Source organism: Haemaphysalis longicornis, unplaced genomic scaffold, assembly GCF_048455015.1.
Source record: "Haemaphysalis longicornis isolate Haplotype H1 unplaced genomic scaffold, Haemaphysalis longicornis Haplotype H1 scaffold_4, whole genome shotgun sequence".
In the NCBI taxonomy this organism is placed as follows: Eukaryota; Metazoa; Arthropoda; class Arachnida; order Ixodida; family Ixodidae; genus Haemaphysalis; species Haemaphysalis longicornis.
In genome coordinates, this window is record NW_027526361.1 from 204,897,771 (window position 1) to 205,041,949 (window position 144,179).

The 144,179-nt window shown below is 48.8% G+C and overlaps 1 protein-coding gene across 1 annotated transcript; it reads left to right on the top strand.

Annotated features, from left to right (window-relative positions):
• Positions 1 to 24,229: 24,229 nt before the first annotated feature.
• On the top strand, positions 24,230 to 112,068 carry LOC144179617 (uncharacterized). Its single transcript, XM_077708037.1, has 5 exons — positions 24,230 to 24,669; positions 38,432 to 38,647; positions 86,443 to 86,563; positions 94,712 to 95,023; positions 111,425 to 112,068. The coding sequence occupies exons 2-5, from the start codon at positions 38,622 to 38,624 to the stop codon at positions 111,557 to 111,559; spliced, it is 594 nt and encodes a 197-aa protein (XP_077564163.1). The 5' UTR covers positions 24,230 to 24,669; positions 38,432 to 38,621; the 3' UTR covers positions 111,560 to 112,068.
• Positions 112,069 to 144,179: the final 32,111 nt, after the last annotated feature.

Genomic DNA, 144,179 nt, shown 5'->3' on the forward strand with positions numbered 1-144,179 from the left:
CGGATGGCAGCTGCAGTATGTATTCTCTACGCCACCTACTCCAAAAGGCATCAAGTAACGCTTTCCGTCGTCGCCAGCGTCCCCGAAATTCTTCTTCTGATGACTTCTGGATCTCTAAGATTCCACCTTCTGGTACTGACAGCAGTTTTCTGCCGATCAAAAAATGTGCGGGAGTTAAGGGTTCCTCCTCTAGGGACGCTGAAAGGGTAGTCAGTGGCCGCGAGTTTACAATGGCTTCAACTTCTATAAGTAAAGTGTACAGTTCATCATAGCCAAAACAATTAGCTTTTAAAACTTTTCTCAGTGATTCCTTGATCGTTCTTTTAAGTCTTTCCCAAAATCCGCCCCACCAGGCGGCTCGTTCGGCTATGAATTTCCAGTGGATTTGGTTTTCCCTAAAGTACTTCAATGTTCCCTCATCTCGTATCGTCCTCCAAATAGTTTTCAAATCTTTCGAAGCTCTTTTGAAAGGTAGGCTGTTGTCTGAATGCACTGTCTCGCATTTCCTCTCCTGGCTGTAAAGCGACGGAATGCATCTGAAAAGTCTTGCGTGTTGAGACTTCGCACAAGCTCGAGGTGTACTGCTCGCACGACGGCACAAGTGAAGATGACAATGTAACATTTCTTGGCTCCGTCTCCATCTCGATGGTACAATGGTCCAGTAAAGTCAACTCCAATGATACTGAACGGTTCGCATTTGGTGACTCTATCCCTTGGGAGAGGGGCGAATGGCTCGCTCATTGCCTTCGCTGAATGTCTCTTGCATGTACTGCACTGACTGATCACTTTTTTAACCATTTGACGACCTCTGATGATCCAATATCGCTCACGTAACTGCACCAACGTATCTCGAACGCCGCCGTGAAAAAGCCGTCTGTGCTCGTTTTCAATTATTAATCTTGTAAATTCGTCGTCTGGAGGAAGTACGATTGGGTGTTGCTCGCTGGTCGTGAAGTCAGAATTCTGTAGCCGTCCTCCCATTCTAATCAAACGATCCTCATCACGGTAGGGCAAACATTTGCTGATCACTGGACGGGTCAAATATTGAGGACAAAACGCCCGTTCTTGAGCGTTGTAAATCCAAAATTTCTTGGCGTTTTCAGTTTCACAGGTGATTAGGGGTCCAGTTATTTTTCCGCGAGGGTTACGAGAATTGTGGACAAACCGCATTATCCAAGCCGTGATGTTCAAGACCTTTGTCATGTTGTTGATCCTTGCGAGGTCAAAAAGCTCGGAAATATTCCTTTCAGTTACGGGTAAAACTTGTGTCCGCTCTTCTGTGGTTTCCGCATACGGTTCTCCGCGAAATGTTCTATTTGGCCATTCGTCACTTCCTTTGAGCAGCCAGTCAGGTCCTTCCCACCAAGGCTTGCTTTCTTGCAATTTCTTAGCCGATATTCCCCGCGTTAATAAATCTGCAGGGTTCTGATCTGTCGGGCAGTAACGCCACTGTTCAATATCGGTTAGGGAATGGATCTCACTCACTCTGTTTGCCACGAACGTATTCCACTTTCCTGGGCCCGAGTTCAACCATCCAAGAACCGCAGACGAGTCTGTCCAGAACGAAACTTGGCAGCGGGTACCATACTCCTTCTGTACGGTTGACATCAACTGAACTGCTGTTAGAGCCCCAAGAAGTTCCAACCTTGGTAGGGTCTGTGTTTTCACGGGGGCGACTCTTGTCTTGGCGATGAGCAGTCTAGTCTTTATGCCACTGGTAGTTTCCACTCGCACGTAGACTGCAGATCCATAGGCTGAGGTGCTTGCATCAGAGAACACGTGGAAGGTTGTTTTACTGGGTTCATTTGACATCACAAAGCGTGGTACCTGTATCACATTAAGAAGACGAAGGTCTTCGCACCACTTGTCCCATTCAGTTTTCAAGTCATCCGGCAAATTTCCGTCCCAGTTCACCTTCCTCTTCGAAGCCCTCTGAAAGAGTACCTTGGCCTTCACTGGTACGGAGTAATAAAGCCGTATGGATCGTATATTTTGGCTGTGATTTTCAGCATATTCCTCTTCGTGCTTGGAATTGAGGCTACCAGTTGCATAATTTCAGACGTGTCGAACCCGTAGGTATCCTCGTCCGGGTGCCATAACACGCCTAGAACTTTCTTCTTTTGAGGGATCGTGAACTCAACATCAGAGTTAACGGTGTTGTCCCCTTCAGTAGCGGTCTTCAGTGGCGGTTCATTAGTCGTCCATTTTCTGAGGTGCATGCCTGCTTTGCTAATGACTTTGGCTGCATTGTCACATAACAACAAGGCATTCTCGGTAGAGTCGGCGCCTGTCACAAAATCGTCAACGTAAAATTGATTTTTCATAGCCTTTGTAAGTTCATCATGCGGACCTGTCGAAGTTTCAAAATGGTAGTGCAGCGTGGCGCTCAGTACAAAGGGACTTGAGGTAGCACCAAAGGGAACACGGCTCATTCTCCAGACAAGTTGCTTCGGCGACGTTTGTCCAAGAGTCGGCGGGTGTTCATACCAAAAGTACCGAAGTGCGTCACGGTCGTTCTCCGACAACAAAATTTGCAAGAATGCTTTCTCTATGTCGGCTGTTACGGCGACTCTGTTCATCCTGAACTTCAGAAGCAGGGAAAGTACTGATGGATTCAGGTTCGGACCCGAGTGTAACACGTCATTCAGTGACAGTTTTCCAGGTGAGCTAGATGACGCGTCAAAGACAATTCGAGTCTTGGTTGTTTCCCTGTCGTTACGAATGACTGACTGCTCGGTGCGGCAGGTAGTAGACTGGAGCGGCTGCTTCTTGTGTGGTTGCGGGTTCGGCGAAGTTGTTCTCAACATATTCGCGTATCGTCGCATCGTACCGAATGAGAAGCTCTTCGTTTTTCTGAAGACGTCGCGCGAGCTTGGCAAGCCAATCTTTCGCTTCCTTTAGATTGCAATCAAGCTCCGGAGCGTTATCCTTCCAGGGAAGACAAACTTCGTACTTTTCATCTTTTCTCCTTATTTTTCTTCTGAATTCAGTGAGAACTGGATCCTCGACAGATTCTTCATCGTTGTGGTTAAGGATACCCATGTGCTCAACACCGGGTTTCAAAAATGTGTGGAGGAAGGGACGACGAGCCGCCGAGACCCGTTCTGACGAGTGGTTTAATCAAACATGATCATGATGATGATGATGGGCACGAGGAGGCGAGGCGTCATCTTTTTCAACATCCTCCCCCGCGCGAAAATGGCTAGAAGTTTCACGGCGTGTTTACAATCCATGGCGGGAAATCAGTCCACTTGACAAGCAACGCCATTAATGTTCGTAGAGGCAAGCAGTGTCGGGAACATGGGCGCTTCTGCTTCCACCGATGATAAAGGTACTTCTTATGGCGCCGTAGCCTAGACCCGTTACCTGGCTGTGCAGTCACTGAACCGTTTGTGTAGACGGGAGTCCTGGAACCGACGAAATTGCTACTGTTTGTGGGTCCGAAGCGCTTTGTTCGCCGCCAGGTCTTTGTGTTCCTCCCAGAAGTTCGCTTTCTTCGTTTGATTTCGCGCCCCGTAGACTTTTTTGAAATCAAAGGCACTGTCACCCTCTTTCTTGTCATTCGCTTTAAGCTCTCGCCTGTCCTTGCACTGTTGACCACACGGTGCCGGTGCTTTCTATTCATCCTCACAACCCGAATCTGGTGCGGCTTGGGTCTTGAATGAGCCGTGTTGCACGATGATCCAGTTTCTATTTTACTTTTCGGGTAGGGCAGCTCCTTTCACGCTTTTCTCGCGATATTTGACAGGCTTAATGTGATGCACTGCACCAGGGAACCAAAATATGAATGGACGATACGATAACACGGTGGTTCTTTCCTCTTGCTCTTCAAATGGCCCGCTGCCTTCTACTTTATGCCAGTTTTCGTTGTCGGTAACAAATGTCGTTTCAACAGAACATGTCAACACAGTTGTTTCTGATGTCATTTCACGGGGGTCGGAGTCGTCAACCGTGGTTTCTGGTTGTGCAGGTCTCGCTGTACTCTGAATCAGTCCTACTTCTTTCGTGCAGTTTTTCTCCATCAGATTCCACAAGTTATTTGCGACACAGAAATGAAGACTCTTCTCCTTTAGAGATGGTACACCTTCCGATTTCAATTCTCGTTTGTACTGGCCTTCTTGTTTTTGGGTTACCACACTAATATTTGCGTTTGCGGTTTCCGTATTTTCCAGGGGCTGTTTCATCCCTGACCTAATTCGGGTTTTGGCGGACGTAATGAGTGCTTGCCGGTTAGTTCTGATCTCGGTAATTTCCATTTCCAATTTCACTCTTGCAGATATTACCATGCCCTCAAATTCAAATGCGTCAAAAATCTCGGATTGCAGGTTCTCCATGTCCACGGCATTTTCGACATCTCTGTTAATCTGGGTCAATAACTCGCTTTGCTCCGTCAGAGTGTTCAACAGGTGTGTCAACTCACGTATGGGTGGTTGCTCCACGCAAAAAAAGTCTTCAGTTCTGCCGATCACATGTGTCAGTTGCTTCCGCACGATCCGCCGCCTTTCGTATAGGGCCTCCATGGTCCAATCCAGCGTCGCAGACGTCGTTATGTATGGGATCGGACTCAAGGGGCAAAGGGCGGAGTGATCATACCAGCAGGTACGCAGCCACGAAGGCGCATTTCATGTGCCGGCAAAGCAGCATGAATGGCTCTGGTTGGTTTCTTCTTCTTCTAAAGCCGGCCCCCAGCTTTAGCGAAGGGTTCATTGAAAAGGCGGCTTCATTCTTCTTCCCCAGATGTGAGAAGGCGGTCCAAGATAAGGGAAATCCGCCCAGAATGGCTCACCCCTGGAGGTCCCTTGGTCCTGGGTTTCTTGCACCAAACATGTGTGGAGGAAGGGACGATGAGCAGCCGAGACCCGTTCTCATGACTGGTTTTATCAAACATGATCATGATGATGATGATGGGCACGAGGGAGGCGAGGCGTCATCTTTTTCAACATCCGCTGACCTGGATTTTCATGGTGGCATGAATGACTTGTGATACGCAACACTGCAGCTACCCCATAAAACAATCACCAATGATTCCTCGCGCGCCGAGTCATTTTCGCTTGTGACGTGATCATCGTGTTGTTGCCACTGACAATTCGAAAAATTTGCGACAGTATTCTCAACCATTTGGGCCGGGCCTGTTAATCGGCTGCACATGGTTCATGCGGTGAAGACTGTGGTATTGCACGGCATCTACACACAGGCGCTTGATACAGGTCGCTCACGCGCTCGTGCGCCAACTCGCGACGGCAGGGGACGGGGCTCGCGGTGAAGCCAGTCGCGTGCTATGCTAGAACAGAGAGATTCGGGAGCGCACCGGAGGGTGATACCTATTAAGTCTTCCGCTGGGAATTCGCCGACCATCATCATCGTCACGAACAAGCTCGCCGTGCCATTAAAGTATCATCGCCGTTACTGGCAGCCATGGCCCAGGTATGTCGCGCGTGGGTGTTCCGCTACAATACTGTTGAATAAAAACGCGTGCGAGATGATACTTCGGCAGCCGTAGGCAGGCTCCACAGTCCAATTCGGCCATCATGTGTTCCGAGGGATGCGTCAATGCGGCTGTATTTCAGTAAAATCATCTGTAGAGAACGATGACTAGCGAAGATGCGCATGATTCACTGACATTATCGCTGCACCGCAAGCACCACGTCTGCTCTGCTCGCCGTTGTCGCGTGAGCTATGCCTCACGCAGTAGCTGGCTGTGCGCGCGCGGTGCGGCGACAGGGGCTATTTCTTGCTCCTTCCGATGCGCCGTTCCAACTTACTGGTGTCGGTCGACTCAAGAGTGTAGCCACGTCATCTATAAACCCAGCCAATTTCTGTATCTTCACATTTAATCCCACTTCAGCTTGCTTTGTTTTGCCGCGCATGCTCGTGGACTTCCGCCGGAGGAGTTTCCTTCGAACACTAAAACTTCGCATTTTCATTTCGCCTAGCCATATATGAAGGTTCGCTTTCATGGTTCCTACTAAAAGTCACGTTGATTTGCTGTAAGATGAAAACCTTGTACTTATGTGTATTAGAATAGCATCCTACACTATCATTAGCGCACTATTTAAGGGTATTCTTCGGAGAATTCGCTAAAGCAGTATATTCTAGCGCGGGCAGTGCATGCTGGCATTCCTCCGTGGGGGGTTGGCGCCACCCACTTTTGCCGCTCCACGTAGACGAGTGAACGTGCCTGGAATCGAACGTGCGGGTGCGTGAGCTGGTCGCCCTTCAAAATAGGACTGTTTGAGGAGTACCGTGCGTTTATATTAGAACATGCAGAATAAAGGACTTTGTTGCGCACCTGCAGGCGAAGCAGCTGCATGATTCAGCAGAGATGACGTAGTTCAAGCAAGTAAAATTGCTCTTACTAGATGGACATAGCTACATATGAGTAACGCACCTTAACCGGTTTTTTTCTGCTCACAGCGGAACTCGTTCTGCGTCGACTATCTCGTAAAGCCAAAATTAAAACTAACTGTCGTTGAAACCGCAAAATTTTCATGTTTCCTAGTCACTGCAAGCTAAGTACTACACTCCCTATTCCGAAATACCGAGCGAACACCTTTTTATGAGGCAGAGTGCCCATAACAGCGCCTAAATCCACCTAGTTTCCGGAGATGGTTCGTATTTACAGTTCAATCAACAAGGCTCGTGTTTTGTGGTTGCTCGGAAATACTGCTGGCAAAAAAGTGTCCACTAGTGATTACGTGGCCTAAACATGATTTACAGAGAGTTAGTGCAGCAGTGGATTTATAAAGGGTTCATTTTGTACCTACAGGTGGCGGGCCTGGCTCTACTCACAGTACCGCACCAAGTTACATGGTAACACCACTACCTAGAACTGCTCCCGGCATCACTACAAGCACTACGAGTATGCACTTCTTTCATGTCATAATATTATAGATTTATGTTATAGTATTATCGTTATATTAGCACTCTAGCATTATAATACCATAGTATTGCAGTAGTGTAGTGCTGTTATAATATTACAGTAATATTAGTAATATAATTTTCAATGTAACTGCGAATGGTGTTGCCTGGATGCTATACCACCACGCAGGAAAAAGGGGAACTGTTCTTTACGCACTGGTTTCACTGGGAAAGAACCGGTATAAAAGCTGAAGCTTCTGTCAGCCATTATCAAACATTGCTTTGGTCTGAAGCTGTACTGCGAGTCATTTAGGTGTGGAGTACCTTAGGACCGCACAATGTCCGTTCGCGTCCGTGCGCGTAGCAATTACAACTAAAAAAAAACTCCCCCCACCTCCCCGAAGGGGATCGTGCGGAAATGCGAATGCATTGGGTGCACCGATGAGTGCGCGGCGGCAAGCAGTAACGGAGAGAGGCGTGCGCTCCACTGCATTTATATACATTTTCCGAGCGCAGCGAGCGGAGAGAGGGTACACGGAGAGGAGAGAGAGACCCGCGCAACAAGCCCGCCCCGCGCGCGAGCTCTCTCTCCCGCCGAGCTCCGCGATGCGAGCGCCCTCACACACCCGACCGCGCTCCTCCGCTCCACTCACTCTCCGCTACTCCGCCCGAGCTCCGCGATGCGAGCGCCCTCACACGCCCGAGCGCGCTCCTCCTCTCCCCTTGCCCTCCGCTACTCCCGCCCGAGCTACCACCCGCTAAGAAATGCATTCGCATTTAAAAAGTCTGTAGCGGCGCGGGTCCGCCGCGCCGAGACAACGACGACGACGACGAAGGCAGAACTACGAGGCGCGCGCTCACGTGCGCTCGCGCTGGAGGAATGCAGGCGCACGCCGACGGAGCACGACAACCCCCGACTAAGAAATGCATTCGCATTTAAAATCCCACAGGCACCGGCTGGATACGAGCCTGCGTCTGGTAGACCAGACAGAGTTAGCGTCAGTCGTCTTACCAATTGGCCTACAACCATGAGTTAGTATCCTATTTTCCCATTTGTTTGATTAACAGGATTAGCAATCAACCTCGTAAAAAGATGACAAATACCACTCGGTGACTTGTCGAAGAACGCCCATATTATCTGCATTGCAAAGGCCTGCAAACCTCATGTTCTATGACACTCACCATGACTATGACTATGACACTTGGCAAAGTCGTAGAGCTAATGGCCCTCCATCGCGTTCAGTTACATCTAGAGGATTCCCACACGTTCCCTTATTCTGATTGGATATCGTTCCCAGCTATCTACACAACGGGAGGAGATTGATTGATTGATCGATCGATCGATCGATTGATTGATTGATTGATTGATTGATTGATTGATTGATTGATTGATTGATTGATGGGTTGATTGAATGGGCGGATGGACGGACGCTATGATGAATGGGCCAATGAATGGGTAGTCGAATAGATTGAATTCACGGATGTGCAGAGGGATGGGTAGATAAAAACGTTTTGAATCTAAAACGAGTCTTTTAGAGTCTAATTCTTTTCACTGATGGGTTAGCATGCGAACTCTACTTCATGAATAGGGATTGCAATATACAGCAGAAAAACTTGGATGGATGGAAAGGACTTTATTGTGTAAATCCTGCAGTAGGTAAAGCCCGGTTGACGGGCCGACCTCAACGTGGCCGTGCGTTGCATCCTCTTGGGCAGCCCTACTCGACAGGAACCCCTTTGCGGAGTCCGTGCCTTTCGAGCGCCTTGAGAACCTGCTGGATGGCCCACTCTTGATCCGACTTGTTGGTTGAGGTGATGGCGATTTGGAGATCTGCGGGGTATTCTGTGAAGCTGACGCCGTCTTGTATGGCTGCACAGTCCCATAGGATGTGCCAGCGATTGGCCGTACCTTGTTTGCAGATGTCGCACTGTGCGCTCGGATAATCGTCGGGGTACATGTGATGGAGGAGCGCCGGTGTGAGGACCGACGCAGTTTGGAGGCGTCGTAGGTGTACGGCTTCTTCCCTGCTTAGAGATTTGTGGGGTGAGGGGTATAGCTGGCGAGCAGCCCTCATGTTCTTGAGGATTTCTCCGTATCCACTCGGTGAGTCTTCAGCCGCCGTCCACCATTCCCACTCCGGACGGGCACTTGCGGTGGGGGCGCGGTGGGTGAGAGCGCGCGCTTCCCTGTGGGCCGTCTCATTGTGGTTCGGTGCATACGGTGAACAATTTCCCGCATGGGCGGGGATCCATCTTAGTTCCTTGCGTAGGCCTGGCGAGATTGCTGTTCGCTCTACAATGCGGGCGGCTTGGGGGTTGATGCGTCCTCTTGCGAAGTTGCGGAGGGCTTGTTGTGAATCACTGAGGATAGTGTCGCAGTCCGGTTCGGTCATGGCGAGGGCGATAGCCAACTCTTCGGCCGCAGTGGCGTTGTTGCAGCATGCGCTGGCGGCTTGGGTAGCTTGGCCCGTGCAGGCGTTGATCGCAACCATCACGTAACGGCCGTTGCCGTACTCGGCCGCATCGACGTAGCGGCCGCGGAGGACTGCATTCAGCGGGGCAGCAAATTTGGTTTCCCGCTCCAGCCAGTTTACTTAATTTTCATGTCGGACGAGTTTCGGAGGGAATTTTCTATATGAAAGAACAGCGTGCGAGTAGGAGTTAAACACAACTCTTAGTCAGGGGATTGTGTTCCGCGTATTGCTTTTGCAAGGTGTCAGGTTCCTTGAGGGCGCTTGCAGAGTTCAAGGAAGCGGGTTCGATTCCCGGCCGTTGCGACCGCCTTGCTGATGGAGGCGAAAAGCAAAAAGGCCAGTGTGTTCGAGATTTCGGGGCACGTTAAAGATCCCGAGGTCGTAAAAATTAATTCCGAGCCCTCCACTACGGCTCGCCTCATTGCCTGTGTAGCGTCGCCACGTTTAACCTCAGAATCAATCAATCAATCAATCAATCAATCAATCAATCAATCAATCAATCAATCAATCAATCAATCAATCAATCAATCAATCAATCCTTGGGAGCTCTCGAAGCACGCGAGGCCTGTTCTCTACGAAAGCTCTTCGAGGACGCATTTAGGGTTTCTTATAAAAATACACGCAGGGGTTTCAGCCTAAGCTTTGTCATTTTCTCCCGGGTCCCTCCATGACCGTTGAAAAAACTCTGGTTAGCATGTAAACGCACACACGCACACACAACATGAAGCATCCGACGTGAAAAGGTTGCCAGATGGGTTGTTGAAACGTGGTAATTTCGGAGAGTGCTCTCTAGAAAGTGACTCGATGGCACAAGGTCTCGGATCGCTCTCGGGGGTTGGCGTTTGGGACGTTGGCGGAAGGGTTGGTTGGGGGTTATTGAGGTGAGTGCAGTCAGCTATGACGTGTGCCTGAGTGCCTTTCTCCCTCTTGCAGAAAGGGCACTTGATATCGCGCTCCTGCGTGTACATTCTGTGTAAGAGGACGGGATGCGCCAGCGACCCCGCCTGTGCTCTGTGTACGATCGTTTGTTGGTTCCTTTTGAGTTTCCGGTGGGGTCCGGGGAACCAACACCTGCCTTCCCTGTATAGCTCGGTAATGCCTCGGTAGCTCGTGACGGGGCGCGGTAGTCCCGGCTCGTCCTCGGCCCGGTTGGTCAGTTCGCGGGCGTAGTGTTCGACGAGTTCGTTGCCTTCCACCTGCGAATGAGCCGGCACCCACACGAGCTCTATGGTGCGTCCCGGTGGCCTGCGTCTGGGCAGAAGTGCTAGTGCCGTGGTAGAGACCGTCCCCTTGATGTAGCTTGCGTAGGCCATCTTGTAGTCTGTGACCACGGCCTTCGGTCCCGGTTCTGCGAGGGCGAGGGCTGGGAACGAGTCTGTCGATGGTGGTGACGACGGCAGTCGCTCTGGTTCGGTGATTGGAGAGCGAGGTGTCTGGGTAGAGAATCTTCAGGTCCTCTTCCAGCTGCCGGGATAGTGTTCTGGCCCTTGCGGAACGTCTCTCGTCGTTTCTCCGCGGCTTCAGGTTCCTGGGTAGCGGTTTGGTCTTTTTTGCGTCCCTCCATTCATGGGGTAGCGTTTGCGTTCGCGGTTGCGGTTCGATCTTCCATACCACCCTGCGCAGGACGGCCCGGCCCTGCTCGGTTCGGCTCAGCCATATTCTTTGGTTCGAAAGGTAGGCTTCCACAAGATCTTCCGCCGTGTTGAGCTTGCCCATGCCCAGCAAAGTTTGCGTGGATGAGTGGACGGGCAAGCCCATTGCAAGCTTGGCTGCTTTTCTGATCGTCGTGTTCAGCATTTCTCTGTCCGCCTTCGTTAGGTGGAGGTACGGGTAAAGTACGTGATGCTCGATACGAAGAACGTCTGGACCAGGCACAGGATGTCGTCTTCTTTGACGGCTCGGTTCTCGTTGGTGACCCTGCGTATCATGCTCAGGGTTTGCTCGGACGTTGTCTTGATCTTGTTGATAGCCGCGTACGCCTTGCCGTCGCCCCTCAGCAGGAGCCCTAGGATCCTGATACGCTACGTGGGCTTGATTTCCGTGCCTTTGATGGTGACTATCACGTTCGGCGGTGGCTCTTTGTTTGGTCGGCCGGGTTGCACCATGAATAGATCCGACCTCTGCGGGGCGCAGCTCAGGCCGCATCTTTTTGTATACTCATGGACGGTCGTTGTCGCTTCTGCAAGGTTGCCTCTGCGCAGGCATCGGACCCCGCGCGGTTCGTCTACACCGTTATGTCATCGGCGTGGAACGCGTGGTCCACGCCTTCGATATCGTTTAGTATCTCGGGCAGATTGCCAGATTGAAGAGCAGAGTCCACACGGCCAACCCCTGAGGGGTGTCCCTATCGGCGATCTCTGTCGGCTCCCACCGTTCCTCTCCTATCCGGATGGTCGCCGTTCTCTTTGCCAGGAAGTCTTTGACGAAACCGTATGTTCTGCTGCTGCAGCCCATCTTGCGCAGGTTCTCAAGCACGCTGCATTGGGACATGTTGTCGAAGGCCCCCTTGAGGTCCAGTGCCAGTATTCCGTGCGGTGCGTGTCTCGATGCTTTCTGGATCACCAGTTCGTGCAGCTCGACGAGGACGTCTTGCATGCTCACGTGCTGACGGAACCCGTATATGGTCGCCGGAATCTGTCCCGTCTCGTCCAGGACTCCTTTGAGTCTTCTGAGGACCATGCGCTCCATGACGTCGCCCACGGAGGACGTTAGCGAGATCGGCCGCGTGTTCTCGTTCGTCAGAGCCTTGCCCCATTTGGGTTTAAACCTCACCTCGGCTTCTTTCCACTCTGCGGGCAGCTCCGAGGCTTCCCAGGTTCGGTTGATGTGCCTTTGGAGCTCGTGAGCTGCTGCATCGCTTATGTTGTTCAGTAATTTGTATGTTCATGGCCCGTGTCGGGCGCACTGATTTTTTTGCTTTCGTCAATTGCCGCTAGCAGCTGCGTGATTATTAAGGGCTCGTCCATCTCCGGATTTTCCGGTTCCCCGTATTCCTCCGCTGTCGAGAACTGTCCATTTTCCGTCTTCAGATACTTCGCTTTGAGGTCCGCGATGAGTTTCTGGCCGTCTCCTCCGTAGACGTTCAACACCTTGGTGAGGTTGCGATTGGTTGCAGACTTACTGCTGAGCGGGTCGATCAGGTGTCTGAGCAGGCACCAGGTCTTGCGGGCTGACAGCTTGCCCTGCAGTCCGTCGCAGGTGCTCATCCAATTATCGGGCACAGCTTGGCGGCGTATTCGAACATTTGCTTGTTGAGCAGCGCTATCCGTTTGACCAGGTTCTCGTTGCGTCTCTGGCGTTTCCACCTCCGCGTGAGGGAGTGTCGCGCGGCCCACATGTGTGCGAGCTTCGCATGGACAAACTGTGTCAGCGCTGTTGTGGTAACTTCCTGCGTGAACTTATCGAGCGCAGCTTTTTTATCTTTCCCCCACTCCGTGTACGTCGTTTGGCTGGTGTCCTCCGTTTCTTCCTCGGGGGTCTCGTCCACTTGGTCCGTCGACTTGCGCATGGGGTCCCAGTCGGCGATTCTGGCCTTGCCGAGGGCCGCCCGGATTCTGGGTCTCTTGGTTTTTACGCTCAGGATGTTGTGATTTGATCCAAGTTCGACCTCCTCATTGTGCCAGGTAGCGCCTAGGGATCCCACCAGCCGTGACAGATCCGGTACGGTGTCGCGGCTCGCGCTGTCATACCGTCTAGTCGTAACGCCCGGCTCGTTGAGGAGTGCCATCTCCTGCTCTTCCACCGCCTTCGCGAGGGCCTTTCCGCGTTTGTATTGAAATTTGTAGCGCCATGTGGTGTGCGGGACGTTCAAGTCACCGAGGATCAGGAGCGGCCTGTTCCCCATCGACTGCTTCGCCTGCCTCAACATCTTCTCAAAGTCGTACTTCCTGCGTGACGGTCGGCAGTACGCGATCATCACGAACAGGTTTCCGCTTCTCCCGATGGTTCTTGTGTGGATCTCGAGCAAGGTGTGCACGCAGCTCTCTTGCGCCGTGAGATGTTGGGTTGCTGCCACGTTGTTGCGCAACAGGATCACCGTGCCCCCTTTCGTCGGGTTGGTGTAAGACACGTATCCCGGTAGTCTGGGTCTACCGTGCGTCTCCTGTAACGCAATCATGTCCGCCTCTGGTCGAGGCCGTCAATGTATAGTTGAAATTCGGCAGCCTTGTTGCGGTGTCCCTGCAGTCCCATTGGTAAATTAACGTTTTCTCCCCCCCCCCCTCGCAGGATCTCTTCTTACGGTTTGCGCCTGCTGGCAACCGTCTCCTTGATTTTACTGATGCTACCCTTGTGCAAGGCCTTTAACCGGCTCTTTGCGGCCACTGCCGCCATCTTGGCGGCTTGCGCTCTTGCGTGATCAACATGCCCTCACCTGGGTTTCTATAGTTTGCAGTTCGGCTCGCATGACGCCGTACTGTTGCGTGATTTCATTGATGGCCGCTAGGATCGCTGCCATATCGACCCCTTGCGGCGGTTGCAGTTTCTGACTAGACTGTGGCGCCGCCGTCTCCTCGCGCCCCGAGGTTTCGGCGTCCATCTCCTCTTGGTTCGGCTGTGCCGACGTGGACGGGCTCGCGTCTCCTCGCGCAATACGAGGCGAAGGTGGAAGCCTTCGTGGCACATAGCGCTTCGCGTTAGCGTCCCCGGACGCTTCATTTGGTTTGACTGCCCAAGCCGCGGCCCTACCGCTAGCTAGCGCATCCATTTTAGATGCAGAGCATCTGATTCACTCGCCTTGTCCCTCCGGCGTCGTCGTCGTTGTTGTTGGCGTTGTCCACCCCTCTGCCATTCTCCTCGCCGCGCGAGCTGCGCTCTCCGCCGCTCTCCGCCGCTCACCCCCTCTCCTCTCCGATAACGAACACTCTCTCGCGAGGGGCATTGGATTTGATTTGATTGGATTGGATTGGATTGGATTGGATTGGCTTGGCTTGGCTTGGATTCGGTTGGATTTGGATTGGATTGGATTAAAGTGGATTGTGTTGGATTGCGTTGCGTCATAGCCGCGGCACGTTGCGTCATAGCCGCGGCAGACGCGCTGGGGCCGGCGCATGTGCAGTACTCTCTCTTCCGCGGTTTCCTCTCCTTCGGGCGCGCTGCGCATATAACCGGTGTGCCGTTCTCCGGCGAAGCAACATCCACGCTTGGCTCAAACACCTAGAGTCCACGCCGCTTTACAAGTACGCCAACGTCGTCATCGACTGGGACCAGCTTACGAAGTCCCCTCAACGTTATGAGCGCTATAAAACGCGTTCCCTTCGCCGCTCCGCCTATGCGTCGCATCTACACAGGGGTTCCCGCGAGGGGAGGTGGGAGTTTTTGCATTTTCTCCATTAGTGCCCTGATTTGCTTGTTCTTCAGTTGGATCTGAGGGTTTGGCTTTTCTACGTGCTTTTTGAGTTCTGCGCATTCGCCGCACTCTGTGAGTCTCGGCGTTTTGATTGACGGTTGCGAGGGGAGGGGAGGGAGGGGGCTTGAGAGGAGAAAACTCATTCTCGTTAGCGAGAGCGACGGGAGACCTGTCCGTCCAGCCCACCTTTTTCTCGGTGTTCCTTTGTCGGCTTGACCCGGCCCGGGCTCTCGACCTGGACCTGGATCTCGAACGGGACTCCTGCCGTCGCCCAATCCTGCTCCGGCTACCACCTCTTGCCACTGTCTCCCAGCGGCGGCCCCGGGGCCCGCCGATGGCGTCCGGGTAGCCCTCTTTCGGCTGTCCCGGGACCGGGACCGTTAGCGGCTTTGGTGTTCGCCCTTGCGGGCTGGTGTTCTCGAGCGGCTCCTCGAAGAGCTGCTACGTTGGGGTCGCCCTATAGGACCTCTGTTTCTTAGATTCTCTTCGTCTTCCGCCCAGCGTGGGGGTCGTACGACGTATGGTGTCTTGAATCGTGCCTTGCCGGCTCGGTCGGCGGTGAGGTGCTTCCCGCCGCACAGGCTGCACTTGGGGATGCAGGTGTGCTCTGCGTCCGGGTTAGTGATGCCGCACCCCCGGCATATGAGGTTTTGGGGACTGGGGCACACGTCCATGCGATGACCGACGCGGCCGCACTGGTAGCAGACGTCTATTTGCTTGCGGTGTAACGAACACTCCATCAGCGAATTCCTGTACCGGACATAGTTCGGGACTTTGGGCCCCGTGAAGGCGATGATGACGGACTTGGTCTTGCCTATGCGGCTCGTCTGAAGGGCCGTCGGATTGTGCGCGTGGAGGACCAGCTCTTGTATTTCCTGGGCGGTTTCCGTTAGCGGGATGCGCCGTATGACTCCCTTGACAGTACCGTGGGGCGCCGATTCGTACGCGCTCAGCTCATGGACCGTCCCGTTGATGACGATGCGCTCCACCTGGGCGTACTCTTCGGCATTCTGCCTCTTCGGTTTTATTACGATAACGATGTTCTGCTGGCGATTTGGGCAAACGACATCGTTCTTGGCCTCTGCCCTGTCGACTTGCGCTGCCCAGACGATGGCTCGGCAGATCTCCACTCGGGACACTTGTACTACTTAGAGGGCGCCCGGGGTCTCATTACAATCTTGATGTCTTTCGGAAGGTCCGACATGCGGGCGGCCTGCAGCAGCTTCCCCTTGTTTACGCTCCGCGTCTTCCGCTAACGTGGGCTTTCGCCGGTGGCGCTCCCGAGGGCTCTGCCACGTCGGCTGTCGTTGTTGGTGGCTTCAGCGCCGTCTTCGGTTTTTGACGTCTTCTGACCATGAAGGATGTAGGGCTTCGTCAAGTTGCTGAGTGCAACTTTTTACCCCATTTTCCCCCATAACGGTGTACGTTTATGGAAATAAACTTCAACTTCAACTTCACCTTCTTGGCCTTCCTGCTTACTTAGCGTTAGGCTTAACTTTCCTTCGCCTTTTTGCCTGAGTTTCTCGCCGGCGAGTTTCCACCCCAGGACTTTGGATACTTGCTCTTGTGATATATCTTCGCTGTCGACTTCGATTCTCATAATGGTCGACCTTTTAGGTTACTTTCCGCTCTTCCGATTAGATACAAGGTCGTTTACAGCTATAATGTAGCCAGCGAGACTCCGTGGAGCGGTCTTAGACCTATCGCCTACCACGGCCGAGGCCGGGTCTTCGTTAGGCTTAGTGACGGGTGCTCCTCGTAGGCCATAAAATCGGCTCTAATTGTCGAAAAAATGATCCCCTACCTCGGAATTGGGTATCCCGATGGCCTACGTAACTTCATACACCCGGTTGATGTACTCTCATTAGAATCCAAGTTGATTATCCGGCGCAATTAGCATAAAATTAAAGCCGTTCCACTCAATGTGAAAGCTGTCGGAAGTGCAGAGCAGTGATTCGTCAGAATGGGCGGTACCGCCGTTATCCGGTCACTGCTATTACCCCATGCAACAAATTTCCCGCCTTCGCAGTGCTCGCGCGCCCCCTGCTTGAAACTGACCCAGCGGGAGTTCTGTTCTCCTTGTGCTTTTCTCCCCGCACGTGCCGGCGTTGCAGTGCCACATTTAGCGTGTACTATGGTAAAAACCAACCCAACTGACGTGGTTAATTAAAGGAACACGGGCGCTGCCGGTTAATTACGTATATTTTTCCTCAAATGTACTGTAAAGGGGAATAGCAGTCACGGCGGTAGTTGATCGTCGGGGTTTATTCAAGGCGTAGCGTAAGGCAACGGGCCGAGCGCAGGTCCAGCCGGTACGAGCTCGTGGGCATGAACGCCCGAGTCGTACCTTCGTCGTCTTCACAATAATTCTCGGGGAATGCCCGAATGGGCGAATGGCGCTTCGGCATCTACTATTGTTGTGCCGCGTTAAGTTTTCTTGTTACAGTACCTATAGTTTTCTTTGCACTCAACAACGGGAAGATGTATGACAAGCGCCAGCGTTTCACGAGTTTCGAACGCTTATGACTCTACACCGCTTGGCTTTGGAAGCCTCTGGGGCACGCCGCGAACGACAACGTTATCGAGGGACACCGCCTTGGTGCTTTATATACTTGGGTCGAGCGAGCGAGCTAGGACGACAAAGCGAGCGCCTAAAGTGCTCTGCACTTAAAAGGACAGAGAGCTTTCGGGAACCGTCCGCACTGCTCGGCTGCTCCTTATAGCGCCTGTGCGGCGAGAGAGGCTGTTTTTTGTTCCTTCCGATGCGCTGTTCCAAATTACTAGTGTCGGTAGATTCAAGAGTGTAGCCACGCCATCTATAAACCCAGCCAATCTCTATCCCTTCACATTTAACACCACTTCAGCTTGCTTTGTTTGGTCGCACATTCTCGTGGACTTGCGCCGGAAGAGTTTTCTTCGCACGCGAACCTCCGGATTTCCATTTCGCCTAGCCATATATGAAGGTTCACTTTCATTGTTAATACCAAAAGAAATGTTGCTTTGCTGTAAGATGAAAACCTGGTACTTGTGTATTAGAAAAGCATATTACACGCCGTGATTAGCGCACCATTTTAAGGTATTCTTCGGCCAATTCGACCAGGCGGCAGCATCTAGCGCGGGTAGTGCATGCTTGCAGTCCTCCATGGGAATGAGGAGGGGGGGGTTGACGTCTCCCATTTAACCGCTCCACGTAGACGAGTGAACGCGCCTGGAATCGAACGTGCGGGGGCGTGCGTTGGTCACGACTTGATGATGATGATGATGAAAAAAACTATTGTAGTCGTCTCTGTTAAGACAGAGTCACAGCTTGGGATTGGAAGTGTCCTCGTCCCTTCAGACGGCGGTCAGGAACCCATGGGCCCTGGCGGCGTCTTCCGCCAGCTGTAATACTGCTGTTTGGACGTCGGGTTGGGAGCTAAGCAGCGCGGCCTCCCATTGCTCGTGCCTCGTAATGCGTAAACCTGGTGTCTCCGGTTTGTTGGGACACGCCCAAACCATGTGTTGGAGCGTGGCGGCTGCGGCGCCGAAGCACTTGCACTTATCTGTGTATGTTTCTGGAAAGTTGCGGTGGCACAGGGCGGGGTGTGGGAAAGTGTTCGATTGTACCCTGCGCCATGCAACCGACTGCCTTTGGCTAAGTCTACGATGAGCGGCTGGAAGTGTGCGTCGCCCCAATCGACAACGCTAAGTAATTTCTTAATATGTAGCCAGCCGGTCCCTCCCCCCCGTCGATGACGGCACGTTGTCCTCGAAGTCGAATTGGTAGCTGAATCCTCGGGCCGGTTAGTGTGCCATCTTGTTTCTCGGGAGAGACGAGTGTGCTGGTGTCCATATCAAACGGATATGTCGTGAGGGCAGGGTTGGTTTACTTTGAATTATCTGGACTGTAGCCTTAGATATCCTTCCTCGTGCATAATTTCGGAGTGCAGTCTTGGAGTCGGACATAATGGTCGTGGCCGATGTGCCCGCAATGGCCAGAGCGATGGCTGCCTGTTCCCCAATTTCGGGAGTAGCCTCTGTGACGGAGAATGATGCGACCGTATTGTCCTGCTGGCTTACTACAACAGCCACTGCCGCTTGTCGTCTGGGGTAGTCCGCCGTGTCAACGTAGTATACCTCTGAGTTGGAGTGGTACTGCTTGTGAAGTGCCGTGGCTCGGGCCAGCCGTCTCTCTTGGTGATGCCCCGGATGCATATTTTTTGGAAAGGGGCCACACTGAGGTGCACGCGTAACTCGTCCCCAACCAAAATTTTTATTCCGTGTTGGTTTGCGTAGGAGATGCGGAGAAGATCTAAGATGGCTCTTCCGGTGGCGCTTCTGGCTAGTCTGTTGTACTGTGCTGTGCGCTAGGCTTCCACGAGTTCGTCTAGGGTGTTGTGTTTTCCCATCTCCATCAGTCGTTTGTTAGAGGCCGAGATTGGGATGCCCACTGCCAACTTGATGGCTTTGCGCATAATACGCTCAACTTTTTCTTCCTCTGTTCGAGTGAGCTTGAGGTACGTAGTGACGTAAGTAATTCTGCTTATAATGGAAGCATGCACGAGACGTCGGATGTTGCCCTCTTTGAACCCATGGTGTCTGCTGGCTATTCTTGCAATTAGCCTACTAATTTGAGGAGCCGTGTTGTGCCGGGCGTGTATTGTGACCGTATTGGTCCCTGCTTCCTGTATGCGCAGACCGAGAATGCGTACACACTCTGTTCAAGGCTTGCCTCTTCCCTGCTACTGAACCTGTATAGCCGGATCATTTGTCGGCCTCTGACCGGCTGTGGAGGGTCGGAAGAGATCTGTGACTTCTAAGGCGAACACGCGAGTCCGTGTGGGGAGACGTAGTTTTCAACCATCACGGCAGCCTCTTGTAGTCTTTCTTGAATGTATCCGTCCCTGTCTCCTGCGGTCCAGAGTGTTATTTCGTCAGCCTAGAGGCTGTGATGCACGTCAGGGATTTGTTGTAGTAGTGGAGGTAATTTAATCATGGCCACATTAAATAGAAATGCTGATAAGACCAACCCCTGTGGGGTGCAACGGCTGCTCAGACTTATAAGGTCAGATTTGAGGTTCTGTACCGTTATTCGGGCGGTCCTTTGGGACAGAAAGTCGGCGATGTAGTTGTACGCCTTGTTGCCTACATCTAAGTAACTGAGATTATGAAGGATGGCACTGTGAGCCACACAGCCAAAGGCTTTAGTCAAGTCAAGCCCCAATATGACTTGAGAATCAAGTGGGGACACGCCCGAATTGTCGATGATTTAATGTTGAAGTTGTAACATCACGTCTTGCGTTGACAGCGAAGACCGGAAACCCACCATGGTGAGCGGGAAAAGCTGATGTGTATCCATCTGGCGGTTGAGACGGGTCAACACCACGTGGTCCATCAGCTTCTCAAGGCAAGATGTCAGTGAAAGAGGCCTCAAGTTCTCTAACTTTAGAGCCTTTCAGGTTTGGAAATGAGCTTAATCAGTTTGCTATTCCTCGTGGGGGAAAGGTTTCTCGTGTCCTACACCTTGTTCATGTAGGCGGTAAGAGCCTGTATTGAGGAGTCATCAAGGTAGCTGATTACACGGTTGGTAATTCCGTCAGGGCCTTGTGCAGATCGCGTGTTGGGGTGAGATATGGCGCCATACACTTCTGATTTGGTGATGGGTCTGTTCAGCTCGAGGTTGGGTTTACTGGCATATGGCCTAGCTGGTTCTGAGGAAGCAGTCTGAATGTAGAGGTCCCGCAGCTTTTGCAGTAATGCGGTTTCACCTCCTTGATGCTCGTGTAGAATACTCAGTAGGTTGCTACGCTGAGTAACGCCTCTTCCGTCTGAGATTAATAAGCAGCGGATGGTGTACGATATTTTCATGGTATTCATCTGCACCTCCACCCAATCACACAGAGTGTTCCATTGTTGGTTGGTGAGGTATGCGGCTTGTTTTTCAATTTCCTTTTGCGGAGGCTTCGAGTTGGGGTGGCATTATCCCCAGCAGTGACCCACGCTTGGCCTGCCCGCTATCATTCACCGTTTGCGGACACCTGTCCCTTTTGTATGGTCCCTGCGTCCGAAGCCGACACGAGCCACCTTCTATGGACCTGCCCTGCCCTGCAAACCTCTCGCCTGCAACACCTCCGAGGCACAGGGCTCCATCCTGGGAGACCCCCTGATCTACTGCGGTGGATCTGGGGCCCGCAGTACCGGTCTCTGCTTACGTTTCTGCGTGACACAAATGTGATGTTGTACATATAACTGTTATGCCGTAAGGCAAACTCTCGCAAAAAAAAAGAGTCTAGCGAGCCTTCTGCGCAACGAGCGGTTATGCCGCTGAAGGTTATGAGCGGTTATGAGTATTTTTTCAAGGCTAGCCTGTTCCGGTACTACGCGCGTGGACAGGTCAACGTCATTTTGTAAATTTTGCACCCATGTGTCCAAGTCGTAGATGGTGGGGTCCTCTTCTTCTGTGTCCTGCACCCGCCTTAGCTTATGTAACGTGTCCCAGTTTACTATCTTGTGCTTCGGGCATGTGGATTTAGACGGTCCTGCTGTAAGCGTAGTCTCCAAGATGAAGTGGTCACTGCCCGAGTCTTTAAAGGTGTTTGTCCACGTAGAGCTTGGAGCATTATATACGAGTGTGAGATTAGAGGTGGTGTCTCGTTGGACACTGTTGCCTCGCCTCGTTGGGCGTGCCGGATCCGTCAGAAGTGTCAAATTGAGTTGTTGTAGCCTCCCACACTTTCTGCCTTTTTTAGTTGGACTTGTGTAGCCGCATGCGGGGTGTGGAGCATAGAAGTCGCCCAAAATGGCCAACGGGTGTCCACGGGACGTGAGGTTGCGCGACTGTTTGGGTGCGCTGTACACATTTAAAATGTACAATGTCTGGACGTGGCGAGCAGATGTAGGAAGAATATCTAAAAATACGTATTGAGGGCCAGGGCTGTTGACATACAGTTGTTCGGCGGGAATGTTTCTGTGCAGCAATGTTGTTACCCGCTCCTTCTGTAGGGCGTCTGCGTCAGCTGCGGTCGAGTGATACTCTTTATACCCTGAGAGTTCGGCCGGAACTTCTGTGTCTTGTATGGGCGATTACACCGGGCGTTGGCTGTGAATTGTGATACAGAAAATTTAGGTACCGGTGTAATACTCGGTTGTGTATCTGTACCCCTTACAGTTCCACTGACATATGCGGTAGCTGTTATTACGTCTTGTCGTTATCATGGCGAGCTGTGTTTTGTTCAGTCTCATTGCTCACAATCGTGGCGGCCTTCACTGCATGGGTACGAGCGTATGGAGGAGGCCGCGTGGGACCTGGGGTGCTGTGCGAAACACACGTACGGCTATATTCCAGGGATGTTACCTTCCCGCCAATCGTCTCTTTGAACTTCGCGAGAGCTCCGGCCAGAGTGGTTACCATGTTGGCCAGCTGGTCAAATCGCTCGTCCAATTTCTTTTCCAGCTTGCTTTCCAGTAATTGTAGGTCGTTGTGTACTATTGATTGTTGACGGGACCTGTTGTCCTTGGCTCGTCGTTTCGGTGGGGAAGGGGTCAGTTCTGAGGAATGTGTGACTGTAACTGCGGGTGTCTCTCAACGTAGCGTCGCTTACAAGAGCTACATTCATGCCTTCCCGCGGGCGGATGGCGACCTTGATATCGTCTCTGGGTTGTCAGGGGCAGCAGGGGCGCTTGCTCGTAGAGAGGCCTGGACGCCGTCGCCCTTGGGGGGTCTTCCACTTGTTGAACGTCGCTGTGTCGTTGACGATGGTGGAGAGGTGGTGCGGGCTCATTGCGTCACGCTGGAACTGCTGCAGGGCTTGGCCGAACTTTCGGCGATGGCATGGCAGCCATGCCACAGTGTCACCATGTTCTTGAGCTGTTATCGGTTCCCCTTCAACAACGGTTACCGTCCGCACTGCTGTTCCGATGACTTGACGCGACGTGTTCGGAGTTTGAACGATGGCTGTGCGCTCGGGCGATGCGTCGTTGCTCTGTGCCGCAGCTGCGCCTGCTGCGCCCCGTGGCTCCACCATGCCGAGAACAGTGAACCACCACCGCCTTGCTTAGGCTTAGCGAAGCGGCGGTTCGGGCCTGGCTTCAAGCGTCAATAGCGTGGTCGCGGGTGGCTCTGGAAGCGTTAGGCGTACCTCCGCGTGTGCCGAAACACCCCAGGAATGTCTTACACTTGTCAGGCAGGCGATCAATCTCGAGTATTCACCGTTAGGTCGTAAAAACCACGGAGCCAATATGTATATAGACTGTTCGCTCCTAGGCGCACGTGCGCGCCTCTCACGGCTTTAAAATAGCAACGTTTGAGGGGTACCGTGCGTGTGTATTAAAACATGCAGAATAAAGAACCTTGTTCCAAACCTGCAGGCGACGCAGCTGCATGATTCAGCAGAGATGACGTAGTTCAAGCAAGTGAAATTGCTCTTACTAGATGGGCATAGTTTCACGCACCTTGACCGGTTTTTTCTGCTCACAGCGAAGCTCGTTCTGCGTCGACTATCTCGCAAAGCCAAAATTAAGACGAACTGTCGTTGAAACCGCAAAATTTTCACGTTTCCAAGTCACTGCAAGCGAAGTACTACACTCCCTATTACGAAATACCGAGCGAACACCTTTTTATGAGACAGACTGCCCTTAACAGCGCCCAAATCCACCTAGTTTCCGAAGATGGTTTGCATATGCAGTTGAATCAACAAAGCTCGTGTTTTGTGGTTGCTCGGAAATACTGCTGGCAAAAAAGTGTCCACTAGTGATTATGTGGCCTAAACATGATTTACAGAGAGTTAGTGCAGCAGTGGATTTATAAAGAGTTCATTTTGTACCTACAGGTGGCGGGCCTGGCTCTACTCACAGTACCCCACCAAGTTACATGGTAACACCACTACCTAGAACTTCTCCCGGCATCACTACAAGCACTACGAGTATGCACTTCCTACATGTCATAATATTATAGATTTGTGTTATAGTATTATTGTAATATTAGCACTATAACATTATCATACCATAGTATCGCACTCAGCTTGTAATGTTGTAATATTACCGTAACTTTAGTAATATAATTTCCAATCTAAATGCGAATGGTGTTTCCCGGATGCTACCACACATCCAGAAAAAAAGTGGGGCTGGTGTTCATGCATTCGTTTCAGTGTGAAAGAACCGGTATAAAAGCTGAAGCTTCTTTCACACTTTATGAAACATCGCTTTTTCTGAAGCTGTACTCAGGAGTCTTTTCTTGCCGTAGTTCTCGAAAGCATATCTCATCGGCATGTGGACAAGACTTATATGCCCCAACGGATTGGTCACTCATCGCAGCTGTTTATTCCGAGGTTTAAAAGCAGCCGCAAATATATCCCCGTTATTAAAGTCGTTCCGCCTTTACTACAACTTCACCTGAAACACGGCGATATGTGGTAGCGTGTTTGCTTGGTCGCGATTCAAAACGATTTGACAAGTTTAAATGCGCAGTTCCACGCATGCGCATTGATTGGTGTCCTTTTCTCTTTCGCACATCTGGTACGCAAGCAGGAAACGGCGTGCCGGAATGTGGGGAAATCCACTGTGCAGGCTGAGTTTGCGTGTAAGCGCTTGGGGCGTCCGCTGGAATAAATGGCCGGCTTCAGCTCCAAACCCCACAACTTCGAAGTGAATTAAAAAGTTGAGAAGAAGAACGTAACGCTGCCATTGGCCTATCAAGCGGGTCACAGAACCAAAGCTGCTGATGTAGAAAAAACTGTTTTTATTTCAACAGCTCCTCCGGTGGTTTCTGCCACACCTGCCACACCTCCGGTGGTTTCTGCCAGACCTGCCACACCTCCTGTTTCTGCCTCACCGGTAAAGAAAAACAGAAAACTGGCATCGAAATTCCTCTTCTGTACAGTTGGGAAGGCGTTGAAGGACACGAGCGTTATTACAGCCGGCTGGTGTGACTACATCGTGTACTCAGAGTTGAAGGTCACTGGGGGTGCCATTAGGCCGGTTGCCGCTGACGACTCATGGGATGTCTACAGGGCGGTAAGCTATGAGCGTCTTGCATGCCCCTTTAATGTATCTGTCTTACCTTGTCTTCTTCGTCGACGTCTCGTTTCCGCCACGTTTTTTTTCTTTCTTTAAGTAGATGCCCGTGGTTGCCAGTGCTAGCGAAAAAATAGTGCTTAAAAGTTCTCCCATCCCGCAGTCCTCACATATGAACGCGCTACGCTGTGCTCACCTATCTGCAAAAGTGGCAATGACCCCGTACAAATTATCCTACGACATGTCTAGCTGCCCAGTCGGCGGTTCCTGCCGTATCTTGATGTTCTTGGTGTTGACACGCACTTAATATTGTGGCAAACCAAAAATTGATTGTTTGTAGGGTTTAACGCGCAGACGCAACGCAGACGATGAGGCGCGCCGTAGTGGAGGGCTCCGTATTAATTTTGACCACCTGGGGTTCTTTAACATGCGCCGAAATCTCGTACACATGGGCGTACAAACACGACGCAGTTGTCCTCAAAGAAAACAAGTTTATTATAGAGAACTTGGGCTCCCCTAACAACTAAAGAATAGACAGGTGGCGAAGCAGCACTCAACAAAGTGGCGTGCGTAGGCGAGCGTCGACGAATCTAATGCCGCGGCGTCTGCTCTGCGGCCATTTATATCTCGGCGCGAGGGCTTCTGGAACAGTCGAATTGTATCCAGAACACTGTAGATCATAGAATATTATACTAGGCTGTTGACGTTAGTCTTTCAAAGGAGATAACACGTGCGGCATAAAAATAGAACATGCGCTTCACTTGACTCATGGATAACAGATACAACACAGCAGGGGAAGCCAATGGGCAAAAAAACATAAAAAAATCCAAAACATGGTTCGTGGCATTACCCCCCTCTAAGAGGGCTTATAATGACTTGTTGGGCGAGTAGGTGCATTTTCTCAGAAGGGGTAAACAACGCTAAGGAAGACGCTACACACAGAGAGGTACACAAAGACAGGCGCAGACTTGCAACTAAAGTTTATTGCACGCAGAAACACACATAAATACACATACGGGCCTATCATTGCGCACGCGCGAAAACCAAAAACAAACGCAAAACATAACATATCAACAACTTGTGGTGAGCATTTTCACACACGCTCGTCGATAAACATCTCACTGTCGACAGCACAATCGACGTATTGCTGACGCAGTCATTTTCCGTTTTCCTGATATGGTAAGCCTCGCCAATCTCTCTTGCTGGGCTATTCTTGCACCTACATAATATCCTAACTTGCTTGAAGAGTGGCTTACAGAGTGGCTTACACCTGCACGCCGAGCAATGATTAGTGGGGATGTCCACTTGCGCGATTCTTAATTGAAAGTTCGTGTTCGCGCAACCTCACGTTCACACACTTGCCTTTCTGTCTGACGTAAACTTTGCCGCAGGCAAGGGGAATCTGATAGACTACTCCAACGCAGCAATAAACGTTGGGATTGTTGTGCTTCTTTCCGCACCCTTGCTGCCTATTGTTACACCTTTCAAGACCCGAACACATCCCCGCAAGCTTGACAGGTGCCGAAAACGCCACTTCTACGCCACATCTCTTCATGACCTTCTTAAGTTTGTGGGACGTCTTGTGAAGATAAGGCACAACTCCACGTTTTTTTGTTGCGTTCACTTCCATTGTCAATACTAGCGTTTTCCGTTCTTAACTTGTTTAATACTGCTTGCACTGCGGAAGACACGACTGATTGCGGGAAACCAGCTTGATTTAAACTTATAATCTGCGTTTCGACGCTTTCTTGAGCTTTGTGGGGGCAAGATTTCTTTAAAGCAGACATGACGCACTGGGAAGCTATAGCAGGCTTGATAGTTTTTGAATCGGCATCGACATAATCTTAAAATTAAAGACAGTCCGAACAAACAACAAAAAAGTATCATCTTGCATAGTATCGTTTCAGGCAAACCACATGGACGACTTCGGGCCGCGTGCGTCGTCGTGATCTTCCGAAATCACCATCGGCGATCACCTCGTATTTATTTTGGCCAACACGTTGTAGAATCTGATAGGGTGTGAAATACCGTCGCAGAAGCTTCTCACTAGGTCCACGTCGTCGGATGAGAGTTGAAACCCATACACAATCCCCTGGGTGGTACTCGGCGTCTCGGCGTCGGAGGTTGTAGCGTTCGGCATCCACCAGCTGCTGGTCCGTTGTGCGAACTCGAGCAATCTGGCGGGCCTCCTGCGCTCGCTGAAGGTATCCTTGGACATCAGCGTTGAGGTCGTCGTCTTCTACGTGCGTAAGCATGGCGTCAAGTATCGTAGTCGGCCGTCTTCCGTGGACAAGCTCGAACGGTGTCAACTGCGTAGTTTCCTGAATAGCCGTGTTGTACGCAAACGTGACATACCGAAGGACAACGTCACAAGTTTTATGTTTAACGTCGACGTACATAAACAGCATATCCGCGATCGTCTTGTTCAGACGTTCTGTTAGTCTGTTCGTTTGGGGGTGGTACGCCATCGTTCTTCTTTGATCCGTGTTGCTGTAGCGTAGGATTCCTTGCATGAGTTCCGCAGTGAAGGCCGCTCCGCGGTCCGTGATTAGGACTTCAGGGGCTCCATGTCGCAGCACAATGTGGTTTATGAACTTCGCGACTTCTTGTGTAGTCGCCTTCAAAAGAGCGGCGGTCTCTGCTTAGCGCATCATGGAGTCTGTTGCTAAGACAATCCACTTGTTCTCGTTTCGTGACGTAGGAAACGGGCTCTGAAGTTCCATTCCAATCTGTTGGAAGGGCCTCGATGGGACGGTGATCGGCTGCAGGAGTCCAGCGGGTCTCGTCGGCGGCGTTTTTCGTCGCTGGCAGTCACGGCAGCTCCGGACGTAGTGGGTGACGTCGGATGCAAGACGGGTCCAGTAGTACTTCTTCGTGAGTTTTCAAATACTGTGAGCTGTGCCGAGATGTCCGGAAGGCGGGTCGTCGTGGCACGCTTCCAAAATTTTGTCACGAAGGTGTGCGGGGATCACAAGAAGATAATTCGTTGCCGTTCCGGGGCTGAAATTCGTCTTCACTAGGACGGGGTTTTTCAGGATGCATGCTGGTAAGTTCCGTTTGAAGGTCCTAGGCACGGCGACGTTGCGTACTTCGAGGTAGTCGATCATTACGCGTAACTCTGGGTCGGCACGCTGCTGCGCGGATAGGTCACTTTCCGTCACGACTCCGAAGAATGCGCCGCCTTCGTCCGAATGTTGTGGTGGTGGGTCGACGGGGGCGCGGGACTTGCGCTCGGCGTGGGAGTGTATCCTGCCAGATTTGTAGACGATTGTAACGTCGAATTCTTGCAGGCGCAAGCTCCACCTACCCAGACGGCCAGAGGAGTCCTTCAAATTGGCGAGCCAACACAGCGCATGGTGGTCTGTTACAATCTTGAATGGTCTTTCATACACGTTTGGGCGAACTTTTAAAATGGCCCTTATGATAGCCAGGCAATCTTTCTTGGAGGCAGAGTAGTTTTTCTCCTTCTTCGACAGACCACGGCTGGCGTTGGCGATTACCTTTTCGCAACCGCTTTGCTTTTGGGCGAGGACGACACCCAAGCCTATATCACTGGCGTCCGTGCGCATTTTCGTTTCGGCGTTTTCGTCGAAATGAGCGAGCACAAGGGGGGACGGGAAGGGGGGGGGGCTTTGCAGGTGTTGTTGCAGCTCGCAGAATGCTTTGTCTTGGGCACTTTTCCATCTAAAAGGCGTGCTATCTTTCGTCAAGCGTGTGAGTGGCTCTGCAATGCGTGCGAAGTTTGCGACGAAGCTCCGCTAGTATGCGCACTGTGCGAGAAATCTTCGCACGCCCTTCTTGTCTTTCGGTGTGGGGAAGTTCGCTATGGCTGAAGTTTTCGCCGGGTCAGGCAGAACTCCCGCGGCGTTGACGACCTGGCCCAAAAACTGCAGCTCCTCGTACGCGGATCGGCACTTTTCAGGTTTCAGAGTGAACCCCGACGTACGAATGGCCTCGAGTACAGCCTCCAACCTTGCAAGGTGTTCGTCGAAAGTCCGGGCGAATACCGCAACGCCGTCGAGGTATACGAGGCAGGTGTGCCACTTCAGGCCAGCTAGCACAGTGTCCATGACCCTTTGAAACGTTGCTGGCGCCGTGCACAGCTCAAACAGCATCAAATTGAACTCGTATAGGCTGTCCGGCGTTATGAATGCAGTCTTCTCTCGGTCTATCTCGTCCACTCCAGTTTGCCAGTAGCCTGTCTTTAAATCCATCGAAGAGAAGTACTTTGCGAGACAGATATGGTAGAGGGTCAACGGCGTCGTCGATTCATGGCCGGGGGTACACGTCTTTTTTGGTGATCTTGTTCAGTCGCTGGTAGTCCACACAGAACCTCAATGTACCGTCTTTTTTCTTCGCGAGTACGGCCGGAGGAGCCCAGGGGCTTTTCGAAGGCTGTATAATGTCGTCGCTGAGCACGTCGTCGACTTGCGGCGGGGCAGGTCAGAGCTGCGGAATAGGTCATAGCGGAGTAGGTCATATCAGAGTAGGTGGCTCGCGGGGTGTTTTGGATAGCGTTGAAGTCCCCAGTGCCTGTTGGACCTCTTCTTGGATGACGTCGGTCAGGGAAGCGACTTGAGGTTGCGGCGTCTTTGGAAAAATTTTCCGAAGCTCCTCCCTGACGAATGCGGGGATTGTATCGCGTAGTGTATGGGAGCTAATAGCCCCGCCACCGATCGTCTCCGCAGCTAGTCCATTGATGGGGCGGTCGTACTCTCTAGTACGAATTTCTACCGTCTTTTTTATTGCGGCAGCCTCAGACGTAAATTTGGCCACCGTTTTGGGGGGTTGCGGACAAGACAGGCAAATAGTTCTTGCTTCACTCCATGCATTAGAACCCTGAGTTTCTTTTCTTCGGTCATCACAGGGTACGCGCGGCGAAATAGTTGCTCCATCTCCTCAACGAAGATCACGACCACTTCTTTGGGGTTCTTCGTGCGCGTTTCCAACAAAAGTGCGGCTCGTTCTTTCCGCACGACGGTGGCGAATGTTTTAAGGAACTCGCTTTCAAACAGAGTCCAGTCGGTTGGCGGGCTTTCATTGTTCTGGAACCACGTTCGGGTTGTATCTTCCAAATAGAAGAAAACATCGCGGAAAGTTTCTCCGTCCCACCTGTTAAAGATGGGGACGCGCTCCACTTTCTCCAACCAGACATCAGAGTATTCAGTGGGAGATCCTCGGAACGAGGATGGTTCCCGTGGCTGTTGCAGGACGATGGCGGATGTGGCTTCATGCACCATGTTGGTGATTGCAGCGGCCGTTCTCTTGGCTCCATCTGGCATGACACCAAACTCGGGCGGCAGACCTTGCAGTCGGCGGCTGGCTCTAGTTGTACTGGCTTGGCGGCTTCCAGAGGTCGTTGGGAGCATAGAGGATGCGTACCCAGCACCTCACCAGATGTCACGAAGCCAAAGACGATGCACTTGCCTTCAAGGAAAACAAGTTTATTGGGGCAAACTTGCGCTTCCCCAACAACTCAAAGAATAGACAGGTGGCGAAGCAGCACTCAACAAAGCGACATGCTTAGACGAGTGTCGATGAATCTAATGCCGCGGCGTCTGCTCTGCGGTCATTTATCTCTCCGCGCAAGGGCTTCTCGAACAGTCGGATTGCATACAGACCACTGTAGATCATAGAAGATTATTCTGGACTGGTGACATTAGTTCACGACACTCTCTCTATCACAGGAGATAACACGTGCGGCATAAAAAATAGAACATGCGCTTCACTTGACCCACGGATAACAGAGATAACACAGCCGGTGGGCGTAAAGATAACATAAACAGACTAACGCAAAATATGGTTAATGGCATTATATCGGTTCTCTCCGCGGTGACAGCGTAACGTAGGCGTTACTAAGAGCCCTTAAACGTGCGTGAAAAGTTGCATTTCTTTCATATTCCGAACAAAGCGATGGCTACAGAATATAAAAGCGTCGGTGTATAGGTAAAAGTACTACAGTGTGTTACTATTTCGGCGCTTCAGTTGTGATTGATTGATTGATTGTAGTGTTTAACGCGCCGACGCAACGCAGGCGATTAGGCGCGCTGTAGTGCAGGGCTCCAGATTAATTTTGACCACCTGGGGATCTTTAACGTGCGCCGAAATCTCGTACACACGGGCGTTTTTGCTTTTCGCCTCCATCAGAAAAGCGGCTGCGCGGCCGGGAATCGAACCCGCGACCTCATGCTCAGCAGCGCAACGCCTTAGCCACTGAGCCACTGCGGCGGGTGCTTCAGTTGTGGCTTAAAGCGAAACTTCCTAATGTGAAACGTCGTTACCCCGCCATTCTCGAAGGCAACTTATACTCATCTTTTGCTCTACTACTCCTTTCAACTCCGCAGTTCCAATCTTAAATCAAACTTATACTTACGTCCGGCTTTCTCGTTTCCTTATAGGCACGATGGGTGAGCTATCGTTAATAAAATTTTGACCCACACTTCTTGTTTTTCCGATCAACATTTTGGTTTACGACGATGGGTTAGCGGGATTGCCGTGCTTAGAGCGTTGGTCTTAAGAAATTGATAAGCCGTTTGCAAAGGAAGAGTATTCCGCACAGAAAAAGGATCCACGGACATGGTCGCGTACACACTCGCGCTTGTCCTGCCCGTGCACGACGCGGCCAGTAGCGGCATTGGTGCTACCGGCGATCACCAACCGAAGGAGACAGGTGCAGTTACAGTTTGCCGCCTCTCCCCAGAATGCAACTTACAGTGGCAAAGTTCTTTATGCAACCCGTTTCTGCCTGGTATCATCATCATAAATGCGGTTTATTTTATTCTTGTGTTTATTTTAAGCAATTTAGAATAAAGTACAGTGTCAAGCGCTTTCCAAAAACCGATGAATAAGGTCTCAAGTTGATTATCATGTACACGTTAGAGAAATATCGTGTACCAATTCGGCTAACCGTGCTGACGTATTAAACCATACCTGAGTCCATGTTCGAAATTAGACAAGAGATTGTTAAATTAGAGGAATGCAATGATATGTGCGTAAATAATAAGCTGTAATGGCTTGCAGGAATGAGGCGTAAGAAAAATGTGGCCGTAGTGCTGAAGCCTTTGCTTCATACCAGATTAATGTAAAGGTTGTAGGAATTCTAATCGATCAACTTTAGGGAAATACCGTGAAGCTGCATTTGAGGCGGATGTCAAACTTTTCTTTGTAAAACTTCTCCCTTGTGAAGTCTCGTGTGGCCCCGTGGAATCATTTACACCGCCCCGCGCTAAGGTGTCTCGATTCACGCGCGTCCACCGTGCAGGGTGGAGACACCTACACATTGTCGCCGCCACTTTGTGTCATTCGCTTACTGCCGCAGCAAGTCATAGCAAGACCGCGCTATAAAGCGACAACCACAAGGAGCGTGTTGCTCGCATATGAGGGCTTTCGGGTCTCCTGGCGGCGACGAGAAACGGGCGTTGGAAAGGACCGAAGTCAAGAAAAGAAAGAGGCAAATTGGCCAATTAGACAATTTTTAGCTAACAAACCAATCTGGCAGATGGTGGTGGGGTAAATTGTGCTCTCCAACGTTGTTGGCCGAGAGACATCGAGGGCTGCCAGACGCAAGAAAAACGCTAATTGTGGTTGCCGCTTTAGTCTCCCCGCAACGTGGTTTACTCGCGAAGTTTGAATTATCTATATCGCATTGCTGGGTGTTGTGGGAAACAAAAACATCTATGCACAGAGCAAGTTGACCAATTTGCGACGGCACGAGATCGTACAAAGGGTGTCTACACCATATACGGTGGCACTGGCATCGAGGCACCCTACACCACGCCCTACAATAGGCACCCTACAAAAGACTGCTTGTAGATGGTAGGTGGCAGTTAAGTTGGACGCTACAAGAGCGCAACGGTGGTTTCGCTCCGGGGTGCTCAGCGGAGCTATCGTCAGCGGGGCAGTCGTCAGCCCAGGGAGCCTCCAGCGAGTCAAGCCCTAGCCTTTACCAGCGTCGACGGATCACGGCAGCAAGCAAACGACCCTTCGTACCACCGTACTATTATATGACTGCTTGCTGCCGGTGTGCCGTGGGCCATTTGTTGTTGTCAAGTGCCCTATTTTGTGTTTTTCTCGCTGCCTAATTAAAGCCGTGTTTGCATTGCAACGTTCTTTGCGGCAGTGTTTTGGCAAGGGTGTTGCTCTAACCTCTTCGGTCGGCAGGTCTACCTTCAGTGGCGTCCAACGTGGATTTAGGCTTGCAAAGACCTTTGCCATCAACACTGTTAGCTGCACGGGAGCAAGTTGCGAGCAAAATTTTCAGGGAGTTTCTTTTTTGTGGCTAGTAGCAGCTTTTAATGAGACGAGCATTTGGCCATGGCGAACTTTACCTTGCTGCTCAAGACGGCCCTATCACGCGACATACTTGTCAAATGTGCATTCTTAAGGACCAGCCGGTGGCAACCTTGCCTCCTGAATCCATCTGTTCACAATAAAGTTTTTCTCTGTCTCTCTATGCATTAATCTTCAAACTTTGGAAGTTGGCTAAAGCTGAAGTTTTCGCGAGCTCAGGATCGACCCCCTAGGCGTTGACGCCGCGGCCCAGAAGCTTCTTATACTCGAAACGACACCTTTCGCGCTTCAGCGTTAACCTCGAGTACAGATCTGCAATCATTGAAGGTGTTGGTCAAAATAGCGGGCGAATACGGCAACGTATTCGAGGTAAACGAGGCATGTGTGCCACTTCAGGACAGCTAGCACAGTGTCCATGACTATTTTGAAGTGCTGGTACTGCGCACAGGCCAAACATCAGCCTGAACTCGTATTCTCCGCTTGGGGCAATAAATGTAGTCTTCCTTCGGTCTACATACTTTAATCAGACAGTAGCCGGTCTTTAGATCCGTCGAAGAGACATTGTGGCCCAGATGTGGTCGATGGCGTCGTCGTTTCGTGGTAGGGCGTACAAATCCTTTTTGATAGCTGTGTTCAGTCGCCGCTACATACAACCTCAGTCTGCGGAGCACTTTAGGGGCGCATCCGGGGTGACGGTATCTAGGCACCGTAGTAACGCGGCGTCAGGCACCCAAACGGGGGCTTGAAAAAGATCCCCGCTTCCCCTGGTCGTGATCGAACCGGGGTCACTTGCGTTGTGAAGCCGATGTCAATCGCATTGCCCCAAAGAGGCACACGTAATTGATATGCAAAGTGTTTGCGATAATCTCTGCGCTGCGCCGTTGCCACTGAGGCTGCCGTTACTACGCCAGAAATAAGGAAACGATAGTATAAAAGTAGTAAAAAGGCATACAATAACGCATTTATAACCCAAAATTATTAAAAACTAGGCAGCGTCTCCTTTTCAGGGGTGGCGGCGCCCTCTCTTGACTTCTTTCGGTATCAACGCTATGGTGATACTGAAACTAGTCGAGAGAGGGTGCCACAGCCTCCTTTGTGAATCACTGCTCCGCGATTGGCAGCTTTCACGTTGATTTGAAATTCTTAAATTTTTCTTTGCGCGAGCAGAACTGTGGCCTACCAGGGGCTTACCAAGGGTTTTGTAATTTTACGACGGCGTCACCGTACATTTCTCAAACTTGCGTCCTAATAGGATCGTGCTGGTGTGAAAACACCCGGTAAGGTGACTATCGCGTAGGCCGAGCTCACTCTTCGATGATGATTCGGGGCTTCGCAAGGAGTGTCTGGCATAACTTATAATTCGACGAAAAAATGTTGCTGTAGCGGCTCAGCAATGCTCATAGACTTTCTCGCTTTTCACGCCACATCGCTGGGTTCATCATCTAACAGACTGAGGCATGAAGAAGTGTTCTGGCTCGCTTTCTACGTCGGCAACCGCGATCACATCACTAGGTTCCTGAATTTCTTCGACATTGTTGACTTACTTCGCAAAAAGGGCAATGGATATGTCCTTGTTTAAATGCCGATACTCTTCCGCGAACTTTGTGACCAAAACTTGCGATTTTCGATTCCACAATTCTTTATCCGCAGAGGTACCACGCTCTAGAAGAAAACTGTAATCCTTCCATGATAGCGTTGGTGTCTGGAGTAGGATCTTCACAGGAGACAGCGATCATCGGTTTGCACGGGGAGGCGGGATAGCGTGGTCGTCTGGAATCCTTAGAGCCCTACATTTTTTACGCTCGGCTTCCGCGTCATCGCCCGATCGGTGGAGACACTGATCGAGTTGCCTGCAAATAAATAACAGTACCTTTGTCGTTCACAAAGTTCCATGCCCAACGTTACGTCACGAGAGCAGTTACCGGTATGACGAATGCAGAAGCGTACGTGGTGCCGTCTATGGTGAAGAGCGGCGTGCACGTTCCCCTTGGCGTTACAAGATGCTCTCCTGCTGTCCGAGATGGCTCTCCTACGGAGCGTCCCAACTAGTCGTACCATTTTACAACTTAGACGCGAATGATCTCCTTAGGCATGAGTGGTCAGCTTTCGTGCAAATTAGTGCGACTATGCATGGCCGTCAATTGATAGCTAGTAAGCGTGCTTGGGCTGGAAGCGGGTCAGGCGACAATATTGAAGGAGCTCAAAAGAGTTAAAGAAAAGCAGGCCGAAACTGGCGCTCAAATTAAACACCTGAATGATGAGGCTGAATCACTGAAAGCGTCTATTGCATCCCGCAGTACGGATGAAATCAGCCTGCCCGAGAATAGCTTGCAGGGTATCACTGACCAACTGCAGCACATTACATCTCGATGTGGTAGTTAAGAAAACAAGATGCGCCACTCGAATATTCTGTTCTTCGGTATTGAAGGTGACGTTAATGAAGATTGGGGAGCTCCAGAGAAAAAAACTAATTTGGAATGAAAACCTTCAGATCACCCTCACAAGTCAGCAGTTTGAGCGCGTTCACCGCCTTGGCCGGTTTCCTCCAGATACGTCCAGGCCAATAATTGCTAAATTCGTTCTGTTTAATTCTGTTCAAATATAAACAAATTGTACACTAAAACACGTAACGAACCAGAGTATTCTATTCGTCAGAACGTTTCTGTTTCAACCCATAAATCTTGAAAAAAGTTGATCGAGTTTTGCGAGACAAGGCAAGCCGGCATTTAAACTGCGAGTAGACAGGTTGGACATGAATGGCAAGACGTACGTTTATGACAGTACAAAATCAATTGCTCTTCCTCCAAGATAGCTAAATAAGAAAGCAGGCAAAATAAACTGCAGGAGCGACAATAACCACGTTCCTCGCCCTTGGTACAGCCACTAACAGTGACGTTGACTAACATCCGTAGCCTGCTGCAGAAACGTGAAAACATCTGTTCGATCTTGGACGATAGCAATACAGACATTGCTTTCTGAACTGAGACACGACTCCACCCAAATATTCATGATTGGAAACTGTTTTCGGACGTACATAGTTTCAGTATTTATCGGTGTGACCGTTCTGAACGAGAGGGAGGCGGTGTTTTGATCGCGATAAAGAATACCCTATCATCTTTTTTTATTGATACACACTTTCCACTTGAAATTTTTTGGGCTGCTTGCTTTTCCGCTTTCTCGAAAATACTGATAGGCGCTTGCTACCTTCCTTTAGGTCCTTCCTTTAGCGATGAACCAAGAATGACTACGGCTGTCGCTGTGCGAAGCCATCAGCGTGAAAACGTTTACCTCTATGGAGACTTTATTAGATGCGAACGCATCTCATTCACTCGCTTTGTCCCTGCATCCATCCGGCGTTGTCGGCGTTGTCGGCGTCCACCCGTCCCCCATTGTCCTCGCCGCGCCAGCTGCGCTCTCCACCGCTCTCCGCCGCTCACCCCCTCTCCTCTCCGATAGCGAACACTCTCTCGCGAGGGGCATCGGATTGGATTCGATTGGCTTGGCTTGGATTCGATTGGCTTGGATTGGATTGGATTGGATTAAAGTGGATTGTGTTGGATTGTGTTGCGTCATAGCCGCGGCAGACGCACTGGCGCCGGCGCGTCCCCTCACCGTAATGCGCGCTATAAAACGCGGTGCCTGCGCCGCTCCGCTCCATCGTTCCAGCGCCGTTCCTCCGCTGTCCAACGCTGCAACGTGAACCCCCTATGCGTCGCATCTACACAGGGGTTCCCGCGAGGGGAGGTGGGAGTTTTTTCCCGGTGCTGATTGGCCGTCTCTTTCTTTCCCCTTGTCGCGCTTCTGCCGAATTCATTAATTTAACTTTGGATTTTAACCTCTTCCGAACTGTTGACGCACCAACATGCATGTGGATCCAGTTTAAACATGCATGTGGATCCAGTTTATTAGATCTAATTTTAGGTAATGCTCCTGAAACTATCGGGGCAATCATTTATCGGGACGGACTGAGTGACCACAAGTTACTCCATCTTCCTATCCAAGTGCCATTTAGTCATGTAGTTAAAGATAGCAAAATTATATGAGATTAATAAGGCAGATTACGCAACAATCAACTGAGGTTTCGAAGTATTTTTGGCTGAAAAGATGATGTCATTGTTTGATACTCGAACCGTCAATGAAAACTGGCGTCTCTTTCGGGGAGGGTGTGCGGGCTGGTCGAAAATGTTTCTTCCCAGGTTTACAATAACGAATGACTGGTCGAGCCCGTGGTTCACTAAATCACTCCGCCGGCTCAGAAACAAAATAGTGGTTGTACAAAAGCGCCAAAAATGGGCAAAATTAAGCTGCATGAAAACAGTACGATGAGTGCGCGGCGAGCTGCTGTTCTGCAATTTAGAACGCAAAAGACAAATATTTTTCCCATGATCCCCTCTCTTTTGAAATGGAATCTCCGGACGTTTTGGCAGTCGTTATCACCAGGAAGCAACGGCCAGCATACCACGCTACTTCGGGATGACCACAAACCCCTCTAAGAGTGTGACTGTCAATTCGCGTTCTTTTCATCAGTATACACAAGATAAGACCAATTAAACATTTATCCTTTTCCGTTATTCTTGTTGGAACGATTGGTTTGTATCAAGAACACTGGCTATCAAAGAAGAACATTCTACTATAGTGACGACAGGGCAAAACACTCTTCCTGTCAAATAAGATAGACTGCGGGGCTTATATAGGGAAGGGAAAGAAACACGCGCTTCGCTTCGAACACAGATAAGACAATCAGGTTCGGCCACACGCTGGCAGCAAAACCAAATTAAACAAATCAAGATTCAAGGTTTTTTTCCCGCTTTTATGCCTATTGAATGACTCCCCCACTAGCTTTCCGGAAACTCATTTGCAAAAATGAATGGGGGTAATAGGCACGTTGCACGGGACAGAGGCCGCTGTGAGCGCAGCACTTTTACTGCTAAAGTTGCCTGTAGCTCACGCTAGGGCATCGGTAAAGGACTGGCGATTCCTCGACCCGTTATAACCCACGGCCTTCGGCATTCCGTGCGACGATCTATGGGGTCGACACTGAGACAAGGGGGGAAAGAAAGACGGCCTTGATGAATGCATCTGTTCCTTTTGGCAATTTGTATTGTCTGCCATCTGACTGGTTGGCTACAATATCAACAGTTAACGCATTTTGGTCTGCGCCACGTAAACTGTTCCTTCTTCTCGTCCTTGCAATCATGATGTTGCCTTAGATGCCGTCTTTGTGTGGGCGCCCGTGCGTGACTCGTGGTAATCGCGGCTGCTACTGTCGTGGACACGGCGCCGATACTTAACGTGATGTCAATGCTACCAACCGAGCCCGTCATATGCGAGGCATCTTTCCTACAAGAAATGACCCCCCGAACCACCTGGATATAGAAAACAGCGCTGCTGCTTGCGAGGCAAACATCATCGTAACGTGCATGCAGCCCGTGATGTTTTCAACTGTGCTAATGTTTCGTACATTTATTTTCAGGCTATTAGGAGTACCGGACTGTCCTACGGCGGCGCATCTTTTTCGGCGGCCGACCACACCGCGGGCAATAGCACCCTAAATACCGTCAAAGATTACAGGAAAGAGCTGAGAAGCATGGTAAAGGATGGCCTAAGAGCTCTTGGATCAATCAACTTTGCTTCGAGTTCGCCACAAGAATCCCGCAAATCTCATGTTCCTTTGGCGCGATTCTACGCGGTGAGTTCCTTCTTGGCTCCTGGTTGTTTTAACAGAATATTTGGTGGCTACTCCCATCTGTCCCACCGCACCAAGGTGCGCATTTCCAAACGCTTGGCTGCACAGAGAACCCACGTGACATATCTTCGCGTGATAGAGAACGATAATTCAACGTTGCCAATGGCTGCACCCCAAACCGAAAGCGACCTAAAACATACAGTTAACTTTCGAGGTGGATCGGTCGCCGAAGTCGATGATCGACGCGATGATTCGATGAGATGAGCGCTGAAACGATGACTCGCTGGCTTTTTGGCCTACTGCACATAGTCGACGACGGTCTGCTCCAGGTAAACTCAAAATGTACAATATGCACAATTTATTTATACTACGTATTTACAACTCTCAAGGCTCATGATCATACACAAGAGGGCGGGCAAGTCCCGCGGTAAGATGACATGTCATCACCCCGCTTCAAAGGGGAAACCAATAGCAATCATCGATCATCATCATCACCAAGCGGAGCTCGCCGCTCTCGCCTCTCCGCTCCCAATCTCTTCTCTCCCAAAAACCTCAAAGTTCTTGCTTTTATCAATGAAACCCCGCCCACAACAGGGACGTCCCAATTTGAGAATGAGGTCGGCTCATTTATTAGCCAACACTAGGCCACTGATTGGCCACCGTGACAAACAAAGCTAGGTGGGTTCAAAATAGTCACGTTACTCGCCTCTCTCACTCTCATACAGAAACGCAGAGGTATTTCGCAAAACACCAACATAACAGAAATGAAAACCAACCAACTAAAAGCAGACCTAACGACGGGAATCGGCTCTCGGGCGGCCCGTATTAAAGTATTGTCATACCGTGCACGCCTATGTTTGTGCTCCTCGCCGCCAGAATTCCTTTCCTTTGTAAACACGTGGAGCACCTAACAAAGCCTGTTCGCATACCCATTGACACATCACAGCCGCCTAGTAGCCAGGTTCAGATGTGTCACGAACTGAAACTTCGCCCTGTAACTTTGATCAGTGCAACTATCAGACAGAACGTCTGGTGATCTCTTCCTATGTTTGACCCAAGGTTTGACCCCTTCGTGCATCTGCACTCTTCGAACAAGATGATCGCATCTTGCCTCAATCGCCACCTCGATCAAGAGCGTCTCCTCCTCGACTCACGTTCGGATTTCGCTCACATCTCGCAACCAACGACGTACACCTCCAAATTTATCACCAGCGGCTTAAAACACCCCTGGATCAATACACTTCGACTATCCTTATCATAGATTTAATGAAAGCTTTTGATCGAATCTTACACTCAGCTATCTTGTTCTCATTAAATAACTTGAGAGTAGGCACACATCTCTTCAATTTCGTTCAATCCTTTTTGTCTGAACGGACAGCCACACTTAAACTAGGCAATATACAATCCCCAGTGCTGCACCATCCCAACCATGGCACTCCCCAAGGTTCAATCTTATCTCCCACACTGTTTAAAGGGACCCTGCAACACTTGTGATCGACTACTAGTAATGTATTTTGGGATAAAGTCTATTGTCCCAGAAATCTCCTCCCGCAAGAATTATGAAAATCCGTTCACAATTAACGAAACTACGCGCGATGAGAAATCGCGCATAATCGTTCCCTCTCAGCTCGACCGCGGACAACACGACGAAAGCTTCGCGCTCTCTCCCGGAGAGGGGGGCGGCTCGCAGCGTTCTCTTCGGCGGCCTTCGATATATCACATGCCGGGTAGTTTTCTCCTTTTCTCCGCAACGCGGAGGGGCCTATTTTCGGTCTGGTGCCACAAAAAAGCAGGCACGGGTGCCTGCTCGCAAGTGCGCGCTCGGGCTGGTAGGGTGTTTTCGAAGCAATAAACGTTTGTAGTCGAGTGGTCCCGTTGAAAGGGAAGTATTGAGCTCATCAATCAAACTCCGCGTGCACTTAAAACACAAAAGAAACGGCAAAACTGTGCCTACAGGTTCGTACACAGTGATGACGACGACGGAAATGGGAGAATCTAGCCGCGAAGTTGACCAGTGACAGCCGATCGGGCAGCCATGGCCTATGTGACGTCCCTTAGGCCATGCATAATGAGGACAACTGAAGAGAGAGCGGTTGGTTTTTCCGTGTCTTTCACATCGATTTGCGCGCTCACCGCTTCACGTGCACGTGTAATATTTGGATCAGGTATTCCTGGCAGTGTAATCTAAACGTCGCGCAGGTTTACTTGCACTGCTCAAAGAGTGTTGCAGGGTCCCTTTAATATAGCTCTTATTCCTATCCCTACGTACTCGCCAAGATCCCCTCCCTCCACAGTAGTCTATACGCCGACGACATTTCAGTTTAGGTAACTCATGGCAGTGTTGCCCACATAGAATCCACCCTTCAAATCGCTACTGACACCATACAAAACTTCTCCCAGTCGGCAAGCCTATCATGTGCCCCTGAAAAGTCCCAAGTACTCCCAGTAACCCCACGCCGCCGGGCTGCCTCTTGGCCTCCCCCCATACAAATCCACATAAATGACCAGCCAATAACACCTACGTCAACCCTCACCACACTCGGACTGACCCTACAGCAAAATCGAGGCAACTCTTCCACAATAAAAATACCCAGCCGACACGCGACAAAAATAGCAGGACTCATCCGCCGGATCACCGCCCGCCACCAAGGCCCCGCCCAAAACAGACAGATTACAACTGGTTACAGTTCTTTTCACATCACGCCTCAGCTACTCTATATCATACTTATCACTCACGAAGGCGGAACGTGACAAATTGGAAGCCTTACAGCGCAGGGTATACATAGCAGCACTTCCTCCCAACACCTCCACAAACCGCCTTCTCTCAACTTGCACCTTTAACACCACCCCGAGCTCATAGAAGCCCACCGCCTTAGCCAAATCTCTCGTCTATCCGGAACCCCCACAGGTTCGATTATCTGGCACCAACTAAACCTCACTGCTCCAGTCGACTTTCCCAATTTTACCATCTATCGCTATCCTACCGTGAAAGCCACGAAATCCTTCCCCTTCCCCGCCACATGCATCCTGCGCACAACGCATACCGACGAAGGACCCGCGCGTTGGCGCACTTACGCCTATTCCCCCCTCTCCTGACTCCATTTACGTGGACGCCGCAGAATACAGACACCGACAAACTTTCGCTGCTACTATTATTACAGGAGACAGACAGATCCCGGAAGCCACCATCCCCATAGCCCACCCCACGAGGCCGAGGAAGCGGCAATAGCGCTGGCCATAACACACCAACCGCCCCCATCTCACAAATTCTCCGATTCTAAGACGGCCGTGCGAAATTTTGCGCAGGGACACATCTACTTCTCTGCTCGCCAAATTCACTATCCCGCCCTCCTCCCGAACAAACCATATTCCTCCACTGAACCCCCGGCCACATGGGCTTTGGCGGAGCGGGAACGGCTCACCTGGCTGCTCGAGGACTGATTTACCGAGCCCCAGAAGTGGACGTCTCGAAGCACGGCGCTCGAAACTCCACAAACCCTTGCTTGCCTATAATGACCTTACTACACACTACCGCCTACAGCGGCTAGAACTACCTCCCCCTCACACGTCTCTCCCTCCACCCCTAGACAGATTATGGCGACAATTACAGACCCCTTCCCTCCCCACCAGACACGTCCTCCACCACATCTATCCCACATTATATCCCCACCCAAACTGCCCGGCATGTGGCGCTCGAGATACCACGGCGCACGCCATTTGGGAATGCCCCTGTTTTACCCCGCTCCGTTTACCCAACCCACCCACTACCTGGCTGGAGGTGACCGGGAGCTCCTCACCCGAGCTACAGCTACTGACCACCACTAGGGCGCAAGATTACGTGGCGCGCCTTCTCAACCTAAGGGACGCTCGCTATAGCCTCGCCAGAAATAAAAGGTTTTCTCTCTCTGAGGGGGTTTGAGCGTCTATCAGTGATGACGATGATGACTATGTAGAGGAGGAGGAAGAAGACGATTGCAGCCTTCTTTATTCACAGAAATTTACTGCTCCCGCTGACGATAAATCCGCCTATTATATAATGTAGATAGTGCTACGCCGGTAGCGAAGCCAGGTATGGGTCTCCCCGAATTTAAAGGAACAACACGTTGTTTAATACAGCCCATGTGTTTTGGCGGGTGTGCCTGATAATATATTTGTATGGTGCAGAGGCTGATACAGAATTTTTGGGTGGAGGAGGAGGCAGCTTGTGAGACGTCATACCTGATGCCCTGCATGGGGCGTCGACTCCCAAATTGACGCACACGCTTTCAGAGGCGTGTGAAGATGCTTCTGCGCTAGCATTTTGTTATTGCCGTAGCTTAGCCTACCTGGTCTAAGGATGCCGACAGTACAAAAATAAGCGCACCAATCCACTCTGTGAAGGTGGTTGGAAAGCGAAGGTGCAAACGACACCTGCAGCGATTACCCAAGCGACGTTACTTGAATTCACACACGTGGCTGCAGAAAGAGTGAAACCAGAAACAAAAGCACTTTTCCAAACCCTTATTACTTCAAGGGGATATCCTTTTCTAAGGTTATTTCAATACAAGATTTATGAACGGTGGTTAGTTGAGTTGTATTCGTGAAACACGCGAGTGGAAACTTTTTTATAAAACTAAAAGCAGAAACATGGTGTTAGACGGGGAAGTTAGATGCTATGCGTTGGTGTTAGCTTCCTTTTTTTTATAACTCCTAGCGCATGCGCGAGGCACGGACACGGCCACTACACGTGCCGGGGGCGGAGAGCACAGCGGTGCGAGAGGTCGCGTGACGCTATCACGTGGCATTCAGCAAGAACGCATGGAGTAAACACGCAGATGTGCTCGGTGAGTGCACCATCTGTCTCCCCGCCATCCGCGTGGGCTCGTAACTCAATCGGTAAGACAACGGGCTCTCGCTCCGTTTCTCTATTTGTTTCAGGTTCGATTCCTGTAGGTGCCAGTAACTTTTATCACTGCAGGAGTTTTCTGTTCACACCAACCGTTGCGGCAGAACCCTTGGGGGGTAGAGGTAAAAAGCTTCGCTTAAAAATGATCCATATTCGCGGCCAATCTTGCCATTAAAAACGTAATAAAAACTACGAACACGTCTCTTTTTTGCAGTACTGAAAGGAATCTCTCTCTAAATTCAAGGTTGTCTTAATGGCAAGACAGGCAGAGCTTAGAAATAGTTTTTTAGATGCAACGCATCTCATGCTCGCCCCTCTGTCCTTCCTGCGTCGGTCCGGCGTTGTCCGCAGAGCTGCGCCTCTCCTCCTCTCCTCTCTCCGATAGCGAACACTCTCTCCCAAACAGCTGCGGGTTGGCGCAGCGCGCTCTCACTCCGTTGCTAGGCGCCGGTGGGCGGCGCTGTGCGCGCTGCGCATGTGCAGTACTCTCTCTCTCCGCGCTCTCCTCGCCTTCGGGCGCTGTGAATATAAAGCGGCATGCCGCGCTCCGACGGCCCCAGTCGACGGTCGTCCGCATTACGCTTGCACTCTCTCGCAGTACTCGACGATTCCTTGATGCAATGGTCGAGCCCCTAACTGTGCACTTTACGGACCACAAGGCACTTATTCTCGTCTCGTACCTGAGCATACGTGTACTGCATGTGCATTGCATGGTGAAAATGGTACATTACGCCCACCTCCCCTTTGCGTGAGAATCCCTGCTATAAGCGCAATCAATGCGATGGAAAACGCCAATGGAACCCCCTTATGAGATGCGTTGCATCACCCCAGGGTTCCCGCGAGGGGAGGTGGGCATAATTTTTTTTTTATTTTGAAATCCTTAGAGCGTGGAGATAGCATACGCAAATAGACTGTTTATATAGCTCCTTAGTGCCCCTACAGATTGTACTAAATTAAAAAAAGCGGCAGGCAGCACACACATATGCATGCATATAACAAAAGTTCTTCACGATTTCAGTACTGAAATGAAATGTGGCACTCACACACAGCTCAAAAGTTCAGAAAGCCGCAAAGCCGTTACTCTACTTGGATACCGAACAGTGCAGGTATTATTATTATCATAAAACAGTCTTATAAAACTGCCTGTGACATGTCCAGCTTGTCGCTGGGCGGAGGAAAGGTCCTTCAGGCCAAGCGGAAGGCCTTGGGGATATCGCTGTAGCTTTTCATTCGGTCTTTGGTGCTGTACCACGGACGGTCGTCACCGGCGCAGTTTGTTAGCTCGCGTGCCCTGGCGTCTGCCGTCTGGTTGCCATTACGATGGTTCTTGGAGACTTCTCCCATGTGTGCGGGAACCACTGGAGTCGGGTTTGTGATTCTAGTTCGCCGCGGAATTGGCCTCGGCTTAGGATTCGCATCGCTCTCGGCGATGTGCATCCTTTGGCGAAGTTCCTGATCGCTTGTCTGGAGTCGCAGAGAACCGTTGTGCACGCCGGATCCGTGAGGACGAGGGCCACTGTTATTTCCTCCGCTTCTTCAGCGTGTTCGCATGCCATGCTTGCTGATACCTTTGTCGCCCCGTCTGAATCTACGACCATCACGGCAAATCGGGAGCCTCTCCCGGAAGCCTCAGTACTCCAAAAACAAACCATATATGATACTGGTGTCGTATATGGTTATGAAAGTTAACATTAATAAATGTAAAGTTATGCCTGTGTCCCGGAGTGCTTGCAGTCAATTTACTTACAATCTAAATGACACACATCTTGCATCTGCTACCTCGTGCATAACATCAAGCCTCAATTGGGCACTGCACATCGCACAAATAATCAGCAAGGCTAACCGCACGCTCGGGTACCTAAGCCGTAACATTTGTAGAGCTCCATCTTCATTAAAACTAGCCCTCTACAAAACGTTTATTCGACCTGACTTAGAATATGTTACTTTGGTATGGGACCCCTGTTACCTAAACTTGATTACATCGCTTGAACTAGGTCAGAATAAATCTACGCGTTTCATATTTTCTAGCTATAACAGCCTAGCAACTTTTCATAAATTGTACCGCCATTCTATCTCGCACGACGAGCTTATTCCTTTGCCCTAGTATTTTCCCCATCACCTTGAAAATTGCCACAAAGTTGACATTACCACTTACCGTACTGCAGTCGAACCTTGTTATAGAAAAGTAATATCAGGGCAGTAAATCAGTCCGTTATATCCGATATTCGTTGTAATAGTAGAGGTAATATTGGCTCTAAGAAATGGGCAATCTGGTTTGCGCTAAAATCGTGGATACTAAAATGCATTATTGTAGCATTCGAACCTGCTATATAAGTGGTGATCCTTCCCTGTCCCCCCGTGGCAGTTCAAACTAAATTGAACGGAACGTGACACGGTGAAATAAAAACAGAGCGAAGTCCGTTTGAAAAAAAAAACAAGCCTGCAATGTTATTAATTTGAAAAAAGTATGATCTTCGTTTCGCCGATTTTCACAGCACGGCAGGATGAAGTTTGCCACAGTGTCCACGCACGAAAACTCCTTTTCTAATTTTCTAGTTTTACGAACTGTTATCTTGCAATTATTTTCTTGGTTTTAAAGCTAGCTTTCGGGTTCCGAGCCTCACGCAAAGCAAATATTTCTACGTTATAGCCGATATCGCGCGGCTCTGGTGGTTCTTGTTTCTTCATAAAAGAACAAGTATCAATGAAATAAAGCGGGAACAACCGATGTTCCTATTTAGTTCGCTATAGCGGATACTTCGCTACATCAGCGTTCGTTATAACGGGGTTCGACTGTAACACAGGAACGCAGTTGTCCTTGCCTCGTTCTTCTCGTGAACAGAATCACCTTGCCCCTGTAATTGTATCTATTAATGACAACCCCATTTTTCGTGAAACACTAGCTAGAACGGTATACGCTTTAAAGGGGTCATGAAGACAAAATGCAAGTTTGGTTCATTCAAAAGAACGCCTCTTTAAAATCATGCTGACACCACTTCACGACACCGCTTTTAACGTAAACTTCGCTCAAATAAGCTATATAATTAGGAAGAAAGGGAATTGCCATGCTACCCACTAGCTCATTTCCCACAACAAAACCTATGATGTCATATCAGCCAGCTCTGCGATTGGTGGAGGCCGGCAACAGCAAACACAAATATGGCAGCTTATAAGCTTGCCGAACGAGCTATTTGCTATTAAATTTAGGGAACGTTCTGTTTTATATCAGCAAGAATGACGGGACGAAAGCACACGTAAACATAGAATTACCGATGCGTACTGCTATTTGTGCTGCGCGCACTGTGCTTGGTTTAGGCGCACAGCACTGAGGAGTTTTGGGGTTGCGTCAGACGACACTGGTCGATTGACGTAAGCGACGGTGTCTTACGTGACCATATTTGTCGAGCGAGCACTACTTATGAAACGATTTTTTTCTCCATCAACAAAAATAAGCCAGATTTAAATACGGTCACAATCAAACCAAAGGTCCAAAACACCTTGCCGCGGTGTTGTAGCGCCATCTAGATCCCCGCTCCAGTTTCGCTTAACAAGTCTTCGCTCCAGTTTAGCTTAAAGACCTGTTCTTATGATTTCATTGCAAACGTCGTTCAAACACACGTTTTGGAGCGAGAATCAAAATTTTAGCTTAAATTGATTAATTTTGCAGTGAATAAAGCATCGTTTGCTTACGGACAAGGCCTGGAGGCACTATAAAACACCGAATATTTCGAATAAAATCAACTTGCATTTTGTCTTCGTGGCCTCTTTAATGTATTGTTGGCCTTTGTACGCTGACGTTCTTGCTTGCAATCGCGCTAAGCCTGTATTCTGTTTTTTCTGTTTACCATGTACCATGTGTCTTCAATGAAAACCACTCCCCTCTGTAGTGCCATTTGACTCTGATGGTATAATAAATAAATAAATAAATAAATAAATAAATAAATAAATAAATAATCAATAAAGAAGTGAATAATAGAGAAATAAAGTTGCACGAGGCCCAATTTCACGGGCACCGCTCCTCTTTCAAAGGAAGAACGGGCTACTACAAAACATGGAAAACTTTTCAAGCCGTGCAAGGATATGGAGGAATGCACAGAGGTGGCCAGAGCCTTGCCATCCGCCTGATCATTGACGATGCCGCTCTCGCCAACATGGCCGGAAAACTTTTCTTCCTGCAGCCATTAGAAACACGCTCATCTACAGAACCCGAGGTTACTGTACCAACTGAAATGTACGAGAGCCGTATGGACACCTCATGTACGATTGCCGGGCTGGTTACAGCGATTGGCCTGTCAGGGTCAGAAAGCGCACCAGGTCCTGACGGCATTATGTGCTCCACGTGCAGAAACCTTTCTGGCAACATTGCGGAACAATTATTTCATTGATTCAATCAATGACGTCTCACTTAATTCCTTACACCGGAGTGGAAGGCGTCTTGGGTAATCCGAATTCCTAAGCCTAGGAAGCAAGCAGACAATCTGGGGAACATGCGCCCAATTTCAATGACTTCGAACGTCTTTAAAGTGATGTACAGCATTGCTCCTAACGAAAATTCATTGGCACATCAAGAATACTGACCAGCTTGGGAACACGCACGCTGGATTGCGCCCTGGCCTTTGCGTGCACGACAGCCTCCTTCTCCAACATTGAATCTTATGTCAGTCGACCTCCGAATCTTTGTAGCAATTTGTGTACAAAGACTTTGACTCTGATTCCGTCGTCGAGGGCTATCGGGAAAGACTCTTCGGTTTATATATTTGTGCTTTAATGAGAGAAGCCTCCGAGTCAAGGTGGACCGGGTCTTTGGAGAGAAAACAGCGAAACCGAATAGGCGTACCTGACGGGGCAGTGCTGTCTCCGACCCTTTTCAATACGGTCATGGCCAACATTGATCTTATGCTCGACAAGATTTCAGACACATCTTACGCATATTACGCTGACAACGCTGACATCTGGTCAACGGGTGGGTCGCCCGGCAAATAAGACCAGGTTCTGCAGCAAGCACTGGACACCGTCACTGACTTTGTGAAGGGAGTGGGTCTCTAGCCTTCTCCAGAAAACACAGTATTCGTCCTGGTGGCCTATGCACGCCTTTTCAAGTAGCATGTGAAGTACCACACCACCCTTTGTATGGACGGAGCCAGAATGCAAGCGAAAGAAATTATTCGCTTTCTCCGTCTTTCTACTGAAACGTTCTGTATATATACAGAATTATGGGAATACGGTTCCATACGGAATGTAGCGCACCGAGGCGTAACTGATGCAAATATTCGTCCAAACACAAAGGAGTTGAATTATTTCTCAATGTGAAGACATTTGGCGCAGTTTTAGTGTTTCTATCTTCTATTGAGAAATCACTCTCCGCATGTTTTCCGTATAGTCCGCATATATACGGACATGATACTGTTATGATGTTAAGGTTCGCAAGACACAAGGACCAGTTGGAGGGACGCAAGAATGAGGGATCGCAACACGGGTTTCGGTAGAAGGGAGGACGATTACATTTATGATGAGCGATCACAAAGACGGGGCGGTAAACAATGCAACAATGGGTAAATCAGTTCCAACGGAAGTAAAAATAAAGAAAGTTCCTCACGCAATGCAACCGGTGGTCGCGGCTCCGGCAACGGCGTTGAGGGCACCAGGCGATGGGCAGAGGCTAGCGCCTCAGAGGCAGCGGGCTCGTTGATGCGGCCCGGTGTTGGAGAGGGGCTGGGTAGGACAAGATTAGCAGGACCACGAAGATATTGGAGGTTGGGGGCGGTGAAAATATCACCACAGCCCAGCGTTGCTGGCGACGTGGTGCCCGGGCGTCCTTACGACGGCCACAGGTCACCTGGCCGTCCCGAAGACAGGCCCTGGAAGTGCGGCCGTGGAGCTTCTTCTTCTCCAGCGTGAGATTCTTCCTCCTCTTCTTTCCTGTCCGACCTTCCCCCGATTCCTGGCTGACTTGAATGCGGCGACATCTTGCGCGCAGCCTTTTCTTCTTCGGTTTTCTTTTGGGGTTTCGGGCGCCATACCACAATACCCCCCCCCCCCCCCCCCCCGTTTAAGAAAGTCGCTGAGGTGACACCACACGCACTTTATAAGTCCAGAAACCAAAAGGAAATAAAATCAAATTCACGAGTAAGTGTTCTGACACACTTTGCCCCAACCAACGCATTCATGTAAATGTCCAGCACAAAGTTTTACATAGCTGTGAGTCCCAAAATGTCCTGTAAACACTTCCACTGAATTGCGACAATCCTCGGTGTATAAATCAAAAAGGTCCGCTGTCAAAAAAACTTTTCCAGGCCAAGGTGAGCACTCGTTTCTTTTTCTGCCGGTCACTTCTTATTTGCCCTTCCTTTTATACTTCCAGCATCGCTGGCCATGAAAATCTTTCCTGCATAGGCCCTTTCGGGGTCTGGTCACTTCCAGCTTTCTGGTGCAACGGCGTACACTGGCGCAAGCCTCGGCTGACCTCATGCTTTGCGACTGTTCTCTACTTCAGTTGCGATGGCGCCGACATAGTGCAGAGCACGGCGGTGCTTTCGTGCTTAAAAGTTTTGATTTTGATAGAGATTATGGTCACCTCAATGCCTTTTATTCGGAAGAACTTGCAATTAACCTATTAATTGGGTTTTAATCAATTTATTAAGCGATGTCTTCTAGTAAATTGCATGCAAACGCCCGGGAACTGGAACGCCACTTCGAATTAGACGGAAAATCCAACATTGCGACATCGAATTATCGAGAGTCCCCGTATACCGCTTCTATACTCAAATATAAAACAGGCAAAAACACTTTCTAGTTCAGCCAGTTTGCACAAGATGACGGGTTGTTCTAGAAAGTGAGTGCTTTATTTCTTCACTCCAGTGCAGCAGCGGTATATTTCTAAAATCAGATAACTAGGCTATTAAGGACTGTAAAACTTTTTTTCATTAGAGCCCGATGTTTTTTAATGTAGCGGTACTGAATGTGGAAGTACCTTACAAATTGGATCAGGAGAGTCCCCCTTAAAGATCACCTCCTGGCATTAGACAGTGGAAACCGAGACACCTAAGCAAGTCGCTCCCGGTATTTCTACACAGACGCCCCAGTAGCACATGACCGCATTTCGCTCTTCTGGTACAGCCTCAAAGACGAAAACGCAAATGCATATCTGCATTTTATCAAAATTTCCAGCCAAGAAGCCGAGATCAGGGCCATTCTGCTCGCCTTGACTGAACATGCAGGACTTCATACAAGAACCCTGGACCTCCTGAACGCATAATAATTTACACTGACTTAATGAACCCAATTCAAACTCTTCGATAACGCAAGCGTGCCACCAGTATTGTCCGCAGTGTCAAAAAATCCATCGCTGACTGTTAACGGAGTGGCCTTCAATACGAAGTCCGATGGGTCCTTGCAGATAAAGAGGTTGAAGGCAACGATTAGGCGCACATAATCCCCTGGGAGCAAGCTTCTCTCCACCCCGCGCAGACTGTGTAGAATCTGCTGTGAAGACGCGGAGACCGACATCAATGCAGGGGACGGTGCCGCTTCGGCGAGCAAGGCCTTTCTTCAAAACGAAGAGTCGGATGTCCCCGACCCGTTGCCCCAGGGTAAGCCATCGGGCAACACTGGGCTAACGCATATGAGATTGGGCACGTCGGGCGGGGCAACCCGTACAGCAATTACAGCTGCCAGAAATGATGCACCGGTGACCTGTACAGTGTGGTACTTGTCCTGTTGGAATGTTTGGCACTCGCTGTTTGCAAAACACTGCTTGAAGACACTTGGCCCGCTACAACTTTGAGAGTGGAATTTTCAGCACTCGCTGTTTGCAGAAAGCTGCCTGAACAAACTTGGCCCGCTACGACTTTGACACTGGAATGTTCGGAACTCGCGGTTTGCAAAACGTGCCTGAAAGCACTTGGCCCGCTACTACTTTGATTCTAGAATGTTGGGCACTCGCTGTTTGCAAAACACTGCCTGAAGACACTTGGCCCGCTACGACTTTGACTGTGGAATTTTCAGCACTCGCTGTTTGCAAAAAGCTGCCTGAAGGCACTTGGCCCGCTACGACTTTGACTCTAGAATGTTGGGCACTCGCTGTTTGCAACACGCTGCCTAAATACACTTGGCCCGCTAAGACTGACTCAGTCGACGTAGGGCTCCACCACTTATGAAGCGCATGTTAGACACACTGCTGATTTTCATCTGAGAAGCAGGCATCGAAACTACTTCTAGTTGGCTTACTTTCCCGCCCTGTTTTCCCCCACTCTTTCGCGTCCAAATTTCCGACTCTTGACCAAAACCTCAGTTCGTGTAAAAGGGCTTCTCTTCTCCAGTATTTGGCGCTCTTTGCCGCAGTTGGCCTTGCGTTATAAAAATCCATCCGTCATCATTATCTTTTCCAATAATCGTGTGCACATTCATTCATGTATTTCAAACGAGAAAAACGGCTTCGGCCCGATTCGAAGACAAGCAAACAGGCAAAGGGTCCGCTCTCAAAACGGGATAAGATAACCTTGCGAGCGGAGAAGCTCGGAAGAAAAAATAAACAAAGTGATTGTCAAGGAGTGCTTCCAAACAATTTGCATCTCAAAAATGAAGCCAACCACTACATTGCACGATATCAGAACCTGGATCTAAAGTGAGAATGTAAATAATCGAAAAAAAAATGCCCAAACTCTAACAAATGCCTCCTAATGAGTTCACGGTTTTGAGCCGGATTTCTACATCACTTTTATTACTTTGCCAAATTATCTTTGCTTGCTTGCAGTTTTTTTTTAAATACAGCACACGGATAGTGCTTTTTGTTGGTTTTTATGGCGAACTAGTATGGCAGTAATATACTTCATGCAACACGTCAGGTACAGAAAATTCCTGTGAAGTACGGAAAATCCCTGTGAGGTACATAAAATTCCTGTGAGGTACAAAAAACCCCTGTGGGGTACACAAAATTCCTGTGAGGCACAGAAAATCCCTATGAGGTACACAAAATGATGATGATAAATTCTTTTATTAGGAAGGGGAGGACCGAAGGTCGCTGGATGGGTAAGATCCTGGATGGGTAAGAAGGATGGGTAATAGGGAGGGAGGTAGATGCCCACTAAATCACGCTCGCCAGGCCACTGGCAACGCCAAACTCGGCTAAGGTCACCAGGTGTTGAGGATGTTCCAGAATGTGCCTCTGTAATGCTTCTATATCTGAATTCTGAAAAACAATATGGTTTAGTCTATGAAGACCAAAGCGGAGCAGTGCAGAACAAGATGGTTCATGTTTGCTTCACACACAGTGTGACAGAAGGTACATCTGCAGGGGGCGGTGGCGCCAATGCCCTTCTTCCGGTCAGCAAGTGTCTGCCATTTATGGATGATATGAGGTGTAGTGGCCGTGTTGGCAAGTACTTTGTTAATAAATATTTATTGTGATCGGCTGAAGAGTAAATTTTTAAAGATTTGTGGAGGGGTAATGCTTTTTAATCTCTCGCGGTGAAGAAACCGGAGGTAGCGTCGTACTCGCACCATTTCGAAGGGGCCGCCTGGCAGCGAGTCCGCGTAGGGGTGGTCGCGGAGGTCGGGAGATCCGAGCAGGAGAGACGGGAGATGTACAGGTATAACTCCAGATTGTGAGGTGGCAAGACCATGTGCCACCTCGTTACCACCCCCGCGATCCCCGACGTGTCCCGGCGTCCAGCTGCCCCTGGCGTCAACGTCGTTCCTCTGCTTGTGCTGGAGTATCTGGCAGATGCGTTGAGCAGTGGCGTCGTCTGTTTTAGGGTCCTCAATGCTACGTAGTGCCTCAAATGAGTCTGTATATATGACGGAAGGCTCGGTGTTGTCCCTCAGAGCTGTCCAGATAGCCAAAAGTTCTGCTTGTGCGGGTGTTGCGTGGTCCAGTGTGCAGACGTAACGTCTGGCTTCTCTGGTCGAGGGTTTGTACCAGGCCAAGGCCAGACGAAATCCATTAAGAGAGGTGTCAGTAAATACTGCATTCGCACACAAATTGGGTGCATGTGCTCAAATAGAGAATAATGGGAATGATGGCGGAGGGAACTGTAAATAATTTGTGCCAAGCTAGAAATGTAACAATTGTGTTCATACTGTTAACAGAGGATTGACAACTATCCTACTGTGGGCTGTGTGGGAATTATATTAATGTAATCACCAATTTTACGGCACTCTCTATGATGACGCGATCATTTTTGCCTCAAAAATAATGCATTCAGAGGTGCAAATGAAGTTACTTTGTAGTGTCATTCGAAGGCAGCTGAAAACCCACCTGTTACCATAATCATCCTCACTCTGCGAAAGAGACCCCGAGAATTCATATGTAGATTCAGTCCAGCTTTATAGTTTTACGTTCCGAAGCTAGCTGTTAGCGCCCCCATGTTTGGTGAGATGTTTGATAAAGACTCGAACTAAAAGTTAGGGAGAAACAGCCCTCGCCTAACAATGCGACGGAGTGTGTTTTCTTAGGGGTCACCCGAAAGGGAATACGTTTCCCGCAGCGGTGCATTTAAGGCATCCGTTCTGTGTAGGTGTTATAATGTGGTATATTTTAATGGCCACATGACCTTAGTACATAGTAATTTTGGTGAAAAATTGAATTTTCTAGGTGTTTTGCACACTTCGGAATAGCAAAAGTTGCCACCTAAGTGCGGTTCATCCCTACGCCTAATTCCACTCGGGACCTCTTCTGGCTTTTGTGTTTTACGGCTTCAGAATTGGTACAGTATGAATGGTTTTCAAAGGCTAAAAGCCGGGGAAAGAAATCTGTCGGCGTCCTTGCAGCCGTACTCTAGCGTTAACCAAACCTCTCACATGTTACTTCTGGAGTAAATGGTCACCAGCTGGGATATTTGAGCCGGCAATTTGGTTACACCAGCTTTTTACATATTCATAAAACAAAAAAGCAACGTTTACACGAACGCAAGTGCGTGTGGTCAAGAAATGCGCCCATGCACTCCGAACAGATGTTTGACCAGTGAATCCGCAGCATGCGGCTCCTCCAGCACTGCCACCGCCCCGGCCCCATCATCGCTTGCACTATCTTGCACGCAAGTGGCTCGTTGCGCGCGCGTTCTGATGAAAGAGAGGCTCTTTCTCTCCTTCCGATAGGTCGTCCCCGCTTACCAGGGTCGGTAGACGCGAGAGCGTAGCTACGCCGTAAAAACCCAACCGATCTCTATTCGTTTTTTTTTTTTTTTTTTTGGGGGGGGGGGGTTCTGACACCTCTTCATCCTGGTTATTTCGCGCATGCGCATAGGGTTCCACAAGAGAAGCTTTCTGCGTACATGGTACCGTCAAATTTTCCTCTCGGCGAGCAATATAAAGCTTCGCTTTAAAAGGATATTTTGGCTGCACTTTTAGTCGAGTGTCGGAAAGTAATATTCGGGTACGTAAAATCATACACTAGAAATACCACCCTTACCTACCTATAACTATAACTTAAGGAATCCTCTTTTAACATGGGGACGTATCTCAATCGTTTTTTATGTAAACGTGGCAGACCATGTTTCTACTCTGGATACGGTTTTACGTAAGGACGTCAAGTTTCGGGAAGTAATCAGGTTTGAGTTATCCCATTCAATTCAAAGTTGTGTATGTAAGATGTTATTATTACAAAGCGTCCATCGCTAACCTGTAAATTCCTTTTTCTGTTTTTTTCTCAGGCATTAAAAAATGCACTCGGCGTAAGAAAAGGAAGTATGACGTTTCTCGGCGCTCGTCTTTGCTCAAAAGCGGAAATCAAATTATTCCTCGATAGCCTACCGGCCGTAGCGTACGTATCCTCTGGCTTCACTAACTCCTTGCTGTTGTCTGCGCGACGAACCAAGAAGTCTGTAGTACTTGCCGCCGAGAAACTTCGCCTTCTTACTTAAGCATGGGCTTGCAAGCTCCCGAAGGCTGAGGGTCTAGATCCGACCCTCACCAAACAGAACTGAATTTTGTGCCGGCCATCACTAGCCTTCATAAGGAAGGCGTAGTGAAGGCCAGTGTTAATTAAACCAGCTCACTGTCAGTTTGAGAATAGAAATCAGAAAGGACAGAGATGCACCCGCCTCCGCACATCCACAAATCAAGGTTACAAGAAAGAAGCGTGGCCAGTTCCGCTTATTATAGGCGATTTGGGCTTCTTTTTTCACCCAGTCGCTGCACATTTTTTTAATTACATGTCGTTTTCTTGGGCTAATCGGGGTTTTCTTGACAATACCATTATTGTAATGCTCGCGATGGTCGCTAGCACGTCCCTTGTCAACTACTTGGAAAACATTCTGTCTGGATGTGTTAAATTTCCCATTTCCCATTCTGATTTGCTGCATGCATAGCGAGGGTCTCTGTTCTGTCAGTCATGATGCCATAAGTAGGTTAAGAGGGTTCAACGCTGGTCGAACACTCTCAACATGTCGCAGACGCTCGATTCCCGGCCCGGGGGTTAAAAAGAATGTCCCCTTAGTCCCGAGTAGTCGGTGTGGCGCTGGCTACCACCTTCAAGCGCAGGAAACAAATACCTTAGCATGAGTACCCGCGAAAGTGGAGGGGAGCACAGCCACGCCGGTAACGTAGTGATCATCACACCAGAAGCGTAATCTGGAGGTCGTGGAGGCGTACCCCGCCCGGCGGGCATGTTTTTCTTCCCTTTCTAAAAAAAACTCTACCTGGTGCAAGCATAATAAATGACCTAACACAATTCCTTGGCTTTCTTTACTGCCTGCCCTTATTTTTACTCGATTGATTGTAGGGCTTAACGCGCCGACGCAACTCAGACGATGAGGCGCGCCGTGGTGGAGGGCTCCGGATTAATTTTTACCACCTGGGGATCTTTAAATTGCGCCGAAATCTTGTACACACGGGCGTTTTTGCGTTTCGCCTCCATAGGACAAGCGGCCGCCGCGGCCGGGAATCGAACCCGCGACCTCGTGCTCAGCAGCGCAATGCCTTAGCAACTGAGCCAAGGTTTCTTTCTTAACTCAACCAGCCAACAACATAACCATGCCTGGTATATATATATATATATATATATATATATATATATATATATAGTAAGGAAATGAGGGGCTCGTTGAGGAAATACAGAAATATAGGTCGGCAGTCTACAATGCCAAAGGAGGCATAGGGGTGTGGTTGGGCTCTTTTCTTTTTCACTACGATTAATTAAGTAAACATTTTTTTTAAATATACAGAAGAAAGAAAGAAAAACACGCGCCCAGAGTGGGGACCGAACCCACGCCTTTCGATTACATGTCGAATGCCTTACCAATTCGGCTATCTGGGCGACTGTGTTCTCCTTCACTTTCTGGGCTATATATATTTTCTAGAAGTGTATCTGACGCTTGAGGGTGGTAGCCAGCGCCACTCTGACTACACGGGGAGAAGGGGACCTTCTTTTCAACCCCCGGGGCGTGACTCGAACGTCTACAGCCTGTCATGAGCGGGTTACTGGCGGGAAGCCCTCTTATGCTACCTAGGCATCAAGGCTGCCAGAACCGAGACCCTCGCTAGGCTTTCGCAGAATAATATAGTAAGGAAATGAGGGGCTCGTTGAGGAAATACAGAAATATAGGTCGGCAGTCTACAATGCCAAAGGAGGCATAGGGGTGTGGCCCCTCATTTCCTTACTATATTATTCTGCGAAAGCCTAGCGAGGGTCTCGGTTCTGGCAGCCTTGATGCCTAGGTAGCATAAGAGGGCTTCCCGCCAGTAACCAGCTCATGACAGGCTGTAGACGTTCGAGTCACGCCCCGGGGGTTTAAAAGAAGGTCCCCTTCTCCCCGTGTAGTCAGAGTGGCGCTGGCTACCACCCTCAAGCGTCAGATACAATTCTAGAAAATATATATAGCCCAGAAAGTGAAGGAGAACACAGTCGCCCAGATAGCCGAATTGGTAAGGCATTCGACATGTAATCGAAAGGCGTGGGTTCGGTCCCCACTCTGGGCGCGTGTTCTTCTTTCTTTCTTCTGTATATTTAAAAAAAATGTTTACTTAATTAATCGTAGTGAAAAAGAAAAGAGCCCAACCACACCCCTATGCCTCCTTTGGCATTGTAGACTGCCGACCTATATTTCTGTATTTCCTCACCGAGCCCCTCATTTCCTTACTATATTATTCTGCGAAAGCCTAGCGAGGGTCTCGGTTCTGGCAGCCTTGATGCCTAGGTAGCATAAGAGGGCTTCCCGCCAGTAACCCGCTCATGACAGGCTGTAGACGTTCGAGACACGCCCCGGGGGTTGAAAAGAAGGTCCCCTTCTCCCCGTGTAGTCAGAGTGGCGCTGGCTACCACCCTCAAGCGTCAGATACACTTCTAGAAAATATATATAGCCCAGAAAGTGAAGGAGAACACAGTCGCCCAGATAGCCGAATTGGTAAGGCATTCGACATGTAATCGAAAGGCGTAGGTTCGGTCCCCACTCTGGGCGCGTGTTTTTCTTTCTTTCTTCTGTATATTTAAAAAAATGTTTACTTAATTAATCGTAGTGAAAAAGAAAAGAGCCCAACCACACCCCTATGCCTCCTTTGGCATTGTAGACTGCCGACCTATATTTCTGTATTTCCTCAACGAGCCCCTCATTTCCTTACTATATTATTCTGCGAAAGCCTAGCGAGGGTCTCGGTTCTGGCAGCCTTGATGCCTAGGTAGCATAAGAGGGCTTCCCGCCAGTAACCCGCTCATGACAGGCTGTAGACGTTCGAGTCACGCCCCGGGGGTTGAAAAGAAGGTCCCCTTCTCCCCGTGTAGTCAGAGTGGCGCTGGCTACCACCCTCAAGCGTCAGATACACTTCTAGAAAATATATATAGCCCAGAAAGTGAAGGAGAACACAGTCGCCCAGATAGCCGAATTGGTAAGGCATTCCACATGTAATCGAAAGGCGTGGGTTCGGTCCCCACTCTGGGCGCGTGTTTTTCTTTCTTTCTTGTGTATATTTAAAAAAAATGTTTACTTAATTAATCGTAGTGAAAAAGAAAAGAACCCAACCACACCCCTATGCCTCCTTTGGCATTGTAGACTGCCGACCTATATTTCTGTATATATATATATATATATATATATATATATATATATATAAATATATAGTGGTCAATCTACGCGACCAACTGCGATCTTCATCATTTAAACCTGTCATTATCATCACGGCTCTCTCCCACACCCAGCCTGGTTCGTCTTGCCCGGTGCCTGTGACTCTCTGTACGAATCCTCCAAATATAGTCTCTTCCACGTAACATTTTGGGGGCGGGTGCTGGGTAACGCTTTACGCACAACGGAGCTTCGCAGCGGACGTGACCTTGCCCAACCACCAACCATCATGGCCAACAGTTGGGTACCCGGCTCAACCACCGCACTTATCGTGGTCTTTCAACAACCCCGTGACCCTGTTAAGTTCACCGGACCCGACGAGTTGGACTTTGAGGACTGGATCGACTCGTTCAAGCGGGTCAGCACCTATAATCGGCGAGACCCAAGCATTATGCTCGCCAAAGTCAGTAACAACCTGGATGGACCGGCCAGGGCCTGGTTGCGAACTTATGATGCGAAGGTAACCAGCTGGGACATTTGGAAGGAAAGGCTGCGCAAATTGTTTGGCAACCCAGCCGGTCGCCAACTTGCAGCCAAGAACGCAGTAGTCACACGCGCACAGACCTCCACCGAATCATACGTGGCCTACATTCAGGACGTCCTGTCCCTTTGCAAAAAAGCTGACGCCCAGATGACTGTGTCCGACGAGGTGGGACATGCACTCAAAGGGATAGCCGATGACGCTTTCCACCTGCTCATCTGCAAAGGCTGTGCTACTTTCGAGGCTATCATCACCGAATGCCGCCGGTTCGAGCAGGCGAAGAGCCGCCGAATTACATCGCAGTTCACCCGGTTCCCAAACACTGCCGCCACATCATCTTGCGAAGACATTCCGCCACAGGCCCGTTCACCTCCAATGTCATCTGGCGTGACCACGGCTCCACCTGGAGGTTTGACGAGAATAGTACGTAGAGAGCTCGAGGCCATGGCCTCAGCCGTTCTTCCCCAGTACGTTACAGAAGACAGCAGGCCTCCCATACCATTAATTCAAGCTGTCGTGCGCGAAGAACTTGCCAAGCTGGGCGTTCAATCCGTATGCGCCGTTACCCGCCCTAACTTCCCATCTAGCCCCTTTCGCCTACTAGCGATGGGCGAGCCCCCCATACTCGTACTTTCAACTACCCGATCAGAAACCCTGCTTATTGTAGAACACCTGACGACTGACCCATATGCTTCTACTGTGATCGCGTTGGTCACATGGTGCGACACTGCCAGAGTCATCGATTTTTGCCTCCCCGACCCCGATTTCCTGCGTATAACAACCCGGAAGAAGGCCCTGGTCGCTTCTCTCCCCGTCCTCAGCCGCCCTCCCGAGACGAAGATGCCAGACCAAGCCGAAAGAATCGCTCGCCGTCACCGCACCGCCGCCAGTCCCGTTCGCCGCAGCCACGCCGCCTCCTGTCGCCGACCTCGTATGACCGCTCCTCTCCGGAAAACTAAGAAGTGCAGCTCCCAGAGGTGGCGCTGCACCTATGACCCGGCCACCAAATCCTCTGCTAACTTTGCCCACTAGACGAACTTTACTAGCCGTTACTGTCGATGGTGTTCCAGTAAGTGCTATCATTGACACCGGCGCCCATATTTCAGAATGGGTGGCTTAGCGCAAAAAGACGAGGACGGTGGCAAATGTGAAAGAGCCCCTGCCACGTTTGCCACCATCCTCGTCTTTTTAGCGCTAAGCCTCCCATTCAGCATGTACCAACTAGCCCAACAGCACGTTCTGTTAATGCTCATATTTCATTTATGAGCTCAGACCTCCGCCGCCGCCTGCGCAAAGTTCTCACTCCAGCGGTTCCCAGTGTCGTACAGGTCGCCAGTGGAGGAACGTTCACCGTCGCCGGAATGTGTGCTGCCCGAATTCGCATTGCTGGCAATGACACTGTCGTTCTGTTTGTCGTATTGGAGCGATGCCCTCATGACCTTATACTAGGCCATGATTTCCTGTCGGAGCATTCAGCTCTTATCGATTGCTCCACCGGTGTCCTCCGCCTTCACTTGCCTTCTCCCAATTCGACCCCTGAAGAACCCGTCCAGATGCCTTCAGATGTGCTGAACGCCGAAGAACATTTATGCCGTATTGCATCCGCGCATGATTTCCGTTTACGGCCACAAGCAGCAACCTCCATTGACTTGTTGTCAAGCCCTCCGGTTTCTAACGGTGATTACGTGCTTTCGCCCGTTCTGGAAGTGTTGCTGTCGCGCGAAGTGGCCGTACCATATACTGTTCTGACAGTTGTGGACAGAAGCATTCACCTACCAATCTTCTACTTTGGATCATCCCCTGAAGTTCTGCAGAAGGGTATATCTATGGCTATACTGCGGCCGATAGGTAACCACGAAGTTTTAGCTTTGTTCATGGACCCACGCCAAATTTCCGATACCCAAATCGCTTTAACTGCTTATGTCGAGGCTTTCGCATTTATGACCGCCTCCGATCTTCCCGCAGACCAAGCTGCCCCTCTACGTCACCTTTTGAGCACCTACCGAGACATTTTCGACTTCGATAAACGTTCTTTGGTTCAGACTACTGCTGTTCAACATCGTATCGACAGCGGTGATGCCAGCCCTGTCCACAGCCGTCCATACCGTGTGTCCTAAGCTGAACGACTGATCATTCAGCAGGAAGTCGAAAGCATGCTCCGCAAGGACATCATGGAACCTTCGTCGAGCCCCTGGTGTTCACCTGTAGTTTTGGTGAAAAAAAAGATGGCAGCTGGCGGTTCTGCGTTGATTACCGACGTTCAGTAAAGCTTGATGTCGGGCTAGTTGGTGTAGCATTCTTTTGAGGGTAAGTTGCGCTTGTTAAGAATACTGAGACGGACACGGAAAAAAAACGTAGACTTTCACGAAAAGACGGCGCGAACATGTAGGCCCGAAGAAGTTGAAGTTCAGTAAAGCTTGATGTCGGGCTAGTTGGTGTAGCATTAGTTGGTGTAGTGTAGCGCCGTCTTTTCGTGAAAGTCTACGTTTTTCCCCGTGTCCGTCTCAGTGTTCTTAGCAAGCGCAACTTACCCACAAAAGATTGATTACCGACGCCTGAACCAGATCACCAAGAAGGACGTTTATCCCTTTCCGCGCATTGATGACGCACTACTTGACTGCCTGCACGGCGCCAAATATTTTTCATCCATAGACCTCAGATCTGGATATTGGCAAATTTCCGTAGACGAATACGACCGCCAAAAAAACGGCGTTTGTTACGCCCGACGGCCTCTACCAGTTTAAGGTAATGCCGTTTGGCCTATGTAACGCCCTGCTACCTTTGATAGGATGATGGACTGGCTACTCCATGGGTTCAAGTGGTCGACTTGACTACGCTACCTGGATGATGTGATTGTTTTTCCCCTACATTCGAAACCCACCTCAAGGAGCTTTCGGCAATCTTAGAAGTGTTCCGACGTGCAGGCCTTCAGTTAAACTCCAAAAATGTCACTTTGGTCTCCCCCAAATTAAGCTTCTTGGACACCTTGTCGACGCCAACAGCGTTCAACCAGACCCCGATAAAGTTCGCGCTGTGCGGAACAACCCGAAAACAAAGTTGCCAAAAGATGTCTGGAGTTTCGTGACCTCTGTTCCTACTTTCGTCGCTTCATTGCGAATTTCGCCGACATTGCCCGTCCTCGGACGGCCCTTCTTAAAAGGAATATCACCTACGCATGGGGCCCCAAACAAGATGAAGCCTTCGCTACGCGTATCGCTCTGTTTACGTCGCCACCCGTTTTAGGCCACTTTGATCCATCGGAACCAACCGAACTCCGCACCGACGCAAGCGGCCATGGTATAACGGCTGTTTTGGCACAACAACAGGCCGGCCAGAACCGCGTCATCGCCTATGCCAGCCGTCTCCTGTCTCCAGCTGAATGCAATTACTCCTTCACGGAACGGGAGTGTCTTGCGCTTGTCTGGGCTGTCGCCAAATTCCGCCCATACCTTTACGGTAGGCGCTTCAGTGTTATTACAGACCACCACGCTCTCTGCTGGCTTTCGTCTTTGAGAGATTCCACGGGCAAGCTTGGTCGATGGGCTCTCCGCCTTTAAGAGTACACTTTCTCTGTGCTCTAGAAAGCTGGCCGCCTACACCAGGACGCCGACAGCCTGTCACGGAATCCTGTGGGCCGTCCAGACCTCAGCGGAGCAAGTTCTGATGTCTCCCTTTTTGCCATCTCCGACCTCCTGAACATTGCTGAAGAACAGCGCCGTGATGCATCATTACGCCTAATCTTCGACGGTCTCGAATGCGCAACCCCTGACCCTTCTCTACGTGCCTATGCAATTTGTTATGGCACCCTCTATCATCGCAACTTCCGAGCCGATGGTCCCGAATTGCTCCTTGTTATACCTGAACACTTGAGTGCGGCCATCTTGCACCAGCTTCACGATGTCCCCACAGCTGGCCATCTCGGAATAACCCGCACGTACGACAGTGTGCGGCGTCGCTTCTTTTGGCCCGGCCTTTACAAACCCGTGCGGCGATACGGGACCGCCTGCGACCTCTGCCAACGGCGGAAAACACCGACCACGCTCCCCACCGGTCAGCTTCAACCTATCGAAATTCCCCTTGAGCCATTTTTCCGTGTAGGTTTGGGCTCAGTCGGCCCTTTTCCTCTATCCAAGTACGGAAACAAGTGGGTGGCCGTCGCGACGGACTATGCAGCACGTTTTGCCATCACCCGTGCCCTGCCTCCGTGTTGCGCGACCGATGTTGACGATTTTCTCCTTGCCAACGTCATTCTGCACCACGGAGCTCCCCGTCAATTGCTCACCGATCGTGGCCGATACTTTTTATCCAAAGTTGTTGACGACCTTCTGCGCTCATGCTCAACTCAGCACAAATTTTCCACAGCATATCATCCGCAAACAAACGGACTCACCGAACAACTCAACTGGACCCTTACGGACATGCTGGCTGCCTACGTCTCAGCGGACCTTCGCGATTGGGACATCGCCCCTCCCTACATTACATTCGCATACAATTCTTCGTGTCACGACACCATGGGATTTTCCCCTTTGTACCTTCTTTACGACCGTGAGCCTGCTTTGCCCCGGGACACCTTACCGCGCCCTTCTGCGCCCTTGTCCACCGAATACGCTCACGATGCGATCACCCGAGCTACTTTTGCCAGACAAATTGCCCGCGACCAGCTTCACGCGTCACAAGCCTCCGAGAAGCATAGATACGACCAGCGCCACCGGCCAGTACACTTCCTTCCGGGATCATTGGTCCTTCTCTGGACACCATCCCGTCGCGCAGGACTTTCAGAAAAAATGATTTCGCCCTATACCGGTCCTTACCGTGTTCTCCGCCCCGTTACGGACGTTACATTTGAGATCACCCCCGTCGTCCCTTCACCTTCTGCGAGAACCCCGCCTACTAACATTGTGCATGTGTCCCGCCTCAAACCATACTGGGCGCCTTCGTCAACTGAAACTTAGCGTCGGGACGACGCTTTTCCAGCGGGTAGTCATGTTACCATGCATGGTTATGTTGTTGGCGAACAGCACCCCTCATCTAAGGTGGTCAATCTACGCGACCAACTGCGATCATCATCATTTAACCGTGTCATTATCATCACGGCTCTCTCTCGCACCCAGCCTGGCTCGTCTTGCCCGGTGCCTGGTCTCTCTGTACGAAGGCTGCCATAGCCCTAGCGCTAGCGAGCAGCCCCACAATCACCACGGTGCTCAGCGACTCGAGGACCGCAGTAGCAAGCTACGCCAGGAACGCCGTGTGCGGGACTGCAGCGAGCCTGCTCCCCGAGCGCAAGGAGACTACAACGCACATCCGCTGGTTCCCCGCACACGTGGGGGGCATTGCGGGTGGCACCGTCAACCGCAACGAGGAGGCGGACGCCATCGCACGCGAGCTCGCGCACCGTGCGGTGCCCCCCTGCCCATCGTCTGCGGCGGAGATCATGGAGCCCCTGACCAACTACGGGGACATCCTTCACTGGCATCGTGCGGGAAGACGCGCCCTGCCCCCACCTCACCCGAGGCTCAAGAGGGGCGAAGCCGTCCTTCTCCGTCAACTACAGACTGGATCCGTGCTGACTCCAGCGCTCGCGCGCCACGTGTGCCCTGGAACTTACGAAAGTGCAGTGTGCAGTGTGTGCGCGTTGGTGACTGCAGACCTGGCCCACATCATGTGGGGATGTGAAAGACACAGTGCAGTGGGGAGCCCAAAAGAGCTACCACCGGACATTATAGGACTCGTGAGCTCGCCCGAATACGAGCGGCAACTGCTGGCAGTCCAGCGGCTCGAGGCTGCTCTGGCCCGGCAAAGGCGAAAAGGAGACCCTCCTTCGGGAGGGGACTCGCCAAGTAGCCTGAACCGGTGCCCAGGCACAGCTTCGGGGTCTCCTTAGTACATAGACAGGGGGTGGCGAAGCCCTGCGTGGCCTGACCCGCCTCCCCGCCGGAAATTTTCAATAAATGTCATTTTCTCTCTCTCTCTCTCTCTGTACGAATCCTCCAAATAAAGTCTCTTGCAAGTAACAATATATATATATATATATATATATATATATATATATATATATATATATATATATGGGTTGGCAGTCAAGAAAGGCTGGGAAAGCAAAGGGGAGAAATCGGTAGGTTATTGAAATACATGAACAATTTTGAAATACAGAAAGGAAGTGGTGGAGAAAACATGGCCGCTGGGTGGGATCTGAACCCACGACCTCCACAATTGCGCGTCTGGTGCGATGATCACTACGCTACCAGTGGGGCTCTTTCCCCTCCAATTTCTCGGGTATTTATGTTATCGTATTTTGTTTGCTGCTCTTGTGGGTGGTGGCCAGCGCCAGTCGGACTACTCGGGGTGAAAGGGACCTTTTTATAAACTCAAGGGCCGTGACTCGAGTGTCTAGGACATGTAGAGAGTGGTCGACCAGCGTTGAACCCTACAGAAGTCCACAGAAAAGAGAGCACTCAGAAGTCATTCATTACACTCAGTACTCAACGCACACAGCTGTAAGTACGGTGGCTAAAATGGAAATGCACTCTCAATAAAACAATGAAGATGACCGCAAACATTGCAATGATAAAAAACGCTTTTCCAAGTTCATTCAATTAGTTCCTTGTAAGTTTTCTGAGTTCGCGCAAAAGTAATTATTTTTGTCACATCACCCCGGCCAAATCTTCACTTCTGTGTACGTTGCAATGCCCATGTGGTGCAGGGTAGTTTAGAAAAGTATTCGTGAACACCAAAAAAAGTCCTGTATTTCTCGCACTATTGAGTCTCTTCAGTTCGTAAGATCACTCACCCTGGAATTTTGCGTGCAATTAAATTCCTGTCACAGTATCGCAGGTATCCATTTTCACATGACTTGAAGTTGATGTTGAATTAATCGTAACACTGTCACCGTAAACACCGATATTTACGACACCGAAAAGCGACCCATTAGCTTGCGGTCACACCATCTACACGAGCACATTGCCATCGAGTCGTAAATTCCCAACATTAGGCAACACGTGCCATGCCCGCGCACATGCGCAAGGAGGCGAAATGTGGCTGATTGAGTACATCCACGTATAAGCGGGTGCATTGCGATAGCAAATAGGGCGAAGATACGTGCCCGTCTTTCGATCTTTTTCTAACTTGTACTCTGGTAATTATTTTTTTTTTTGGTAAATACAAGACCCCTTAACGTTTTGTTTTCTTCATCCGAAAAAGTTGTATGTGTTCTCAGTACTCGGCGAAAATTGTCTGTCACTAGCATTGCTGCGCGCAGGAATACTAACACAGCGCGGGCCGCACGGCCGTGTCCTTCGGTACCCATCGCCAAAACCAGTATGCCAAACGAACAACAGAAAATAAAACAGGAAGCAGGGGTGTCCCCTTTACCTTTTCATCGCTTCCCAGAATTTCCTCACCGCGTCTCCTTCGGTCCGGCGTGGGTCGCTCTCCCCCTTTCTCAATGACTAATCTGAAAGTGGGCTCCACGGGAGAAAGAATGCGGTTGTTCGCAGCTTCCACCATATTTCAGAGAGAGCGTACCGTGGGCCGCGAAAGTTTTTTCCAATCTGCTTCGACGCTGTGAGGGCCGTTTTCAGAGAAGCACGCTTTTTCACTTGACCGCGGCAGCGAAGGGCCGCAGAGGAAGAATTCTCCGAAATTATACGTCTTTTGGTCAACGCTCATTTGCAAGCTTTGTCGACGCGCAGTATCCAAAGTTGCAACCTGAATTTGAGCGTTAATCAGTAGCCTCCTTTAATTGTACTTTTCCCGTATTGTTGGTATAATAAGTACCCAACCTTATTGAACAAATACGCTCATATAACCGGCCGATCAACCTCATCATCGTTATCCAATCTGTGTTGTAGATGTAGCTAGGTAAATCATGAGTATATGAATTTCGCGTCATAAGTCATATTGAAACCAGCAGAATAGGATTTAATGGTTGCTCGAATTATACCTTTATAGGCTAACACTTTTCGGTTAGCGGCTGGAGACTTGGAGCCTTATGTTACTATGTAGTTAGCTAAAGAAGCCTTTATGAATGCAGGCTTGTAAGTTCTGCGCCAAATGCTTTCTTTATGCCGGCAAAATGTTGCCTAATTATCACACGTTTAAAGGTTTACAGTTATATATTTTACTGTACCCAGCGGCAGAAGCTTTTATGGCTGCCTCTCTTTAGCTTTAAAGCAAATTCTCTCCAATAGCTGGCAGAAGACAGCCGTATGGTTCCAAGTTTGTAGACTTAGAGCTAAACAACGGCCCATAGCCAGCCAAATGAGCTTTTATGGCTTTTTCTCTATAGCTTTAGGACGACCTCTTGTCAATAGCTGCCAAAACATAGCTGAATGGTCTTGAGTCTGTAGAGTTATAGCTAAACAACAACCCATAGCCAGCCAAAAGAGCTTTTGTGGCTGTCTCTCTTTAGCTTGAGGACATATTTTTTTCAATAGCTGGCAAAATACAGCTGAATGGTTTCAAGTCTGTAGACTGAAAGCTAAAAAATGGTCTATAGCCAGCCAAAAGAGCTTTGCCGCGGCTGGTCTATAGAACTAGAGCCATACATATTTCTTTAGCTGGCTACAGTAACCTGAATAGCTGTGACTCTATAGACTAAACACACTAGGATGTTCTATAATCGTCTAAAGAGAATTGTATGGTTTACAGTCTTTAGTGCAGGATCCATACAAACTTATATAGCTGGCTATAGCTGTTGGCAATAGCTGGCCATAGCTGGCTGGCTAATGTATGCCTGTTTATGGGTGACCATAGAGACCCTTGGCTGCCATAGCTCACCATATATTTGCCCATAAGGCATTTTTGTATGGGTTGAAGTAGCCACAGAGGGGATGGCGGGCTGGAGGGAGGACACTGGCCGGTCCAGGGGGCTTGAGTCCCACTGTTGGTTGGGGCACACCTACACACTGCACAGTCACGTCACCACGCGACACTAGCCGTAGCGTTACTGCCACACACTCCTGAACCGCCGTTGTCACCGCGTGCTGCACGTCACTATGCACAAACAGTGACGGCCGCGAGCATCCTGGGGGTTGGTAGGGGTCACCGCACACCACTGCCGAGCACTGCCTGCTGTGACACGCTGTGGGACTATGGTATCCCGCGTGTGGAAAACGTCCAGGGAGGCAAGGCAGGAGGCCGTCGCCTGGGAAAATGCAATATATTGTCACGAAGCCAAGAACGAAGCAGTTGTCTTGCTGGAGAAACAAGTTTATTGGAGCGAAATGTAATATATTGTCACGAAGCCAAGAACGAAGCAGTTGTCTTGCAGGAGAAACAAGTTTAGCAACTAAAAAAAATACAGAGGCGGCGAAGCAGCGGTCAACAAAGTGACTTCCGCAGGCGAGTGTCGTCGAACCGAATACCGCGGCGTCTGCTCTGCAGGCTTTTATCTTTCGGCGCGAGTGTTTCTGGAACCGTCGATTCACATCCAGAACATTGCAGATCACAGAAGATTATTCTCGGCTAGCGATGTTAGGGCGAAACAGTCTGCTTATCTGAATTAGACAGCCCGTGCGGCATAAAAATAAAGAATGGAACACGCGCTTCGCATGGGACACAGATAAGAGAGCAGGGCGCGGCCGGGCATTAAAAACAAACAATAAATAAACCCGTACATGGTTCGCGGCATTGCCTCCCCCCTCTAAGAGTGCATCGACCCGATGCTAAAATAAAACGACAGTCCGAACAAACACCAACAACAACAACAACAAAAAAGTCGGTCATCTTGCGAAGTACCGTTTGAGGCGAACCACGTGGACGACTCGGATCTCGTGCGTCGTCGTGATGTACCGCAATCACAATAGGGGATCACTTCGTAGGTTACTTGGCCAACACGTCGTAGAATCTGGTAGGGTCCGAAATACCGTCGCAGAAGCTTCTCACTGAGTCCGCGTCGTCGGATGGGAGTCTAAAACCACACACGCTCCCCTGGTTGGTACTCGGCGTCTCGGCGTCGGAGGTTGTAGCGGCCGGCATCCACCAGCTGCTGGTCCGTTATACGAACTCGAGCGAGCTGGCGGGCCTCCTCCGCACGTTGAAGGTAATCTTAGACGTCGGCGTTGAGGTCGTCGTCTTCTACATTCGGAAGCATGGCGTCGAGGATAGTGGTCAGCCGTCTACCGTAGACAAGCTCGAACGGTGTGATCTGCGTAGTCTTCTGGGTCGCTGTGTTGTATGCAAGCGTGACATACGGGAGGACTTCGTCCCAAGTCTTATGCTCAACGTCAACGTACATAGACAGCATATCCGCGATCGTCTTGTTCACACGTTCTGTAAGTCAGTTCATTTGGGGTTGGTACGCCGTCCTTCGGTGATCCGTGTTGCTGTAGCATAAGATTCCTTGCATCAGCTTCGCAGTGAAGGCCGTTCCGCGGTCCGTGATTAGGACTTCAGGGGCTCCATGTCGCAGCACAACTTGGTTAATAAAGACCTTCGCGACTTCTTGTGCAGTCCCCTTCGGAAGAGCGACCGTCTCTGCGTAGCGCGTCATGTAGTCTATCGCTACGACAATCCACTTGTTCCCGGATCGTGACGTAGGGAACGGGTCCTAAAGGTCCATTCCAATCTGTTGGAAGGGCCTCGATGGGACGTGGATTGGCTGTAAAAGTCCGGCGGCAGTCACGGCAGCTCCGGACGTAGTGGGTGACGTCAGAGGTAAGGCGGGGCCAGTAGTACCTCGCCTTGATTTTTCCAATTGTGCGAGCTGTGCCGAGATGTCCGGAAGACGGGTCGTCGTGGCACGCTTCAAAAATTCGGTCACGAAGGTCCGCGGGGATGACAAGAATGTAATTCGCTCTTGTTCCGGGGATGAAATTCTTCTTCGCGAGGACGGCGTTTCTCAGGTTGAATGCTGGTAAGCTGCGTTTGAAGGTCCTAGGAACGGCAAGGTTGCATCCCTCGAGGTAGTCGATTATGACACGTAAGTCGGGGTCGGTACGCTGCTGGGCGGCTAGGTCGGTCTCCGTCACGATTCCGAAGAACGCGCTGTCTTCATCAGAGTCTTGTGCTGGTGGGTCGACGGGGGCGCGGGACAGGCAGTCGGCGTCGGAGTGTTTCCTGCCGGATTTATAAACCACTGTAACGTCGAACTCCTGCAGGCGCAAGCTCCACCGCCCAAGACGGCCAGAGGGGTCCTTCAAATTGGCGAGCTAACACAGCGCATGGTGGTCTGTTACAACCGTGAATGGCCTTCTATACACGTATGGGCGAAATTTTGAAATCGCCCATATAATAGCCAGGCGCTCTTTCTCAGAGGCAGAGTAGTTTTTCTCCTCTTTCGACAGACCACGGCTGGCATAGGCGATTACCTTTTCGCAACCGTTTTGCTTTTGGACAAGGACGGCACCCAAGCCTATATCACTGGCATCCGTGTGCATTTCCGTTTCGGCGTTTTCGTCGAAATGAGCGAGCATGGGCGGGCTTTGCAGGCGTTTTCGCAGCTGAAAGGGGTGCTATCTTTCGTCAAGCGCGTGAGTGGCTCTGCAATGCGTGCGAAGTTTGCGACGAAGCGCCGGTAGTATGCTCACAACCCGAGAAATCTTCGCACGCCCTTCTTGTCTTTCGGCCATGGCAAGTTCGCAATGGCTGAAGTTTTTGCGGGGTCAGGTAGACTCCTGCTTCGTTGACGACGTGGCCCAAGAATTTGAGTTCCTCGTATGCGAAACGGCACTTTTCAGGCTGCAGCGTTAACCCCGACGTATACGAATGGCCTCGAGTACAGACTCCAACCTAGCAAGGTGTTCGTCGAAAGTCGGGGTGAATACCACAACGTCGTCGAGGTATACGGGGCACGTGTGCCACTTAAGGCCAGCTAGTACAGTGTCCATGACTCTTTCAAACGACGCTGGTGCTGTGCACAGCCCAAACGGCATCACCTTAAACTCGTACAGGCCGTCCGGGGTATAATTGCGGTCTTCTCTCGGTCTCTCTCGTCCACTTCAATTTGCCAGTAGCCGGTCTTCAGGTCCATCGATGAGAAGTACTTCTCATGGCAGAGGTGGTCGAGGGCGTCGTCGATTCGTGGCAGGGGGTACACGTCCTTTTTGGTGATTTTGTTTAGTCGCCGGTAGTCAACACAAAATCTTAATGTGCCGTCTTTTTTCTTCACCAGTACGCCCGGCGGAGCCCAGGGGCTTTTCGATGGCTATATAATGTCGTCGCTGAGCATGTCGTCGACTTGAGTCCTGATGGCTTCCCACTCGTGGAAAGAGACGCGGTACGGTGACTGTCGGGTAGGTGGGGTTCCATCTTCGGTTATTATTCCGTGCTTTGTTAGAGGTGTCTGACGTAGTTTTGCACTCGACAAAAAACGTTCGCTATAGCGACGCAGCAAAGGCGACGCAGCAAATAATTTGTTCCGTTGTTCCTGCGGTAGCGCCGGATTCACGTCGAAGGGCTGCGGGAGCTTGAAAGTTTCTACGGGCGTGCGTTCAAAGTCGACGACCGCGATCACGTCACTTGCTTCTTGCGTTTCTTCGAGGAATGCAATTGCCACGCCCTTGTTTAAACGGTGGTACTCCTCGGTGAAATTAGTAACCAAAACGTGGGATTGGTGTTCCCTGAAGCGCGAAATACCTCTTGCGACAGAGACACCACGGCCGAGAAGCAACCTTTGATCACTGTCTGCGATAGCGTCGAGGTCAGGAGCAGTATCTTCACAGTAGACTGTGATCATCAAGCTTGCGCGGGGTGGCAGGGTGACATGATCTTCGGCAATCCTTACAGCAGCGCGACGTTCGGGGTTCGGTTCTGGCGTCATGGAGTGATGGGGGAAATAGTTATTAACTTGGTCTGTAGATCAATTATTGCACCGTTGTCCATCAAAAAATGCATTCCAAGAATTACGTCGCAGGAGCAGTTAGGCAGAACGACGAACGCTGCAGGGTACGTTGTGCCGTCTATGGGGACGCGCGATGTGCACGTTTCACTTGGCGTCACGAGGTGGCCTCCTGGTGTGCGCATGTGCGGACCATCCCATCTGGTCATAACTTTCTTCAGCTTAGACGCGAATGGCCCGCTCATTACTGAGTAGTCGGCTCCCGTGTCTATGAGACTGACTACATCAAAGCCGTCGATGGACAGCTGAACGTCGATCGCCGCCTTTCTCGAGTTCCGGGTGCGTCGTTGCGTAGTATATCTGCTTGTACGTGTTGACGGCCGGGCACTATGCGTCGTCGTCTTCGTCGTATTCTCAGCGGCAGGTTCAGTCGTGTCAGGTACGCGTCGCGCCGTTTTGCTGTCGTCGGGTTCGGAAGTCACGTCAGGGGTAGATCGGGTCGTCGGGCTGAGAGATGTGAATCATGGTCTTCAGCGTGTCGCTGCGTCGTTGGAGGGTTTTCATTTTTCCGCGGTCCTGCAACTTCACCTCCAGAAGTTGCTGCTTTTAGTTTCCCCCGCGTGTGCTGGTTCCACGTGAGAAGTCAGCGCTGCGGCGGTTTGGCAACTAGTACGGGTAGGGCGACGGTGAACGGTTGAATCGGCCTGGTCCTCGGTTGGTGTTGGACAGGTAGTCTTCTATCTCAGTAGGGCGCTGGCTGGGTCGGGGGCGTGGTGCGTCGGCGGAGAAGCCTCGCAAGCCGAGCCTCTTGTAGAGGCATTGACGGTAGATGTGGTCGGCCTCTACGCAATGGTAGCACGGCGGTCGATTATCGGGCGTTCGTCATACCTCGGTCTTCCTTGGGGCGGGGGTTTGCACCGCAGGTTTTTGGGCCGGCGACGGGGGGCGACGGTACGAAGTTCCGTGACGGTAGGGCGCAGTTGGCGAGGCCGGCGAACAGCAGCCGCGTAGGACATGGCTTGCGGCTCACGGGGTGCTTCTGACGTCGTTGAGGTTCCTAGCGCTTGCTGCACTTCTTCCCTAATCACATCGGTAAGGGAAGCGACTTGCACCTGCGGCGGCGTGAGGAGAAGTTTCCGCAGCTCCTGCCTCACTATTGCGCGGACAGTCTCACGTAGGCTGTCTGCCGGAATCGGCATGCTGTCGGTGTAGTTCGCATTGGCCGCGCCAATAAAGTAGCGGTCATACTGGTTAGTACGCATTTAATGAGCCTTCTCACTAAACTAAACTAAAACTAAACTAAGTAAACTAAAACTATACGAAAACTAAAAGGACAACAGACACACAGCCTGCCCCTGGTTAGTACAACAGGGGACACACTGGAAGACCAGGCTAACACACTCGCACAACACTTCCAACACGTGTCCAGCTCAGCACACTACACTAATACTTTCATGCAACACAAAACATCTGCAGAAAAGAAGCCCTTACGAGACAAGAACAAGTTTAATTCTGCTTACAACTCTGAATTCACACTTCATGAGCTGAAGGTTGCTCTTGCCACTTGTAAGCCCTCAGCTCCAGGGGCAGACAGCATTACATGCGCCATGAAACAACACCTACATGCAGACACTCTTGAGACACTCCTAAACCTCTACAACAGAATATGGCTTTCGGGGCAGCTTCCAAGGTCTTCGAAGGAGGCCATAGTTGTGGCCTTTCTGAAGGAGGGGAAGGACCCTTCCTCTCCAGCAAGTTATCGTCCTATCGCCCTGACAAGCTGCCTGTGTAAGCTCCTCGAGAAGATGATAAAACGTAGGCTCGTGTACTTTCTGGAGTACAATGGTCTACTCGAGGGCTGCCAGGCAGGCTTCCGGGCAGGGCCATCCACAAATGATCAGCTTGTTACATTAGAATCATACATAAAATTTGCCTTTATACAGCAACAGTATTGCATGACCGTATTTTTTGACATCGAAAAAGCGTACGATACGGCATGGCGTTACGGCATCCTTGCATACTTAAAATCGTATGGTGTAACAGGTAATATGTTGAACACTCTTAATAGTTACCTGCCCAAACGAACATTTCGTGTGAGAGTCGGGTCAGCACTGTCCAGAGTTCACATTCAAGAAAATGGCGTGCCTCAAGGCGGCGTTTTGAGCTGCACGCTGTTTATCGTCAAGATGAATTCGCTTCGGAAAGCATTGCCTCCATCGATCTCCTGTTTAGTGTATGTGGATGATGTACAAATATCTTTTAAATCTTGTAACATATCCATATGTGAACGTCAAGTCCAGCTTGGGGTAAAGAAACTCTCGCTGGGCAGACGAAAATGGTTTCAAACTTAATCCCACAAAAAGTACCTGTGTCGTATTCTCGAGGAGACGTGGAGTAAGTCCCGATCCTGAAATAAACCTCAATGGTGAGGTTTATTTAATGAACATAAAAAGGAACATAAGTTTTTGGTAGTGGTGATGGATGCAAAAATCACATTCATATCTCACATCAAACAACTCAAACAAAAATGTCTAAAAACAATGAATATTTTGAAAGTCCTGTCTCACCAATCATACGGTGCAGATAAACAACTCCTGCTGCCCCTTTATACCGCTTTGGTAGGGTCTCGTTTGGATTACGGTAGTGTTGATTACAGGTCGCTACAAAAACAGCGCTAAAAATGCTCGACCCATTTCTGCACCTGGGGCTTCGCCTCTCGTGTGGTGGTTTCCGTACAAGCCTTGTCCAAAGCCTGTATGTGGAGTGTGACACGTGGTGCCTGGAGTACCAGCGAATGTATGTTGATCTTTTATATGCTTGTAAAATATCATCAATCGACAACCATCCTTTTAAACCTGTTTTTATGGATACATCCACGTCACTGCTGTTTTTAAATCGCCCATCTCTATCTCTATCTTTCTCACTTAGGGTGAGAAGGGAAGCTTCTGAACTGTCAATCTCCTTTTTGGACACGTTCAGAACATCTACCATTGACTTTATAGCCCCCTGGCAATTTCGCCCTGTATCGTGTGACCTGTCGTTTACACAATTACAGAAAAGCAGGGTACCACAAATCACGATTTCACAACATTTTCAGTATCTGCTGCAAAAATACCAGGCTGCAGAATTTTTTAGTGATGCATCGAAAACTTCCATCCCGGTGTCTTGTGCTGCGCACAGACCCAACTTTACGGCCTCTACATCGATGCATGTAAATTCGAGCATCTTCACGGCGGAAGCGTATGGCATTTTTCTTGTTGCTGGTCATATTGTTCAACATCACATTCAAAAGTATATCATCTACACAGATTCACTCAGCGTTGTACGTGAATTATCATCCCAAAAGCGTTCTAAAAATCACGGCATAAATCTAGTTTTCAAGACTTTAATGTCAGCGTATGCCAAAAATCTCGAAGTGATTGTATGTTGGGTACCGGGTCACTGTGGGATTGCAGGAAATGAGACCGCAGACCAAATGGCCGCCGCTGCGGCACACAGGAACACAGTGGACATTACAAAATTACCGTACACCGACCTCAAGCCATACATAAGAGAACACCTTCGCAGAACCTGGCAAGCCGACTGGAGCACACAGACAGACAACAAGTTACACCTAATTAAACCACACCTAGGATCATACACTACTGACTCACACAACAGATTCATTGAAGTTGCACTAGCTATATTGCGGATAGGCCACACACACGCAACACACTCCCATCTGCTCACTGGTTCTCCAAGACCCTTGTGTAGCAGGTGTGGGGAGGGCCTATCCGTAATTCACATTTTCATTACATCCAGAGCACTCCACAGAAAAAGACGCAAATATTTCCCTCGACTATACAGGCAACACATCCCACTACATCCAGCACTGTTTTTAGCGGATGATCCCATAGTGCCTCTACAACGCACTTTTATGTTTCTTAGCGAAATCAAATTTTTACAACTTATTTCCTATCACGCGTAATTCTTGCACATAGTTTCATGCCCTGCACTATCACACCCTGGCCTTTTACACCAGTCATGCTCATTGTCTCACTGATTTTACTATTTTAATCTCTGCTCTTGTTGAGCAATCTTAGGGGTTACATCTTGAACCGTCATACATAACCATTGCTTTGGCGCTCTTTGCCCTAGTTGGCCTTGCGCCATAAACATCCAACCATCATCATCAAAGAGCCTTCTCAATTGTGCTGGCTTCAATCACAAATTCACCCGCCGCGGTGGCTCAGTGGCTAAGGCGTTGCGCTGTTGAGCACGAGGTCGCGGGTTCGATTCCCGGCCGCGGCGGCCGCTTTTCTGATGGAGGCGAAAAGCAAAAACGCCCGTGTGTACGAGATTTCGGCGCACGATAAAGATCCCCATGTGGTCAAAATTAATCCGGAGCCCTCCATTACGGCGCGCCTCATCGCCTGCGTTGCGTCGGCGCGTTAAACCCTACAATCAGTCAATCAATTCAATCACAAATTCGGCGACGGTTTTGGGCGGAAGGGTTGCGGCCAAGTCCAGCAAACAATTTCTCCTTCACACCGCGCATTAAGAAGCGTAACTTTTCTTCCGCAATTCACGGGTCAGCAAGCCTGAAGAACCTCTTCATCTCTTCGACGAACACAACACTTTCGTTAGAATGTTGTGTGCGCGTCTGCAGCAAGACTTCGGCCTGCTCTTTTCGCACAACCGTGGTGAACGTCGTTACAAATGACGTTCGGAAATCGTTCCAAGACTCTAGGGAGCTCTCATGGTTTTCAAACCAGATCCGTGCTGAGTCCTCAAGGTAGAAGAACACTTGCCTCAGTGCCTCCGCGTCGTCCCATCGATTGAACAGACTGACCCGTTCGACTTGCTCAAACCTCGACTTGCTCCAACTTGCTTCGGGGTCCACCGAAGGTGACCCATGAAATGATGGGGACTCCCTGGGTTGCTGAAGAACGAGGGCAGGACTGGAAACGATGGTCATGGTGCCTGCGTTGATCATGGTGGTGGTCACGATGTCTTCGTTCTTCACTTTATCTGGAAGCAGTCCAAACTCCGGCTGAAGACCTTGTTGTCGGCGGCTGGCACGAGTGGGGACTTGCTTGTCGGCTTGACGAGGGCGTAGGGTTCATGGGCCCAGCACCTCCACCAGATGTCACGAAGCTAAGGACGACGCAGTTATCTTGCAGGAGAAACAAGTTTATTGGGGCAAACTTGTGCACCCCTAGCAACTCAAAAAGAATACAGAGGCAGCGAAGCAGCGGTCAACAAAGTGACTTGCGCAGGCGAGTGTCGTCGAACCGAATGCCGCGGCGTCTGCTCTGCAGGCTTTATCTTTCGGCGCGACTGTTTCGGGAACCGTCGATTCACATCCAGAACATTGTAGATCACAGAAAATTATTCTGGGCTAGCGACGTTAGCTCGAAACAGTCTGCTTAACTGAATGAGATAGCCCGTGCGGCATAAAAACAAAGAATGGAACACCCGCTTCGCATGGGACACAGATAACAGAGCCGGGCGCGGCTGGGAATTAAAAAACAAACCCGTACATGGTTCGCGGCAATATTTACAGTATGTACTTACAGAGACACTGGTGCTATGCAGCCATCTCGTCGTCTCGCCTAGTCGTCGTCATCTCCTTCGTATATGCGTCTGTTGAGCTACGTGCCTGAATCGTCTTCGCCGCCATCGAAAGTTAAACATTCTCCCGCCTAACAATAGTTCGTGCGAGCGAAATAAATGAAATCGGTACACGTGCTATCAACAAACGTTAATGTTGCGTAACCGAATCCTGGGCGAATATATGGGTCAGTCTATCATTCCTATCCAGCCGGTGTCTTATTTCGTCCTTTTTCCTGATCTTCGGTCTTCCTTTTCTTCTACACTTCGTACTCTCGACTTCGTACTCTCGAACTTCGTACTCTCGTACTCACTTTCTTCGTACTCTCGAACTGTGTTTCTCCTTCACGATTACGTTGGGTAATAAGTCACAGGCATGTCTTCCCGCATATTTTTGTGTGCAGACCGATTTCGCAGATAGTCGCTTCATCCAGGTCCTAGGTTTGCGCTTGACATCTCGGTTTTAATCTTGACTATTCACGTTCTGGGCACTGTGACATTCGGTGGCTACACTTACTCCTCCCCCCTCTTTGATTTACAAACGCCTTTAGAAGCTTGGTTGATACTCGAATTCCTTATGCTGGTGCGGGTATCCCTCGTTGCCCTCTTTCTAGGAGACGATGTGCTGCTTTTTTCAGTTGTCACCAGTTAGAAGTGACGCGCCTTGTCGCGGTGGTGTGGTCCGTTGTTTTCTGGGAAGTTAATTTAAATACTCGGTTTCGTATGGCCCTGTCCTCATAGTGGGGTAGCGGCTTCACTTTCACTGTCTCTGTCATAGCTGACAGAACATCTTGGGGCGTGAGAACAGCTTCCTCCAATATCATGGACGATTTGTTGCTTGAGTCGCTGAGCATTTTGTGTTGATTTGAAATGTCGTGCGCAGTCTCGTCATGGTCATATGTCGGAAACACAGTCAGACTTGTCTTTTAAGGACGGCTCTGTGTTGCCTGGTTCAGCTGTCCTTGCTTTTTTGCGGGTTTCACCGTCGTCTAGACTTGCATTTCTGCTGTTGTAAAAGTCGTTTTGCATACAGTCATTTGGACATGTCACGACTGTACACGCAGAGGAGGGTTGGAGCACTTCAGTCTGATTTACTTTGACGATGTCACCTTCTGAAGCTGTCCCCTCTGGCAGGGCGTGCTCGTCTGTTGGTGATGGAGCTGCCATATATTGCGGTGGTTCTTGCTGGGTTAGTTCTCGCTGCTGGCGTGGAGTTACCAGTGTAATGGCGTCTTCAGTTCTGACCAAGGGATGCGCAGTTGTCTGTCGTATTTCAAGCGCCGTTTCAGCCGACTGGATGTATCGAAGCTTGAGGATTCTTGCGTTTGATGACCTATTACTTGAACCTCCATCGATGTCGTTGAAATAGTGGGCTTCAGGCGAGTTCAGGTCTCCTCCCCAGGCTCTTTACTCCCATTTGTACGACTCGACTCATATTTTGGTTGGTGTTGCCTTCTTTTTTCTTTTATGAGCTGTGGGCCCTGAGGGACATGTGCTTTTCGTCTGTCAATTCTTTGTTCGAGGTAGCGAATGATTGCTACCGAGTGATTGCTACCGAGTACCGAATGATTGCTACCGAGTATTGCTTGTTTTAAGCTTCTTGCGTACATTGGAGCAGGCATAACCACAGAGTGCAATTTAGGTGTTGAAGTCGGCTTGATTATTATTTCTACCACATAAATTTAGTGAAAACACATCAGATACTCAGGCGTTAGAACCCCTGTCCGCAAGTTACATTGAGGGTAAACATACCGAGACCTTGAGCATGGGTTTGCAACTCGGTGGTTGAACGAGTGCAATTATCACTTCTCCGTTCGAAGTTCTTGCTGTACCCGTCAGTGCTAGACTAAGAAACAAGACCTTTGCACCAGCACTCCTGCCTGAGTAGGAGTAATAGAGGTCTCTGAAAGCATGTAGCATTTTGGGGTTCATTTTTATTGTCTAGTGAGGAATTTCGCAATGGCCTCCAGTCTCTTACAACTGTATAGCTGGGTACGGGCCCTGTTGTGATATCTGTGACTTGTGTAAGGAGCCAGTTTGACCGGAGCTTCGACAGTTCTATTTTAAGTATAATACAATGTGGCTGTCCCAAAGGGTTTATTTAGTGAGAGTGTTTCTTTTTATGCTTGGATTAACTATGGGCAACCGCCTCAGTGAACTGCCGCATTCGTTCGTCCCATAGCATGCTATATGTCCTGTTTAGGTCTGCCATATTCTCCCTCTAAATTTGCAATGCTGCCGCAGGCTTCCAGTTCTTCTTAGCGATCCTCATACCGCATATGAGCCTTCCATTATTTTGATATCAGTTCTGTGACATGAGTCGTGGGGCTGCTGCTCGCTGACTGGGACTAATCAGCTGCGGAGTGGCGGAGTGTGCGCGAGCGGCTTTGGCGCGCACGTTCAGTACTACGTGGGGGGGGGGGGGGGGGGGGTAGGCACACTGGCGTCTAGTGCGGGCTTTACGGAGAGATGAGAGTTCGTCCGAAGTTATGAACGAAGTTCTAGAAGTCTCTTCTGGAGTTGAACATTTTCTAGTAGAACTGGGTGGTGGTACGGTGGAGGCAGTGGCATGGGTTTAAGGCTAATCCTTTGTGGGTTTCATGTGACAGTCGCCGCCCAGGGCACATTGCTGTTATTTGATGGCTTGCGGGCTTATAACCACGTTCCGAATAAAACTCTATTTGTGAATCGGTTTTTGAACGCCTGCTTTGGAAGTCATGGGACACGAAAAGGTGTATATTCACAGCCGTATTCTTCGGCGTGAAGACTACCGCCTTTCTTACACACACCGGGGAAGCACAATACTGTACCAACCGCTTACGACGGTACTATGTTGTTTCGTACCTGCTTCGTGTAATATCTTACTTTGCGAAGGAGATTATAGTTAAAAGAAAGGAACGCTCAGTATGTTTTTCTTATTTTTTGTACGCGATGCACTTCAGCCTGCTCGCAACGAATAAAAATGTGGGTATTTTGGTCCTCTTATTTGGATATATCTGAATAATCTTTAGGGGCGTAAAGCGCAAAGAAAGCGCTACAAATCCAAGGACGAAGGAGGACGACAAGGACAAGGGCTTGTCCCTGTCGTCCTCCTTCGTCCTTGGTGTAATTTCTTGCGCTTTATATGTCTACGATGCAATACCAACTTGACCAGAAGTCCGCGCTAATCAGTTCAATGACTCTTCTGGTGGTCTTGGCGGTTGAGGGCCAGTGTTCGAACAGTACTTTATTGGCTTCAAACTTCCTAGTCTCTTGAAAGCTAAGGTGGTCGATTTTGGTGAGCTGAGTGCAGTGTTGTACGGAACGGCGTTCCAAGAAACGGCGCTCCTGGAACTAGTTCCTTTTGGGAGGAAAGGAGGAACGCCACCGTTCCATTAAGGGTCGGTGGAACTGTAACGGTAGCTCGTTAGGTTTATGAAGGTACGGCAGGAACAGCGTTCCTTCTGCAACCGTTACATTGGTAGGATTTGGTTATTTTTGATGACAAGGCTAGAGTATAAAAATCCATAAGTCGCTACTGTGTTTCTCTTCCTACAAGCTGGCCAATTTGCCTGCGCCCTTCAGCGGAACGTGCTTCCTCGAAAGTCTAAGGTGGAAGAATACCCACGCAGAGGGCCGCAGCTTGTGGTTGCTTTCATTCCGGTTGAGCTTACGCAGCGTGCGACGGGTGAATAGCGCAGCCGCGAGAATGCTTTTCACCTTTCATCGGTGTCTCGAGAGGCCAGGATGCGCGTCCGGGCGATAGAAATCTTGCCTGCGGGGCGGCGCTGCAGGTCCCTTGTGAAACCACCACATCTGTATATTTGCATCGCATTAGGGCGCGCGAGGCGCGGGTGCGTTGCTGTCTTCAGAGTTGCGCTCGCGGTGAGGTCATTCGAAGGGTCACCGGCTATCAATAGGGCTGGGAGTGCAAGTGTCTCGGGATGCTGGACTGCTCGAAGTTACAGGGTATGCACGCAGTTCGTCACGGCGCGGTCTGTCGCCGCTCTGGCGGGAATGGGTCGACGGGAGTGCCAGGTCCTTTTGTACTACACGCATCGTGTTGACAAAGGACAGGAATTTCGTCATTGTAGGGCATACTTTCGTCGTGTGCCGTGTGGACAATACCCGAAAGAGGCTGCCCGAACGTGGACGGCCAGCGTTCAGAGTTTCTTTGATGTGTCGGTTTCAACCTGTGCTTTCATTTTTTATAGTGCAAATGTTTTTTACGCCCGTGATTAGGCTCGGCGTTATTGTGCTTTTCCCTTACGCGTATTTCTAACCACAGCAACTTATTTGTGCGCGGCGTCAACATATTTGGCTATCTGTAGTTATTTCCTTTATCTACTACCCTAATTGTGTTCAGTACACTTTGTAATTCTTGCGCGTAAAGTTCATGTGTGACTACGCTTTTGACCTTTATTTTTTTTATTCTTGTTGTCTTCCGACTTAAACTTGTGTTGCGGAACTTGTAGCCATTACTTGTTCTTCTGTGTTTTGTTACTCGCAAATTTGTGCAGTATGATCCGGAAAGCTTCACTTTTGGGGATACGGCCCGTTCGTCACATGGCGTTTCGTCACAGGCCGGTTCGTAATAGGCCGTGTGGTCACATAGGGTCATTCGTCATAGGCCGTTTCGACAAATGGGAAAGTTCGTCATAGGTGCACGAAACAAATGTCCACGTGCTTTTTTTACGCATGTGGGTCTCAGCTGGTAGGTAGGATGGTTCGACCCAAAAGAGGGAAGCGAGACACGTTTTATTTTTTTCTCGTTTTCCGGCCGTACATCTGGCAAAGTTGAGCAAAGAACACAAGCCAGAGTGTGCAAGTAGGGTGACCAGGGTTGATCAAGAATATCGGTACGAGTTCAACAACCCTAGACAGAAAAGTGAGGCAGGCACGTAGCCTAATAAAGTTCTTGGAAGACGGGCTACAAAGAACGCGCGCCCCCTTTTCAGTGTTGAGGGCGGCTAGAGATAGAGATTAAACATCTTTATTGTCCGGCAAAACTGACGCTGCCTAACGTCGTGTCAGTCGGTCCCTCGGCATCGGCTACCTACACGCACCCAGCCCCCGAGCGGACAGTGCTTTCGGCCGCTGACGCTCGAGAGCCTCCAACACTTGCTGGACGGTCCTGTATTGCACGTCGTAGTCCTTGCTTGCCACCGCATCCGCTAGGTGCGGCGGTAACGTCTCTGTAGCACCGTCGTTCACTTTGGCACCCTCCATGGAAATAGGCCCACTCGTCCCTGCCGACTCGTCATGCGAAAACTGGTCAAAGAGACATCTGGTTCTGAGTCCAGTTGTGAGTGCCGCGCTGTGTCTGTTACCTTCCTCGTCCTCGTCTTTCTTGCGCTGGTTGTTTTCTATCACTTGGAAATCTCGTATGGAAGTTTCATTTTGTTCGGATGTCGAGAGGGGGCGGGGGTGTTAGTGGCTTCAACTCTGATAATTCGTGACAGGTTTACTCTTTTACAGTTGGGGGGTTAGCCTTCCCCTTTGCTTCTTTGCAGGTGATGGTTGAAATTATTTATCTTGGTTTAACAAGCTATCTTTTCCTTATCTTGATTATCCATCCAAGAGAAATGTACACACGGGTAGGGAAAGAGATAGTACAAAACTTCTTAACTCCACATTGCTGAAAAACTGTTGCGAGAATCACGTAATTTGTAAGAACAACGCGTGCAAATCAGCTATAATTACACTTTCTTACTCAGCAACCATTATATGCAACCTGTACAAACGATAATGAGGGATGTCTTATGACCAATTACGTCTAAAAAACACCGCAAATTTTATTTTACCATTCCTGTGACCAACTTTCCCATGTGACAAACTGGCCTGTGACTAATGAATCTATGTGACCAAACGGCCTGTTACGAACCGGCCTATGACGAAACGCCATGTGACGAACGGGCCTACACCCTCACTTGGATAACCCCCGTACTCAATTCCCTGCAAAGGGCGTGTAAAGTATTTTAAACAACCTGCAATATTGAATAATCATTCATTACACGCCTATGCGTTGTTCCTTTCGACACAGTTTCTTAAGCAAGAAAGGATGTTCCGGCATGGAGTAACTTTCTACCTGCACATCTGAAGCGAACTCACCTAAGTGCCAATTTGTTGGAGCGAAGTGGAAAGTGCCATATGTGTTGCACCCATAATAGACGAGCACCAAAATCGAATTTAGATATGTTTGCAGCTTGTCCGGTGCTCCATGAAAAAATTCGTCTAGGAGCGTCTCTTTGAGTTCTTTTTTATCTCCATGTAATCTCCTGCCAGCGGTGTTCCTATTCGTATAATATACGTAGTTCGGTGTGAGTTTTAAATTTCTCACTTTATTTCGCCTCACAATTACCCGACACCATATTTTAATTTAAAAAATGAAATGTAACGTTAACGTCCCGACTCGTTCCAATTTTCGAAGTGGAACTGGAACGCATTCCTTTCGCAATAAAGGAACTTGTAACGGGAACTCGTTTCAAAATTGGGAAGGAACAAGGAACGAGCTTTCGTTCCTGTTTTAGAGGAACGTGTACAACACTGGCTGAGTGGTAGGACCTTCATCGTATACTGTAATCTGTGCTCTGCTTGGCGCATCATGGCGGAAAGTTCAAAGAAGTCTAGTACAAAGGAGGGCGAAATGGGCCGTCGGAGGTGGCCGGCCATCGCCCTAGTAATGACAACTTCTCCAAAAATCAAAATCACAGTGAGCGACCCTAAGTCGGATATTAGATGCGACGCTCAGAGCATCTCTTGTCGGCGGCCCTGTCCTTCCTGCGTGCGTCCGTTGTTGTCCGCGTGCGTCCGTTGTCCGCAGCCACTCTCCCCCTCTCCTCTCCGATAGCGAACACTCTCTCTCGAGGGGCATTGGAGTGTATTCGATTGGATTGGCTTGGCTTGGCTTGGCTTGGATTGAATTGGATTAAAGTGGATTGTGTTGGATTATGTTGCGTCATAGCCGCGGCACTCTCTCCGCGGTCTTCTCTCCTTCGGGCGCGCTGCGCATATGACCGGTGTCCCCCTCTCCGGCGGCGTTTCGGTCGACGGTTGCTCTCCGCTGGCGCTTGAACCCCCCTCAGCGTCGCATCACACCAGGGTTCCCGCAAGGGGAAGTGGGCGTAATTTTTTTTTTTTTCAGTCGTGCGAGATGGCGAATCTTACACCAGGTGTCCCACATCCTGAAATCCCGCTCTCATAACGAGTATAACAGAAAAAATGGCCGCGTATCTGGTCTTTTCTTCGCTAATGTCCACAAGAGACGACAGTCGTTATCGAAATTTTCCAAGTAAATGCATCCTTTCGCTTTTCCGCTCACCTCTCATGTTGTCCCTCTTGTGTCGCGCTCCTCCCAAGGTATACACGCTAAACGTTTGCTCAAGTCAATTCAAATTTATTGCGTTCCACTGCTCCAGGTCGGGTGCCTCGATGCCAGCACTGCCGTACGGCGCAGACACGCGTGAGTCGAGGCGCCCTACTTCAACGTTTATAGAACCGCGTTGCCCTAACCTAGTTGCGTTCCAAGCAGAACGTAGAACATATCTAGTGGAACCTTTGACCGTTGCGGCTTGGATTCTTAAAATGCCGCCAGAAGCTATAGTGGCGCGGGTGACAGCAGGCGACAGTGTGAATTTTTTTCTTGCAGTAGATGTAGTATTTCATTTCGCAAAAATCAAGCATGTATGAAGTTTTTTTTTATAAAGGCACTCTAAATACTCCTTGTGTATTAATTTTCTGTCTTATATTTGAATAGTGTCTCGTTCTTGTTCAACAATGTTGAGAATTAGGTGTGAACATATAAACCGGACTTAGACGTTTAGATTTCGCTGTGAGTAAATAAGACTACTGCGAATACTTCGTTCTATTTTGGCCAGGTGGCTGAATCGCGTCACAGACAGACAGACAGACAGACAGACCAAAACTTTTGGGTTTAAGTAGCCCAAGAATGACTATCGTCTTTAAAATATATCTGATATGGGCACCGGCCCACTCGGGCCTTGCTGGAAACGAGTGTACACACGATGCGGCTCAAGGCTTTACTGGCCGAGCTGGCGTCCGCACTTCCATCCCATGAGAACACCCGCTTCGCTTATCTCCACTGGCGTCAATTCATACCTGCTGAAAGCTGTGAGGGCTACAATCTCTGCTCTACGCTGAATACTGAGGCTACCTTTTGTATAAATTCTTTTTTGCGATTGCCCATGCGAATTTCATAAGTGACCAAACATACTTCTCACTATTAAGTAGTGCTCGCTGCCCCCTTTCCCTCCTTTTCTTGCCATCTTTTTATTTTGTAGGAAGCTTGGTGCACTAATCTTTCTATTTCTACGCTCTTTTTTTATTGCTTTGATTCTGTGAATGCTGTACCAGTGGACACTGAGGGTATCTTTTGTATATTTTTTTTTACTTTTTTTACTTTGCGCTCGTCTGTACCATTTGTATAAGTTTCAACTTGTTGCCAATGATGAACGGGACAATGGGTCAATGAAGCTGCTGTAATACAGCTCTATTTCATGGTTCCGGCCGGTGTACTGCATGGACAAATGAACAACTCTTCAAATGTTCATGTGTAGCGCTAAGATACTTTAGAGCAGTTCTGACACCGAATACCGGCCCTGGCTACGCATATGTTGCGCAGTAGATGGCAAACATTTAGGTAGCATAGGCGGAAGGCCTTATACCGTAAATATTCAATTAACTAGTGAACCTAATCACGTTTGGAACATAGCGCCTAACGTTATAGGCGTTCACTTCCTGGGATTCAGCTCTGCAAACACGCATCACCAAACAAAACTTATAATGGTGCAAACTCTCCCAATTAGACCAGCTGTACATTAGAGCATAGCGAATAAATTAAAGGCATCTAGGCTCAATGCCAGCTTAGCAGTGAGGAGTATCGGATGTCAGGACATTTCTGTGCGATTTTCCGTTGTTATTCGGCGGTCTTCTGTGTACAGAAACCAAAAACAATTGAGTTTACGTGCAACGGTCCTGTCTTTGGCCTCACGCAGAAATCATTGTTGTGTTTTTCAGGACTATTCACACTATCATCTTTGAAACCCACATAGCCAAGGCCATCTCGCCGCCTTCAACCTGCGAAGCGCACCTGCTGACCGTTAAGAAAGAATCCCCAAAGGGCGACGTTCCGGCACTTGTAAGTTCGTTGTTTCACTCGGCATGGCTCTATGCGTAGCTTCCCGGTGAATAAAAATACTGGTCTGTCTGTCTTTCTGTCTTGTTTCTGTCTGTCTGTTTCTGTCTGTTTCTGTCTCTCTGTCTGTCTGTCTGTCTGTCTGTCTGTCTGTCTGTCTGTCTGTCTGTCTGTCTGTCTCTGTCTGTCTCTGTCTGTCTGTTCAGCCGCCAGTGCAATGTTAAAGTATACGGGACCGTTTTCACCGAGTCCGGGCTTTATGCTATTCTATACTGTAGAAAAAAATAGAAAGGAGAAAAAAATGACCGACATTCCGTCTTGCGAAAGTGGACGTCCAGAGAAACTTTTGTACATCACTATACATGATGATGGTGAAGGGTATTAAATGTTCCTCGTCGTCTCGGCGGGATTGCCGCTTGCGCTCGGCTTCTCTGGCGGCAAATGCTGGGTCCTGCCTAACCTGAAGCATGCTCTCTCTCTCGAATGACGTCAACCCCCCGTTTCGAGAGCAGCTGGAATCTTAACTTTACCAGAAACACCTGGGTTTCATGCGCGTTATCATCCATCATGCGGTTTCAGTGCTTGTTTTGAGGTTGTTTTTTTTTTTTCCACGAATGCTGAGCTCACGCTTGATTAGCCGACGCATGCGCTCAGCGTCTTAGGCTTGAACTTCTGTATCCCGCCCGGGGTTTTTTGTTTACGACACGAAATTTTCCGGCCAACCAGAGGCTAAAAGCTTCGCTTTAAAATGATGCGGGCTGTCCCAACCAGCAGTTAAACCCAGTAAGTAGGCGGAAAATTTAAAGGGACCCTGCAACATTCTTCGTGCAGTGCAAGTAAACCTGCGCGACGTTTAGATTAGACTTCCAGGAACACCCGAGCCAAATATTACACGTGCACGTGAAGCGGTAAGCGCGCAAATCGCCGTTCAAGACGTGGAAAAACCAACCGCTCTCTCTTCAATTCTCCTCATTATGCACCCCTGGCATGGCCTCTGCGACTTCAATCGGGCCATGGCTGTCCTGGCTGTCCTATTGGCTGTCGCCGGTCAACTTCGCGGCTAAATTCTGGGATTTCCTGTGACGATCAGCCGTCGTCGGCGCTGTGTATGAACCTCTTCTATGTATGAACCTGTCCGCATGCTTTTGGTGTTTCTTTTGTTTTGAGTGCGCGCGGAGTTTGAGTGACGAACTAAATATTCCACTTTCAACGATCCCACTTGACAAAAAACGTTTATTGCTCCAAAAACGCCCTACCAGCCTGAGCGCTTGCCTGCGAGCAGGACACCATGCCTGCTTTTTTGTGGCACCAGACCGGAAATAGACCCGTCTACGTTGCGGGGAAAAGGACGAAACTCCCCGGCCCGTGACATATCGAAGGCCGCCGAACAGAACGCCGCGCGCCGCCCCCCTCTCCGGGAGAGAGCGCGCAGCTTTCGTTGCGTTGTCCGCGGTTGAGTTGAGAGGGAACATTTATGCACGATTTTTAATCGCGCGTAGTTTCGGTGATAGTGAATGGATTTTCATAATTCTTGCGGTAGGAGATTGCTGGGACAATAGACTTTACCCCAAAATACATTCCGAGTTAAGTTGCATGGAACAAATACTATTTAAATCCTCGTGAGTGGAGCGAGAGGGAAGGGGGAGTTCATTGAGTGTGCCAGCGACGAGTGGAGGCGTTACGACGTGCAAAGGTGGCTGTCGAGTGCTGTTTGCCAATATTAATCTTCTTTTTAAAATATCGATGGGCTGCAACCAAATCAGAAGCCCTGCTCGGCTGAAGGTCGCCTATTACTCCCGCGAACCATGCCCTTTGTTTTGTTTACTTGTGTGTTTTGTGGTCAGGGTTTGGCCGCGCCCTGCTACCGCGTATTGGCGTGCTTTCGATGAGAAGCGCGTGTTCCCTCTCTTTCTGTGTGTGCCGCACAGGCTATCTTAATTTATAGGGAGGATGTTTTGCCCTGCCGTTACTAAATAGAATCTTTTTATTTAGTCTCCCTGCTCTCCATGTAATTCGACGGTTCCAGAAAAAATTACGAAAGAAGATAACTGGTCGCAGGGCTGACGCCACGGCATTGAATTTACCGACGTTATTCTCTGCACGATCTTCCCTGACCACTTCGCAACATTTGTGTATTGCGTAAGCCCTTCGCAGGACACAACTTCTATCCATGTACCTTGTTTTCTGGTAGAACAGTGCATCGTTCTTGGCTCAGTGACTTGTGGTAGCGGTGAAGGGTACATGCACCTCTGACAAGTTCCCAAGCAAGTCCCAGTCGCTCCAGCCGCCGACTTCAAGGTCTTCCCTCGGAGTTCTGTCTTCTTCAAAACCATCCAATAAAAGTAGAGGGTGCTACAAAGGTCTACACCGCAAGTATGTCACCTGCTGTCCCGCAGCACCCACGGGAGCCATCACTGTTTCACGAGTCACCTTCGGGAGATACATAGTAATGGCTGGAAAAACATGAGCAGGTGCGCATCTTCAACAGATGTGATGACGATAAACCTTAAGGCAAGTGTTTTTTTTCCTTCGAGGATTGCGCTCATGTTTGGTTTGAAAACCACTGAAGTTTGTTTACGTCGTAAACCTTCTTCAGAACAGAATTCTTGGAAACGTTCACTACTGCGCTACGGAAAGAACGAGCTGTACTTTTGCTTCGGGCGTATACCCAACACCATAATGGAGGTGTTGGGGTTTTTTTTTTAAGAAACTACGGAGGCCTTCCGGCGCGCTGACCGGGAAATTGTAGAAGAGAAAAAAACAAGAAATATTTGCTTGCCTCGTCCGAAAGCACCCCAGGGCGGTGGCCCAATGCGCGTCTGAGGCAGCCGCAATAGAAAAGACGTTTGAAATTCACACGAGGCTGTACGATCGCCAAGTAAATGCGCTCGTAACGGAGATCACCAATGGTACTATTTGCTCTGACACACTACGCCATACCATCCGGGGATTAGTAAGGATACTTTTCGTAACGCCGCCTCGATCCCAAGTCACTTCCCTACGCAACCTGATTCTAGGAGACGTTCAACCGGCACTGGCGATTTCCACGACGCCAGAAGCACCCCGCGAGCCTCAATCCATGGAATACGCATATTCTTTTCGTCGCCCTCGCCCACATATCCTGTATAGCCAGGAGGCCTCGTACCGTCATCGTTATCACCCACCAGACCACCTGCGGTGCAACACACCACCCCGAGAAACACCAGCGTTTGGCAAGCGTCCGACCATTGTTAGCTGTGCTACCACTGCGGAGAATCCGGCAACACCTTCCGTCACTGCCCCTACAGGCAACTTTGCTTGCGATGTACCTCCGTCGACGCACCGCGCCCCTTTCCAGCCGAGGTCGAATCCATTCCAACTGTTCGTAAACCCCTACCCGTACACCCTGTCGATCCGCCGCAGCAAGGCGGTGCTGACATCATACGCGGAAGGCCTTCCAGTACACGCGGGCGAAACTTACAGCAGCAGCTTGTGGAGGTGACGTTGCTCTACGGCGGAAAAATCTGCAGAAGGTGAGATAATTGTTTACTATTGCGTAACATTCTTATGGCGCTTTTCCAGAGTGTGAGTTCTTTACAGCCACATATGTCTACGAGTCGCAATTTTTTTTCTTTTGTTTATTTTCGTCAATGATGTAAATATACACCAGTATAGCGATGAAGTGTCTTTGCTTGGCTAATTGTTTGGTTTTTGCGAATAAGCAAGGCGACCTGCCGAGCAGACTGGTGGCTTTATTTCTTGTTAGTTAGTATTTTCAACATTATTTTGAGGCCTTCTTTGTCTATCTTCCCTTTTGGAGGAGATGTATAAGATGCGTACTTTTTTGGCTGTCAAATTGTTTTTTTTTCTCTCTCTTTTTTGGTTTTTCAGAAGTCTTTCCCAAAAATTACATTCGTTTGCGCTATTACAAGATTAAAGATACAACTTCCCCCAAATCAGCATTTTTGCGAAAATCCAGCGCGTTACACGGTCCCGCCTGTGAGGGTACTCGCCATAGAACGCCCTTTACGCATTAAAAAACAGCAGTCTGAGGTTCTGCGTTGACAACCGACGATTGATCAAATTCGCAAGAAAGACATATATCCACTCCCACGAATCGACTACGCCCTTTACCACGTCTGCCATGCTAAGTACTTCTCTTCGATGGACCTTAAAACCACGACACCGGAAAATCGAAGCTGACGAGAGAGACCTTTAGGAGACAGTGTTTATAACTCCGGGCGGTCTGTACGCGCTCAACGTGGTGCTATTTGGGCTGTGAACGGTCACCGCAATGTTACAACGAGTCGTGGACAGTCTGCTAGGCGGCCTAAAGTGACATACCTGCATCGTGTCTACCTCGACCACGTTGTCGTATTTGACCGAAGTTTCGACAAACAGCTCGCAAATTCGGAGTGAGTACGCGAAGTGACCGAACATCCGGATTAACGTTGAAGCCTCAATGGCGGGCCGCTTCGCCTATGAGCAACTGAAGTTTTAGGGCCAACTCGTAAGTGTTGCGCGAGTCCTACCTGACCCCACGAAAACTTCAGCCATAGCCAACTTTCCGAGGCCGAAGGACAAGAAGAGAGCGCGCAGATTCCTCGGGATGTACGGGTACTGCCAGCGCCTCATCAAAAACCTTCGCAAAAAATTCCCCCGCATTTCCCCGAGGGGGAGAATGTGAAAGTGCGAATGCACGGTTGTCGGCCCGCTTGCGGCGCTTGCGCTCGGCCCCCGCAGCCCACCGCCTCGCCGCCTTCTCTTCCATCTCTTCCATCGGGTTTGTAGTATCACGTGTACACCACGCAGTTATCAAGCCGCTATAACGCCGCTGAGTCGCCAACGCACGCCGCTGACGACGTAGTTTGAATGCGTTAAAGATATAAGGCGCGTCAACACTGATATCACCGTCGCGTCCGTGGCTTGATCGGTAGAGCGTCGCGCTGCGGCCGCAAAGTCCGCGGATCGAAACCTGGCGCCGGATGCTGTTTCTTTATAGAGGAGCACTGCGGACGCCGCCGCCGGCGGTGGATGGTTTGGGGTCGCTTATAAAGTGTATTCACACTTAAAATCGCACTCAAGCGTTCACCTAACGCCGCGTTTTAGGTAGGAAGCGCAGGAGGAAGGGAGGAAGCGCAGCAGACCGCTTTCTGACAGGTTCAAAGTCGAATACAGTGCCCGCCTGCGCTAGCTCATTTCGACAAGCACGCGAGACAGAGATGCACGCAGACGCCAGTGACGTAGGCTTGGTTGCGCTCCTCGTGCAAAACAGAACAGCTGCGAAAAGTAATCGCGTACACCAGCCGCGCTCCGGCAATGAATAGAGAAACTATTCGTCCTCTGAAAAAAAAATTGGCCCCAATCCACTCTGTGAAAGTGGTTCGAAAGCAAAGCTTTAAACGACACCCACAACAATTGCCCAAGCGACGTCACTTGAATTCACACAGGTGGCTCTACAAAGAGTGAAATCAGAGATTCTACAAGCCGTTACTTGGAATTCACGCGGGCGGCGGCCCGAACGCAGCAGCGTCGGACACGGCCGGGCTAGAGCGGCGGACGCCGCTGCTGTAGCCCGGCCGTGCGTCGGCGTAAAGAAAACGGAGAGAAGCGTCTTTCGAATGGTAAGACTGCGGTACCCAGCCATCCTGATGTGCTACCTCGGGGCTACACCAGCGCGCAACACAAGCGCAGACACCGAAACAATTTGGTATGTGAGCTTAGTGATTCCCATTTATACTGATTTAAACTAGTTCTTTCAGTAAGTGTGAGAATTGTGAGAAACTGGGGGAACTTTTATAATCGCTATTTCTCAGATCCACTTGCTGCTTTCGCATTTTGTAATACCCCTTAAAACACAACTCAGTTGCTATTCACCAATTTAGAAAACGGAGTCCCATTCATAACAAGCAGTGCGATAAAGGTGCTGTTTCTCTAGCGACCAGATAGATGCCTGTATGTAGTCACTACATTTTGTTTTCCCGCCCTGAAAACCAATCCTTAACGTATTTTTTCCGTACGCCCACCTAATTCCATCGGGTCCGGGTTACCCAGCAGGTGCTGTCTAAAAAGTTAATGAAGCCGTCCGAAGAAAGCATGCAATGGAGGCGAAGCAGCGCCAAAACAGGCCCAAAACAACTGTCGTTAAAGCAGCAGACAAAGCCGTAAGGCCGATGTGCCAGCCGGTGCGAGCAGTCATCTGCGTGCGGGGAACGTTGGGTAATAGCGCCCTCTCGCCCCGCCATCTCCACTATGCTCTGTGAGTGAAAAGCGCTCTTCCCGCCCCCAACCCCACTACTAGTTTTGTGTCCCGCACGCCACGAAAGAACCGTTGGAAGGTAGAGGTAGAAGGCTCGTGCTTTAAAAGAGTGCGTTCCTAAGTTTCGGCCGTTTCGTAGTTTCTCCAATGTTTCCAAGGCAAGCCATTCAAGGAGGTGACAGAGCCGCACGCGCTGTATTGGCTCGCACACTTGGACACCTCTGGTCGTCTTGGGCGATGAAGTCTGCGCCTGCAGGAATTCGAAGTGACCATCCTTCACACATCGGGCAGAAAACACTCCGGCGCCGACTGTCAGTCACGCACCCTAGTAAACTCTCCGGACAGGACTCTGACTTAGATGCCGCATTCCTACGCATCGTGACGGAAAGCGACCTAACCGTCCAGGAGCGTGCCCACCCCGAGTTTCACGTCACGACCGACTACCTTCAAGGATGCAACGTCGCCGTTCACTGGCGCAATTCAGCTGGCTTCTGCCTGGAAAATTCGGTGCTAGTGAAGAACTTCAACCGTACAACGAGGACTAAGCATCTTGCCTTTCCCGCCGGCCTGAGCGATAAAATCTTGGAAGCTTGCCACGACAAACCATCGTCAGTACACGTGGCGCGGCAGGCACGCTCGTGAAGAACACAACGAAATACTAATGTCCCCGCCGTACATCCGACGTCTCGCGGTGCATTCTGCGCTGCCGTGATATGCAGCGAAGGAAAGCGCCGACGAAAACATCCGGGCCGATCCTGCAGCCCATCAGCGTACCCTCGAGACCCTTCCAACTGATCGGAATGAACTTTCTGGACCCGTTCCCTAGTGAATAAGGAGACATGACTCAGGCAGATGGTTGTAGCCACTGTCTACATTGCGATTATGATGTGTTGAAGCGGTGAAAAAATACTGCCGGTAAAGGTTAGCATCGTCGGTCGTAAGTACGTTTGTAATGAATTTTGTCCTACATGAATGCCCCCCACCTCCATCACGGGTGATGTGTTTGAAAATTTCACTAGGGGTATGCTTAAAGGAGCCATGAAGACTGAATACAACTTTGTTTTATTCGAAAGATTTCGCGTTTTATAGTGCCCCCAGCGCTTGTCCGGCAGCAAATGATGCCGTATTCACTGAGAAATTGATCGATTTAGGTTAAAATTTTGAATCTCCCGCCAAATCGTGGGTTTTCGGAATGTCAGCAATGACGTCAGAAAAGCTTGTATTCAAGCGAACTTACACTGCGTCGTTCGGGTTTGCGGACTTGCTGTCTGTCAGCCCTCCCAGATGGCACTGATATAGTCATCCAAGAACCGTTGTCCTCCGTTGCTTTGTTTTTGAGAGTATTTCCACCTGACTTGTTTTTCTTACTGTAAAAAGTGATCGTCTCGTGAAACCTGGGGTATCCTCGACAAACAGGGTCACGTAAGACAACGCCGCTTACGCCAATCGGCCAGTGTCTTGTCAAACAACTTCAAAGCGGCGGAGTGCTGTGCAGCTAAAACAAGCATAGTGCGCCCAGTACCAACAGCAGTGCGCATCGGTACTACAATACTTACGTGCGTTTTCATAACTTTCATTCTTTACCGCACCATTCTTACTGCTGTATAGTGAATATTCATTACACTTAAGCGCAAATAGTTCGTTCGGAAAGCCTATAAGCCGTGCCTAATTTGCGTTTGCATTTTCCGTCGTCAGCCAATCCCACAGCTGGGCTCATATGACACCATAGGTTCTGTTGCGGGATATGAGCTAGTGGGTCGCATGGCCATTCCTAGTTATGTAGCTTATTTGAGCGAAGTGTGCGTTAACAGTGGTGTCAGTATGGTTCTATCTAGGCAATCTTTCGAATGAACCGAACTGAAGTTTTGTCCTCATGGCTCCTTTAAGGTTGTATTTTTTTGCGGACTGCACAGGATGTTGCGGAAGCCGCCAGAACAGAGCTGAAGACTAAGAGAGGACACCTGGGATCAATTACCCGCGTGCTTTTCTCATCGACATTGGGCGTCGTGGTTTACCGAGGCCAAAGTGGCGCTCCGGCTTTCAAAGGTCCCAAGGGAGCCTGCACATCCGCCGAATATTTGGGCCACAACAAGCTGTGTGAACCCGAATTCCGAAAGGCCCAGCTTCAATACAGTGCTCAAGACATGGCTGAGTACGCCGTTTTTGTAGACAACCAGGTACCGTACTTCGTGGCCCGCGAGACACAACGCTCCCTGAACGACAAGGTAAGATGGCCACACATCCCGTCATTGACGAGTTGTTCATCAGCACGTGCATGCCCATATGCAGGCGTTTAACAAGAAACGAGGAATTATTTTTAATACAATTGCAGAAAGCACTGTGGGAGGTTGTTTTGGATGACCAGTGCCTGTCGATGCATAGGAATATTGCTAAAAACACAGCACACAGTACTACACAGTAGTACACAGCGTCCATTTCGTGCTAATAGGACGAGTAGGCTCTTCAGGAACCTAGGGATTCGGAGGTGGTGGCGATTCCAAACCACCATGCTGTCTTTGTCCAGCCATTCGATGAAACGCTCGGAAACATAAGTCTGCATATGTGCTTTCAATGTGAACGCATTCCAGTTTTGAAAGACTGCTTTACTGCGACACGATATTTGCGGCTCGTTCTTTGCTTTCGTTTCTTCGTCGTTTGACTCGGATAATTCGGACAGGCAAACTGGCCACAATTCATCCGCCAGCTTCCTTACAGCCACAGCTCTCCCGCGTGCTCCCGTTCTGCGCACATGCTGCCAAGTGCACCTGGCAATAGGCAAATGCTTCTTTTACGTAGCGCAAAAAAAGGTACGGCACTAAGCGCTTGTATTCACTGGCGAGGCACGCATGCAGGCAACCATATTTGAGTGCTCCGTCACTGGTTACGTCGGACTCCGCGGGATTTCCGTACTTATCCTTGCAGAGCACTTGATGTCTGTTGGACGTTCCTAACTCTACCCCACCCAACGCAAAGTACTCCAATGTGATCGCGATTAAGAACATCTGTGTTGAAGCCACCGACGGGTTGAAACGGAGGATGCGACGCACGCCGGTGTTATTTCTGCGGGGCGTGCGGGCGCAGTGGCACGAGCCGCGCCATGTCCGTGCCGCATCGGCCATATCCGTGGCCGTGTCCAGTGTTACCAAGCGAAGAAATTGACAGCTAAACTTTTCAGTGAATACCACATATACGGAAAACAACAGGACGTTGTGTCCCGTTTACGTCTCGTCCGCATCTCTTTTGCGCTGTTCAAAGGTCGTTGTACCAATACGTCCAAGCTTGTATACCTTAGGCTAATTCTTGTTCCATTTCGACGAGGTGTGGAGTGTACGGTGTTAATAGCGCATCTGGCTGCTACTATAGCGACCAGGGCTCGAATCGGCCCGAAACCATATTTTTTACTCTTTGTAACAGCGCCCATTTTGGTACCTTCCATGTCGACGCCGACGAGAACGAGGACAACGCCTACCACTACGGTCACTATTTGCCTTTAGTGATAAACGCGCGGCTCTCCCCCCAAAACAATCGAAAATCTTTCAAGGATTCTTGGAAATGCGTTGGCATCACGTTGTTCTCTTTCGGGGGCTTTACAAGATTCTCCGGCGGGCACAATTTTTATTTGGCTTTCGGAGCTGACGGCTGACCGTCTTTGGCACCCAATTAACGTGAAAAACTGGGCGTATTGGTCCATAATCGAAGAAAAGCAGCGCAAGAAACAGACAAGGACAGAGGGAGGACGACAAGGACTGTGCTGAACTTCCAGTCTTTGTTGCCGTATCTCTGAGCAAACGGAAGTCGTCCGCAAAGAAACTGTGCGAAAAGTTCCACATTTCTGCTCTTGTGAAGGCACGAACAATTCTTCAGTTGCTCGTTTCTTTCAGTTGTTCATTTCTTGCAAAGTCATCTTTATGCCTTATCTTCTGACGACCCTTTTATCGTAACTCGAACCAAGTACTAGGATATTTTCAGAGTAACGCTCAAAAGATCACCCAGGCCTTCTCAATTGACATAAAAGATCTATTTTACTATTGACACCACAATATCATCCTTAAATGCGTGGGACCTTCTATTGACAACTACGGTTCTGCTGCTTTTCAAAACGTTTCGGAAATTTCAGTTAGTGGGTTTGTATAACTGTTAACATTTTACCTGTAGTTACCCTACATCCTGTTTGAATGGACGCCCAATTTGCAAAAACAGGGCGTGTGTATTGGGTCCTGTATCGCGCCAGTTCTTAATGATTTTGTACTCACTCATTCCGATCGTCTCATTCACGCCTTACTAACTCACACGGATGTTCTGAGTGTGTTTCGTTGTCTTTACGAATTTTTAGTTGTTTTAAACTGTGACGCGCGGGCCATTGAATGTGAAAGCAGGAAGGTGCTGGATTTGTATCATGACGCAATGTTCCCATTGTCTTAAGGCAAGAACTCCCAGTAAATGGCCAAATCAGATTTTTTTAACATTCGGTTTCTGTTTAAAGCTGTTATCTGTCGGAATCATCATCCCAGAGCCAACCAACCACTTCTCCCTTTCAACTCGGCGCACTGAAAGCCAGTTAGCCGTGATGTGCTTTAACCTCATAAACCCGACTTTTTTTTTCAAACTAATTCATGTTCCCGGGTGTTCTTCTAAATGTTCGGGGCTTCATAAGCCTACAAAATGAATATAGAGCTAGAAATGCAACTATTAAACTGATTTTAGTGAGGCAATTAATTAGAACATTTGCCAATTGAAAATGTTAGTGACGAGAACATTGTTTTGCTTGTTTTGCTAAATGTTAAGACCAGATGAGCCTACAAACTAAAAACAAGCTTTTTAGTAAACATGTTTGTAGATTTACCAGCTGGGGAATAAAACTAGGACCTCTGTCCTGTTTGACCTCAACGTCTATTTTGTATTCCCTCTAGCTTTTTACTTCAAATATGTATATGTCTCAGCGCCCCTTCCCTCCTCAGTTTTCATTCCGGTGAAGCAGGTTTACTCATGCTGCTCCTGGGCTCCTCCCCGCTACCACCGATCCTTCTCTTGCAACGGTTATCACAGCGATCATTCCCCTCGCCACTACTGATGCCTCTTTCACAAGTGGCGCAGTCGGCTGACAGCGCCCGTAGCGACGTGCACACTAGCGTAGAACCTGCCGTACCGCCCAGCCGACGGCTGCCAGCGGCGTCGCTCCACGCTGCGGTTGAAGGCTGAGTTGCGACGCCGCTGGTGGCCGTCGGCAGAGTGGCACGACAAGTTCGACGCTAGTGTGCACGTAGCTTAAAGACGTCCGAAAGCCGACGCTTGCGCCGCCGCCGAGAAAGTAGACGCCTCCGTTGCCGCTTCAAGTTCCACCTCGCCCACTAGCTGCGCGCCCGTGCCGGTTGAACGGAACTTGCCGCATTTGAACGCCGGCGTGAGCACATTATTATTCTTTAGCTCGAAAGTCATTCCGAGCAACATCGTCGCGCCGGCGGCCCTCATTAGCCAACTGGTCATTGTTCACGAGGATGGCTTGGTGGGCTAGTTGGTGTAGCATCATAAAGGGTTAACAGCGCACAAAGACGACGACACACAAGGAAGAGATCTCTTCCTTGCGTGCGCCGTTAGCCCTTTATGATGCTACAAACTAGCCCACCAAGACATCCTCGTGAACTTCATTTCCACTTCTTTGGGCTCTTTCAACTGTCAGCGCTTGTCCTGTCATCTCCTCCTTGTGTGTCGTCGTCTTTGTGCGCTGTTAACCCTTTATAGTCATAGTACTTCTGGCGGAAGAACAATAATAAATCTCAGTCTAGGCGCATATAAAGTCGTTCTCTCTACATTCTCCAGTGTATTTAACGCCTAATTAGGCGCCTATCCCCCGTTGCCGGTTTAGACATGGACGGGTTGGGGGGTGAAGGGGGGGCATGCACGCACAGCAGGGCTTAATGCCGCTACCGATGACATACCGGTTGTGCTGGTGAGAGATTTAAACGTGGTAGTCTCATGGCTCAATGCTCCCAGTCAGTGGTCCTCTGCAATCGAGAGGTTTGGGCCTGAGTGTGTTTGTTGCACAGACAATGAGATGCCTACGACTGGGCAGCGAAAGGGACACCGAGGTGAGTGTCCACAAGTAAAAAGGTCGAAGCCGTCGAGGTGCTAACTCGCATGTCACTCGCACGGACGCGTGTAACTCACTTGGAGGAACAAGAGCGGAAACTTAAGCGTCAGCCCGAACAGAAGCGTTAATGGGCGCGAAAACCACGGAAAGACGCTGCCGCGGCTGTTGCGCGGGAGTTTCAGGTGGTCGTGTAGCTGTGATTCCCTCCCGGGTAAACAGCAACTGGTCCTCTTGACTCTTAGCCAATATGACTCGTTGAGCTTAAAGGGCATTCAGAGCGACATGTTCGACAGTATCTTTCACTTCTAAGCACCCGCTCATGACCGGTTGCCGGAGTATGCGTGCACGGGTTGGAATATTAGGGCGGGGGGGGGGGGGGGGGGGGAGATGGGGGGCACGCGCAGGTATAGATTTCATACCATTACTGACATTGTGTTAGCGTGAGGTTTAACGTGACCGTCAAACAGCCTAATACTACCGGTCCGATTTTCTCAATGGTAGAGTGGATTGGGTTGGCGTGTTACACAAACAGTCAGATGCCTACGACGCAGGAGGGAAGGTCCGCTGGGATAAAACTCGGGTCTTTTCCAAATTTCATTCAGGTAATTGGCTAGGAAGTATTCTCAGTCGTAAATTACAAACAAACGTGTTTTGTTTCGTGCACTCCGTTGGGGGCGTGCTGCTTTGCAGGTCATCCTTCTTCACAGAGTGGAAGGGCACTGAATATTTTTGTCAACTGCTAGGCCCTGCACTCGCTTCACGTTCCATTTTACATTGCACGTCAGCGAGTACAAGCGCCGACGCGGAGTTTCCGAACGTGCTAAAGCAACTGGAATTCCAGGTTCTCGTCTGCCGTCAGGCCGAAGCGGCATCAGTCTAAGTGTGGCCTATTGGTTGTCATTGCTATACGTCACTCGCATTTCGGGCAATCGCACTCAACTCCCTTGCTGCTCTCCAACGCTCCTGGAAACATATAGTTTCTTCGGTCATACAGCGACGCCGTTAGTTTTTAACGCACGTCAAAGATTTAGGGCGAAATACTTTTTTCCCCATTGAGATAAAAAAATCAGCAGTTGTGAGAGGCGGATGGCCCGAAACTTTTTTGTGCTATGTGATGTGCTATGTGAAATCGGAACACGGCTCTGGAACGAAAGGACATAAAACGCAACAAACACAAAATGACCATGGCTTAATTGTCGGAAGTTTACATCGCTTGACTCGTTGCACCGTAGCACGTCAGGCGAAGCCGTCAGTTTGCCTGGTGCTCGTCGAAGCTGCCGGACTGACTGAAATTACTTCGACGTTAGATTTACCACCAAACTCTGCACCGGTTAAGCGCAGTCCCTGATGACAGGGAGAGAAGCCGGTTGGGGTACAGAAAGCCTGCAAAGCCATTGGTGCGACATTTATTCACGTAAGCTGGCTTCAGCGTTGGAGGAATTTCGGGCAAAAGCTGCCTACATCCAGCGAAAGACGTAAGAGTATTCCGCATGGACTCTCCTCATTTTTGCGCGTCTTCTCGACTACCCCTCATGGATGCGGTCGGATCCGTGACTGGAGGGTAAACTTTCCTACCGCCTGCCCGGACCTTATGCGATATTGGCCCTGTCTCCCACTCCCCGCATTTCTTTGACTTTGTTGTTTCCTCTACCTGATCCTGCCCGCTTTTTCTGGCCGGGCAGTATTGCAACTTCCAAAAACGTCACGCATTCGCGGAACGCTCATGCAATGCTGACCGACGCGTTGGGAAGCTTCGCAGTGGGCGGGCGTTTGCTCCTGTTCTGCCTACGTGCCTGGAAACTATGGAAATGGCGACAGCCGCACCCTAAGCTGTCGTGTCCTTGTACACGACAGCAGGAAGAGGACGTGTAGCACAAAATACGTGGTCGCCGACCTGTCACATGCTGGCCGTAACCCTTGTACGCAGAGTTCCAGCGCCCTACCCTTACACCGGTGCTCATAAAGTGAGGCAACTTTCTTGTTTAAGCCACTACCGAAGGACCTTCCAACGTACATGCTTTAGAGCCTTGATCGCAACGAGAAAATGTCAAGGCATCTAACTATCAAAGGCCAAGTCTAAGCAGACCAACTTCCAAATACAGCATCTTAGGCAAAGTGTATGGGCCACACCTTTCCAAATAGACTGGCTTCCCCACCTTCTTTTCTGCATTTTGATTTTCTAAAGCCGGTCAACCTAGATGCTGCGTTTAAAGATTTCTAAATTTGTGCAGAATGTGTGGGGACCATCGACTGATAGGCGCAGGACTACCTCGATAAGTCTCGTGTGGAAAAGCATGGAATGTGAGCTCGGCGATCGGCTCAGTAGTCAATTTCCTGCTGCCGTCGGTGGACAAGAGACCGTGTACGCCCTTCTTGAGTCTTCCTCCTCTATAGGCCATCACAAAAGAAAAGCCACAAATTATAGGGGTAGTCTGAAAATCAGAGGCGTGATTTCAAAAACTTGATAGTTGCTGGTTTAATGCGTGTAAACCGACTCAATAGACTGGTGCAAAATTGGTCCACTGCGTTTGCAATTTTAACGCCTGTTTTATACACTGGCTACATATCTGGGTGTAGTGGTGGTGACGAGCAGGTATTAACCTAAACTTAGTTTTGAAGGAACGAACTCCGGCCCACCCACGAAGATGAAGGCATTAGAGTAGGGCGTTTGGCACTTTTATTTATCCGCATCGCATGGCCATGCAGATATATCTAATCAGCAAGGTCATGTGCCGCCAAATCCACGGATGATGATGATGTTGGCGTTTAATGGCGCAAGGCCAACAAGGGCAAAGAGCGCCAAATACATAGTTGTTTGATGAGGAGGGAACACATAAAATCAGTTAATGACTATAAGCACGGCTGGTGTAAAGAGCCAGGGTGAAGAACATGAGCGGTTAAAAGATAAATAAGGTGGCTGGTGTATAGGACCAGGGGTGAAATTATGGGTGGTATTAGATGAGTTGTAAGAAATGAACTTCAGATAGAAACTTAAAGGTGCGCTGAACAGAAAACATGGCATCGTCCCCTAAGAAGTATGACGGGTGTGGTGGAATATGTCGTGTGTGTAGCTGTGGGAAGTGTTTGCGTCGTGTAATGTCGAGTGCCTTACATTGTATGAGGATGTGGATCACGGATAGGGCCTCTCCGCACCTGCTGCACAGAGGTCTTGGAGATCCAAATCCACGGAGACGGGACCAGAAAATGCAACCATCGTCCGAATGAGACATTAGGCACTCTGATGAAAATCCCTGAGGCGTGTGGATGGGGCCAATTCTTCGTATTTGCAGAAGGGTTTGCTGAAGGGGTAGTTGGTACATTGTGCTACGCAGAAAAACAACGCAAAAGACAGGAAAAAGTAAGGAACCACAAACCACAGGCGCTAAACTCGATTTTGAATATCTCCCCTAACATTATAAAGAAGCGTTACAGGTGAGTTCAATCAAGTAAACCATCGTTGTTCCAAAGTTTGGTAGCATCTCAAAGCAGTGTCAAAGCCCAGAGCGCATGTTCATAGCCATCAGTGCTTGCATCCCCTACCACAAAATCAAAGTTGACACTTAGGCCATGCGACAAATGACACAAAGCACTTTCTGCCACTCTGACAGCAAACATCCCCTTCATTATTTCGACATTCGCCCGAAGTAGTGCACACATCGTGAGGCATCGGCACGTTTTCACGTGTACATTGTCGTTTTGAATGTTTAATAGATTATTCAGCGCTTCTACTTTTGTGAAACCTCGCTTTAATTTATTGTTTCCTTCTCTTCAGGAAATTTAGAACTTTTTTCTAGGGCATTCGAGTGGGATCCGTGTAGTTCCTCGTTTTTACACCCGTTTGCGCCAGCGTTTTTCCCGCAAAATTCGTTTGTCCTCTTCAATGAAGGCACCAGTGGTCGTTCTTACGAGGTATGGCCCTTGTGAAGTCGACTTCAAGATCGACTGAACTTCAACCTCACCATGTGATTTGAGGTTGGGTTGAGGTAAAAGGCTGCAACCTGCGGAGTGAGAACCTCATATGACGAATTTGAGGGTGAGGTTAACGCTAAAACTGAAGTTGACGCGAGGCAAAAAAAAATAAGCCCCGACCCATCCAGTGGGAAATCGGCTGAAACAGTGGGGCTGTGGTTCTGTAGTGTGGGTTCAAAGGCGAACGGGTGCTCGCCTGAGCGCCATCGCCGTCATCGCGCAACTTCTACGGTTCCTGGAAAGGTATCTGGAGATGAACGTCAGCGGCAGGTGGCTCCCTGTCTTCTCCCTCGCCTAGAAGGAAAGAGAGGAACCCGCGATTAATTGATTGATTGATTGATTGATTGATTGATTGATTGATTGATTGATTGATTGATTGATTGATTTATTTATTGATTGATTGATTGATTGATTGATTGATTGATTGATTGATTGATTGATTGATTGATTGATTGATTGATTGATTGATTGATTGATTGATTGATTGATTGATTGATTGATTGATTGATTGATTGATTGATTGATTGATTGATTGATTGATTGATTGATTGTTGTATCCCCTTTGGAACTGGGTGATTACGTGTCATCTTTCCAAGAAATACTAATATATCTCTTCTTTTAGTATTAGTGCTGCAAGGGGGCTAGCACAATTTTTTTTCTTTGGCATGGGGACATATTGAACATTACAGATTGAGCAGACGGAAATATCCACCTCCCCATCCGCAACTCACCAAAGAAGAAGCGACGCAGTTAAGAAGACTCCAAACTAACTCTTTCCCGCACGCCTCACAGTTGCACATGATTCATCCCAGCCTGTACAGTTACGACTGCCAATTTTGCGGCACCCCCAACACTCTCTACCACATGGTGTGGGAGTGCAAGGGTGTGAAGGAACTCCCAGAGGTCCTGGCGCCATCGACGGAGCAGTGGGAGGCCCTGCTGTCCAGCGAGGTCCTGGATGACCAGCGCGGCCTGGTGATCCGGGCCAGACAAGCAGCTGAGGGCCATGGCATCCTGGACTAGGGACGCCACCCACCATGAATGGTCAACGCTACTACACTGAAGATCATCCAACTCTCAATCTTCCTTTTATATGAATCAATAAACGTTTATTGCTCCTCCTCCTCCTTGGCATGTGGCAGCTGTCGTGGGCATCATTCCCCTCCTCGCTTCCGTCCACGAGCAGTCTAATCTCCTTTTAGTCGTTTCGACACCCTTGAAGTTAACGCCATCTGGTTTACCCTTAAATCCTAGGGCTTCTGGAAGCCGAATATTTCCCTCTAGAAGGTTTGGATGAATACACTCACATTCTAAAACTATGTGCCGTATAATTTTCGTTTTTTTTTTCCTCATACAACGCATACTCCGCCATTGTATGTATACTTCCCCACAAAGCTCTTAGTTCCAAAGCAACCTGCCCTAGCCTCAAATAGCAAAGCACTGCTCTTGGAATTATCGTAAAAATTTTCTTTTCTGATGTGCAATTTCTCTGCCCTGTGCATTTCTAACGACGTTTTAGCTTCTGTTTTTTTTCTCGCCATTTATTCGTTTTTATCTGCCTTGCTTCTTTTTTGGTTACCTTGGCTGTCTTCAATTCTCCACTGTTCTTCCCGTATTTCATCGTTAGCCTTCGAGTTTTCCTTAAATACTACGTGTTCCCGCTTTTCATGTATAGGTACCTAAAAACTTTAGCTGCCCACCAACGTTGATCCATTGGTCTCAACCTCGTCTCAAAACATAATTTACTTTGCGCATCTCGAACTTCATACGACGCCCAGCCCATATGTCTCTGCGCTGCTTAGTTAATTGTTTTTCCATGCGCTCCTAAGGCCAAACGGCCAACCACTCCGCTTCACTGCAAGGCATGAAAGAGTGTCTTAATTTAATAAGGACACTGCATATGCAAATGCGGCACCGGAAAACATTACTCCTTTCCACAATACTTCCTATTTGTTATACCTCCCCAGAGCTCTATGCTTCATTATAGCTGCGCTGCGCTTTCCTTTATTCTAAAAGTTGCTCCTCGTAAGTTCTTAAGTTGTAGTCTTCTTCGTTTATCCACACCCCCAAGTATTTATATTCCCTGACTCTGGGCAATTCCCCATTCCCAATTGACACTGAGTAAGTGCTGAGGTCATTGAAAACCATCATTCGTGATTTTTTAGTACTCTAACTTAACCCGAAGTCTGTGGCTCATCATCATCATCATAATCATCATCATCAGCCTATCTACGTCCACTGCAGGGCAAAGGCCTCTCCCATTATTCTCCAATTACCTCAGTCCTGTGCCAACTGTGACCAATTTATCCACGCAAACTTCTTAATCTCATCTGCCCATCTAACTTTCTGCCGCCCCCTGCAACGCTTGCCTTCTCTAGGGATCCACTCTGTTACCCTTAATTACCAGCGGTTATCTTGCCTTCGCATTACATGCCCTGCCCGCGGCTTCCTGGCCACTAATATTGATGAGCCGTTGCATATCGCTCTGGTTGTCAGCTAAAAGAAGACTGTCGTCTGCGTGCAGCATTCCCGGAATACGCGGTTGTGCCACTTCACCTTGCCACTTCTGCATTAGGTTGAACCCTAATTCACTTTCTTCCATCCAGTTGCTTTTTTTAATCCTACCATTTAAAGCATGAACAGAATTGGGCTCAAAGGGAATCCCTGTTTTAGTTCTCGATGGGTTTTGACCTGCTCTTCGCATTTCGGCCCTTCACATGTCAGGTGCACTCTATTGTCTTTATAGATTGCTATAAGAAACTGCGTTAAGTCTTCATCTAAGCCCGGGAGTTTCAGCAGCCTCTACAGCAGTTCTCGGTTTACGTTGTCATATGCCCTTTTAATGTCCAAGAACCTAATCCATAAGGGTCTATTGTGAGCTTCCGCAATTTCAAGGCACTGTATTATCACAAACAAATTACCATCCAAGCACCTGTCTTTCTAAATCCATTCTGCAGTTCCCCAAGGATTTCATTTTCTTTCATCCATACTTTAATTTCGCCTGCATTGCGCTGCTGAGCACGAGTACGCGGATTCGTTTCCCGGGCGCGGAGGCCGCTTTTTCGATGGAGGCGAAAAGCGAAAACGCCCGTGTGTTCGAGATTTCTGCGCACGTTAAAGAGCCCCAAGTGGTCAAAATTAATCCAGAGCTCTCCACTACCGCGCGCCTCATCGCCAGCGTTGCGTCGGCGCGTTAAAGGAGCCATGAAGAGAAAACACAAGTTTGGTTCATTCAAAAGATTGTCTCGTTAGAATCATACTGACACCACTTTTAACGTAAACTTCGCTCAAATAAGCTACATAATTAGGAAAAACGGGAATGGTCATGCGACCCACCAGCTCATTTCCCGCAACAGAACCTATGATGTCACATGACCTAAGCTCTGCGATTGGCGGAGGCTGGCAGAAGCAGACGCAAATTAGGTAGAGCTTACAAACTAAACGAACGAGCGATTTGCGCTTAAATTTAGGGCACATTCTTTACAAAGCAATAAGAATGATGGGACAAACAGTGGAAGTTACGAAAGCACATGTAAACATAGAAGTACTGATGCGTTCTCCTGTTCGTACTGCGCACAGCATGCTTGGTTTAGCTGCACAGCACTACGGGGCTTGGGGTTGTCTCAGACGACACTGGCCGATTGACGCAAGCAACGGTGTCTTACATGACCCCGTTTGTCGAGCGAGCACTGTTTCAGGGAACGAATATTTTCTCCCAGAACAAAAACAAGCCAGGTTTAAATGCGGGCAAAAACAAACCAAACGCTTGCCACGGTATGGTGGCGCCATCTAGGTTACGGAACGTAAAGAAACGCGGGAAAAAACCAACACCGCTGTACAGGGTGGAGACAACCTTTGAACGGTCCCCTGCCGCCGCAATTGGGCCAACGGGCTCAACGCGTTATTCTTTTCGTTTCCCACGAGACTTAGCAACGCGAAACAGACAATATGATTCAAACTTCTTCAGTAAACCGCGTTGCGGCGATAATTTTAGCGCGGTTTTGACACAATGAATTGCTTCGGCGGTGAGCGAGCAACCGAAAATGGCGGCGCCAGCGTATACGCGTCTCTACCCTGTACGGTGGATGCGTGAATGAAGGTATTCTAGGCTGCAGAGCGGTCGGTTCCTGTGATGTCATTTGGGCCCACGAAAACGCACGATTGAGCGGGAAAATTAAAATTTTAACCTAAATTGTTTAATTTCTCAGTGAATAAAGCACCGTTTGTATCCGGGCAAGCGCTGGGGCCACTATAAAACACGCAATCTTTCGAATAAAACCAACTTGCATTTTCTCTTCATGGCTCCTTTAAACACTACAATCAATCAATCAATCAATTTCGCCTGCAGTACGAGTCTATACACCAGTGACGTTGCTGTGAGTGGTCTGTATGAATCAATACTGGCATTGTTGCCTCTGCCTTTATATATTAAATTCATCTTGCTTTCTAGCCAATCGTCCGGTATTTTATTGATTTCTATCACCTTATCTATTGCCCTCACAAACGTTGCGTTAGTTTTTGGTCTAAGCAGGTTAATCAGCAGTATTGGTATTCCGTCCGGGCCCACTGCTGTTTTGGGGAACCCTTTCGCGCTGCTTATTCCAATCAAGGCTGCTCAAATTTATTTCCCTTTGCGCTGTATTTTGCAGTGCTGTTGTTCTCGGTGTAGGCTTCGCTTCTTGCATTTGCCTAAACTTCTCACTAATTACTCGATGAAGAAGCGTCAATTAACCATTTTTTTATGAATATTATTCCTTACGCTTAGTGATTTTACATGGTTGCAATACTTCTTGGATGAGCTTTTGTCCTTCACTATTTCGGCCACCCATTATTGGCTTTTATGTTTTGTCTTTGCGTGCACCATTTTCTGCACTTCTAGTTTTTTATCCGGCTAGATATCCCATTTTTCCTTTACTGATTCCGGTTCCATAACAGTTCTCTTTGCCTCTATGTTTTCCCCGTCTGCAAAACGACTGTGCCCTCTATCGGTGGACCTGGGTACCAGTTTCTGCGAGCCCGCCGGCGTGTCTTCGAACCAGCATGTATACCTGCGTGACGAACCACATTGAGCAGACGGACGGAAAGGCTCGACCTAGAACGGCTTAGAAAATCAGTGCACTTGATTTTGCGCGTTGACACCGTCCTACCACATTTTATCATTAAACAAGGTTCTGTCAAATTTCACTCATTTATTCATTCGTTTCATTTATTTTCATTTGCTTAAGGACCCCACCGGGTCTATTACATAAGGGGTGGATACGCAGGAAAATAGAACATTTGAAAACATTAGTTTTAGCAACACCAGGTGAGTTGTTACATTTGCCACGAAAGCTGTGGGCAAGTGGTTCAAACAATGAAGCAGGGAAGGTCTTTCCAATCTTTGGCTGCGGGGTGAGAAAAGATGCCGTAAACGTAAAATTTCTGGTACGATGACGGCACACTTGAAGTGAATGACCGGTGCGGTGTGAAATGTGTGCCAGGGGGGAGGATTTAAAGGAAGTGCGCAATTTCACCGCGCGTGCGCAATAAAGCACCTTATAGCGGAGCGCACGACACAACATGGGAATAATCATTATCGTCATGGCTATCTTCAAAATGCAGAGCCTGAGAGAATTCTTCCTCTGTACCATTAGCTTTTCTCGGCAATCACTTCTCCCAGCATTTTGCCGATGGTCTTAGCTTTTTTTTTTACAAAGGTGTGACAAGGGACGTATTTGGTGGGGAGGCCGAGGGCAAAAAAGGGCGAGATAACAGGACATACGCTCCCAGCAAATATGTGTTGTGAGGTCACATTTAAATGGGTTTCCTCGTATTCCCCTACCAAACCCTCAATAACAATTTACATCATACTATGCGTATGCAATAATTTATTGCCATACGCTTATCGATATTTTTTTTCAAACGTCATACTCATTGCAATGGCTTTTATTTGGCTACGCCTTTGATTGGTAAAACAAATATGATGACGTCTACTTTTGAAGATCGGGTAGCATGACACGAATGTGCACAAATGAGGCACTAAAGCAAAAAAGATAGAAGTCTGCTATATAGTTGCACGCAGTGGCATAGCCAGAAATAAATTTCGGGGGGGGGGGGGGGTTATACACCACCGGGAAAATAAAAACAAAGAAATACTGCACCGGACGCGCAAACAATATACAGCCGACTCCCGTTAATATGACGTATCCGGAGACCACGAAACACTTGGAATTAACCAAACTTCCAATTAGACAAAATGCCCGAGAACAGCGTTGTTACAAGTTCGCAACACATCCCCCTTCTGGGTTTCGTTTAGAATCTACGACAGTCTCCCATTCTAGAATGCGACAATGGCTTTCCACGGGCGCGGAACCTTATCACTCAAATTGAAACCTGAAGCGTACACGACACAAACAGCTCACACGGCGTTGTGCCCAAAAAAGCAGGTTGAGTGTCTCAAAAAAGATAGATCCGTACGCGGGCGCGAGTCTCAACTGGCCTTCCGGTTTATCAAGTGTGCACCGCCTTAGTTACGATAATTTTTAACCCGGGATACAGAAAGATTTCTATGACGCCATATCCGTCACAGAAATGACGCCAGTTAAACGAAGCAAACGGCCTGTAAAGGGTGCACCTCTGCACACAGGGTTGTCTTGCGGGGAAGCAACCTTTATTACTAAAGATTACGTTACACTTTGGGCTTTTGGTGTTCGGGTTTTATATTTTAGCACGAAAGTGTTTTATGACAGAATACACCAAGATTTCGCTAACGTCATATCCTTCGCGGAAATGACGCCAGTACACCCTCGCCGAAGCGACACGCCAGCATGACGTCACTCGCCAAGCACACCCACAAGACAGCCTCAGACCCGCAAATCATTCTCAGCTGCAGATTTCGCTATGTACATTTCACTTTCGTGTTTTACCGATTCCAATGACAGAGGGATCAACCACAGTGTTTTTAAATGCAGAGCATTTCAGTAACTCACGATGTCACCCGCGTTGACGACCGTAGGCGTCCGTAGTCGTAGTCCGCACCCCTCCCCCTACACGATATAAAAAAAATACTATCCGGCGCCTGGTTTCGATCCCTCGACCCTGCGGGCGGAACGCAATGTACATGGTGCTCTACCCACTGCGCCACAAAGCCGACACAGAATGGGAGGCTACGAATGCGCCTTATATCGTTGACTCATTCAAATTACTGCTGACGAGCGCTCTCTCGTCAGCAGTTGCCACAAGTGCAACAACATTAACGTAACGCAAACTACTTAGAAATGCTCTGCATTTGATCGTGCCCCTCGCGAGGGGGATGTTTCACTGCGTCGCCATGCGAGCAGTTTGCCATTATAGTTTCCGCCCGCTCCGGTCGGTGTCGCCACGGTTCAAACCACGGCAGGGGTTTGTACTTGCTTTTCCTCCTGCACGTGCTGGCGTTGCACTGCCACTTTTTTATTTTAACCAAGAATGACAAGCCCCGCGATGCAATTTATTCGAAATTAATTCCAATTAACGGATATAATCAGGTTTATCTTCAAATTATCCTGCATTTTCTGCCATTAGATTGCATTTAAAGTTGCCGGTAGTATGGCATCACTTCTAAACTTGTAATTAACCAGGAATTTCAATTAAAAGTATCATCGAGCATCAACCCTCAGTTTTCTGCATGGAATAATTTCGGGGGGTGTTCCGCCACCGGAACGCCACTCCCCTTGCCTTGGCTACACCTCAGCGGCAAGTATGAGATCGACGCGAAAACAATCGAGCACATCTTATTTTCAGCCGAAAAATTTGCCCATCTCCCACATTAGCAAGAAAAACTAGCTCAACAAACTTTTCTTAATACTTAAGAGCAGTACTTTAGCTCGCCCTTTATGAGAGAGGAGACAGAAAGAGATCGAAATTTTTTGAAAGCAAGCGCTGATGTTGGGTCCCCAGCACGATGAAGGGCCTTCTAGTCTTGGGCCTTCCAGTGTAGTCGACCGCTTCTCCTAGGTTTGGAGAGGCACTGGATACCATGTGCTATACAGGGGACCGAATTTGCAGGTGTTATGGTTGGATGGGTGGTACATGGTATGTTATAAGTGGTATGGTATGGTACGGTACGGTATGGTATGGAATGGGGTGGTATGGTATAGTATTGTAGGGTATGGTATGTTATAAGTGGTATGGCGTGCTTCAACTGCGGTATACCTGAATTTGCAGGTGGTATGGAGAAAGTGCGGTACTTGGTACATATCGGTCATATTCCGCAGTGTGGAAACATGCATTTGATATTTTTACAGCTGTGCTCATTCGTCACATGAACTTGCGCCGGGCAAGTGCATTTTTTCTTTGTGGTGCTCATCAGTCTTTTTATCAATTACATTGTTAGACCTGGTGACTAACGGTCGACATTTCTTTGTGAATGGTGCATGTGTGAAAATGGTGCCTTCCTCCATGCAGTGCGACGGAACCAAAGTTTGGAAACTTAAATTAAGCCACAATTCGTTTTGCCGACAATGAATTTTCCCAGATAAATTTTATACGGTCTTGTTAGCTTGATACGAGTAAGAGTGTCGTACTTTAGCTACAAACATATTTATTACAGGTGAACTACTACGTCAGGACAAACATTTCCGAAGGATGGGTGGTGTTCGACGCTGACCGTGACGAAAACACGAAGTGCTCAGACCCAGCCAGCTTCGAACGGCTTGCATTCATCAATTCGACCCTGAATTCGTGACGTTTTCTCCACCCGACATCAACTTCGGAGGCTGGGAAACCAACACCTTTGAAATGTGTTTTATTGTGCGTTCTAAGGAATCAAGAACCATTTTGTGTACTGTACTGTTTCCACTGGTTGGCGACAAAGCCCTTCCCAGAGACGATATAAATGTTTTTATACTTTTTGAGGAGCTAACTTGTGCGAGCAATTTTAGTGGCGTCTGGTAGAGCAGATCTGCGGGACATATGAGACGCACGTGTGTTTTTTGTTGTTTTTTTTTCAGAGACATCAGAACTTCGTAAAAACTTCTTTAGATGGGTGTCTTTCCCACCTGGACAAATATGGTTTGGTGGTTGATCACTTTTGGATATGTTTCATTCCTCAGTTTTTTTTCGGTTATATTGGTGACATAAGAAACATGCCTTTACAAGCGTATTTCGCCTATTTTTGCATGCACCTCAAAATTTAAATATTATACTGTTCAGTGCAGGTCTTAAGACCTTAAAGGAAGTGGGAGAAAGAGGGAAGTTGGAAGAGATTAGAAAATAAAAACTATTAAAGGCCGATTTGTACTTCTTTTTGTCACACTAGAAAGTAAGTTTAGCACTTTTCACAAAATCACTGACCAATTGAAAGTTGGCCTAGTCACGAATAAAACAGTTTCGTATAGACCATTCTGAAAAGAGAGCGATTGCCTCTAATAAGGGGAGGGGAGCTCAAATGTTACTAATATATTCCTGCTCATCAGGTGGAATGGAGTGAAGTTTCGATCGTCCTTGTGAAAAGGTGAAGCACGTCTGGGAGACGACACATTAAGGCGAAGCTTTATAAGGCTAAACCAAAGGAAAAAATAGCAGTCCCTTGTACTAGGACAACTCCTCCGACACAGCCACATGTACAGGGCCGTCCACTTAGGTGCGAACACGGCGCAGCGTGGCTGCGCTCCATGGAGCGCCAGCGCACAAGCCACGGCCGCGCATCGAAGCTAAACGGCGCAGGCGATAGGAGCTTAGAGGCGGGGCTTCGCGTCTGCTGCTAGCGAGTGCGCGCAGTGCTTGCTTTGCTGGGAAGCAAGCTTGCTTGGAGTCTTGCTCGGCATGCTTGTTGCGTCTTTGCGCGCCGCCAAGGCGTTGCAGGAAAGCGCACTTCTGTGACTGCGCCGTGTTGTGTAGCTTCTGCGCTTCCTCTTCTCAGGTACGCGGTCCCGTTAAATGCATGTGTTGTTGAAGGCATTTCAGGAATGGTTTGTCCGGGGTTAGAGGGTTTAACTCCTCAAAACGACTCCTGCTACGAAGACGCTGTAGAGAAGGGCTGCGGATAATCACCTGCGGCTATTTAAGAAAAAAGGTGGTCAAGAGAGAGTCCCGGCCGCCACGACTACCTTTTACGCTTGGTGAGTCAAAACAGAGTCACAGAACATAGTTATGATTTCTGCGACCCTTTTTCGACTCGGTTCGGGACGAAACTTTGCGGGAGAGGGGAACTGATACGAGTAGCGTAGAAAATAAAAAAAGGGATGCCGCTCTTATTGGTCGCCGCAGATGTGACGTCAGGCGTTTCCCGCGCGCAGGCTTCGGATCATTGACATGCAGGCGGAGTGGAAGTTTTTGACCTGCCTGCGTGCTGCGCCGGCGGGGCGTTTTGTGTTGTGGCCGTTAATTAAGGTGGTGTTTCGTAACTACGTGGTCTCGCTGGTCAGTGTCGGGACAATTTTACAGTGCTTTTGCCGTGCTCCACGTGAGGACATCGTCCATGATAAGAGAAGATATACGAACGGAGCTGCGGCAACACAGCAACTGCATCTGACAGAGGTAAGGGAAGGATTCACCGCGGCGAGAGATATTCCCGCGTGGAAAAACTTCGTGCACTCTGCAAAGAACGCTCAAATGTGTAAGATATGCTGCTTGAATAATATGCTGGCAGTCGTGGAAGAAACGCCCAACCGCATTTCTGCCTGAGTGGCAGGTTTTCGACAGTGAGCATAAATTCGACCGCCTGTATAAACATTGCCTAACGCGTCGCGCGCTTTTCAATGGGAAGGGTAGGGACGCTTAGTTCAGGCACTCATCCGCTATGTGGCGCGCGCCGGCGGACATCCCGCCTTACGTCACTCCTCCCGAGTCGCGAACGCTGCACCCACTTACACGAAGGTGTGTCTGTCAGCTTGCCTGTTGGGTTTCAAGAGCCGTTTCGCTCACATCTTAGCCGCCACGGGGCGTTAGTTCTGGGGCGCACTGAGTGAGGATCTCGTTCAACATGTCGCTCGCTTCATACTTGCTGCATTTTCCAAAGATAACTGACGTAGGCGGAAGTGAAATAGTGTAAGAACGTATTAATATTGTCGGGTAGACAAATAGCGAACGGAAGAACCATATTTTCGGATGGTACAGCCATTATTTTACTGATATTTTTCTTTCTGGAGGATTTAGGGAAGAAAAAATAGCGTGCACATTTTTCGTTCAGGCGCTCTCCAAAAAATGTCACGTTCTTGTAAATTTCAGAACATGATAGAAAACAAAAGGATAAGCAGCCGAGGGGCCCGCCACGCTGACAGGGCGCTTCTACAGTACAGTCGTCAATTTTATAAGTGCGTACCAATGCGGAGTGCGAACATCAGGGACAAAAAAAGACCAAATTCGGAGGGGACAGAGAGGGGATGCCACACTCAGAAAATTTCGGGGCCCGTGATTCAAGTAGATACGCGCGCAAGGGCCCTATTCTCGACTGCACAAATTGCCGGCAATTGAGGCAATTTTCCGGAAGTCTTTTCTGATTGGCTTTCAATTTTGGTCACGTGCTTCCGGTTGACAAAGCGGTTGTGTGTGCTGTCGTCATTTTGACGTTTCATGTCGTCTACGAACACCAGTTTTAAAGTTTGCCGTATTTCTCGTTACTAAAGGCGCATAATTCTTGGCCGGAAATGAAAAACCAGACTAATGCAGTGGACATGACAACGTAAGCCTGTCTTTGCTATTCAACAACAATACTGCTTGTAATACACACCCCCTCTGTGATTGGCTGAGGAGGCGTGACGTAATTAATTTAAACAGTTGGCGGGAACGATTACATCATGCACTGGCAAATTCTGCCTGCGTAAAAGGGACGTAATGCTACGTAACAGCTTAAAAATGGCGTCTGTTTTTGTCGCAAAATACAAGCAAAATAGGGCACAATATTGCCCCGGCTTACGGCGCCGCGAAATTTGCGGCAATTTGCAGCAGGCGCAGTTTCGCATGCGCGCTGTTTAAAGCATGTTTCCTACCGAAATAAATTATAGTTCCAACTGCTTCTAAGTCAGCGATCATGGAACATACAAATAACGTGCAGTATTTTGCTTTTATGTTTGGCAATGAAATAAAAATTATTTGTTTGGCGTAACCGCAACATAAGAGGGCAGTACAAGCCTCTCCATGACAAAGAGAACCCAATGCATGGCATTTGTCCATACTTGTCCTAGTAAGCTGTTGGGTCACATGATCGAACTGAAGAAAAAAATTCCCTCGCACTTCCCCGAGGGGGAGAGTGTGTAAGTGCGAATGCACGGTTGTTGATTGCGCGATTACGGTGGATATCGTGATCTTGGAGTGGAGAGGAGGCGCCCAACACCCGCAGTCACTGAGCGGAGAGAGGAGGAGAGTAGCGCCCGCCGTTACGGCGAGGGCTACACGAGCGCCCTCACGCGTCGGAATGCGGAGCGCCCGCTACGCGAGCGAGAGCTCTCCCGCCCGAAGTGGAGCGGAGGCGCCCAACACCCGCAGCCACTGAGCGGAGAGAGGAGGAGGAGAGTAGCGCGCGCCCATCTTCCCCCGTTGCTAGGGAAGACGAGGAGGAAGACGAGGAGCGCGCGCACCCGCAGCTGTTGCTATGCGGACGACGGCGGCGGACGATTCAGGCTCGCTTAAGAAGTGCATTCGCACTTTAAAAATAACAATGAAAAGTGACTATTTAGTTCATTACAGCGCTGATTGCAGTCGAGCTTGACGAATGAGTGAATCGGCGACATCGGTGCGCTCCGCGGTTATCAGGCGCAGCGCTTCGCTGCTCTTATGTGTCATAAAAGCGATGGTCGCGGCCGTCTTTTTCTGTGATCACGCCATAAACTTGTAACATAGCAGCAGACGATGGCGTGGCGGTGGTGGCGGCAGGGAAGGTGATAACACAACAAAGCTTGCATTGAAGCAGAGAGCCCAGCTATGTTAATAAAAGCGATTGAAAAAATAAATAGATACGGTAAAAAAATTGTGTGATGTTCTTTAGCTCGACATCCGCCTTTCGCTCGCTTTTGGATCAACGTTACTCGATCGGCTTGTGGTGTTGAAGCCAAATTTGACCTCCAGAAATGTGTTTTTCTTGTCAGCCTCAGCTACCGTCTTAATTTTTATAGTACATGCCAAGTGTTTTTATATCTTTCTTGCAAAATATTTGATACCTTGGTAGCGATCTTTATGAGTGACTCGTCAAAGTACACTGCATGTCGTCATAGCTATAGGTGCATCACGTCACTGATTGCTTACGTCGTGCTTACGCAAAAAAACATGGGCGAAATGCCGGCCATTTGTGCAGTCGAGAATAGGGCCCATGGCCAAACAGCCACAACACAACACGTTTTCCGGTTTTGTTTCTAAAAATCTCGTACATGTTTTGGAACGCACGGAACGCATATTCCGTGCGTTCCAAGCAATTGGGAATTCAACCGACCGAAATCCAACCATTAGTAAACACGAAAATACCCACCATGTCGTTTCCTTTTTTCTCCTTTAAACATGCGGTCTTTGACAGATAAAGTAGATGACATGGCAACGCTACTTGAAACGTTTGACGTAACTTTGACCGCGATACTATTAACAGAGACGTCGTATACTTCAGCATCTGAAGTGTATACTGTCCAAATGGCTATCGGTATTTCTTCCGCAATAGGCAGGGTAAACGTGCTGGTGCCGTTTATTGGCATGCATGCTTGCATATGCAAACGTACAGAGAGACTTCCAGTCTACCATAAATGGACGTGGTCTAAGTAATGTAATAAAAATCTTTACCCGAGTTACGATTTGTATAGTTCTCCACTTGATGTGTTTATTCACTAATATCCCGAACGACTTACTTACAGCCGATGTTGTGCATACAGATTTTAGTGATCAGCTTAACTGCTCACCGAAAAAAATAATGCCCTTAATATGTTATGCCAACAAATTAGCAAATGTAGAAATTCAGAAACAGTCTTTCGAAAAAATACATATGTAGAGTCGACAGCGATATGAAAGGCATCGCGGAATATCATGACTTCTTCACTCACTGCAAATAATTTGGTAGCGTGATTGCATAGGTACTTGAAACCCCTAAGCATATTAAATAAAACGCAAAAATATGACTGATTCGTACCCGTGGAAGCCAAACAGATTATTTGACTATCGTAGTCGCCTGCCTATAAACAATACGCGAGAGCTTATCGGTATTACGCTGTTTTCGCGCACGCACGCACGCACGCATGCATGCACGCACACACACACACACACACACACACACACACGCACGCACGCACGCACACACACACACACGCACGCACGCACGCACACACACACACACACATAACGGATACCCAGAGCGTTCGAAACAACTTAAAAGGCAAAAAAACATATTTTCGCGCAGCGGTATCGCGCGAAAATGATGAAACAGCGAAAAAAAATTCAGCACGCTGGCATTCACTCTGCCCGAGATGACAGAACCCTTCTCGGCATTCGCCTTTCAAGCATTTCAAGCAAACGACCACTAAAGCTGCGTGCAAAGGCAATCGTGGGTGTTAAACAACCTACGTTAAACAACTTTGTACTTGTATGATCGAGTCAAAATACATAGACCACATATTGAGAGTTTTCTATCCCGAAGACGCGACAACGAAGGCTGATTTACAACTCATAGCGCAGGCAGCGTCGGCTAGACGAGCCTCGCTTGAACCTTACGGCGTGTGTCGGAGTTAGCAAAATTACACCGCTCCCCTTGCTTCCGCGCCGAATGGGACGGCCGGAGCAAGGGCATAGAGAAATAAAAAATTAGAAGAGTGGACACACGGGCTTATCGCGGCCGAGTGGCCTGACTCGCGCACCTTCCGGCAGTCGGCGCAAGTGGTAAAAAACAATATATATTTAAAATTAAGCTAACACACAATATTATACTTTTAAAATTTTGTTACACATTAAACTACACATTTTTATTTGTGTAGTAAGTTGAATGGCTGTGAATGTAAATTTTTGTGGCTTCTTTGCGCCAAGCCTGGCCAAGCCGCAAGCGCAAGCCGCCATTTGGCTCTTTCGGCAGCATGGAGGAGTATTCTTTCCTCCATGTTCGGCAGCGTTTGCACGTGCGTTTCTGCAGCCCAGTGTTGTCAACTTTAGGGTTTTCGCCCTACATGTAGGGCGTTTTGGGAATTTTTTTCTTGTCGTAGGGCTGTAGGGCCGTTCTGCCATTTTTCCGCCAAGCGTAGGGCGATTTTAAACTTTTCTGCTGAACTTTCCTTTTTGCGCCACATGAAGCCGCGAAAATCTGAAATTATGCCCTCAACAACCTGGTTGTAATGCACATTTTGACCGCTAGGTTACGCGGCGGTCTATCCGCAACCCGATCTTTCGGTAGAGAGAAAGTGGAGGGAGCAAATGAAGAGCCATGGAGGAAAGAAAAGCTTGCGAAGAGCAGACGCAGCAGAAAGGCACAAAAGATCAAACTCTGGTGTTGCCCTGTGGATGCCCTGTGGCATGAACAGGCTGCTGCGTTGCAAAGTTGGTTTCAACCGCTGTGAGGGCATGGCCGGGCTGGCGCGGGAGGCGCGCGCGCGCGATTTGAATTGCTACCAGCGCAGCGGTACAACGGTTGCTATGGGGGCTAGCATGCAGGGTGCCTCCATAGTGCTGCCCCCACGGTGGAGCGCGTGTTTTCGAGCCAGCGGCGCGGCCAAACATGTCGAAACCATTTCGGAACTTGTGTTCCCGTGATAAGGCGCCGATTGGAGATCTCGCAGATCGCGGGGCGCCTGCTCCATAATTTTCGACTTTCGATTTTTACAGCAGTTGTTGAAAACTGCCTCTCAAAAAAAAAGGAACCTTTGAAAAACATCCTGGGCCTGGCATGTGACAACACCAGCGTTATGGTTGGCGAGCATATTTCCCTGGGCCAAAAATTTCAGCACAAGGCAGACAGGAGTTTCGGACTCATTCGCTGCATATGATATGCCATTCCACCCACATTGTTGCCAGCAAAGCTGCAATGAAAGCGTCCAAGATACCTGGAAGATCTTCTGCGAAACATCAAAACAGCAAGAGACAAGCACAAGTATCTGCACTACAGGAGTTCCTCCAGACTGAAAAAAGGAAGATTCTGCGGCCATGCGAGACCCGATGGCTCGTGCTTTATGCGTGCGTGGAGCGTGTACCCGAACGTGGGACAGGTGGCGCTGCTGGCGCCGTTCAACAGCGCCACCAGCGGAAGAAAATCGCAAAACTGAACTGGGTATTTCCTGGCGTGTGAATGTGGAGCACCGTGTTTACGTGCAGTTTAAAAGTGCAACCGCTCGTTACCGTGATGATGTTGGTCACGTGACACGCACATTTTTTGCCAGAAACTGGGTCCGGGCGACGCGCGTTCATTTTATTTGCGTAAAATTTGGTTAATTAATTAATGAGTGGTCATTGACTGGGTAAAGTCAAATTGATGTCATTAGGGCATGTGAGGTATCAAATTGAAGGTCTTAATGAGTGGAATCACGTGGGACAAGTTAAAAATGGCTTCCTGGTCATAGTCATGAGATATTCATGTGAGTCATAGATTGGGTTAAAAGTCATAGTGGTGCCACTAGGGCTTGTGGGGTATCGAATTAAAGGTCTCGATTAGGGGAATCATGGGGCACAAAGTAAAATTCGCTTCCTGGTCATAGTCATGAGACAGTCATGTGAGTCATTGATTGGGTTAACAGTCAATGTGAGGCCACTAGGGCTTGTGAGGTATCAAATTAAAGGTCTTAATGAGTGGAATCGCGTGGGACAAGTTAAAAATTGCTTCCTGGTCATAGTCATGAGACAGTCATGTGAGTCATAGATTGGGTTAAAAGTCACAGTGGTGCCCTAGGGCTTGTGGGGTATCAAATTAAAGGTCTCGATGAGTGGAATCGCGTGGGACAAGTTAAAAATTGCTTCCTGGTCATAGTCATGAGACAGTCATGCGAGTCATGGATTAGGTTAAAAGTCAATGTGAGGGCACTATGGGTTGTGAGGTATCAAATTAAAGGTCTCGCTGAGTAGAATAATGGGGGACAAGTTAAAAATTGCTTCCTGGTCATAGTCATGAGAGAGTCATGTGAGTCATGGATAAGGTTAAAAGTCAAAATGGTGCCACTAGGGCTTGTGAGGTATCAAATTATAGGTCTCGATGAGTGTAATCATGGGGCACAAAGTAAAATTGATTTGATTGATTGTGGGGTTTAACGCGCCGAGGCAACTCAGGCGATGAGGCGCGCCGTAGTGGAGGGCTCCGGATTAATTTTGACCACCTGGGGATCTTTATCGTGCGCCGAAATCTCGTACACACGGGCGTTTTTGCTTTTCGCCTCCATCAGAAAAGCGGCCGCCGCGGCCGGGAATCGAACCCGCGACCTTGTGCTCAGCAGCGCAACGCCTTAGCAACTGAGCCACCGCGGCGGGTCAAAGTAAAATTCGCTTCGTGGTCATGGTCATGAGACAGTCATGTGAGTCATTGATTGGGTTAACAGTCAATGTGAGGCCACTAGGGCTTGTGAGGTATCACATTAAAGGTCTTAATGAGTGGAATCACGTGGGACAAGTTAAAAATTGCTTCCTGGTCATAGTCATGAGACAGTCATGTGAGTCATAGATTGGGTTAAAAGTCAAAGTGGTGCCACTAGGGCTTGTAAGGTATCAAATTAAAGGTCTCGCTGAGTAGAATAATGGGGGACAAGTTAAAAATTGCTTCCTGGTCATAGTCATGAGACAGTCATGTGAGTCATGGATTAGGTTAAAAGGCAATGTGAGGTCACTAGGGCTTGTGAGGTATCAAATTAAAGCTCTTAATGAGTGGAATCACGTGGGACAAGTTAAAAATTGTTTCCTGGTCATAGTCATGAGGCAGTCATATGAGTCATAGATTGGGTTAAAAGTCAAAGTGGTGCCACTAGGGCTTGGGAGGTATCAAATTAAAGGTCTCGATGAGTGGAGTCGCGTGGGACAAGTTAAAAATTGCTTCCTGGTCATAGTCATGAGACAGTCTGTGAGTCATAGATTGGGTTAAAAGTCGAAATGGTGCCACTAGGGCTTGTGAGGTATCAAATTAAAGGTCTTAATGAGTGGAATCACGTGGGACAAGTTAAAAATTGTTTCCTGGTCATATTCATGAGACAGTCATATGAGTCATAGATTGGGTTAAAAGTCAAAGTGGTGCCACTAGGGCTTGGGAGGTATCAAATTAAAGGTCTCGATGAGTGGAATCATGGGGCACAAAGTAAAATTCGCTTCCTGGTCATAGTCATGAGACAGTCATGTGAGTCATGGATTAGGTTAAAAGGCAATGTGAGGTCACTAGGGCTTGTGAGGTATCAAATTAAAGCTCTTAATGAGTGGAATCACGTGGGACAAGTTAAAAATTGTTTCCTGGTCATAGTCATGAGGCAGTCATATGAGTCATAGATTGGGTTAAAAGTCAATGTGAAGCCACTAGGGGTTGTGAGGTATCAAATTAAAGGTCTTAATGAGTGGAATCACGTGAGACAAGTTAAAAATTGCTTCCTGGTCATGGTCATGAGACAGTCATATGAGTCATAGATTGGGTTAAAAGTCGAAATGGTGCCACTAGGGCTTGTGAGGTATCAAATTAAAGGTCTTAATGAGTGGAATCACGTGGGACAAGTTAAAAATTGTTTCCTGGTCATATTCATGAGACAGTCATATGAGTCATAGATTGGGTTAAAAGTCAAAGTGGTGCCACTAGGGCTTGGGAGGTATCAAATTAAAGGTCTCGATGAGTGGAATCATGGGGCACAAAGTAAAATTCGCTTCCTGGTCATAGTCATGAGACAGTCATGTGAGTCATGGATTAGGTTAAAAGGCAATGTGAGGTCACTAGGGCTTGTGAGGTATCAAATTAAAGCTCTTAATGAGTGGAATCACGTGGGACAAGTTAAAAATTGTTTCCTGGTCATAGTCATGAGACAGTCATATGAGTCATAGATTGGGTTAAAAGTCAGTGGTGCCACTAGGGCTTGGGAGGTATCAAATTAAAGGTCTCGATGAGTGGAGTCGCGTGGGACAAGTTAAAAATTGCTTCCTGGTCATAGTCATGAGACAGTCATGTGAGTCATGGATTAGGTTAAAAGTCAATGTGAGGCCGCTAGGGGTTGTGAGGTATCAAATTAAAGGTCTTAATGAGTGGAATCATGTGGGACAAGTTAAAAATTGCTTCCTGGTCATAGTCATGAGACAGTCATATGAGTCACGGATTGGGTTAAAAGTCAAAGTGATGCCACCAGGGCTTGTGAGGTATCAAATTAAAGGCCTCGATTAGGGGAATCGCGTGGGACAAGTTAAAAATTGCTTCCTGGTCATAGTCATGAGACAGTCATGTGAGTCATGGATTGGGTAAAAGTCAAAGTGGTTCCACTAGGGCTCGTGAGGTATCAAATTAAAGGCCTCGATGAGGGGAATCATGGACAAATTAAAAGTCGCTTACTGGTTAGAGTCATGAGATGGTAACGTGAGTCACAAATTGGTTTAAAAGTCAAAGTGGTGCCAGTAGGGCTTCTGAGGTATCAAATTAAAGGTCTCGATGAGGGGAATCACATGTGACAAATTAAAAATTGCTTCCTAGTTATACTCATGAGATAGTCACGTGAGTCATAGGTTGGGTTAAACGTGAGTGTGACGCTACTGGGGCTTGAGTGTGACGTTACTGGAGATCAAATGAAAGGTCTCCATCTAGAATGTTTTCATATAATCTATTTTTTGAAAAGATAACGAAGGAATATCTTTAAATAAAGTTAGAAAGATCACCAGTTTAGGTGACGTCAGTTGATATTACAAGCCGACATAAGTCCGCGAAGAATCCGTATTAGGGTACAGCGCACATTGTGGGCGCGATTTTATCTTTACATAGTACTTGTTTGCCTTTCTTTATTTTAAACACAATATGAAGGGGAAATATGTTTGCTGACACTTTTTAGAAACCGTATTTTTTGGTGTATTAGTGAACTTTCTTCACTGTTGATGCGGCACTGCTGTCGAGGCCACTCTATTCGCCGCTGAATGAGCTCCCGAACCACGGTTCGCCGCTAAATATCATTCATCTCAAACGTCCTTCGGTGTTGTCGTGTAGCGCTGAAACATTGACATAAAGCAAATGTCATTCGCTCGAAAGATAATTTGATCTGCCGTCTGGGAGTTGTATAACATATGCTACACAGTTTCGATCGTAATCCATATTATTGCTCATAAAATAAAATAATATTGATAAGGTGCAGCATTTCTATGGCAGCCGCTTGTGTAACCAAGGTAATGCGGCCTTCGCAGAACACCTCGTGCCAATACACGGCTTGCACACCGTCCGCGCTGGCCGGTTACATAATGTAGTTGGCCCAAGCGGGGCGCGATGGTAAAGTAACACAAGGGTGAGGAGGGAACGCAGTGGGAACTTCACATGTGTTGCTGTCAGCCCACCCCGGAAAATATTTGTACGGGGATCTTTCTAAATGCGGGCTGATTTTTCTGAGCCACTGCAAAAACCGTTACTCGGATTTGGGCATATATACTGTAACAGTCGAATGAAGTGAGCCTCAAAGCTAAGCTATGTGATGAGGTACAAGATGTCTAGCGGAGCTGGAGAAGGACGATCGTTACAATGATAATCATAGCCACTTCTTTGTCTGCGCCTCGAATTGATACGGTATTGGAATGAAAGTGGGCGGATGAGTATTCATGTTCTGGAACCACACTTGTGGCAAAAATGGATCTATTGCCCTAAGCGTAAATGCAAGTAGGGTGCCATAAGCCCGCTCTATATGGTGTGAATTGACAAACGAATTCGCAGCTGCGGCGTCGCTAGTGCGGCAATATGTCGTTTTGCGGGACAAGCTGAAACAATCCAAGTGATCAATTTTCGTTGCTGCCGAAGCTACAAAATTGCTTCCACAGGTTCAGAGGCACAGTTGGAGAAGACGAAGCGAGAAGCGACTTAAGGAGAACCAAAGAGAGAATGGGCTCAAAATACAAGAACAAGTGAACACTCCTAAGATGGCGTTACTGGTTGCACGAAAGAGGTGGTCACAGCCTCTCCTAAACTTTCCTTATTTTTATGGTGGAATAGTTTACAAATCGTGGTGCCAGTGTTCCGATAGTTGTGAATAGTTGTACCGAGACGACACAAACAGGTATCTGTATATTGGAATACATGCATGTCGATTTATTCATTACACTTTTAAGGAGCAGAAAAGACAGTATAGTGCTGTCACGTTAAAAGAGTAACCCTTCGAAACGTCTTGCAGGGCGCATCATGTAGCTGTTGTGCCGCGCATTCCCTAAGAAGTGGGTGACGTCGCCACGAGTATTCTTGGGGACAGTCATTCTGGACGGCGCATCACGTGACTGGCGTTACTCGTTCTGTCGGTGGCTTGCAACATACTATCTAGAGCATGAAGTCGTTTATAACAAATTTCACTACAGGAAAGTCTGGCGCTGCAATCAGGTGCCGTCATGGGACTGCTGGAAAATATTATATTTTTACTTCACCGGCCTTTCAAATTCCTCAGCTTCATGATTGACAACTCTTTTCCCGACGGTGGCTCGAGTTTCTTTTCCCCCTAGCAGCACGATGCTCCCTATTCACTACTTTGGAGCAAGCACTGCTTGCTTTCTTGAGGCGCTGTGTGTTGCTTTTTTGGGGGGGCTGTTAATTCGCGCCAAAGAGCCATAGAAAAAAGAGCTCTGAACAGATGCAGCGAATGCAGGAGAGTAGGATCAAATTGAGCAAACTTCGACTGCATCTATGGTGGTGGAGGGGGAGCGGAAGAGACCAGGGTGGGGGGGGACACAAGGGGGTTTTACAGGCTCGGATGGCAGACGACTACTGTCTTTCGATGGCATTTGCAGCAAAATGACGGAGATATAGGGCCTTCTTAAATTCAATTTATGAGAGTTTACGCGCCGCGGCTGTGCACCTGGGCCACGAGGGCTCTGGATTACTTTTGAGCACCTGCGCACCTTTAACGCGCGACGAAATCTCGACATACGATCGCCTTTTTTTCTCCTCCATAAGAAAAGCAGAGATCGCGAACGGGATCATACCCGCGTCCTTGGGCTCAGCAGCATAACTGAGCCACTGCAGCGGGTGCTATTTTCAGTTACTGCTGTAAGACTGCCAGGGGATGTAAAAGGCTTCCGAAGCGCGCTCGTTCGTTATGTGTACATTTGTTTACTATCATAAAAAAGTAAAGCACCATAGATATGTTTACCATCCTGGTACATTATTGTGTTGGTGCTACGTACGTTGCTTCACATGGCATATCAGCCACAAGTAACAAAGTAGCAATAAACAAACAAAACAAATGAATATATTTATTTTTTATATATAAGACAAAAGCTTCATTTCGAATTGCAAGGAGATGCCACCACAGTAGAGTTGTAATTTCCATCAAATAGTGAAGGACGTGAAAAAAATTTTCTTTTCATGTTTTTTTTTAGAAAAATACCGGAAATAGAAAAAACACGATTCCAAACATATTAAAAGCTCGACATGCTTTTAAAGGGCTGCTGAAGAGCTTTTCAAAACATTTGTTGGTAGCATTCCTTTATAGTTTTCTTGACGCTAAATCAGGAAAAGGTGTTTATTGCTTGTGAAAATACACCCAAACAGCCTTTTTTTTTCGCGAAAGCAAACGACCCCTGCCCAATGTGCGGTAAGAGATGTGGCTTCCTTTCGCGATCGGGCCCCGGTAGATAACGTCCTATTCTGAAGTACCGGAGCTGCGTCGACCACTCAGCATGCAGAGCTCATTCTGTTCTCATTCCGAAACGGGTCAGAAAGTCCCTAGTAATATTGAAGACGCACAAAATCTTCCCTTAGAATAGGGAAGCTTGAAGGAAGCACAAACTGAACAAGTCTGCTCGCGGCGAGCTTAAAAAACGAATTTTCCCCGAACGACTCATGGCCGACTTTAGACTTTGGGATGCCGGGATCTTGTGCAGATATGCTATTGTCGCTTTCACTACCAGCGCGAACACACATTCCTAGCACACTTTTCAACACCCCATCAGCCCCCATCTCGAATGTGCAACTTGCTTTTTTACATTCGGGAGGGCGATAACAAGCTCTAGGGCATCACTTTGACTTTTACCCCAATTTATGACTCACGTCACTATCCCATGAATATAAGCAGGAAGCAATATTTAATTTGTCCCACGTAATTCTCCTAATCGACACCTTTAATTTGATACCTCAGAAGCCCTAGTGGCACCACTTTCACTTTTAACCCAATCTATAACTCACGTGACTAGCTCGTGACTAACCAGGATGCAATTTCTAATTTGTCCATGATTCCCCTCATCGAGACCTTTATTTTGATACCTCACGAGCCCTAGTGGCACCACTTTGACTTTTACCCAATTTGTGACTCACGTGACTATCTCATGACTATAACAAGAAAGCAATTTTTAATTACTCCCACGTGATTCCCCTAATCGAGGCCTTTAATTTGATACCTCACAAGCCCTGGTGGCATCACTTTGACTTTTAACCTAATGCATGACTCACATGACTGTCTCATGACTATGACCAGGAAGCAATTTTTAACTTGTCCCCCATTATTCTACTCAGCGAGACCTTTAATTTGATACCTCACAAGCCCTAGTGGCACCACTTTGACTTTTAACCCAATGTATGACTCACATGACTATCTCATGACTATGACCAAGAAGCAATTTTTAACTTGTCCCACGTGATTCCACTCATTAAGACCTTTAATTTGATACCTCACAAGCCCTAGTGACCTCACATTGCCTTTTAACCCAATCCATGACTCACATGACTGTCTCATGACTATGACCAGGAAGCGAATTTTACTTTGTGCCCCATGATTCCACTCATCCAGACCTTTAATTTGATACCTCACAAGCCCTATTGGCCTCACATTGACTTTTAACCTAATCCATGACTCACATGACTGTCTCATGACTATGACCAGGAAGCAATTTTTAACTTGTCCCCCATTATTCTACAAAGCGAGAACTTTAATTTGATACCTCACAAGCCCTAGTGGCGCCACTTTGATTTTTAACCCAATGTATGACTCACATGACTATCTCATGACTATGACCAGGAAGCAATTTTTAACTTGTCCCACGTGATTCCACTCATCGAGACCTTTAATTTGATACCTCACAAGCCCTAGTCGCACCAATTTGACTTTTAACCCAATCCATGACTCACATGACTGTCTCATGACTATGACCAGGAAGCAATTTTTAACTTGTCCCACGCGATTCCCCTAATCAAGGCCTTTAATTTGATACCTCACAAGCCCTGGTGGCATCACTTTGACTTTTAACCTAATCCATGACTCACATGCCTGTCTCATGACTATGACAAAGAAGCAATTTTTAACTTATCCCACACGATTCCACTCATTAAGACCTTTAATTTGATACCTCACAAGCCCTAGTGACCTCACACTGCCTTTTAACCTAATCCATGACTCACATGACTGTCTCATGACTATGACCAGGAAGCGAATTTTACTTTGTGCCTCATGATTCCACTCATCGACACCTTTAATTTCATACCTCACAAGCCCTATTGGCCTCACATTGACTTTTAACCTAATCCATGACTCACATGACTGTCTCATGACTATGACCAGGAAGCAATTTTTAACTTGTCCCCCATTATTCTACTCAGCGAGACCTTTAATTTGATACCTCACAAGCCCTAGTGGCACAACTTTGACTTTTAACCCAATGTATGACTCACATGACTATCTCATGACTATGACCAGGAAGCAATTTTTAACTTGTCCCACGCGATTCCACTCATCGAGACCTTTAATTTGATACCTCACAAGCCCTAGTCGCACCACTTTGACTTTTAACCCAATCCATGACTCACATGACTGTCTCATGACTATGACCAGGAAGCAATTTTTAACTTGTCCCACGCGATTCCCCTAATCGAGGCCTTTAATTTGATACCTCACAATGGTGGCATCACTTTGACTTTTAACCCAATCCGTGACTCACATGCCTGTTCTCATGACTATGACAAGGAAGCAATTTGTAACTTATCCCACACGATTCCACTCATTAAGACCTTTAATTTGATACCTCAGAAGCCCTAGTGGCCTCACATTGACAGTTAACCCAATCCATGACTCACATGACTGTCTCATGACTATGACCAGGACGCAATTTGTAATTTGTCCCCCGTGATTCCCCTCATCGAGACCTTTAATTTGATACCCCACACGCCCTAGTGACACCACTTTGACTTTTAACCCAATTCGTGACTCACGTGACTATCTCGTGACCATAACCAGTAAGCAGTTTTTAATTTCTCCCTCGTGATTCCCCTAATCGAGACCTTTATTTTGATACCTCACAAGCCCTTATCGCATCACTTTTACTTTTAACCCGATCTATGACTTACGTGATTACCTCATGACTATTACCACGTGATTCACTAATCGAGACCTGTAATTTGATACCTCACAACCCCTATTGACATCACTTTGACTTTTAATCCAATCTGACTAATAAATAATTAACTAATTAACATAAACGAGGTAATTAACGTTCGAGCCCTACTGCCTCGGGAAACACTCGCGGCAAGCAAAAAAAGCGCTCACGCTTAAAAAAAAAAAAACGTGCCGCAGATGTGGGCATCGCGCTCACAGCTGCGGCACGTTCTTTTTTTTTTTTTTTTAGTCCATAACTTCCGTTTTCCGCCACTACGGGAAAAAAATGGCGCTAGTGTCGCGCGGCAAACTCCAGGTTCCGGTCCCTATAAGAATGGGAAACAATGCGACTCCTTCTCTTGCAAGCCTCCGTGGAAGACTGAATAGTGGCCGCCGAATTCATTCCAAACCACATTAACTATAGTGTCACAGAGGCTTATTTCAGGTTCATGAAATTCGTGCTCAAATTTTTTAACAGGCTACGGAAACGGAAGGCAACGGAAACCTCATCGGAGAACTCCACGCAGAGAGAGTCAACACCTCATCCTAGTGTCTTCTGCGAAATTTTGCCCAGCCGTCTGCTCTGGAGAGGGATGACATAAATACCATGGACCCAAGAGTTCTGCTGCCCCTTAAAGAGGTATACCTGGGCGAATGGTGCAATTCTGTGCTGAAGAAGTGTACCGGTTTGCGACCTTCGTTTTCGCTGTCTGTCTTTTTATCAGACAGCCGCCGTTGAGGTCAAAAAGAGGCTTCCAGTTTCCGGGCTCTTTGTCGTGACCCCGGTTGCCATGACTCTTTGTCAGTTCGTGACCCCGAAGAGAGCCCTCAGCACAGAAGATTGAGGGAAGCTACCTGCCTTGCCGACGCTACAGAACCGCTACGCACGCAGTCGAGGAAGTATGGAGAATGCTGCCTTCCTACTTCAGCAAAGATGAGAAGTTGTCATTGGAAGTCAAACCACCTGCATTGTTTCGGGCCGTTTTCCACCAAATGAGAACGTTCGGAGATAAGCAGGAGTTTCTCAACACCGCCTTGGCTCAGCTGATACTATCTTTGCACCACTCCAACGCCGCTACTGAGAGGATTTTCGCACATGGCCGACGTGAAAACAAAAAAAGAGCAATAGGCTTGGAAATGAGAATCTCATCTCCGTGCTGGTCATCAAGTCAGCATTCGCAGCCAGTGGACGCACTTGCGCTAACATGACCATGGAACACGGGCACCCGAAGCTCTACAGCAAGCAGATGTATTGATTCTGTAGCCGAAGCTAAATAACTAAAATTAGTACAAACAAAAATTTTAATATCAGGAAACAAAACACAACCGTTTAAAACAAAAAAATCGCAATTTTTTTGGCGTAGGGCGGGGCGTAGGGCTATTGCGAATATTGTGTAGGGCGATGTAGGGCTTTTTGAGGTGCGGTGTGGGGCGATCTGGTCGAAATTGGTTGGCAACACTGCTGCAGCCTCGTGCTAACCTCTGTTGTTGAGAAGGAAACGCCTAGCGCTTTCTTTGCGACATCGGTTTTGCATCCTGAACGAAAGGTGAGACTTTCTTTTTTAAAGTGCTGGTGTGGCGTATCATATTTACGTTTCCTTGTACTGCAAACGCTGCGAGCACTGCGTAACCTCAGGGAATCAGGCATATGCTGCGTCTTTAGGATAAGCGCTTTGGAAACGCCCCGGAAAAACGTAAGACACCATTTTTTAGCCGGACGTAATGGTATTTTAGGCTGGTTGTGCCGTTTTATCTAGCGCTGAGGGATGCCAGCGGTACGCGCCCGTCGTCGCACGTAGCGTTTACGTGCCGCAAACGACGGCGGTGAGTTACCGTAAAGTGGCCGGCGGGCCGGCGGTCCGTAGGCGAAGCAGGCGTTGTGCGCTGTCGCTGCACTGAATTACGTGAGCCGCAGGCTGCGTTGTATTATACTAGCTAGCCATTGCTAGCTTGGCCAACTGTTTCTGCTATTATGTATTATGGCCGTGATGCGCTGCAAAACCGTCCGGGCTAACGTACACGGTGAAGTAGCCGTATCTGCGTTAATTTGGCTTATCTGGGCATAACCAGCAGCCGTACACTCATCGTAAGTTTTACACATGGGTGCATACCAAGCTGCCTGCGTACAAAGCGAACCCGCTCGCCGACGCCGATAACGCGCGCTCGTCGCTTCGCTTTGGCGCGTCAGGTACGGTAAAAACGCGTCTTTCGTCGGGAGATAACAGCTTTGCTTGAGGCGGGGTGAGTGCGCAGTGCATTGAAACCTTCAAATTTGGCCTTCGTTCTACATCGTATATCAATTCCGGTACCGCAGGCATTGCATACAACTGTTCCACACTTGCCGTTTTTTCAAGCGTTTGCTCTCTTTTCTCTGGTCATATTTTGGCTAGTTTCATTAAACGCGTATTGCGCAGATTGCACCTATTCAGTCGGAACTGTGTCTTTCTTGTCATATCTTTTTAAGGCATGGCCTTTGGCGGTCAGTAGTACTCAGTACGACGCTCACTGCTGCTTGCCATGGTGCCCACACAGTGCCCAAATATACTTTCGCCAGGTGCCCGTTCTCGGGATGCGTTTCTTTCGCGAGGTTTGTTTAACGTTCAGCTCGCTCTCGCTCTTCGTCCTGATTTTACAAAAAAAGACAAAGAGATTCAGGCTATGTGAGCAGCGTTATCATTTTTGTTAACCCAAACAATAGATGAATTGCATTAAGAATGTGCCTAACCAGTGTTGCGAAATTGCAAAGACCCATATTTTTAGTGTTGCTAATAGCTTGACCGCATGATTGCTGAATTGAATAAGAGAACTTGTGTTTTAAATATGTGGCATGCACTGGAGGCAATACTTGAATACTAGTTGCAGTGAAATTTACAGACTATTCGCATATCATCTGTCATTGCAAGCAGTTTGTGTACTATATCACCTATCACCTGTGCAGGTCTACAGGTGCCCTCAAGACAGAGCCAACCAGCCAGCTGCATTCGTCATACCAAACCTGGTGCAAGCACTTCATGAATCGTGCCCTCACAGGACTCACAAAAGTGGCCGTGCCAACTGTTCTCCCAGAGTTGTTCAGTTGTATTGATGACTGCCTGCAATGCTTCTTGCTGCCTTATTGATGCTTCTGATAGATACCGCATGTATTCCATCTATTGAACCTTGCCGTTAGCACCTAAAATCTAACGCAAGTCTCGGCACTCAATAAGGCGTGACCACTGAAAAGACTATCGTTGACTCAAGGAACAAACTGTTTTTTATCACTGACATGCCTCATCTCATTAAAAGCACTAACAACAGCGTATACAGTCTCTAAACGCCACTCGCAAATTATTGTTGCTGCTAGTTGTAATATTGTGAAAACAGTACATCCACAAAAACCGTTTTACATTATGAAGACTGCCAGGGTAAGAGGTCATGCTAAATGTCGTTTGTCACCGTACGTGCTGCCTGTTGTCGGACTGGCCTAGATGAAGAGAGCCATGTTGGAACCTACGTTGTCAAATGCTTATGGGATTCTGTATTGTGCCACCATTGTCTCATACACGAGAAGCATATACTGCTTCCCTGTTTCTTATAGTAGACTGTTCGTTTGACAGCGGAAGGCATGAATTTGTGTGCCTTAATCGAGCCTGGAGCCTGTCGGTTGACTACGTGCACGTACCTAAAATATCCCCGCCTGGCCCTTTGCCTTTACTGGGAAGGCGACGCTTTCGGAAGGTAACCCGGCTTCTTGGGAAAATGCACCCTTGCAAGGAACCAATAGGAAGTTGATTTTTTAAATGCAGAGCATTTCTTAGCCTCGCCTCTTCCTGCGTCGGACGGCGTCCACAGCTCCGCGTCCGCAGCAGGTGCGCCTCTCCTCCTTCCCTCCTCTCTCTCAACAGCAGCTGGCGCGCGCATGCGTCGTAGTCAGCCCGTTCGCTCCGTCGCGGTATCGGCGTAACTGCTGCGTGATAGCAGCGCGGTGGGGCGTGGAAGGGCGCGCGCTGCTTGCGCATGCGCGCTCTCCCCCCCGTACTGCTCTCCCTCTACTGCGCGCGCTGCAAATATAAAGCGGCTAGCGGTCGCTCGTGCTTCAGTCACCGCGTTGCTCCTTCCTTCCTTGGTTGACGCTCGCTCCACCCTAACGCGAATTTACTCTCCTCTCTCTCTACCCCAAACCAACACCACCCTAACGCGACTTTACGCGGCGTTAACGACCCCCAATGCTCTGCATTTACTCGTGTTCCCCTCGCGGGAAGGCGCGGGAATTTTCCTCTTAACCTTTTGCGTGTGCATCTCCACACAAATGGGATTTCTGTTCAATTACTGTTGCTGATTTGAAGTTGCCCCGAGGCAATAGATCTCATTAGAGTTCATCAAATAAGCGAGGCCATCAAAGCCCAAGTTTTTCCCTTCTTTCACATCCTAACTGGAGAAATTGCCAGACTAAAAAATTATCTGTGGAGATAGTGGTTGTAAACAGTTGCAAGTATCCCAGTGTCTAGATTATGTTATGGTTGATATTTTTGTATGACTGCAACAGCGCACAGAGTCTGAGGGTGTCGTAGATACAAGTAAACCTGTGGATGGCTGAGTTTCTGGGTTTTCTGCATTTTCAATTACCGTGGAGAAAAAATCCTTTGTGTGGTTGTGATACCTTTACTTGTGCATTTTTTTTTCATTCCTGGAAACGTATTTTCCTCTCACTACTGTGTATTTTCTCTGTTGTGTGTTACTCACTGTTTATTATTATATGTGTGTTCCAAAAAAATGATGACAAGAACTTGTTCCGTTTAGTGCCATGCAATAAACATTTCTTCATTTATGATGTGTCTCTTTTATGTGGCTCGGCAACATGTGAACACACGACAGAATTCTTAACCAAGTGAGTGGTACTGTAAATTGCAATTTTACGTTTTCAGAAAAAGGTTGTTTTTTTTTTTTGTAAAAGCATACGGGCACTAAGCCTGAGAATTATATATTCGAATAAACACTAATTATTGCATGAAAGCGTCCGAATACCGTACCGATGCCCGTCGCCGTGAGCAGCGCTTTCCAGTCCTTCAAACTACCCGCCAAAATCGGTGTCTGCGAAACCGAAACCGAAAGTGAACGTACGAAAGTGAACGGATGTATGGTTAGTAGTTTGGCTACCCGTCCGCTCGGTGCGCTACACTACAGCACAGTCAGTCGGCCGCAGGGCTCTATGGGAGTGTCCACTCTTACCAGTATTTCTTTCTCTATGGCAAGGGCCCGCCGCCGGCAGCAAATCGCGGAGGCCACGCAAACTATCAACTATTTTGCGTAGTTTCCGAGAAGCGGCGCTGGCCGGCGGACATGAAAGCACGCAGGAAGGCTACGGAGCGGGAAAGGGTAGGAGAGAGCGACAGGAGAGTGGCTGTTTGGCCATGGGCCCTATTCTCGACTGCACAAATTGCCGGCATTTCGCCCATGTTTTTTTGCGTAAGCACGACGTAAGCAATCAGTGACGTGATGCACCTATAGCTATGACGACATGCAGTGTACTTTGACGAGTCACTCATAAAGATCGCTACCAAGGTATCAAATATTTTGCAAGAAAGATATAAAAACACTTGGCATGTACTATAAAAATTAAGACGGTAGCTGAGGCTGACAAGAAAAACACATTTCTGGAGGTCAAATTTGGCTTCAACACCACAAGCCGATCGAGTAACGTTGATCCAAAAGCGAGCGAAAGGCGGATGTCGAGCTAAACAACATCACACAATTTTTTCACCGCATCTATTTCTTTCAATCGCTTTTATTAACATAGCTGGGCTCTCTGCTTCAATGCAAGCTTTGTTGCGTTATCAAGGTAAATATAAATGGTAGCGAAGGCTCGTGCGAAAAGCGGTTCAGAACCTATTGCCAGCAACATCAGCATGGGGGCTTATGGGAGTAGCGATTGAAGCGCGACTAGGTGAGGAGGGAACAAACACTAGTAACAAAAAACCAAGTTTTATTCAACAATAAAGCAACATTTATATTTTACGAACTGTATTTATTTCTGAATCACATTTATTTAGTCACAGTATGCAAAGAACTTATGAAAATGTTGTTCATTCTTAAAAACCTTTTTTGTAGCGCCCTCTGAAGAATGGCACATGTCATTTTTCTGTGATGCAGTCATTGTAGTGTTCGGAAAGGAGCACCTAAAGTTCGTCTGCTAGGAAACGCCCCTCGCGTGTTTTGGTGGTGCGCATTTGCATTCGTTCTTCCTTGTTAATTTAGTGTGCCCTTAATTTTTGCTGTGCGTGGAGTTGCGAGGTGCGTCGTATCGTGGGTGAACACGTTTAGTACCGTGCCCGGCGGGCACGGTGAACTACGGGACGATGCTGCTAACGGTTGGAGCGGAGCGCTTTCCTCGGTACCTACGGAAACGATGTGCTGTACAAGGTTTCAACAGCAACTCCCGTACGCCTGGCGTTTCACTGCACCATTTTCCTCTCTTTTTCACAGGTAACGCGAAAATATGGTACTGTTAATACGTGCACGGGGGTTGTGTAAGGGGACGTGGTGGTGCTTCGAAAAATAGTGGGTCTAAAGCTTTGTTATGTCACAGTTACCTCTTGATTTCACCTCAGGTTGCATCGGAGCAAGTGGTGTCAATTACTCTAGGACTTCTCAGCGTATTCACACTTGAATTCAAATGATTCACTTTAATTGTCGATCTCAGTGCCTTCTTTATTGCATTACAACGCTTGTAGTGATCGTTGCTTCCCGCAAGCATTATTCCCATCGCAGTACTGTGTTGTGCTGCTCCGTGCTGCCCTGCTGCCAGATCTTTCCTGCTTTTTTTACTTATCTGTTGCGACACTTGCCTAAACCATGCAACCATAAAATTGCCGGCGTGAATCTTGGGTGAAGTTAGAAAAACCCATGTCTACTTGATAAGACACCGGGACAGCTGCGGTGTGCTCGCTTCACTTCGTGAATCCGCAATAACTGGGGCCCGGTTTTCTGCGTCAAGATGCAGTGCCTAGTTCTTTTCACTTGTTTCGAAGTAGTTCTGCTGTTGAGGCTTTCATTGCTCATAATGCTATGTGTTACGGGTAAAGTCAATTTTTTGGCTCGTAAAAAAATCATATGCATGTACTTATTGTATACGTGCTGATTTTGTACAGTGTGTTAAAGTTGTTTTATGTTTATGCTGGAATAAAATTCAAATATCTTGGTTATAGCTTGACTATGCGTTATTTCTTGTCTTAGAACTGAAGCACACAAACTGAGCAAGCATTTTATAACATTGATCTATACTTAAGGCACGCACGCAACCTGCGTATGTGCGACGCAATTAAACAGCCCAGTAGTGGCGTTGGTAGAAATTTGTATCGGGGTGAGGAGTGGGCACATTTTTGGTATGAAGGGGGGGGGGGGGGGAGGGGGTCGGGGAGAGTGGTTGAGTGTCATTTTGTGGTCTGCATCCTATGGCAGAAAAAAAATTCCGGTTGGGGGTGTACGTGCCCGGTTCCCGGTTTGCCACCCACTGCAATCAAAATAAACAACTGATTGCTTTTGTACAGCAGTTGAGGACATGAATACAGAATAAAGTTTCAGAGATAATGCAAGATGTTTTCAGCAACGCCGAGGTTGATCATACGACAGTATACTTAAGTACGTTTCTGTAGTCACGAGTCTGTACTAGTTAGGCTGGCGTTGACTGGAAGCACACACGCCAACGGCTCGCCAACTTGCGTCATATGGCAATGACATGAGCCCTGAGCGATCAGAGGCGCGCTAAAAATATTTTGAAGTCAAATTTTCGCGCTAATGCCACCAAAATGACGTCACTTTTTGACCGGATCTTGCTTCACATCCGGTTTATTTTTTGTTCCGCCGGAAGTGTTCCCTCCTCACACAGATGGCGCTAAGCCCCATGGGCAGCTCGAGAGCCGCCATTTTCTGAACGTATGGGCTTCTATGGAACCTTCGCTACCAGTTACATTTACCTTGGCGTTATCACCTTCCCTGCCGCCACCGCCGCCACGCCATCGTCTGCTGCTATGTTACAAGTTTATGGCGTGATCACAGAAAAAGACGGCCGCGACCATCGCTTCTATGACACATAAGAGCAGCGAAGCGCTGCGCCTGATAACCGCGGAGCGCACCGATGTCGCCGATTCACTCATTCGTCAAGCTCGACTGCAATCAGCGCTGTAATGAACTTGGGTCTCCCGTGAAATAATACATTTAAAGCGCCAGCTACGTCGTGCGCGGCAACGGAAGCCTAAAAATTCTCAGCGAATAGCTGTACTTAGCACTCAAGTTCGACAGGCATTAAGAGCGTCCAAAACACGCTTTTTCACCACAACACTGACTGAATACCTTAAAACATCCCCTCAAAAATTTTGGCGATACCTTGCCCGATCAAAGCCTTCAATAAATGAAGTAGTTGTAAATAATGCCGTGTGCAACAATCCCTCCGAAATTGCCCAAGAATTTAACTATTTTTTTGCCTCTGTATTCAGCCAAAAAGATGAGAGTACTGCAGTAGATTTTGAATTTCAAAACCATAGCGATGTAAGCACTTTTTTCTCAAAAGAAGGTATAGTCGACATGCTGCTAAAACTTGACGTAAAAAAGTCTCCAGGCCCTGACAAAATACCAAACGAATATTTAAGGCGATACTGTGAATGGATTGCATGCTTCCTGGTTAAGATTTTTTCCGTATCGCTAATAAGTGGTTCATTACCAGATCAATGGCTATTAGCGAGGATTGTACCTGTTTTTAAGGCAGGAGAAAGGTTTCACTTTGGAAACTACCGTCCTATATCAATAACTTGTACAGCCTGTAAAATTATGGAGCATATTATTTGTAAGCAACTAGTAGAGTACATTGAAAACAACAATATTTTTTACAGCAAGCAACATGGTTTTCGGAGGCGCCTATCAACGGTCACGCAAATATTTGAAACAATACACAGTTTTGCAGAGGCACTTAATTGTCGTGAACAAGTTGATGTCATCGCTCTTGATTTATCAAAGGCGTTTGACAGGGTCAGCCATACGAAGCTTATTGAAAAACTTTATGGGTACAATATTAACTTACAAATTATAAAATGGATTCAGGCCTATTTGCGCAATAGACAACAGTTTGTAGAAATAGATGGTGAGTGCTCCTCTTTCTTTCCTGTTTCATCAGGTGTACCTCAGGGGTCGGTTTTGGGTCCAATTTTGTTCTTATTGTATATCAATGACATTGCAACTGATGTACATCCTAATGTTGAAGTGCGGTTGTTTGCCGACGATTGTCTTCCGTTTTGTCGCGTTAAAGGTACTTCCGATCAATATCAACTAAATGATTCTTTATGTCGAATTTATAACTGGTGCGAAAAATGGAATATGCAAATAAATTTGGACAAATATGTTTGTATGACGTTCACGAATAAGAAATCTCCATTGATGTTTTCATACGCTGTTAATAATAATGTAATTAAGCGTTCCACGAAACTGAAATACCTTGGCGTAACGATCTCCAGTAACCTTAATTGGAATGAACATGTCGAAAATATTTGTGGATCTGCCCAGCGCAGGCTTGGTTTGTTACGACGTAAACTAAGGGATGCTGCTCCAGATAAACTTAAAGCATACACCACTTTTGTTCGTCCAAATCTAGAGTACGCTAGTATAATTTGGGACCCACATCAGCAATACATAATAGATAGATTAGAACGAATTCAGCGAATGGTGGTCAGGTTTATTTTTTCTGACTACGATAAAACACACTCGGTAACCACTATGATTGGGAGGGCTGGTCTTACCACATTGGCTGTGCGTAGGAAAATCGCACGCCTTAAAATTTTATATCAACTTTATAACAATAAGCTAAACTTGAGCCCCAGTTTGTACCTAAAGCCTCCTGGAAGACTTTCGCCGCGAACTAGTCATGCTTATGTCATTATGCCTTACGTGCCTAGAGTGGATGTCTTTAAACACTCCTTCATTGTCAAAACAATTGTTGAGTGGAACAACTTAAACCCATGTGTATTTCCTATCAACAATACGGTTGACGCTTTTGTGCAAAATTTGAATGCACTGTTTGTGTGAACCTTGCATTGTATTCCCACCCTGTAATAGCCCGGAAGGGCTCACAGTATTGAAAATAAAGTCACTTTTCATTGTTATTTTTTTCTTGAGTTTGATCATGTGATTTAACAGCTTACTAGGACAAGTATGGACAAATGCCATGCATTGGGTTCTCTTTGTCATGGAGAGGCTTGTACTGCCCTCTTATTTTGCGGTTACGCCAAAAAAATAATTTTTATTTCATTGCCAAACATAACAGCAAAATACTGCACGTTATTTGTATGTTCCATGATCGCTGACTTGGAAGCAGTTGGAACTATAATTTATTTCGGTAGGAAACATGCTTTAAACAGCGCGCATGCGAAACTGCGCCTGCTGCAAATTGCCGCAGATTTCGCGGCGCCGTAAGCCGGAGCAATATTGTGCCCTATTTTGCTTGTATTTTGCGACAAAAACAGACGCCATTTTTAAGCTGTTACGTAGCATTACGTCCCTTTTACGCAGGCAGAATTTGCCAGTGCATGACGTAATCGTTCCCGCCAACTGTTTAAATTACGTCACGCCTTCTCAGCCAATCACAGAGAAGGTGTGTATTACAAGCAGTATTGTTGTTGAATAGCAAAGACAGGCTTACGTTGTCATGTCCACTGCATTTAGTCTGGTTTTTCATTGCCGGCCAAGAATTATGCGCCTTTAGTAACGAGAAACACGGCAAACTTTAAAACTGGTGTCCGTAGACGACATGAAACGTCAAAATGACGACAGCACACACAACCGCTTTGTCAACCGGAAGCACGTGACCAAAATTGAAAGCCAATCAGAAAAGACTTCCGGAAAAATGCCTGAATTGCCGGCAATTTGTGAAGTCGAGAACAAGGAGGTTAAAAAAATTGCAATTTTTTTTAACCTGCTTGGTCGAGAATAGGGCCCCATTTTTCCTTCTCGCGTTAGGCAATGATTATACAGGCGGCGTTGGCCTGAGTATGCGAACAGGCAGCATAACCGCATAACGGTTGGCGTGAGCCGCCGCCGATGGCTCACCGCCGACGAAACGACAACCTTGAACGCGCTGACCGCTTCACGGCCAAGGAGCAGTGGAAGTTTGTTTTACTCCCTCTGACGCTTTTATTTGACCCCGAACACAGAATGTTGAGTCCGCTTTGCTGAGTTTGGCTCAGGCTGACGGAGGGGCGAAATGTCAACATGAAAAAGAAACGAGTAGGTGTTCGACAGCAGCTTATTTCAGCGCCGAGCAGCAGTCCTTCGTAGAAATGCGGCACGCGTATACGTATTGGTAGAATTTAATTTTGCGCGTACAGTCATGGACAACTGAAATACGAACCGCGGAACGCACGGCCGAAGTTCCTGGTGCCATCACCTGGCAGCGGGCGAGGAAAACGCACAGACATTCGCAGTTGAGATGTCCGGAGCGAGGCTGCGCGTCCCACTGCGATATGTTGCTGTCTGCTCGCTGGCATGCTTGCTTTGTCGCCATGCCGCGAGAGCGCTGAAAACAATTGTTAGCGATCCGGCGCGAGATAGAGAGTTTTAGCTGACCGTTTTAAATGCAGAGCATTTCTTTAACTCGCAATGTCACCCGTCCGTTGGCGATCGGCGTCCGCAGCCAGCCAGCACGTGCGCCCCTCCCCCGCTCCTCCTCGCTCTCAACAACAGGTGCGGGCGCTCATGCGCGTGCTCCGGCGCTGAAAGAGGTGTTGCAGCAGCAGGTGCTAACTCCTCTCCCTCTACTGCGCGCGCTAAGGCTGCGGCGAAGCGTCAGCGTCGAGCGGCCGATCCCGAGCGTCGAGAACGAGAGGCCGCCGCCAGTCGTCAGCGTCGAGCTGCGGATCCATCGAATCGAGAGCGAGACACGGCTTCGAAACGTCAGCGACGAGCGGCGGAGCCCGCGTTACGAGAACGAGATGCCGCGGTCGGCCTTGTTGACGTAGTCCACGACGTACGCCGCGCACGCGTAGTGGTCGAGGATGAGAGGATGATCTGCAGGTCCATGTTGGAGTCGAGAACCCTTCCGATCCACGGGTTGAACGCGTTCACGCGCTTCTCGGCGGGGGTCCTCGCGTGAAGCACGCACGGACGCGACGCGCCAGCCCGCAGAATCTCCGAGTACTCCTCCCCGGACCGCACGTCGAAGGCGCGCAGGAACTCGTCCAAGCTCGCAAACTCCCCGTGCTCCAACGCCTCGTGCATTTCGTCGTACTTGGCCTTCAAGCGCCGTCGACGCACCCGTACGACAACAACAACTACAACTACCACCACCAACTACCACAACCTACGCCACGTGACCACCCCCAATGCTCTGAATTTACTTTTTTTAACTAAGGCTTTTAACTAAGGCTTTTAACTAAGCGATAACCGTATCTCCATCGACGGTGTTGCAACCGTGTCATCCCACCTCTGCTACCAGTTGTTGCGACCGGGCGGGGGCACCCGATCCGAGCTCCGTGGCCTTCGACATACGAGTGGTAGCGTGTATGATGCGAGCGGCCAGCCGCTGTTGCAGCCGTGAAGTCCAAAAGCCGTACGCTAACGTAACTCTTTACTTCACAGCGAGAGGTGAGCCGAAGCCAAAAAAAAAAACAATACCCCGACGGGCGAGGTTACAATACAGGACTCGAGCAGAGCGACAGCATGGATTCGCTGCTCAAACAAACAGGAATGAATTACAGCGCTTGCGGGGGTCTATTTTTACCCAAAATCGGTAACGGTCAAAACGCCAACAAGCGGCAACACGCCACGAACGTCACAGACACACACAACGCTCTTTCCGGGAACGAGCCCACTCGTCACAAGCCCACTCGTCACCGGAAAACTCGTCGTAGGCCAACTCGTCACACCGGCCTTTTCGTACTGTGCCATCTCGAGACAGGAACTCTCGTGCGAGGTGCCTTCTCGTCACATGGATTTCGTTACACCGCGGCCGTGTGAACAAAAGCCTAGAAGCCCTGACCGGAAATTGGTGTTGAAAGCCGGTCTGAGGCTGGTTTCTACAATGGTAAATTCGTTACGGCTGTTTAAGACGACGTGCGGAGGTCTGTGTGAGCAGCAGGTGTGCATAAAGAGCGGTTTTTTTTTTTTTTTGCTTTTGCTGGGGGGGGGGGGTGAGAGGTCAGTGCGATTTGCACTTCTTCAAGTGCAGATCGTCAGCGGTGTTGAGTTGGTGTACGTCCGTATTTTCGTGCGTATAACCTGCCCTTGCATACAACCCACACCCCCACTTTCAGTCTGCGAATAATAATAAAAAAAAAATTGGCGAAGCTTACACCAACTCGCGCAAGGCTTGAACCATAGCTAAGCTGGAGGATTTCTTTCTATGTAAGCACTGAAGGACACACCACCAGGCATTGCACTAGGTTTGAAATTGTTTATTTGTTGATTTGATTGATTGTGGGGTTTTAACGCGCCGATGACGAGGCGCGCCGAAGTGGAGGGCTCCGAAATCATTTTGACCACCTGGGATGTTTAATATGCGTGCGTTGAAATCTCGAACACACGGACGTTTTCGCTTTTCGCCTCCATCAGAAAAGCGTCCGCCGCGGCCGGGAACCGAACGCACTTCCTTGGGCTCAACAGCACAGCGTCATTTCCAGCTGCGCTACAGCGGCGGACAATTGTTTTTTAAATAATAATAATCTTTATTTCACTGCACTGTATACATATTCGGGCCAGCCCAAGCCAAAAAATCTTGTGGGGCGTTTTGTTAACCTGTTCCGTTGTCGCTTTTCACGGTGGTGGTAGTAGTCATCGCCGGACGGCACCCCCTACGGCTCCCTCGCAAACACCAAGATGTCAACGATCGCATCGCAAGAATCCTGGCTGATCACGACAGCTGAGCCTCAGTCAATACGCTTCGGAATATTGCCCGCAACATCCGCTTCCGGTACTGATGAAGTGAACAACGTCGCAACCCAGCGTTGAAGACGCCTACACAACGAGACAACAGTGCAATAGTACAAATAGTACAACAGTACAAAGAGAGTACAATAAACATTTTTTTTTATTTCATGTACAACCTGTTCACTGCGTCATTTATAACAATTTGTTTACTTTTTTGCGTGTCATGTAATACGAATTTTCAGGCTATTATCATTTTAATATACCTCGGTATGGCGGCATATTTACCTAACTTTCTGCGTTAAAAACTTTGAAAGAACACTCGCTCGCCTACATCGCTTAAAAAACAAGTTCGCAATGCGAGTTTTCCGTGTGACGAATATTCCGGTGATACGAGAATTCCTCGTACGAAATGCCCTGTGGCGAGTTGGCATTCCTGACCAGTTTACCTGTGACGAGTTGGCCTATGACGAGTGGACTTGTGACGAGTGGGCCGAGACCCGCTCTTTCCAGAGTTCGTGACAGTCGGTAGCCTCGGCACACGTTGAGTCCGATAAAGGGGAGAGAGGAGGACTCCGCTGAGATCGCGGGGCCTCTGTGTCCTTGAACAAGTCTCGACGTGCCGCTGGCAACCACCGGAGTTTGAAGCGCGTTGAAACGCGCCCCTCCGGGCCGGCAACCGTCGAAGTTTGAAACGCCTTGAAAGCGAGGCGTCTGGCCCGGCATGTCGAAACTTGAATGAACGTGCTGGCGCCTGACGACTGAAAGGCGCCCGCAGTGGCTTCGCCGCACAGCCGAGGAGTGATGCAGGAAGGCACGGCGGCGCTGGCCGATTCGTAACAACGGGGAATGATTAGCGTCGCTGGTCGTGCCCTGTGCGTGTGCAAACCAAAACGTCATGCCAAAGTAAAGAGAAGAATAGGAATGTGGTCGCTCAATTGATGTTAAATACCGTGTTTAGTGTCTCATTTCACCTTTCTGATAGAATGTAGTCACTTAAAGGGGCACTGACACAAAAATTTTGCATCTTGTTTTTTTTTTTTTTTTTTTTGCGATAAGTAGCTAGTGACCTACTTATAACCTGCAGAAACCTCATTTGCTTCAGCGTGCGACGGTTGTTGAATTTGAGGCATTTTCAATGCGGCCAGTCGCAGTTTCGGTTTCAGCGAGTGCCGCGAAACGATGGATTTTGTGGATTTTGTGTGAACAATGCTGACCACGTGACTGTCGGAAGGATATCACAGAGCAGAGCCGCCGTAGCACTGTCGAATCCGCATCGACGGCAGTTTCTGCGAATGCCCCCACGTACTGATCTCGTGAAGCGCTTAATTAAAAAGCGACCGTGGATGTGACGCAGGCGCTGCGAGTGCAAATGCTACCGCGGCTAAAGAACGACGCGCGACGCTCGAGACGGTGGGTGGCAAGACGCGCGCTGGGAGCAGCCGGCCAGTCTGCCTACAGGTCCGCCTACAGATGTGTTCGGCTTAGCACTGCGGCGGATATTCGAGTGCCGCTCTCGTAAGCGGTGCAGATGACAATTTTTAATGCAACCCGCCATCGCATCATTAACTCCTTTCTGATGTAAGCCACCATGGTCGGCACTTGGGGACAATTTCGTGCAGCGGTAACAAGCTATCACTCGAGCTACCTGCGCCGGCCTGGGCCACTTCGCGGCCGTGGCCGCCGCCTGCACAGCGCCCGTGCGGCTAGCTCAGTGGGCTTTTCGTGCCTCCGGAGCGTTTTCGCATCCAATGGTAATAAACAGTAATAGAAACAGAGTTCCTGGAATCGCTGTAGAACTTTGGTCGCGGCCAGCTGCCCGATTAGCTGACGAAATCACGGCGCCTCCGCCGCCAACGATCGGGTCGTTCGTTCTCGAGAGCAGAAGCTCCGCCCTCCGGCCCTCCGATTGGAGCGGCGAGCCGGGCGAGCCGGCGAAAACGCCGGCAGTGCGGAAGCGGTAAACACAAACTCGTGACGTGTTTGGATATTGTTTATTTACACAATGTCCTGGGGATGTCGATTGCGCGTGGTCCTCTGCTGGCTGCT

Coding starts and splice junctions, on each gene's coding strand:
- LOC144179617 (XM_077708037.1), top strand. CDS start 38,622: ATGTTCCTTTGGCGCGATTCTACGCG. Junction 86,564..94,711: donor AGGGCGACGTTCCGGCACTT/GTAAGTTCGTTG, acceptor CGGACTGCACAG/GATGTTGCGGAAGCCGCCAG. Junction 95,024..111,424: donor AACGCTCCCTGAACGACAAG/GTAAGATGGCCA, acceptor TATTTATTACAG/GTGAACTACTACGTCAGGAC.